Source organism: Cervus canadensis, chromosome 23 (genome assembly GCF_019320065.1).
Source record: "Cervus canadensis isolate Bull #8, Minnesota chromosome 23, ASM1932006v1, whole genome shotgun sequence".
NCBI classification, from domain to species: domain Eukaryota; kingdom Metazoa; phylum Chordata; class Mammalia; order Artiodactyla; family Cervidae; genus Cervus; species Cervus canadensis.
The window spans coordinates 20,888,460-21,012,901 of NC_057408.1; the positions used below are offsets into that span (position 1 = coordinate 20,888,460).

Below are 124,442 nucleotides of genomic sequence, written 5' to 3' on the forward strand. Positions count from 1 at the left end.
CACGCGTCCTCCCTGGCAGGCCTGCTGATGCTGCCAGCTTCCAGGCCAGTTCTAAGCCCTGCTTCCTGCCGCAGGCGCTGTTGAGCCGTCCCACCTGAAGGGTGGTTCCTGGGGTCGCTCTCCAGGGCTGGCTGTGCTGTTCTTGGCTGGGGGCTATTAAAAGCTCTCCAGGTGACTGACCCAACGTGAACCCAAGAACGGGGAACCACTGGCCTTGCTCTGTCCTTCCACTGATGGTCCAGGACACCTAGCCGAGAGGCAGACGGCCTTTGCCAGCATCACCCAGCTCCAGAAAGGATGGGGCGGGGGCGGGTCCGTGGGGGGCACCTGCTTCCTAAGACCTGGTCCTGGGCCTGATGGAGAAAATAACAAACGTGAGATTCTATCACAAACCTTTCACTTCATAATTCTTCTCTGCCCCGAGTAGCCCTGTGGTCCGTATGCCCGAGGGTTCTCTCCGGGACTGTCAGGAGCATCCTGGCGCGGGGCCCAGCCTCCGCGGGGTGACCTGTGCCCCTTCCTTCCAGTGCCAGGACTACCGGGGCGGCGCGCTGGGCGGAGACCTGTGCGAAGACCTGTGCGAGGCGGGGAAGCTGCGGTACCAGCGCTGCTTGTACTATGAGCGCGGCAAGAAGGTGCTGCAAGCCGACTGGCGCGGCCGGCCCGTGGTGCTCAAGTCCAAGGAGGAGGCCTTCTCCAGCTTCCCGCCGCTCGGCCTCCTGGACGGGCAGCCCGGGGCTGGCGGTCAGGACGTGCCGGAGGCCGAGCTGCTGGTGCTGGCGGCCGGGGAGGCCCGGAGCGCGCTGGGCCTGGCGCCGGCCGAGGGCGGCCTGGGCCGGCTGGGGCTGGCGCGGCGGGGCCCGCGGCGGCGGGGCCAGCTGGCCAGCCTGTGGGCGCTGCTGCAGCAGGAGGAGTTCGTGCTGCTCAGCCTGCTCCGCGGCCGCAGCCCGCACGCCCCGCCCGTGCTGGGCTCCTGCGGCCACTTCTACGCCGTGGAGCACCTGGCGGCCGGCAGCCCCGGCCACCGCGCCCTCTTCCCGCTCGGCCCGGACGGCGGGCACCGCGGCCAGGCGCGCGCGGTCAGCGGCGTGGCGCTCAGCTTCCTGGACATGGTCCGCCACTTCGACCACGACTTCGCCCACCGCCTGCACCTCTGCGACGTCAAGCCCGAGAACTTCGCCATCCGGAGCGACTTCACGGTGAGGGGAGGCCTGGGGAGGCTCTGGACCCCGCGGGGGGCGGACTTCGGTCCGGGGGTCCTAGACCAGAGGGAGCTGAAGCCCCCCTCCCCCGCCCCCCGGGAAACCCTGCGGCGTGATGCCGCCTTCTGGCCTGGACAGCTCTGACCCGCCGGACCTTTGCGGGTGGGAATGAGCGTATTTAAAGGAGGAAGGCGCCTGGCACCCCGGGAAGGGAACGGTAAGGCAAGCCGTCACAGCAGAGGCTCAGTGGGTCTTCCTCCACTGCTGCCCTGGTTCCTCCCAAGCAGCTTAGCTCTGTCCTTCGGGCTTATCCGTCTTCAGACGGTGAAGGATCCACCTACAATGCGGGAGACCCAGGTTCCATCCCTGGGTGGGAAAAATCCCTGGGAGAAGGAAATGGCAACCCACTCCAGTGTTCTCACCTGGGAAATCCCATGGACAGAGGAGCCTGGAGGGCTACAGTCCATGGAGTCACAAAAGAGTCGGAGACGACTGAGCCACTGCAGTTTCAGGAGATGAGGGAAGGCCGGCCTTTGGGGGCTTCGGTACAAAGGTCCAGGGGGCGGGGACACCGGTTTCCAGCCGCCCACACTGTATGACCACAGGCCACGTCTCTAGTTCTTTCTTCTGGAGAGGTTCTAGTCCGTTCCCTTCGCTGGGTAGGACTTCTAGAGGAACAGATGAATCTTTGCTGCTTTACACGAGAAGATTTGTCCCTCAGTGGACACGTCAGCCTCCATGTTGCCTTCGAGTGGCAGGTAAATTTTATGTCCCACTCCAGGCTGTGCAGTTTAGTCACTAAGTCCTGTCCGACTCTTTCGCAACCTCGTGGACTGTAGCCCACCAGGCTCCTCTGTGCACGGAATTTCCCAGGCAAGAATAGTGGAGTAGGTTGCCATGCTCTCCTCCAGGGCATCTTCCCAAGCCAAGAATCGAACCGGAGTCTCCTGCATTGGCAGGCAGATTCTTCACCGCTGAGCCACCAGCGACGCCCTGACTCCAGGCGGTGCCGGTGTGCGAAGAATTAACCAAGGTGCAGAAGCAGCAGGAGGACTCAGACCCCAGTGGTGGGATGTGGCCATCTGAGTTTGGAAGCCAAGCCCTCAAGGCAGTTACTGATGCACTCAGGGTGAGAACTAGTGAGCTTGGGGTCCAGCAGATGGGCCCCCCTTTGGGCCATGTTGCAGTGTTGCCCAGGTGGATGGGGGCATGTCTCCCAGGTAACCTGTGAGAGTTGATGACCCGCAGCCATTCACTTTTTTCAGGTCTTCCCTTGCAGGTCTTGAAAATTTGTTCAGTGGTTTCAAATGAACTAGGAACCCCTCTTTACTTCTTGTTCTCAAAATGCCACCAGAAAGCACACTTTTCAAACAGATTTCCTACTCTAGAGGCACAGTCTTAAGAGGAGAAGGAAATAATTCTCACCAGTCCTTTCCAGTCTGATGCTAGGATGGAGTCTGATGATGATGCAAGTTAGGTAATTTTGTACAGGAAGAACTTTACAATTCATTCTGATGTGATCTAAGAAGCCTCGTGCAGGTTTTTCTGCTCATTTTGTTACTGTTCTTATTGTAGGTGCATAGAGTTATGCTTCCAGTAGCTATAATCCATTCTACGGACTATACTAAAAATTAAAAAATAAATCTGGCTCTTGTTGGGAGATGAGAAGGGAACAATCAGAGCTGGAAGGTCCTGGAGGAAGCTGGAGAGATGACCAGGGATTATCAAAAGAAGAGAAGGGTCTCGCAGCTCCAAAAATAAATTATGAAAGACAGTAGACTCATTATTGGTAAAGAATCTGCCTGCAATGCAGGACACCTGGGTTCAGTCCCTGGGTCAGGCAGATCTCCTGGAGAAGGAAGTGACATCCCACTCTAGTACTCTTGCCTGGAGACTTCCATGGACAGAGGAGCCTAGAGGGATGCAGTCCATGAGGTTGCAGAGTTGGACACGACTTAGTGACTAAACCACCACTGATGTATTTTTAGTGTGTTAACCAGGATAAATAATGAAATGAGCTATTCTTTTGGCTAAATAGAGATAGAGAAAATAAATTAAAATGATAATTTCTGTTTGCAGTCCCTGAATTAGTAATTAGGTAAAGCTCTCAAATAGGGAAAAGTTCCCTGTTCATTTTTTCCCTTATTCTCCACATATCTTGAAATAAATTATTTTCCCTCCTGTGTTTTACTGAATGATCCCCACGAAACTTTACTGCCTTCTGGCATCAATTGTGAAGAAAGAAGAGAAACAAGCAGCTGGGAATGTGCCTCCTGACTTTGCATAGATTTGAGGAGAAAATGAACCCTTTTTTGAGATGCTACCAAAGAGAAAGCTGGTGTGTTGAGGCTGACCTGTGAAGGCTTGTGAAATGCCACAGACTCTGTCAAACTCATCCAGTCTCCTAATAGCTCTTTAATACCTTGAAGCTATACATTACCTGATTTGGGCAGAGTCCAGGTTTTCTCAGGTTTGAGCTCATCTTTTTTTTTTCCCCCTAATTCAGGTGGTGGAGGAAAATCTGCATAATTTAGACACTCTTCTTTCTTTCTGGTTTTGAAGCCTGTTTGGGTTGAAGCCAGGAAGATAAATCTGAAATTCCAGGGGGTCATCACATTTTCATGCTGATAGTGGAACTTAGTTTTTGATGCTGTTGCATCTGGGTCCATAAGTATTGATCCTAATTCGACAACTTTGGCCCTGCCACTTGCCCCTGTCAGTTGGAAACCAGTCAGCTCAAGGAACAGGCCATAAATAGACAAGGTACACGTTGCCCACCTCATTCTCCCGATCACACCCTCGCCCTGCCCCTTGAATGTAGTTTTCTTTTGTTGCTTATATTCATAGGAATAAATGACCTGTGTCTCATAGCTTTTATATTCCTGAGCCTTGAATGTCAGAAGCCAAGTGGTAAAGCAGTGGAGGGGGCATCAGTTCATTTGTAAGAAGTTTCAGAGATTCACCGTTAAAATCTGAGAAAACATTCAACGGTAAAGAGCGATCCTGGTTGCACGTTCCCGACCCCCGGTGACCAGAGCGGTCCTCTTGCAGTTAAAGCCATGCAGCCCGGTCTGTGTCCCTGGCCCGGCCCGGCCCGGCCCTCCTCGCCGCGGCCGGAGTCCTGTGCCCCGTCCTCCTGAGTGCTGCGTGCTGTTTCTATCGTAGGTGGTGGCTATTGATGTGGACATGGCTTTTTTCGAACCTAAAATGAGGGAAATTCTCGAGCAAAACTGCACGCGGGATGAAGACTGCAATTTCTTTGATTGTTTTTCGAAGTGTGATCTGAGAGTGCACAGGTGCGGGGCCCAGAGAGCCAACAGCAACCTGCAGGTGAGCGGGCCGTCCTCTCCGGGGGCCTGTCCTCTTTGGGGGATCCTGTCCTCTCTGGGGGGACCCTATCCTCTCTGGGGGATCCTGTCCTCTCTGGGGGATCCTGTCCTCTCGAGGGGGGCCCTGTTCTCTCTGGGGGGCCGTGTCCTCTCGAGGGGGGCCCTGTTCTCTCTGGGGAATCCTGTCCTCTCTGGGGGACCCTGTCCCTCTTGGGGGGTCCCTGTCCTCTCTGGGGGGCCCTGTCCTCTCTGCGGGAATTCTGTTCTCTCTGGAGGGGACCTTGTCCTTTTGGGGGGACCCTGTCCTTTGTGAGGGGAACCCTGTTCTCTCTGGAGGGGACCCTGTCCTCTCTGGGGGAGGAGACCCTGTCCTCTCTGGGGGAGGGGACTGTGTTCTCTTGGGGGAACCCTATCCCCTCTGGGGGGCCCTGTCCTCTCTGGGGAACCCTGTCCTCTCTGGGGGAACTCTGTCCTCTCTGGAGGGGACCCTGTCCTCTCGGGGGGACCCTGTCCTCTGTGGGGGGAACCCTGTCCTCTCTGGGGGAGGGAACCCTGTCCTCCTTGTGGGGGGAACCCTGTCCTCTCTGGGGGAGGGGGCTCTGGCCTCTCTGGGGAAGGGAACCCTGTCCTCCTTGTGGGGGGAACCCTGTTCTCTCTGGGGGAGGGGGCCCTGGCCTCTCTGGGGAAGGGAACCCTGTCATCTCTGAGGGAGGGAACGCTGTCCTCTGTGGGGGGAGCTCTGTCCTCTGTGGGGGGAGTCCTGTCCTCTCTGGGGGAGGGGGCCCTGTCCTCTCTGGGGGAGGGAACCCTGTCCTCCTTGTGGGGGGAACCCTGTCCTCTCTGGGGGAGGGGGCTCTGGCCTCTCTGGGGAAGGGAACCCTGTCCTCCTTGTGGGGGGAACCCTGTCCTCTCTAGGGGAGGGGGCCCTGGCCTCTCTGGGGAAGGGAACCCTGTCATCTCTGGGGGAGGGAATGCTGTCCTCTGTGGGGGGAGTCCTGTCCTCTCTGGGGGAGGGGGCCCTGTCCTCTCTGGGGGAGGGGACCCTGTCCTCCTTGTGGGGGGAACCCTGGCCTCTCTAGGGGAGGGGGCCTTGGCCTCTCTGCGGGAGGGAACCCTGTCATCTCTGTGGGGGGAACCCTGTCCTCTCTGGAGGAGGGAACCCTGTCCTCTGTGGGGGGAGCCCTGTCCTCTCTGGGGGAGGGGGCCCTGTCCTCTGTAGGGGGAGGGGGCCCTGTCTTCTCTGGGGGAGGGAACCCTGTCTTCTGTGGGGGGAGCCCTGTCCTCTGTGAGGGAGGGCCCTTGCCTCCTTGGGCCCTCTGCCCCCTCACCATGGCTCCTGCTGACGCACCTGTAGGCCGTCGCCCTCTCCCCACCACCAGGGCTCTGTGCGCCCAGTGAGGGCAGGGATGGGGGTGGGGATCGTTCATTCTTTGTCTACCTGGGGGAGGGGCTGTGGGCAAAACAAAATTACAAAAAATTTGAGTATATTTAAAAGTTAAAGAGAAAACTGGCAAACTGTCTGCAACTGCTCTCACAGATGAGGCTAGAGGACAGAGGTGGCCTTTACCCCCAGCTGCTGAGATTCAGTGTCCCCCAGGATCATCCTTGGCCCACCAGACATTCTCCACTGTGGTTACCCCACATCCCAGGATCAGTCTAGTGACTGGTCAGAGGGGGCAGGGGGAGATGCAAAACCCAGCCCCCTTGACCTGTATAAGGAACAGCTCTATAGGGCATCCCACCACCAGAAGTTCACCTTCTCCCTCAGTTCCATGGAAAGATGGTTCCTGAGAACACCCCTCAATAAATCCCTGCATGCGAACCTCCGTCTTACAGTCTGCTTCGAAGGAAACCAACCTAAGCAAGGGGCAAGTGTCCTTAATAGATAAGGAGCATTTACAAATCAATATGGAAAGGCCAACAACCTAACAGAAGTGTGGGCAAAGTCTATCAATTTGACCGGTCACTGGAAAGGAAGAACAAATACTTTCAACCTGACTGATCAGAAGAGTGATACAAATCAGATCATTTTTCAATGGACAAAAATGAAAGTCAACACACATTGTTGAGGGTGTTCTTCGTGTACATTGCTGTGAGAGTGTAACTTGGTACCACTTTTATGGGGTCAATCTGGTAATATCTATCAGAACAAAAATGTGCATACCCTTTGGCCCAGAAATTTCATTTCCAGAAGTTTAGTCATGTTCAAAATGAAAATGACATGTCTGCAAGATATGCATTTTTCATAATAGCAAAAGTTAGTGAGCAACCTAAATTTGCATCAGTAGAGAACAAGCTAAATAAATTATGATACACATTTGAGCTACAGTCATTAAAACAAATGGAATAGCTTTATAGTGATTTGGAGAGTCTCTCTGATATTTGGTTAAATGAAAGCTATAGAACAGTGTGTGTAATATACTCCCATCCATGTAAAGTAAAAGAAAAAGGAAATGCATGAAAAAACAACTCTCCAGAAGGACATTCAAGGGAGTGGGTGCCTCTCTGAGCTAAGAGCTGAGTGTCTGGTTTTTAGGAGTTGGATGGAGCTTAAGGTTAAAGCCTATTTGGGGGAACATTTTCAATGTTTGCACCTGAAAATGCATTATCAATTCAAAAGAGAAATAAGATCACTTGTTTTTAAATAGAATCCTCATCCTTGCAGGGATTAGGAAATGAAAGTCAAAATTATTTGTCTCCCATGAAACAATAGATCTATAAAATTGAGGCATTTGTTAAATGAGTCCAATATAAAGTGTGATGTAGAAAAATAGAGCAGAATATTAATTATGTATGAATTGTGCTCCATCCAACAGTGAGAAAATCAGGAAGGCTGTAAAACAGCAGAACAGAATGCTTAAATTGAGAATTTAAAGAGATCTTCAGCCTCGTAAATTTCATACCCAAGGAGAATTAAAGACTGTGAGAGAGAGGCTTCATTTTTACTTCTCCTAAAATAAAGCATCTTAAAGGCTCCTTGGGCTTCCTGGATTGGGACTATCCCCTAGAGAAGGGATAGGCTACCCACTCCAGTATTCATGGGCTTCCCTGGTGGCTCAGCTGGTAAAGAATCTGCTTACAATGTGGGAAACCTGGGTTTGATCCCTGGGCTGGGAAGATCCCCTGGAAGAGGGCATGGCAACCTACTCCAGTATTCTTGCCTGGAGAATCCCATGGACTGAGGAGCCTGACAGGCTACAGCCCAAGGGGTGGAAAAGAGTCCGGACATGACCGAGTGACTAAGCACAGCACAGCACACAAAGGCTCCTTAAAAGAAGGAGCCTCTCCCTTCCAATATACCTTTTTCTCAGGGAGCCGGAAAGTGCTATCACATTCACATACCCCTTGTCACCAGCGTGTCCCGTGGCCTTGGGGACCACCTGCCAGGTGGTGATGACTGTCACTGTGACCAACCTTGAATGAAAAAGCGAGGCCTGTGATTGTAGGGCTGGCAGCCTAGGGCCGCCTGGGGCCTACTCCTTACACAGCGGTTCCCGGCTGTGACTTCCTGCTACAAGCTCCTCCATGGTCTCTGAGCATCACCTGGAGCTTCCCCCTTGACATCTCTGCCCCTGCGGGGCAGCCTTCTAGTCTCCAGTGTTGCAGAGTAGGTGGGGTTCTGGGAGAGGTCCCTGGGGAGGGACAGGTGCTGGAGGCAACCCCCCCATGCCCTGAGCTGACCGTCCCCCTCTCCCCCAGGTGGTCTGCGACAAGATCTTCCGCCACTGGTTCTCCTCGCCCCGTGGCAGCTCCGCGATGTCAGGCCCGCTGCGGGGGCAGCTGCAGGCAGCGGTGCAGGAATGTGCGGCCCCCAGTGCCCAGGGCATGCCCCGCATGCTCGGGAGGCTGCGAAGCCTGCTCCAGGCCGCGCTGCGGGAGCTGCAGGACGGCGAGGAGCTGCACCCCTGGGCGAGGAGCCGTCCGCGCGGGGACACTCACCGTGGGACCCTGGGCGCTGCTCGGAAGGCCCCAGCCGGCCTTGGCCATCACCCCCTTGAGTGACGCGAGGGACGGGTCTGGCGCCAGGGTCTCCCCTGTGCGGGAGCAGGAGTGTCCATGGGGCCCTGCAGACTCCCAGTGCAACAGCGTGCACAGGGTGTGCGCATGCATGAGCACAAGGGTGTGCAAGTGTGCATGGGCACATGGCCGTGAGAGCTGTGCAGGTGTGTGGATGTGTGTGAGCAGGTGAGTGCCTGGGGCGTGTGCTCCTCCGGGTGGGGAAGGCACTGTCTCTGGCGGGTCCTGGAGCTTAGGGCCTCCCGAGCAGAATCACCTTTGTTTGATTGAAAGCATTGAAGGAATTGAAAACATTAAAAAACACAAGTCTGGGAGCTGTAGTCTGTACTCTGAGCGTGTGGAAGCACAGTTTATTGTACTTTTCATTGTGAGAAATGCATGGCTTTCCTGGATTGTAAAATTGGGAGCACCTCTTATCTCAGTCCGTCCTCCCTCAGAGCAGGGCCTGCAGGCTCGGTGTGCTCGGGGGCGGGAGGGCCAGGTGGTGGGTGCCCGCCGTCTCTGCCGCTCCAGTGGAGACCAGGCCGCAGACCTAACATCCTGCATCTGTGGGCAGAATTGCTTCTGGTGGGCTCCCGACCACTGTGCTCTGCTGCAAGAGACCAAATGGGAGGAACCGCATGCCAGTCTCTCCCTGGGTGGGCAGCTGAAGCCAGGCCAGACGTCTGTCCATCCTGGGGAGACAGGGGACTCCCAGGATGCTCCACGTATGGGGACCATGAGAGCTCAGCAAACAACCACCCTGAAGATTGATCCAGAAAGACGCCAAGAGAGGATAAGGGATTCTGTTGAAGATTTACAAATAGAAGACTAATTAATTTGAAGTTTTAAAAAACATCATTGTTGTTTAGTTGCTAAGTCATGTTGACTCTTTTGTGACCCTGTGGACTGTAACCAGCCAGGCTTCTCTGTCAATGGGATTTTGCAGGCGAGAATACTGGAGCGGGTAGCCAGGGGATCTTCCCGACCCAGGGATCGAACCCGTGTCTCCTGTATTGGCAGGTGGATTCTTTACCACTGACCCACCAGGGAAGCCCCATACTCCCATAAACGTGTTTTGGAAAAAGAAACTAAGTTGGAACATTTGGGCTGACTTGACTTCTTTGTGGGCTTCCCAGTGTCACTAGAGGTAAAGAATCTGCCTGCTAATGCAGGAGACATAAGAGATGCAGATTGGATCCCTGGGTCGGGGAGGTCCCCTGGAGGAGGGCATGGCAGTCCACTCCGGTATTCTTGCCTGGAGAATCCCATGGACAGAGGGATTGTGGGCTGCCGTCCATGGGGTCACAACAGAGGCAGAAACTGAGTGAATTGGCACGCACAGCTGCTTTGCCCTTTGTTCTCTCCAACAGAGACTGGAGAGGAGAAGAATGGTATGCACCATCCTTATCAAGCAAGAGTTGGGACAGATGGTCAATCCCAACTTTCACAATGTATTAACGCAAAAAGTACACAAGTAGAGCATTTACTGAATCATTTATGAAAAGTGAAAGTGGCTCAGCCGTGTCCGACTCTTTGTGACCCCATGGACTTCTCCAGGCCAGAATACTGGAGTGGGGGATCTCCAGGGGATCTTCCCAACCCAGGGATTGAATCCAGGTCTCCTGCATTGCAGGCAGATTCTCTACCAGCTGAGCCACAAGGGAAACCCAAGAATACTGGAGTGGGTAGCCTATCCCTTCTCCAGGGGATCGTCCCGACCCAGGAATCGAACCGGGGTCTCCTGCATTGCAGGCGGATTCTGTACCAACTGAGCCATTAGGGAAGCCCCGTTTATGGAAAGGGATATACTTACTGGAAATTACAGCTGCCTTGGCGACTGCCAGGTGGTTGGTCAGCACATTTCTGGAGAACAAGGAAACACAGCACATTCAGAGAACTTTTTGGAGAAAAGCACCTTGAGAAACACTCCGCTCTTCATTTTTATGTTGTTCCAAAGCAGCTTGTCATCTGGATACCTTTTCACAAGAAGGGTGAATTTTCTCTTAACCACTTAAATTATTTTCTGTCTTTGGTCCCAGTTTTATTTTACTGCTGTATGTCAGAACTTAGAGATTGACCTGGCGTTTGAATGATAGTAAATATGCGCTTATTGGAAGGCTCCTAAACTTGGAACCAGAAGCCTGGGGCTAAGGTTCTGGTTCTCATGCTAACTAATTGTGTAACTTTAGATGAGGCAATTGCCTCTGCTTCAGTTTTCTCACCTGCAAAATGTGATGTAAATGTTCCTTGGGAATCGAACGAGCTGAGTAGTCCAGAGAATTAATGCGCAGATGCAAACGTTCCTCTCTAAAATATGTGTGTTTTAATCCACTTAGCCATTTAAGTCAATCCCTTTCTGGCCCATGTTACTGAACGGGGCTCTTCAAAGAGCAAGGACACAGCAGAAGAGGGAGGGGGCCGGTGGGGTCTCTGGAATGGCCCTGGGTGGGGCTGGCTGGAGCAGAGCTGGGAAAGGCTCATGAATATTCCATGATCGGCACAGAAAACAGTCCACTTATCACTAATTTTTGAACTCCCCAAAGTCAGGTTTTCCCTCATCTTTTCATTTTAGAACTATAGAACCCTTTCTCTTGTGTCAAGAGTAAGGCTTGGCTCATAGAAGATATGCTGAAAAGTGCAGTGGTTCCAAGTATGATTCAATCTTTATTAAAACTTCTAAAAAAGGCACTTGTACTGTAGCTAACAGGGCTTCCCAGGTGGCTCAGAGGTAAAGAATCCACCTGCAAAGCAGGAGACACAGGTTCAGTCCTTGGGTCGGGGAGATCCCGTGGAGGAGGGCACAGCAACCCACTCCAGTATTCTTGCCTGGAGAATCCCCATGGACAGAGGAGCCTGGTGGGCTACCGTCCATGGGATCCCAGAGAGTTGGAGACAACTAAGCGACTAAGCAACAACAAAAAGCTGTAGCTGATGTGGAGAATTCACCCTGACAATCCTGGAGGGAAGAATGCTACTTGGACCCAGTCAGGCACAAAGCGGGGGTCTCAGGCACAAACGGCGTTGCCATCATGACAGCTCCCTCTGAATAAGACTGGTTGACAGAAAACGGTGGAGCAGGGGTCCTCCATGGGTCGTCCCAGAAGCATCTGGAAGCACCTTTGAAGTGGGAAGGTCCCAGGCGTGGAGCCAGAGTCTCTGGGGCTGAGACTGCACTCCAAGAGCTGGAGGACAGCATCTGCGTCTGCACTAGGGAAGGCCTCTTACCGCCTGGCTCCCGGGGCCTTGGCTGGGGTGTGAGGCCTCCAGCTGGTGTTTGCTCAAGCAAGATCCTCTGAGCTGCAGGGCATTGAGTCGGTTTGTCCGTAAAGGATCATCTTTACGTAAGAATGGCTGCCCGAGCGATTCTGCATAGTAGACATGGAAGGACTTCTGTCCTCCCAACTCCTATTCCTGACGTCAGAGTCAGCCGTCATCAGCCTGTTTATCAGACTTCCGACCGGTGCTCCAGGGGTGTGTCTACCCCGGCCCTTCAGCCCCCTGTCTTAGCAGGGAAAGTGCACTCTGCCCCCATTTCGCTGGGAACTGCCCCCTCCTGCAGCTCCTTGCTGCTCTGTCTCACAGCCCTAAGAGAATGCCAGGGCAAGAACAGAAGACATGCAGGCACCCACGGGGTGTGTGATTGCTAAGTGAGAAAGGTGCCCCTGACCCCACTGGGACCGTTCTGACTCATTCACTCCTCTCCCTCCGCCTTTGCTGCCAAAGCTTGAAAGAAATCTCTGGTCTGGGGCAGTCCAGAGTCCACTTACCAGGCGTCACATTGAAAACACGTCTTAAGAAACTGCAGGACCATTTTCAGCGGCTCTGGAGGCCTTCCCTGGAGGCTCTTGCCCCCCTTCTCAGCAGGAGTGCGCTCTCTCCCTCGCATTCCTGAAGACTACAGGCCTCTGGACCTGGTTTCCCAGAGGCGATGATGAGATGGACCCCCATCCCCTCTCACCTGTTTCTCTTCTGAGCAGGGCACCCCTGTGGGTGTTCTAGAACTATCTGCCTAGCTGGAGGGGATCTGACTGGCTCGATCCTCACCTTCCTTCCAACCACGTCTTCTAGGCACCGCACTCCGTTTCGGAGCCTGGAAAGAGCAGGTGAGGCTCCATCATTTTGTTCCGCTTCATATCAGTCATCACACTGCTTCCCCGAGCTGGAGGCAGAGTATCATCCCCAAGCCTCTTTCCTCCAGACTCTCAGCACTTCAAACCCACTACTTTCCTTCTCCCTAATCACTTTTCCTTTCATCCTATCCAGCGTCTGACTGGCCTTTGAAGGCAGGGAGATGAAACTGGAGAGGTCTAACCAGGAGTCGTGTCCCTCTGAGAAAGCTACAAAATGAATGAGTGCTTTTAATTCGCGCTTTGACTTTTACTGTTAAAAGCTTCCTGCTTAACCTCGTCTCCTGCCACATCTTTAATTTTCCTCTTTCCTCTGAAAGTATTTGGCTGAACCCTCTGCAAACCGGGGGGTTCCCAGGTGGCTCAGTGGTAAAGGGTCCACCTGCCAGTGCAGGAGATGCAGGGGACGTGGGTTCAATCCCTGGGTTGGGAAGGTCTCTTGGAGGAGGAAATGGCCACCCACTCCGGTATTCTTGCCTGAAAGACAAGTAGCCTGGTGGGCTACTGTCCATGGGGTGGGTAACAAAGAGTTGGACACGGCTGAGCAACTGAGCACACACCTTTGCAAGCTGGGGCCCCAGGCCCTGTGGCTTCTCTGCTGTGCAGAAGCCAGGGTTGACCTGGGGGCTGCCCCGTGAGGAGCGGCCGGGTCCCCTGGGGGACAGCACCCCCACCCCCCAAGCACAGCTTCACAGAATCAGGGCGTCCGTAGCATCGGAGGAGCTGAGCGGCCTCCAGTCCCTTTTTCTTGCCAGGCATCCTGCTCCAAGGGTGTTAACATTGAGGGCTTTAAGTTCTAAGAAGGCAAACTATGAAGCTTTTATAAGCAGTTCTGATTTATTGCGTTTCTTTCACGCACGTTTTGTGGAGTTCTGTGCGCCTGGGGCCTCGCCTTGTAGCCACAAGTTTTCCTGCAAAGGGGTGGATTTCTCCAGCAATGCTCAGGACAGAAAGAGGCGCGGAGCAGGCAGGGACCTGTAGCTTGCACGTGACGGGTTACGTCAGGGCACCCCATGGCGTTTTTTACTTCTGGTAAGTACATAGATATGAATAATTGACCATTCTCCAGTGTATAGTTCGGGGGCTTTATGCACCCTGACGGGGCTGTATGACCATCTCATGATCCGTTTCTGGTCTGTGTGTCTGCACACCGAGACCAGAGCCTGCTCTGGGGCCGCCGGGCTGCTGGGCCCCTGGCTGGGGTGGGGGTGCCCGCCACACGGCGGTGCTCTGGGACCCTCCCGATCAGCCACCCCAGAGCAGGCTCCCACGCCAGAGCTCTGTGAACCCGGGTCTGTTTAATTCTCACCACAACGCTGAGGCTGGAATGAGCTCGTGTTAGAGATGAGAAAGCAACATGTGAGGTCAGATCTGATTTCTGCCCAAGGCAGAACACCCTGGTCTCTTGACCTTCAGCTCCACTGGACCAAGATTAAAAATGCTCCATCAGAATCCACCTACATGTCCTGTGTGGGGCCGACGGTTGCCACGATTCCAGGACTTCAGAGAACTGCGGGCGCCCCTGAGCTGGGCCGTGAGTCAATGCTTCTCCCAGGGGCCACTCCTGCAGGGGGCCCTCTCTCTGCAGCTCCGGGATCTTTGGGGTGCACAGGATGCTAGGGGGACTGCTGATGAACCCAAACTCCAAGGAGGTCTAGGATGCAGGTCGGGTGACCGTGAGGCTGTGCTGGGAGGGCGGGGCTGGCCAAGAGTGAAGACCCTGAAGCAGGCCATACATGGCTGGGGTCTGTCTGCAGGAGGCAGGACCGTGTCTGACCCCGCCGAATCACGCCCCTTTCATCCCGTTTGCTCTGCCAAGTTCTCTGCATCTCAGTCCCAGCAGCGCAGGTTCTTAGGAAGGATCCGTCACAGGAGGACAGTGCTGCTGCTGTTTCAGCGCTAACTGCAAGTCTGTTCAGTGAACACCTCACGGGGCCTACGCCATTTAATCCTCTCGATTCTAACAGGGAGGGATGACTAATGCACACGTAACGCAGAGCTGCAGCTCAGGGCGGAGAAAGGCCAAGAGCTTGTCTGGTCTCATGCGGCTCATACACGCTGGGGTTGGTGCCTGGGCGCCGCGTTGTTCAGCTCCAAAGCTCTCGGACTGGGCAGCAATCGCTCACGACGGGGTTCGGCCTTCTCATCGGAAAATGGAGGGATCACAGGCCTGAGTGTGACAGGCAGGGGTGAGGCCTGGGGCTCCCCCGGAGGGCTGCCTGCTCCCCCAGAGTTAGGGCACTGGAGGGAACCCAGGGGAGTGGTCACTGCAGTGACGGAGCCCGAGTCCTCTCCTGCGGAGGCTGGGTTCTTGGGCTTCCCCGTGCTGTTTGCAGGCTGAGGTTCTCGTGTTGCGGCCACCACAGCCCCCTCTCACCAGCGGCTCCAGTGGCCTCCGGCCCTGTCACCTGGTCAGGAGTGGGATCACGAAGGACAGGACTCAGTTAGGTGCCCGGATCTGGGTGCAAGGTCAGGAAGACGGAACTGCGGCCTGGGAGCTCAGAGTGCAGGATGGAGCACTCAGCCTGGGACAGAGCACACGGCCCCGGGCAGAGCACACGGCCCCGCGCAGAGCACACGGCCCCAGGCAGAGCACTCGGCCCCGCGCAGAGCACACGGCCCATGCAGAGCACACGGCCCCAGACAGAGCACACGGCCCCGGACAGAGCACACGGCCCATGCAGAGCACACGGCCCCGGACAGAGCATACAATCCCGGACAGAGCACACGGCCCCACGCAGAGCACGGGGCCCCGGACAAAGCACGCGGCCCCGGACAGAGCACACGCACGGCCCGGACAGAGCACACGGCCCGGGACAGAGCACACGCCCCCACGCAGAGCACACGGCCCCACGCAGAGCACACGGCCCCGGACAGAGCACACGGCCCCACACAGAGCACGCTTCTGCATTATTTCTGACTTTGGGATAATAATCATTTTTGATAGTTAAAAATTAATAACATATATGTCAAGGTTTTCAATGTTTTCTAAGAGTCAGTTTTCAAAGTTTCCCAGGGAAGCTTATTTTGAACTGTTACATTTAATAAGATTATGGGCCAAGGCCTTGGAAAAAAATACAAGTCTATAAAAATCAAGGTTATTTTTGCTCCTATCCCTAGTACAGAATAGTTCTGTGAGTTAGGACGCAAAGCAGTTCTGTTCTCACACTCAAAATATGAGCTCCCTGTCTTTGAATAACATGGGGGGGGTGTGGATATGTGTTTTCACGCAAGGGGTTTGATTTCATGCTTTCTGAAACTTAGCATTTATATTTATGAATATGATCCCACATAAACACAGCATCTACGCTGGGCTAGGTTTGTAGTTTGAGAGAAAACTGCATCATTTGAAAGGCTCATTCTTCGAACGCTTTAAAATTCAAGGCATTGTATATTCTCAAATATTTTGACTGGATGAAATTTGACTTTACTTCTGATATTGCCTTTTAAAAAAAATTGTTCTGTGGTTTTCTGAAGTAATTAACCTGTTTTATTTTGTGGGGACAAGTAGACTACATACCTAAATAGGTTGTTATTTGTTATTTAGTTGCTCAGTCAAGTCTGGCTCCACGTCCCCATGGACAGTAGCCCACCAGCCTCTTCTGTCCATGGGATTCTTCAGGCAAGAATACTGGAGTGGGTGGCCATTTCCTTCTCCGTGTGATCTTCCCGACCCAGGGATCGAACCCACGTCTCCAGCACTGGCAGGCAGATTCTTTACCACTGAGCCACCAGGGAAGTCCCATAACTAAATATAAGTAGAGGTAAATGATACGCCTTTAAAACCCCTCTCTCTACAAAGATGGGACGAGTTTCCGATTGCTGCTACAACATAATCGATCAAGGACACTGATGTCATGAAGCCTTTCCTTAAAATTTTCAAGACACAGGGAGAAAAAAAATCAGGGCAGACAAAGAAATCAGGCTTGTAAAACTTTGAAGGTAATTCACCGAAAGAATCTTTGGGGCCTTTGATATATTATTTTGCTTTGGCTCCGTGATGATTTTCCTGCTTAAAGATTCTCAAGAAACTATATTTACTTCCAAACACAGAGGCTGTACCACGGTGATCTCTGGAAGGCTCTTTGGACTGAGGAAGTGATGACTCAGCGCATCTGCGGGGGTCCAGGGTTAGCTGGTGAGCAGGATCTGCTGGAAACAGCACCAGACATCTGTGTCTTGGCCACGCCTTTTTCTTGGATCCGTCTCTGTGACTCTGTTTTCCAAAGCTTCCTAGAACTGGAAACTTCCCGCAGGGTGACCCTTCGGGGAGGGGCTCACGGAGGACAGGAAGCGTCCCATGGTGACTTGGAAAGTTCATGGTGTGGTGGGTGAAGAGGCCAGCAGTGCAACAAGTTTCTGATTGCTGCTACAATATACTTGATCAAGGACACCGGGGTCGTGAAGCCTTTCCTTAAAATTTTCAAGACCCAGGCTGGCCAGCAAGGGCCTCAGAAGACAGCTGTTCCTGCTGCTACTTCTCAGGGTCCACGTGGGCTTGAAGCAAATTCTGACGCGCATTTTCCTGGGGACGCAGAGGCCTGAGCCCCCTGATGAAGTCGTCAGTGCAGCCGTCTCCTCCCCAGCTTGACGAAGGCTCCTCTTCAGCTGAGTCTGAAGATTCACATGGGAGGCCCCTTTTCAACTAATAAGCCGCCAGAAGGCTGAGGCGCCTGCTCCAAGGAAATAGCTGGAATGTGTTAGGTTTGGAGAGAGAAAGTATTATCTTAACCATTCGTTGGTCCATAGGACCATGTCCAACCACCCATCATCTCTATCTGTCTATCATTTGTCTATTTATCTATCATACTTACAATAGTATTTCCTTAAAAATATTAATAGCTTGTGCAGAAGTTGAAAGTGTTAGGTGAATGGTCCTATTGCGGGGAAAGAAAATTCACAGAGGCGCTGAGAGTGTAAGTGACAGATCAGCAGGGAACGGACCCTCTCCGGGCCAGGTGCCAAGTGCTTGTACACGCGCTGGCGGAGCCTTTGAGCCAACGTGCTTGCGGAGCACTCGGTGTTCCTGAGAGGAGGGGCCAGGAAGGTCAGGGGGCAGGAATGAGGTCCTCCCTGACCCCCTCCCCAGCTCGGAAGTTTCCTTTTAAAATGCAGACCCTGCTCCTTGCAGAAGTGCAGGAGCGAATCACACTTCCTTTCAGTTTCCCACCTCACTCCCCTCCTGCCCAGCTGAAGAGCATGGCCCAGCCCCTCCGTCTTTGTAAGAAATGGGCTCATTTCTCCAGACCAAGGAAGCATCATCTGAAAGGTGTGGGGTGGGATTGGCGGTGAGTGAAGCACATTAGGACAAGATGCAATTACACCCTCCCAATGGCATCACGACCTTGCAAACTGTGGGGTTCTTGGGAAAATGCTTGTGTTCCTATACTTGGTTTTGACTCTGACTCTTCACTGAGGCTGAACTTGGGTGCGTATGTGTGCGTGCGTGTGCGTGTGTGCGTGTGTGTGTGTTGTCCCAGCTGGCACCAGCTTGATGTCTGGGAGGGAAGGATGAGGAGACTAGAGGGGCCCCTGTGGGGGCCATGGCAGCCTGCCTGATCTAACACCCTCGGGCGCATTCTGAAGGCAAACTCAGCAGGGGGCCAGGTAACCCCACCCCCGCCCCCCCGGGCTGAGGACTGGCTCTGCAAGCCAGGGGAGAAGGGGTGTGCCTGTGATGGTCCTCGCTTGCCTGGTTTCTCTTCCCTCTGGACCTGTGGAGGGGATGCTACCTTGTGCTGTTAAAAACCTCCTACTCTGACCGTGTCATTCCCTTGAGCTGTTCTAAATCCTTCAGGATAATTTTCCTCGATGTCACATGTGGTGGTATGGAGAAGGGGTGCTGGGCAGAGAGGCAGGTGAGCAGGCAAGCTTTGCCCTCTGCTTTGCCTGGGAGGGGAATGTGGGTGCCCCCAAATCCAGGAGGGGAGTTCTGGGGAGACAGGCAGGGGCACTGCAGAAGGAATAACTGGGGGCACCCCCAGAGGAATAGCTGAACTTCATACCAGTGGAAACACTCGAGTCCTTTCTGGTTCACTAACAAAGGACCCTAGGGCCTCCCTGGTAGCTCAGATGGTAAAGAATCAGCCAGCAATGCAGGAGACCTGGGTTCCATCCTGAGTTGGGAAGATCCCCTGGAGGAGGGCATGGCAACCCACTCCAGTGTTCTTGCCTGGAAAATGTCATGGACAGAGGAGTCCATGGTGTCATAAAGAGCTGGACACGACCGAGTGACTAACAATTTCACTTTTCAAGAAGAGACCCCAGTAAGTCAATTAGCGACTGTAAATAACTTATAATTGCTGAGCAAATCGCTGACATGGCTGGCAAAGTAGTCTATTTGAAATTATGGGGAGGGAAAGAAATGTCCACGCACAGTTGGCAGAACAATCCTGAACGGACTGCTGCCAAACGGAGCTAGTTTCTGGACATGGTGACAAGCTTGGTGAACCAAGAAAGGGCAGCGAACTAGAGTATCTTTCTTCTTTGAGCGTTTGGAGCCTCTCCATAAAACCAGTGCATTTTATACCCATGGATTAACAGTTCTATTGGCTTGTGTTTTTTTTTTTTCCCCAGTGAAATCGTACAACAAACAGTTGTTAATACCTCCATGTCAAGTCAGGAGGAAGTATTGATCCAGAGGAAGCACTTTTCTCAATTGCTCCAAGGTTTGGAAATTGAAATTGACATTAAGGTTTCTGAGTCCTTGGAGGAAATAAAGGGAAATCAATAAGAGAAGACTGGGTGAGGCCTAAAAAAAGAAAAGTTTTAGAAAAACTAAAACAGTAAATGAAAAATGGTGATGACAGACAACTGAGCAGGCAAAGAGGAGCGTGCCTTAGAGGAAGACCATGAAGACCAAAGCCCTTCCTGGGTGCCTGCTGTGGCCTGACCCATTCTTAAGAAGGGTAGCCAAGTCTCTACCAGGCACACACGGGTGCTTTGCAAGCATGTCAGCTCTACCCGGAAGGCTTCCTGACTGAGATCCCTAAGTCACAGATAGAACCCAGCACTGCCAAGGTGCTTCCTCCACCCTCAAACAGAGAATGCCTGGACCTGTTACAGCAAAACTCCGGGGTGAGAGGAAGTAGACCGGGATTCTTCCTGGGCCTTGAGGGAATTCTGCTGTTCACGCAGGTTTCTAGAGCGGATGGCCCGCGAGCCATGAGGTGGAAGAGGCCCTCCCCACATGGTTCCGATGGGCCCCCTGACTCCTTGCTGGCTCAACTAATTCCCATTCAGCCATCTTCCTAAATCTCGCTAACGATCTCATCATTTTTCTGCTTTAAAATATGCATTGCCTCTAGAAAAAGTTCAAGTGCCAGCTGGGGTAACATGGGTTATCGTGGGCTGCTGGAGCTGGTCTGCACTGAACTGAATCATGCAAGCTCTGCACTAAGTCATGCTATCAAAAAAAAAAACAAAAAACAACTTTATTGCTTGGAGCAGTTTTAGGTTCACAGCAAAACTGAGCAGAAAGGACAGAGAGTTCCCACAAAAGCACAGTCTCTGCCACTATCAACATCCCCCCACCATCCTCATAACCAAAGTCCACAGTTCACATTGGCGTCTACTTTATGGGCTTTGACGAATGCACAAAGACACACATCCACTATTACAGTGTCACACGGGGGAGTTTCGCTGCCCTAGAAATCCTCTGTGGAGAACAGAAGAACAAATCTCTACTTGTTCACGAAGGAAGAAGGGGAACTTGGGGGGGAGGGGACACAGGCAAGAGCCATAATTTTGGTGGGTGGATTGGGGTCAGGGCTGGGCTGGAAGATGGTCAAAGAATAAAAAGATGGATTGGGGTTCCTCATCCTTGAAAGGAGAAATCAGACACCATGGGGGACTTTCAGTCTGGTGAGTGACTGGATGGGATGATCGGATGAGGATTAAAGGGCGGGGATTTGTGTGTGTTTCCTTCACTTTTATATTCCTGGTTCCTGGCACTTAAGTGAACCCGAACCTGTGACACTCTGTACCCAGTTACCTTATTTCCTCGGTTACGAAAGCAACACCCGGTAAACTCAGTGTGACAGCAAGGCCTTGATAGTTTCCTCTCCCAGAAATTCAGCTTTTGTTTCTGTAGAGGCACGTCCTTGGAGTGGGGACTCCCCTGCTGATTGTGGAGTATTCTGCAGAATGAAGGGCAATTTTGTGAGGGGTGTCCTGACCGAACTGACCCTGCCTCAGCTCACTGGCATAAGGCTGGCCCTCAGCCTCCACAAAGGACTGCAGTGAGACCACTCTGAAAGACCACTCAGTTTGTAAAGGCATCACACTGGGTTGGTTTTTTGCACCAACACTTGGCACACCAACCTAGCTGTTCATCAGAATCACACAGGGAAGCTTTTAAAAAAAGTCATGTCTGACTTTTCATGACCCCACGGGTTGTAGCCCGCCAGGCTCCACTGTTCATGGGATTTCCTAGGCAAGAATACTGGAGTGGGTAGCCATGCCCTCCTCTGGGAGATCTTCCCCAACCAGGGACTGAACCCGGGTCTCCTGCATTGCATTATCCACCACAGAAGCCCTCTGGCACATAACAGGTGCTCAATAAACATCTTGGCTGAATGAGCTAGACAAACTACAGAAGAGAGAGCTTCGCTGAGCGTGAAGGGTTTCCCTGCCTGGCCATCACCAGCTCTGGCTCTCATCGTGGAACCCTGCCTCTGGAGATGGTCATATTTGAAGGGGGGCTTGATTCAACACCCATCTCCTGAGTGCTGGAAGGGCAGGGTGTCCTGCAGTGACTAAACAGTTTCTTAAATATTACCTGACCCGGGGAAGCTGCAGGTGCACACTTAGCTATAAACAGAGTGAGGCAATGCTCTCAGAAGAAGGAATATTGGCAAGCTCACAGCAGTGCTTTTCCAAGCTGGCCGAGCCCAAGACTCTCCAAGACAGCAAACGTGCAGGCTCCATCCCAAACCTCTAAGTCAGACACTCTAAGGGCAACACCGGAACCCTCCCCTGACTTTTTTTAAAAGCTTCCCTGTGTGATTCTGATGAACAGCTAGGTTGGTGTGCCAAGTGTTGGTGCAAAAAACCAACCCAGTGTGATGCCTTTACAAACTGAGTGGTCTTTCAGAGTGGTCTCACTGCAGTCCTTTGTGGAGGCTGAGGGCCAGCCTTATGCCAGTGAGCTGAGGCAGGGTCAGTTCGGTCAGGACACCCCTCACAAAATTGCCCTTCATTCTGCAGAATACTCCACAATCAGCAGGGGAGTCCCCACTCCAAGGACGTGCCTCTACAGAAACAAAAGCCTGAATTTCTGGGAGAGGAAACTATCAAGGCCTTGATGTCACACTGAGTTTACCGGGTGTTGCTTTCGTAACCGAGGAAATAAGGTAACTGGGTACAGACTGTCACAGGTTCAGGTCCTGTGAAAGCTTTCCTTCACAACAGGGTTGGGTAAGCCTCCAGCATTTGTTCCTCGCATGGCATGTCATGTGACATTGAAACAGACAACACTTTGTACCAAAAGACCCTGGGTAGCTTACTGCCATCATGGGCCTGGACACTACAGAGAATAGGAGGTGTGTGCGGAGCTTTGACCAAGGAGTCTCCAGGAGGCACCAAAATAAGTACCTATTAGGGACTTGCTTTGTGGCTCAGCTGGTAAAGAATCCACTTGCAATGCAGGAGACCTGGGTTCAATCCCCGGGTTGGGAATATCCCCTGGAGAAGGGAAATGCTACCCACTCTAGTATTCTGGCCTGGAGAATTCCATGGACTGTACAGTCCATGGAGTTGCAAAGAGTCAGACACATGACTGAGCGACTTTCACATCGCTTGAACTATCACATGGTGTGTGCTAAGTCACTTCAGTCATTTTGTCCGACTCTCTGTGACCCCATGGACTGGAGCCCACCAGGCTCCTCTATCCATGAAATTCTCCAGGCCAGAATACCGGAGTGAGTAGCCTTTCTCTTCTCTAGGGGACCTTCCCAACCCAGGGATCAAACCCAGGTCTCCCGAATTGTGGCGGATTCTTAACCGTCTGAGCCACCAGGGAAGCCCAAGAATACTGGAGTGGGTAGCCTATCCCTTCTCCAGGAGATCTTCCTGTCTCAGGGATTGAACCCGCCTCTCATTGAGTCTCCTGCATTGGCAGGCGGGTTCTTTACCACTAGCTCCACCTGGGACACTATCATATAACACACCTGTGCTTGTATCTTTCGGCTGCTGTGACACATATCCACAAACCCAGTGGCTTATAGCAACCAAAGCTGACTTCCTTACAGTTCTGGAGGCCAGAAGTGCAGAACCGGTTTCCCGGGGCTGGATGCACAGTGTGAACAGGCCGGCTCTCCTGAGCCCCTGGGCAGCGATTTCCTCACTTCGTTCAGCTCTGCCGTGAGCTCCAGGCCACGTCCCCCCTCCCACACCCTGCGATCATCGCCTCCTTCTCTTCCGGAGTCTGATAGCCTTCTTTGTTCCTCTTAGGGAGGCACTTAGTATTATTTAGGGCCACCAGGTAAGCCAAGATAATCTCTCCATCAAAAGGTCCTTAATGTTGTCACATCTGCGAAGTGCCTTTTGTCACCTAAGGAGGTACTCACAGGTTTCAGGAAAGAGGATGTGGACGTCTCGGGGAGGTCACTGGTCAGCGCTGTGCAATACCGGCCTGAGCGAAGACCCAAAGGCAGGCACGGAGCAGATTCACTGCCTCCCTAAATGTAGCCACAGTCAGCCGCACAGAGAGAGGCACACTTTGTTTGATGAGAAGGAGAATTACGGAGCTGAGGGAGGCTTGGCCGGGGCATGCAGAAACAGGGGCTGCCAGGCTCTGCGGGAGTTGAGTGGGGTCCAGACCCGGGTCTGAGAAGGCCCAGCCCAGGGGAGGCAGCGGGGAGGAGAAGGGCAGAGCAAAGGCCTCGCTTCTGCAGGGATGTGTCCGAGGGGCCGCTCTGCTCAGGACCACCGTGAACCTTTTGGGTCACATGGTTATCAGTGGGTTTCCCTGAGGCTCAGTGAGTAAAGAATCCGCCTGCAATGCAGGAGATGTGGGTTCGACCCCTGGGTCAGGAAGATCCCTTGGAAGAGGAAATGGCAACCCACTCCAGTGTTCCTGCCTGGAAAATCCCACAGACAGAGGATCCTGGGGGGGCTACAGTCCATGGGGTCGAAAAGAGTCTAACATGACTGAGCGACTAAGCACGCACTCACACATACACTCACCATCACTGCTTCAACCTGCTCTGAAGATCGTTTGTGGCCTGAGCTATCAGGTTCCCGAAAGGAAATACTTGATTTTCACTTGGTTTATTTTGTCCTTTTAACCTAAAGCACACTGCTCTGAGAAAATTTCTCCGTATGTGAAGCAAGAGTTCACTCAGGCACACACTGGGAAAGGGGGCGGTTTCTGCGCCTTGCAGCTGTGACTGTTGAAATAGAGACCGACAGCTTACACATCACTGGGAGCCTGTCCACAAGTCTTCCTGGGGAGGTCGCAGCGAGGGGAGTATTTTTTAAAAGTACCTCAACACTATGCATAGCAGGTCACGGAACTCAAACAACTGTATTTTAAGAAGAGACATTCTTTTCCTTAAAGCCATACATGAATAATACTGTTTTTGTCTTGGACACCAAATAAAGTCTTTTAGGATGAAAGACTCCTTCGAGCTGCTAATGCTTGGAACCGACTTGGACGTGAGTGTCCGTTCCCGCCGCCCCGAGTGTGCGGGAACCGGCTCTTCTCCGCAGAGGCTCCCAAAGGGCCCGTGAGCTGTGGGGCCGGCCTGCGGCGCAGAGGAGAAGCCGGGAGGGTATCGCCAGCTCGGCCCCGGGGGAGCAGGGCGCGGCCTCGGGGCGCCCTCTGAGTCTGCGTCCTCAGGGAGGAGGCAGGGGCCGGCCGCGGGGAGGAGGTTCCCGGCTCCTGCGCTTCTGCCTCACAGTCCGCGCGCCCGCGTGTGGCTGGGGCCCCGAAGACCCGCACCCAGGCCGCTGTCGGACAGAGAGCCGCCCTGGGGCTGGACACCAACAGCAACAGGGGAGCGAGGCCTGGGGCCCGGCCCTCGTCCAAGCCAAACGCCCAACACGGGGGAAAGCGGACCCGGGGCCGCGGGGTCGGGAGGAGCGAAGCCACGCTGCCGCTCGGGGCCGCCGAGAGGCTGCCGGGGCTCGGGCTCCACCCGCATCGCAAGGACCTCGGTCAGTGCCAGCCCCTCGGCCGCTGCCCGAGCGCCGGTCGGATTGCCGAGGAATCTAACCCGAAAGGCTTGTGAGTGGTTCACAAGACCATATCTGCTTGGAAGAAGCAAAAGGAACAGACGTTTTGCCAGGAACACACCCCGCAGGCCCCCAGGGCCTGAGCTCTGCGGCATTTCAAATGCTGTCGGTGGGCCCTGGTTCCCAGGCCTGCCTCGTCTATGGGCTCAACCTCCGCTGACTTCAGCATCGACCTGACCTCCTCCTGAGAGATGAACCAGCCCCCATCCCCGAGGCCTCGCAGTTTCCGAGGCCTCAGGGGTTCTGTGGGCGCCACTGCCAGGAACCCCGCCAGCCCGAGGGCAGCAAAGGCCACAAGGACCCTCACCTTGACCATGGGGGCCTGCCGGTGACCTTGGGCAACCTCTCCCCTTTCTATGGGAAATCTGTGCCCGGAAGTGACTTCCGTCAAGATTTCGATACCGCCCCGCCCCAGCCAGCAACCAGGGTAGCTCAGCTGGTAAAGAATCCACCTGCAATGCAGGAGACCTGGGTTTGATCCCTGGGTGGGGAAGATCTCCTGGAGGAGGGAACAGCTACCCATTCCGGTATTCTGGCCTGGAGAATTCCACGGACAGAGGAGCCTGGCAGGCTACAGTCCATGGGGTCGCCGCAGAGAGTCAGAGACGACTGAGCGACTCATACTCACTCCCTCATTCCCAGAGCAGCTGCACCTCTGTGGCTGTAAGACAGAGGGTTGACGGGCTCTCAATCTCTGGAACCTGGGGTGTCTACTTCCCTCCAGGGCTCTTCCTTCCTGTCTGTCCCAGCGCTCGGACCAGGATGACAGGGAAGGCTGATTCTAGTGCAGAGATCTTTGGCTCAATGAGCGGAAGGAAATGTTCGATGTTTCAGTGGTTGTGGACAGGTTTCTAGAGTAAGGCCCAGGCCTGCCCGTGAGCAATGCTCAGGATAGATCGGTCAGCACTTCACGTGTCTTCATCCATTCCAGCTAATGTAGCAGATTTCGATTGACTGGCAGGGTGCGTATGAAGGGTTATAAACAGCAGACATTTATTTCTCACAGTTCTGGAAGTTCACAGTCCCAGCGTATCTGGAGTCTGCTGAGCACCCTCCTGCTGGTTCTTGGGTGGCGTCCTCTGACTGTCCGTGTGAGGTGGAGGGGGATGGGAGCTCTCTGGAGTCTCTGATGAGGAGCTAATCTCACCTGCGAGGGCTCCAGCCTCATGACCTGTGTGTGTGCGTGTGTGCGTGTGTTTGTGTGTGTGCGTGCTCAGTCATGGCCAACTCTTTTCGACCCCATGGACTGTAGTCCACCAGGCTCCTCTGTCCACGGGATTCTCCAGGCAAGAACACTGGAGTGGGCTGCCATTTCCTTCTCCAGGGGATCTTCCAACCCAGGGATCAAACCCACATCTCTTGCATTGGCAGGCATGAATTCTTTACAACGACTGCCACCTGGGAAGCCCTCATACCCTCTCACCTCCCAAAGGCCCTACCTCCTCACCCCACCACCTTGAAGGTGAAGTGTCAACGTGTGAATTTTCAGGGGACCTCAGACCTCAGTATCTTTCAAACAGCCATCCTGGAAGCCTCTGTCCACGTGCAGCTTCCAGGAAAGGGAGGCTGCCTAAGACAACAGCCACGACAGCGTCTACTGCCTTCCTCTCACATTGCCAAGGTCAAGAACCCTGGAGGGGAGAAGAGGGCTGGAGGCCAGGGCGCCGGAGGCCGACGGTGAAGGTGCTTCGTGGAGCCACACGAGGCTCAGCTGGCATGGGAGGACGTGGGGGAGGACCCTACCTGCTCCCACAAAGGCGGTCCCTGATCCAGGCTCAGACCCAGGGCGCTGAGCTCTGCGTGTGGCCGGGAGGAAGTGCTGTTACTGGACCCAGTGGCCCCAGGCATCCAAAGCCCGCAGGACAGTAACATTCGGGGCTCCTCTGCCTGGACGATAGGCACGTCCTTCCTTGCGGACCCTGGAGCCGGGAGCTGACCTGTCTCGTTGGACTGGCGCTAATGGGGCATCAGTGTTGTCACCCGGGCCCCCGAGTCATAACATACAATGAGCTTCTCTCTTTGGGGGTGAGGGTGGCAGGTAATCAGAATCAGTTGCTGGAAAACACTCAAAAAGGCTCCCAGCCCACCCCTATCCCGCTTTCTCTTCTCTTTCTTCTCCTCCTTCTCATTCTAGTCCTCGTGGCTCCCTGGTGAGGTCGTGGGGGCAGGCTGGGGCCCTCCCAGCCCCAGGGCTCCTTCATCCTGACCTTGGGGGGCGCCGGGCTGTGCCCACGATGCGGTCTGCCGCTCCCTCAACTGGATACCCTGCACAGAGCCCAGGCCACCCGCTAAGAGCCGCTCAGAGCGATTTGGGTCATCAGTTAGATCAAAGAGGCATTATAGTCCAGTGAATGGCCGGCTCTGAATAGATGTGAAAACAGCTTTTGCTAGAGTCCCAGAGTACCAGAATCCAGGGGTGGCAAAGGACCTGGAACCAAACCTTTCAGTGCTGTAGGACCCCTCAGATCAGCCAACTGCTGGAATTCCATCTGGCAACATCCCAGCAGGTGTTCAGTCAACATCCCAGCTCTTCTAATGCCCGGGAGCTCATTACCATCCTAAGAGTCTCATTTGGTCATTTTAATTGGTATAAAAATTTCTCATATGAGTCAAAGTCAGTTTCCATTTAGCTTCTGCCCATTAACCTCATTTGACCACGGAGACTGCAGAATACATTTTTTTCCTCCTCTACACTCATTTGTTTGGCAAACATTTGAGAAGTTTCCAGAGAGCAGTAGGGGAAACAAGGGGCTTGGACAAACCTCAGATAGAATTCTCAGACGAAATTTGCTGATTTCTGCCTGAGTGGCCTTGGGCAAGTGATTTAATCTCACTGGGTCCCAGTCTCTGCCTTGTTAAGTAGGGGTTAAAAACACACTGAGCACTGAAGAATTGATGCTTTTGAATTGTGCTGGAGAAGACTCTTGAGAGTCCGTTGGACAACAAGGAGATCAAACCAGTCAATTCTAAAGGAAATCAACCCTGAATATTCATTGAAAGGACTGATGCTAAAGCTCCAATACTTTGGCCATCTGATGTAAAGAGCCAGCTAGTTGGAAAAGACTCTGATGCTGGGAAAGAATGAGGACAAAAGGAGAAGCGGGCAACAGAGGATGAGATGGTTGGATGGCATCACCGACTCAATGGAAACTTATGTAGCTCACCAGGCTCCTCTGTCCACTGAAGTTTGCAGACAAGAATACTGGAGTGGGTTGCCATTTCCTTCTCCAGGGCATCTTCCCAACCCAGGGATCAAATCCACATCTCCTGCATTGGCAGGCAGATTCTTTACCACTGAACCACCTGGGAAGCCCTTGCAAATCACACAAATTCATAAAAATCCTCTTTAAAATATTCTTTCTCCAAGATCCTTTTTCCTGTAGCAGCTGTTTCACTCCTGCTCTTTCTCTCCTTATCTCCTTATCCCTTATCCCTTATCTCCTCTTTTCTCCCTCTTATCTCCTCTTAAGCTTGGCCAACCATTCTTTTCTCCCACTCTGCCTCAAAGTTTTGTCAACCTGCACGCTCTGGCCCGGCCAGAGCAAGACAAGACCATCCAGTCTGTCCCTGTAGGGCCCCACGTCATTTTTCCACATTTCAGATCTTAGTTAATGGCTTACATCTCCAGTCGCACCACTTCCCACCCCTCCCCACTGGCAGGATTCTAGAGGGCACAGAGCCCCACCTGCCTCTGTGGTCCCCGTTGCCCAGGCATCGGGCGGCTGGTGGCACAAATGCTTGAGGAGTTCAGCTCAGTAACACCTGGTCCTCTTCCCTGTGGCCGCACTTCTACGACAGCCGCTGATCTCTTTGCCACGTAAACAAACTGGCTGAACCAAGGTTATGTTCCGAGCCACTGGGAGTTCCTCATTCCTCTTGACCTGCACTTGGGGGGTCGTGTATCCCCTCCTTTTGGTCTCCTTTTAGTAGGAAGCAGGACAGGGAGGACCAACTTCAAATGGTTGGTAAGCTACCAATTTTGAAGCAAATGTATGTCAGGGCTTTGTATGTTTCTGTGGGCTTTGCTCCCTGCTTTCGTTGGCTTTATCCCAAGGCTCTTGGGCAGTGGTTTTTGGCTCATTCAGTGAATGGCTTTAAATAAACTTCTTCTGTCCAGAGCATTTAATTTAGTGCTTGTCTGCATGTTGTACTCAGAGTACTCCTGGAAAGTGTCCCTTGTTAATGAATCTTTCTGTCCCTCAGCTGGCACCCTCCCTTGTGGGTGCTGTCCAGCCTGTTCACCTAGGCTGATGGAGAATCCTAAGTGGTTCTCCCCTGGGGGAACTGTCTCTCAGATTCCATTTCCTGGGGTGTTGGGGGGATGATCTGAAAAATACGGTACTAGGATATCCACAATATTTAATCGCTCCTGATTAGCATACTTTTCTAATTAGAAAATTAGAGATATCACGGAAATATTTCATGCAAAGATGGGCTCAATAAAGGACAGAAATGGTATGGACCTAACAGAAGCAGACGATCTTAAGAAGAGGTGGCCAGAATACACAGAAGAACTGTACATAAAAGATCTTCACGACACAGATAGTCATGATGGTGTGATCACTCACCTAGAGCCAGACAGCCTGGAATGTGAAGTCAAATGGGCCTTAGAAAGCATCACTATGAACAAAGCTAGTGGAGGTGGTGGAATTCCAGTTGAGCTATTTCAAATCCTGAAAAATGATGCTGTGAAAGTGCTGCACTCAATATGCCAGCAAATTTGGAAAACTCAGCAGTGGCCACAGGACTGGGAAAGGTCAGTTTCCATTCCAATCCCAAAGAAAGGCAATCCCAAAGAATGCTCAAACTACCGAACAGTTGCACTCATCTCACACGCTAGTAAAGTAATGCTCAAAATTCTCCAAGCCAGGCTTCAGCAATACATGAACCATGAACTTCCAGATGTTCAAGCTGGTTTTAGAAAAGGCAGAGGAAACAGAGATCAAATTGCCAACATCTGCTGGATCATTGAAAAAGCAAGAGAGTTCCAGAAAAACATCTATTTCTGCTTTATTGACTATGCCAAAGCCTTTGACTGTGTGGATCCAAATAAACTGTGGAAAATTCTGAAAGAGATGGGGATACCAGACCACCTGACCTGCCTCTTGAGAAACCTGTATGCAGGTCAGGAAACAACAATTAGATCTGGACATGGAACAACAGACTGGTTCCCAATAGGAAAAGGAGTACGTCAAGACTGTATATTGTCACCCTGCTTATTTAACTTATATGCAGAGTACATCACGAGAAACGCTGGGCTGGAAGAAGCACAAGCTGGAATCAAGATTGCCGGGAGAAATATCAATAACCTCAGATATGCAGATGACACCACCCTTATGGCAGAGAGTGAAGAGGAACTAAAGAGTCTCTTGATGAAAATGAAAGAGGAGAGTGAAAAAGTTGGCTTAAAGCTCAACATTCAGAAATCTAAGATCATGGCATCTGGTCCCATCACTTCATGGCAAATAGATGGGGAAGCAGTGGAAACAGTGGCTGACTTTATTTTTATGGGCTCCAAAATCACTGCAGATGGTGATTGCAGCCATGAAATTAAAAGACACTTACTCCTTGGAAGGAAAGTTATGACCAACCTAGACAGCATATTAAAAGGCAGAGACGTCACTTTGCCAAAAAAGGTCCGTCTAGTTAAGGCTATGGTTTTTTCCAGTGGTCATGTATGGATGCGAGAGTTGGACTATAAAGAAAGCTGAGTGGTGAAGAATTGATGCTTTTGATCTGTGGTGTTGGAGAAGACTCTTGAGAGTCCCTTGGACCGCAAGGAGATCCAACCAGTCCATCCTAAAGGAGATCAGTCCTGGGTGTTCATTGGAAGGACTGATGCTGAAGCTGAAACTCCAATACTTTGGCTACCTGATGAACCTGTGAACTGGGTCGGTGCATCTTGCCAGGCCTCCCTTCCAGCCCTGTCCCGTGCAGTTTGGGACCCTGAGGTAATAAGGCCTGTGCTGGTCCTTCTCATTCCCACCTTTCTCGCCCTCGAGTCCGGCACAGGCAGCGCCGCCTCCACCGGCTGCATGCTTGCTGAGTGTTAACTGATGGTCTGATACAAGGCTTCTCTTGGACATTGACTTTGCTCCACAGGAGGATGACAGCCCTGTCTTCAGAGGGCCCATCCCTCTCCCGCCATCTCCTTTGGTTTTTCTCTTACTAACAACTTCTTTATTCTTTATTATCAATTTCTACCTCATTTTCATATTTTTTGATTGCATGAGAAGCCTCCAGGAATTAGCAGAGAAAAGGGAGGAGAAAGACCACTAATGGCAAGACAATGTTTCTTTTATTCTCCAAACGCAGCTGTGAGTAGAGTCAGGAGGGGATTTTGGAACAAGTCGGGCAGCCTGGAACTGAGTTTTTGTAAGCACAGAAACATGCTAGAACTTCACATCATTTCTGCATCATCTTCCTCTGTTAGATGTGGCGTTTTAATATCCCTCTGCTCCTTCCTTAAAACAATAACAGCCCTTACATAATCTGGTGGCTGGACAGACAAGATAAGCTCAGCAGTTAGTTGTTTCGGAAGTGTGAATTTTAAGATTAGGAAGCAGAAAGGAACACGTTGCTCGGGAAACTCGAGACTCTCAACAGGAATAGATGGGCACGCTTCCATTTTCAAGGCGACCGTGCCAAAGCCTAGGAACTTTCTTTAAAACCAGAACCCAAAGTAATTCATAGTCCCTCTCTCTCTGTTTAACCTTAAAAGCTTTTTTTCCCCTTCCCTTGAATTGTTTGACTTCTATCAGTTTTAATACACTAAACAGAAGAGATGGGGGTGGGGTGGGGGTGCGGATGGCCTTTGGGTCCCCAGACCCAATTCCAGGATGCATGTGCAGGCTTCCTCATACCAGTACACCATTCTCAGATGCCAGCTGATGAATTCAACTCAACTCTGAGGCCCTCTACCCCGAGACAGACTCCAATTGCACAGGCCAAGGCCTCAGACCCAGAAGGCGGCCTCCACATCAGATACCAAACTCAAGTCCAGGTTGTTACCTGCACTTCTGACCCACCGGCTGTAAACCAGAGGCTCCCACCACCCCCAGTGCAGGTTCCATTCATGTGCTAGAATGGCTCCCAGAACTTGGGACACCTGTTTTCTCACTAGACCATCGATTTACTCATTGTTTAGTTGCTACACAACAATGCACAGGCATGAAATTAAAAGACGCTTGCTCCTTGAAAGAAATCTATGACCTACTTAGACAGCATATTAAAAAGCAGAGGCATTACTTTACTGACAAAGGTCCATCTAGTCAAAGCCATGGTTTTTCCAGGAGTCATGTATGGATGTGAGAGTTGGACTATAAAGAAAGCTGAGTGGTAAAGAACTGATGCTTTTGAACTGTGGTGTTGGAGAAGATTCTTGAGAGTCCCTTGGACTGCAAGGAGATCCAACCAGTCCATTCTAAAGGAAATCAGTCCTGAATATTCATTGGAAGGACTGATGCTGAAGCTGAAGCTCCAGTACTTTGGGCACCTGAAGCAAAGAACTGACTCATTGGAAAAGATACTGATGCTAGGAAAGATTGAAGGCTGGAGAAGGGGATGATGGAGGATGAGATGGTTGGATGGCATCAATGGACATGAGTTTGAGCAAGTTCTGGGAGTTGGAGATGGACAGGGAGGCTTGGCATGCTGCAGTCCATGGGGTTGCAAAGAGTTGGACATGACTGAGTGACTGAACTGAACCCTACACAGGCATGATGGCTTACATCATTGGCCACTGGTGGTTGATTCAACAGCCAGCACCCTCCCTTCCCGGAAATCAGGGGACGGGACTAAGGGTTCCATTCTCTAATCACATGGTTCTCTTAGCAACCAGCCTGTACCCCTGCGTGGGAGTCCCTGATGTGTTTTCAGGAACTGAAGACAAGAGACCACGTATTATCTCATTGCCCTCATTGCTCAGGGAACTGCAAGGGCTTGGGGAGCTGTGAGTCAGGAACTGTGGCTGAGTGACCAAGTATACATGTCTCATGCTATTTCTCATCTGAATGGCCAAATACGCTTTTCCAGGGATCAAACCTGCATTTCTTGTGTCTCCCGCATTGCAGGTCTTTACCACCACACCACCTGGGAAGCCCATATTTTTGCTATGAAGCACAATATTGCCAGCAGGCACTGTAGCACACACTAGGATTCATATATGGTGCTTGTCAACACAAGAGTGAGTGAAGAGTGAAGGCAGGTTTAGATGCTTTAACAAGCATACGAGGTTACCTGAGGAAGGTGTGCCAGCCCCGTGGTTCTCAGAGGAGCATCACCTGGGAGCTTGTGGGAGATGCAGGTTCCCAGCCCAGAGTAGTGCATTCGAGAATCATCCTCCTCTGGGACAGTCAAGGAGTCTAGTCTGCAGGAACCGTTGTCATCCCTAGGTCCAGCTTCCACTGTCTGAGTTGAGATGTTCACCGGCAGGATCCCTCTCCCAGCCTCCATAACCCCTGCAGGTACATGCAGTTCCACGATTGGCGATGCAGTCCTTTTGTTATTCAGTTGCCCAGTCGTGTCCGACTCTGCGACCCCATGGACTGCAGCACTTTGAGGCTAGGCATTACTGCCCCCTTTTTAAAAAAGGACACTGAGAAACACTTTTACCTATACTGGGTTCTTTCTGTGGCTGCCAGGGCCTCCTCAGACCCAGGGCTATTTTGACTGTACAACCAAAGAGAGTCACAGCTCCTCCAAAGACATCTTGTGTCATTTCAAAGACTCAGGCCCTCTGAATTATTTTAATGTCATAGAATGAGATGAAAAAGTATGAGGAGGTTGGGATTGAGCACGTCAGAAAACTAACACAAGTACTCTGCATTTTCTGCATACAAACATCTCCCTGGGTGAGGGGTTTCCTTCCTCTATTGCTCACAGAGCAGAGAGTGGCCTCCGGATTCCAGGTTTATACCCAGCTTTGGGCTAAGGAAGTGTCCCCTACATTTTACACAGGGAGGCGAACCTGGACTGAAAACCTGGAGAGTTCTAATCTCCCTCATCTGTAAAAGTTACCCAGGTTAACTTTTCTGGAGTGGAGCTACCTTCTCAGGGGAGAGGTGCTGAGAAATACATATTTGAAAAGTATTTAAAAGTGCTTTTTGCAATTGCAAGGCCCTTTAAGTCTTGAATGGTTGCTAATCACTGTTTTCCCCAGGCTCCTAATTTCTCCAGGTGCCAGAGACCTGTGAGATTAAATGAAACCTTAGTAAATACCTTGAGTGCTGCATTTGTAATGTGGATAATTAACTGTGGTATTTCAAGTTGGGAAATCTGAGGCCGTAAAACATAAACTGGAATCCTCTGTGCTGCCCCCCACTCTCCCTTTGGAGCTCTTATTTATAAGAGAGGGAAGTAGCAGCGTTTCTTGAGAATATGCCTGGAGATCTGGAACTGGGCAAATGCTTGCAAGCCTGAGAAATAAGACGATGTCGTGGGTTACGGTCCTGAAGCATGTCTCGTCCCCTCGTGTCTCAAGGTGTTGGGCTCTGCCCCTTGTGCTTCCTGGCGTGCCCCTGGCAAGCCCCAGCTGGTCCAGGAGCAAGGGCATGATGCTCGTGTGAGCTGTGTGCTTGAGCAGTCCCCAGTGCAAGCTGAATGGTAAGGCACGGGTGGGAGACGAGGCAATATGGAGAAGCCAAATGCCGGGAGCCTCAGGGAGGGGCGAGAAGCCCCCGGCCAGTGGCTGAGAGCCCCAGGGAGGACAGCCAGCCGGAGGCGGTGCCGCTGAGTTCCCCCTGCCCTGCCGTCCACCCGCAGAAGACCCCAGTGCTGTCTGCTGTCTCCGGGTCTCATTAATGTATGAGCATCTTTTCATGTGTTTGTGAGCCATCTGTTTGTCTTCCTTGGAGAAATGTCTGTTTAGGTCTTTTCCCCACTTTTTGATTGGGTTGTTTGTCTTCCTGGTATTGAGTTGTATGAGCTGCTTGTATATTTTGGAAATTAATCCTTTGTCAGTTGTTTCATTTGCTATTATTTTCTCCCATTCCAGGGGTTGTCTTTTCACCTTGCTTATAGCTTCCTTTGCTGCACAAAAGCCTTTAAGTTTAATCAGGTCCCACTTGTTTACTTTTGTTTTTATTTCCTTCAATAAAAAATAAATTAAAAAAAATGCATGAGGAATAATGCTTGAAAACACACAATGGTAAAGTTTCAAGGTGAATCAAATTGAGTAAAAACTAAGCCCTATAAAAAAGTCCATAAAATATGGGCATTTCATCAATATGAAAAGTGAAAGTGATAGTCTCTTAGTTGTGTCCGACTCTTTGCGATCCCGTGGACTGTGGCCCACCAGGCTCCTCTGTCCCTGGGATTCTCCAGGTAAGAACACTGGAGTGGGTGGCCTTTCCCTTCTCCCGGGCATCCTCCCAACCCAGGTGATTGAACCTGGCTCTCCTGCACTGTAGGCAGATTCTTCATCCTCTGAGCCACCAGGGAAGCCCTTCATCAATAGGCCAGTCCTCGTTTCCCCTCTTGTTTTAGCTTGGCGGCTTTGGGATGGCCGTGTCCAAGTTCAAGGTGGACACGAAACAGAACAGAACAGCTGTTCTCTGTGGGCAGTGAGCGGCGCTGATGATGGGAGGGCGCTGACGTCCGCCGGCCCTGCCAGTCCCCCCTGCTCTTCTCCACGTACTCAGGAGGCCCAACTGACAGTGCTCCACATCCGAGGACTGTGTGTGTGAGTTCCTGAAATTATGAGAGCCAGCAGCCTCTGACCTTAAGCTCCACGTAAATAGGAAAGTGCAATGTTCTCAGCTTGGATTAGGAACGTCCTCGCCTGGGGCCTGGCAGGGAGAGCCCGATGGGGGCCAGGCTGTGGGGAGGAGTGAGTGCCGTCAGGGGCAGAGGCAGCCGCTGTGAGGCCAAGAGGGCTGTGATTGCCGCACAGCCTGGGGTCACTCCCCGTGTCCCGCCTCCCCTCCCTGTAGGTCCGGGTGCTCCGCCCACCCGAGAGGTTAGAAAGGTTCACACAGTCAATCCGTTCGCAATTCCCATCACAGGATAGGGTGGGGATAAATAAACGCAAAATGTTCATGGAAGAACTCAGAACTCTTTTGAAGAAGGGTGTTGTATTAGTCAACACTCTCCAGTGAAATAAAACCCATCAGGTATATGTACCTCTGTTAAACACACACATATACACACACATATGGAGGTTTATTATGAGGAACTGCATCATGAAATTGAGCAGCCCTGTGATCTGACCCCTGGACTGTAGCCCGCCAGGCTCCTCTGTCCACGGGATTCTCCAGGCAGGAACACTAGAGTGGGTTGCCATTTCCTTCTCCAGGGGATCTTCCCCAACCAGGGATCACACATGGGTCTCCTACGCTGCAGGCAGATTCCTTACCGCCTGAGCCACCCAGGAAGCCGTGAGCAGCTGGTAACTGCGGGGCCAGCAGCTTAAGGGCAGTGACAGACACGCATCCGGAGAGGAGCTGAGTTGTGGCCCTGGCTCCCCAGCCCGTAGGAAGTGGAGGTTTCCAGTGTTCACTACAGAGACTAGAGGAATGCATGACATCTCCTCTCGTTAGGCTGTGGTTAAGTCAGGATTTGTGGAACTCAAACCAGAGCCTGGAGGAGAAATGAAAGTCAAATGTGAGGGCGATGGCTAGAGTGGGGCTTGGTGTGCCAACAGAGGCACGGTAGGACCTCAGAGGTGGGGTGGAGGCGGCTGACCATTTCCAGTTAAGCTGTGCGGAGAGATACACTTTTATGTACCCCAAGAAGAAATAACCATCAAAAGAGAATTAAAAGAGCCCTCAAGTTGTTCTATTTAAAGTTGATGCAGGCTGCCACATGACTCCGTAACCCACTTCACAGCTCCTTCTGTAGCCCACTTCCTCTTTCAAAGCACAAAATTCTGAATGATGGAAAAAAAAAAACATGCCTCTTGTTTTCTTCCCTTTAAATATCACTAGATTCCTCAGAATTTGTGACTTTAAGGACTTAAAATAATTCAAACTACCTCTGCCACAGTGTCTTCACCCACTTTCATCAGCTGCTCCTTTGTTAATTTACAAGGCAGAGACCTGTACAAGAATATCTATGATCCAACTCAAGGGACTTCATCTTCTGCAACAAGAGAACTGACCAGTGTCTTAAAACTTACTAGAATTCCAATGTCGTGAGAACTAAGTTGAATAAATTCTTAGCTGAACTTCCCAGACACTATTACAATTATGAAAGGGAGAAGGTAGTGGGGTTAAGAGCTGGCATTAGATATCAGTAGGCACCCACATGAGTTTGGAGGCTATTTTTATGTTCTAACCACTTATGGAAAGCAAGGCAGAATCTGTAATTCCCAATTCATGATACTCTTCCTCACTGAACAAGAGCAATAAAACACAATGACTGTGCGTGAGACCAGCTTTGTAAAGAGAGATGAATGGAGAGAGAACAGAAAAATGCAACGATTTCCTCCCTCGTATGAGATGAGAGTTTGAATTTGTCCTTGAGGCTGAACATCTTTTTCTTCTGGGAAGCCACTGCAATGGGGAAAGACCCTCTTCTGGGAAAGGAGATATGTGAAGCCATGTGGCTCTGGCTCCAACCCCTCTGCATGGTAATATGAAGGTTGTAATTATTGTGGCCAGTCACATTTCTTCAGATGGTGATCCTTTAGAGTAATTTTCTTTCCCAAATATGGATTTATACTGCAACGTGTCATTCAGCTGCTAAGTCATGTCGTACTCTTTGTGAGCCCATGAACTACAGCACGCCAGGCTTCCCTGTCCTTCACTGTTTCCCAGAGTTTGCTCCATCTCATGTCCATTGTGTCAATAATGCCATCCAACTATCTCATCCTGTTGTCCCCTTCTCCTCCTGCCTTCAGTCTTTCCCAACATCAGGGTCTTTCCCAGTGAGTCAGTTCTTCGCATCAGGTGGCCAAAGTATTGGAGCTTCAGTTCAGCGACAGTCCTTCCGATGAATATTCAGGGTTGATTTCCTTTAGGACTGACTGGTTGGATCTCCTTGCTGTCCAAGGGACTCTCAAGAATCTTCTCTAGCTCAAGAGTCTTTGAACTTTCACCACAGTTCAAAAGCATCAATTCTTCCCTGCTCAAATTTCTTTATGGTTCAACTCTCACATCCAGGCCAATATTTTATTATTTGTTTTTGTGAAGTCGCTACATTGTTCCTCAAAGGCAGTGTTGAGAAAAGTCCCCAGAATGTAGGAAATCTAAGCAGGTCTGACCTTCACTTCTCTGCTTGGAGGAGAGGCCACTGGAAAAGAAAGAGAAAGAAGTCTGGACGGCAAGGCTGGATAAGAAGGGGAAAGAATCAACTGGACTTGGGGTGGCCCATATATATGCCATACACGGGCTGTAACAAGTCTTGTATGAGACAAGTCTCAATAAGTTTAAAATAAATGACCACAGTAGACTTCCTAGAAAGCAAAAACAGAAAAAAAAAAACATCTGGAAAAGTCATAAATATTTGAAAATTAATCAAGCTTCTAAGGAGAAATTTAGAAAAACTCAATTTAAACTGAATTGAGATGAAAGCACACGTTAAAATTATGAGATGTGCTTAAAGCATTGCCTAGAGGGACATTTATAAATGCTAAAAATGCTTGTGTTGGAAAAGAGAAAGCTCTAACACCAGTGTTCTAAGTCAGTTCACTCTCTGCATCATGCGACCACAGCCTCTTCACAGAAGCCCTTGTATCCAGCCTGTGTTCCTCTAACCCCAAGTCCCCCGTCCCTTCTGTCCAGCAGCATCTCTCACTGCTCCTTCCTCCTTGCCTCCTTCTAGCCTCACAGACCTTCTTTAGTTAGACTCACCATGCCTTTCTCTGGTCTTCTCACACACCGGTTTTCCTCTGTCTAGACCGCTCTTTCTGGGCTTCCCGGGTGGAGCTAGTAGTAAAGAACCCATCTGCCAGTGCAGGAAGTGTAAGAGATGAGGGTTCAGGCCCTGGGTCGGGAAGATCCCCTGGAGGAGGGCGTGGCAACCGACTCCAGTATTCTTGCCGGGAGAATCCCATGGACAGAGAAGCCTGGCGGGCTATGGTCCATGGGGTCACAAAGAGTCAGACATGAGTGAAGCAATTTAGCACGCATGCAGACCACTCTTTTACCTCCACGGCGCACTACAAATTCTCACCCACAGAAGTATCCTTAAAAGTCTCTTCTTTCTGGAAGACTTGCTGCTGCTCTAGATAGCTTCCATAATAGCTCATTGTATAGGGTCGGCCAAAAATTTGTTCAGTTTTTTCTGTATACTGTTGCAGAAAGAACTCTTAGGCTAACCCAACACCTCTTTTCTGGCAGCATTTAACATCTCTTCGCAGCCTGATTGCCTCTCTTCCATGCTGGATTTGGGGAGGATTGACTGGGTCTTTTACATCTGATATATATCTGGCCCATAGCACAGTTCCTGGCAGATGTGTGTTGTGTTTTTAGCTGCTAAGTTGTGTCCAACTCTTGCGAGCCCCTGGACTGTAGCCCGCCAGGCTCCTCTGTCCATGGGGTTCTCCAGGCAACAACACTGGAGCGGGCTGCCATTTCCTTCTCCAGGGTCCTGGCACATAGTAGGCGCTTTCTAAATATTTGACAAATGAATGAATGAAAGCCTATTTTTAGTGGGAATATGACCACTAAGTTTTTGGTTACAGTCGACGAGGTCAGGGTTTTAAGGTTACAGCTTGCAGGCAACATTGGTTATTTCCCAGCACCCACTTGCTGCTGCAGCTTAACAAGGTCCCTGAATTCTGTTTGGGGATCCACGTGGTTCCCAGGAAGTGTGTACTTACCGTGGCTCCAGTAGTTACTTAAATATTCACCTTTGAGAAAGCTCATCAGCTGTTGTGGTTTTAATTGCTTGAAACTGCAGTTTCTCAATTCTGAGTTAGTGGGACTCCCTCTGAGGCTCCAGGGCCCTCCCATTTCCTCATCTTCCCGCGCTGAGAGCCGATGTGTGATGTTGTCCAGCAGTACTCCTCTCATGCTTCCCTGGGAGGAGGGTTTGGGAGGGCCTGGGGAGTCGCCCAGTGCCCTCGGAAGAGCAAAAGCAGAAACTCGGCACACATCCGAGGGCAGCATGCCTGATGTCGTGAAGAAGATGAAACAGATAAGAATAAAAGAGGAAAACCAACGGGAATTAACCTAAACAGCATCACTCCCGTGATAATTTTGTGTATGTAACGCAAAAGGAAACAGCTGTCTGGCCAAGAGAAAAAAAAAAAACGTGTCTCGCTCCATCAATTGTTTAAAAAAATTGTATCGGAGTGTAGCTGATGCACGATGTTGCGTTAGTTTCAAGTTACAGTAAAGTGAATCAGCTATGGAAGTGAAAGTGGCTCAGTCCTGTCCAACTCTGCAACTGTGCAGTCCATAGGATTCTCCAGGCCAGGATACTGGAGTGGGTAGCCTTTCCCTTCTCCAGGGGATCTTCCCAACCCAGGGGTCGAATCCAGGTCTCCCGAATTGCAGGCGGATTCTTTACCATCTGAGCCACCAGGGAAACCACACGTATCGCCTCCTTTTCGGATTTCCCGTCGACACGGGCTGTTACAGACAACCGAGGAGAGTTCCCCGTGCTGCTTCTCTGGGGGCAGGAAAGGAGTGAGGTCAGGCAGAGACACTGAAGACGCTCTGAAGGGGACTTCCCCAGTGGTCTGGTGTCTGAGACACCATACCCCCAATGTAGGGGGACTGGGCTCAATCCCTGGTTGGGGAACTAGACCCCACATGATGCAACTAAGAGTTTGCATGCCACAAGTAAAGATCCTCCATGCTACAGCTAAAAACTAGGACTTGAGTGCTGCAACAAAGATGGAAGATTCCACATGTTGCAACTAAGAGCCAGTGCAGCCAAAGAAATAAGTAAATGAATATTAAAGAGGAGAAGCCACATGCACACCCACGGCTGATTCATGTCAATGTATGGCAAAAACCACTACAATATTGTAAAGTAATTAGCCTCTAATTAAAATTAATTAATTTTTTTTAAAAAGAAGAGACACTTCTGAGGTACTGAACCTCCCATGTATAGTTTATAAACTCTTTTGAATCCATGATATCTTTCACAATGAGGAGATTTTTTAAAGAGCAAGATGGGACTAGAAAGCAACAATTATCTTACCCTCGTTATTATAATGGTAACGGGAACAGCGTTTACTCTGTACGTCAGTCTCTCACTGTTCTGTGAAGGACTCAGACTCCTGGGCCATGATCTCTTTCTGGTCTAATGTTCTGTCATTCAGCAAAGTGCAGGCAGGTTTGAAGGAAACTTGAGGGGACATTTGGTCTATTTCTATACGTCCCAGAAGATTTGCCAGTTAATTAAAGCCAGTCTAGGCAAAAGTGACCCAGTTTGACTTGGAAATTCCACTCTCCCCTTCTCCAGGAAGAGATTACACAGCCTTGTTATGTAATCAACTTTAAATGTCTGAAAATGCTTCCTTCTGAGTTACCCAGATGCTCTATGCTTTGCGGTCTCTCTTCAAACAGTGAGATGATGCTGTTGGAAGCAGTGAGATTCGAAGTTGGAAAGCTTCGGGAGACTGAGTCTAAGGGGAGCTGCCTGTTGGAAATGTCACGGTCCCCAACATCCAGAGGAAGCCGCCTACCCACTCCTCCAGCACCGCAAGGTGGAGACGCGACCTGGGAGACGCGCGTGCAGAGAGGGAGCAGCAAGGACTGCTGGGTGATGCTCTTCTTGGCCCAACAAAATCTTTGTCACGTTGGCAGTACAAATACAACTCGGTGATCTCTCAAAGGAGAACCCGCCTGTTGTGTGTTAATGTTCCTATATGCGAGGGAAACTCAAAACCATATGTTTCAATATAAATATTTTCTGATCAGGTAGAGCAAGCATTCTGGTTCTCATAGCCCCCAGATTTGAACTGCACTTGAAATCAGGTTAACTAGAGCTAAATTTAATCTTTGTGCAACCAGATTGGGTGTACACAACCTGGGGTATTGAATGTCCTACTTTATGTTGTTTTTATTCTCAATTTCATCTAGTTATTTCCTCAGGGACTGCAGAGCAATAGTAGGCAGCAAAGTAATGAAATGTGGTAAATCTGGTTAAAGAGAAATATGACTAAAAATACTTTCCTTTGTTTCATCTCAGCAGCCCCATATATAGCGTGGCTTTCTTTAGTTTATGAAGTATTAAAACTAGTTCTTAGGAGAGAAAAGGCAGGCTTGGATTTATTGCTCTGGGAAACATAGCTTGCTTAATGTTATAATATCTAAGAGTTCTTTGTTTTATAGATACGCCATAAAAGTCTAGGTCATAATCATTAACTGCCTTTTATGTGTGTGGGAGTGTGTGTGCACACGCGCATGTGTGTGGGGGTGCGTGTGTGTGTGCACATGTGCATGTGTGTGGGGGTGTGTGTGCACACGTGCATGTGTGTGCACACGTGCACGTGTGTGTGCGCTCAGGTGCTCAGTCCCGTCTGACTGTAGCCCGCCAGGCCCCTCTGTCCATGGGATTTTCCAGGCAGGAATGCTGGAGCAGGCTGCCGTTTCCTCCCCCGTAACACTGTGTAGGGACCCACTAGAAGGACACGATTCTGCTTTGAAGAGTGTCTGGTGTTAGCATCTGCAGAGCTAACAATGTTAGCAAGCGTGTATACACATAGTTGTTTCTTATCCAGTGACTTTGTCAGGATGAACCTCTAGACACTGAACTGCTGGGTGGAGAAGCATGAAGCAGGGCATCACTCTGGGCAGGACGAGCTGAGCCTCACAGGGCTGCCTCGTGAACCCCACACCTCAGGGGGTACTGCCGCTGCCCTTTGTCCTTGCTGCTCGCCCCCAAAGGCAGCTCTCTGCTTTCAAGCTGCTGTTACATTCTGGGAGCCCTGGGCACCCACCATCCTTCAGAGAACTGTCAGAATGCAACCGTTATGAACTACAGCCCCATTTTAGCACCTTACAGCCCCAAAAGTAAGACCTTTCTGGCTTCTACGCTGTGTGAGGGTTTTCTGTTTTTTGGTATTATTTTTCTCAAAATAACACACACACATACCCCATGAAATATAACCTACACATTAAAAAGTGCATAAACATATAGATAGAGTTTAATGGACAATTATAAAGTCAATGCTTGCATAATATCACCCAGGGCAAGAAATGAAACGGAAATTACCACTGTTCCAAAAGGACTTCCCTACCATCTACCTGCCCAGGTTACATTCCCTCTTCTTCCTTGGGAGGCACCACTGTACTGGATTTTTAAACAATTTCTTTGTTTTCTTTTATAATTTTTATAATTTTATTTTCCTTTTTAAATTTCATCCCCAGGGGCCTCCCCGGTGGCTCAGTGGTAAGAATCTGCCTGCCGTGCAGGAGATGCAGGATGCTGGGGTTCGCTCCCTGAGTCAGGGATACCCCCTGGAGGAGGGCAAGGTAACCCACTCCAGTGTTCTTGCCTGGAGAATCCAACGCACAGAGAAGGCTGGCGGGCTACAGCCCGTGGGGCTGCAGAGTCAGACACGACTAACTTAGCACACGTGCACGCATTCATCCTTAAACAACGCGGTTGGACTTGTCCTCTTTTTGGACTACCCATGAATGGAAGCTCTTTTGTTATCTTGCTTCTTTATGTTTGTAAAATTCCTAACAGTCATTTAGATTGTGTTTGAGCTATTATGAACAGGGATAGTATGAAATCTTATATGTATCGGTGCCTTTCTGGACTCTGTTCAAGTGGTGTGTTAATCTGCATACCGATACCATATTGTTTTAATTATTACAGCTTTGTATAAATCTTGCTATCTGGAGAGCAAGTTCTCCCTTCTTATCTTTTTTCCTCTAAGAGTCTTTGTTTATTCTTGACTTTTACATTCCTATATCAATTTTATAAGAAGCTTATCAAGTTCTAAAACAAATATGTTGAAATTTGGATTGAAACCTTTTTTGATTTTTCCATCATTGAGTTCTAATCTATGAACATGACATAGTTCTCCATTTACTTGGATAGTATTCTTTAATATAATTCAATAAAGTTCCATTTCTTCCTAAAGGTTTTGGTATTTCCGATAGTTTTATGTGTCTGATACTATCTTAAGCTAAGTTTTGGCTTGAGGTTTCTTGGATCACCTTGGTGATACACGTTGGGGCAGAAATCCACCAGGGGGCCCTTTATAGGTCCCTGGGGGAAGAGCGCATGGAGCTGGTTACTGAGGGCTTCCCTTGACTGTGGGCACAGCCTTCAGGGTCCCAGCAAAGCGCACGTGCCGCAGGGAACGCGCTCCTCCTCTAGGCTCTGTCTCTGCGGGCTCTGGACCTCTGCATTTGTCTCCCCTCACTCTTCAACGTCATGAAAACACAGCTCCATTTCAAGTGTGGATTATCACGTATCTTAGGAGCAAAAGTGATTTTGAATTCTCTGTTTACCTTTCTGGCTTTTTTCTTACTGTAATTCCTTATGTCATTTTGGTTCTTGGATGTTTCTATGAACTTTAAGAAAATTCATCCAGCGTTTTTAGTTGCTTTCCATGAGAGGGTTAGCTTGAACAACCTAGCATGCCATTATCAAAAACAGGAACTCCAAAAAGGTAGCTAGTTTTCAAATTCTGATCCAGACCAGAACAAGCATTTACCAAGCTGAGAACCAAAGGGAAATGAGGGCAGTGAGGCTGTATTTTCTTCATAAAAGTCCCATATTTCTTTCTTTTTGGTAGTAATGGTAAGGGGCAGAGCTAGAACTGGATTTGGAAAAGGCAATTTATATAAAATCCTTACTCTTAGAAATAAAACCTTATAATGATTTAAATAGCATGTTTTAAAAATTCCATTATGTTATTTATCTTAGCTAAACGATTATACTGACATATGTTCCCTCTGTGTGCAGACCCAGGATTTTATTTTAAAAGCCGCTTAACTCATGTTCTTCAGAGATTTAAATATTTTATTCCCAAACTATTTTAATGGTGAGATAAGTAGATATTTAATAAACCACAAAGCCAATTATTTTTTTCCCGGATTTCTCCTTGAATATGATTGCAGGTTTCAATTTTATAAAGGAATATATATTTCTTTTTTCCTACATTTGTCACCTTCTAAAACATGATATAATTTATTTGTTATGTTTACTATTTGTCTTTCTGCCAGTGTTCACTGGTATATCCCAAGCATCTGCAATAGCTCTTGGAACACAGCAAATACTAAATAAATGTTTGTTGAAAGAAAAGAATGTGAGACTTTGGGCTTCCCTAGTGGCTCAGGGGTAAAGAATCCACTGGCCAATGCAGAAGACATGAGTTTGATCCCTGATCTGGGAAGAACCCACACACCACGGAGCAGCTAAGCCCGTGGGCCACAACTGTACAGCCTGTGCTTGTGAGCCCCAGAGCTGCCATGCTGAGCCCACACGCCCCAGGGCTGGGGCTCCACACCGGAGAAGCCACCGCAACGAGGAGCCCACATTCCGCAGCTAGAGAGGAGCTCCCCACTCTGCAACAAGAGAAAAGCCCACATGCCAGCCAAGACCCAGCACAGCTGAATAAATAAATAAATGAAATTATATTAGAAAAAGGCATGTGCAACTTTGAGAACAAAGGTTTTGTTAAGGGGTGAGAACCTAAAATTGTTTACATGGGTCCAGCAGTAAATGCATGTGAAGAAATGGAATCACAGAGGTAAAAGAATTTATTATTTATCCAAGCCTTTCCAGTCCTACTTACAGTCACTCTGACAGAGGGAAATACATCTATTTGAAGAACATTTCTTTCATTAAAAATAAGACACTATGATACCATGTAGGATACAACATAAGTATTTTAACCATCAACAAATAAAGACCATGACATCTTTAAGCACTTATCAATACTGACCGTTCGTAAGTATCAGCAAATACTCAATATATTGTCAGTTTCAGCATAGCAGCAGATGATGTGAAATTTGAAAAACAGCAAAAACTGGTTAGTAAACTGGCTAGTCAGATAAAAGTTAATCATTGACTAACTCATATTTCTTACTTGCTATGTAAGCAATAAATAAAATATAAATAAAATGATATAAAAATTATAGTAATATATAATAAAATACAAATAAAATAGTGATATAGTAAGCAAAATTGTGAAATTTAAAATATAAAAGGTGGAAAAAAATTTTAAATGTCTATGAAGGTGAGTTTTAACATCAATTTCAGCATACTTTGTTTTTAAATGCAATGGCTGATCTTTTCAGATTCTGCATTTAGGCAAACAAAATCACTTATTTATGGTTTTAAAGTTGTAATGGCACTAAAGAAAAATGATTTGGGGGCAGAGTTAGGGGTATCCCACAATGCATATAGATTACCAAAAATTTAAACAAGAAAATAATTAAATTTTCCTTAATTAGACTTGGAATTATTCTGGCTTTCAAAATTATAATCTTTAAAATGAAACAAAAACTTCATTGATTTCTCCACTGAATTTGAGCACAATGTGGCCTGAATATGGACTAGTAAATTATCAATCAATTTATCTTTATAGTAAATCATATATACATACACATATATGTATATGCATTTATATGTTATATATGTATATATATATTTGGTAAATTTTCATTTAGATATTATAAATATTACAAGATGAAAAATAAACCTACTCTATACCAGAAAATAGACTGATCCTAACATAAGCAGGCTTTTGCCATGTAGGCTAATATTTATCTAAAGAAATACTTTCCTATAAATTCTAAGTTTTAGACACTAATGGAATGAAGGAAGGGCTATGAAGATTTTGTATATAATGAACAGGAGGATACAATACACTACTTGATCAAGTGGATTTATCTTTTTAAATTACTTTGCTAAGTCTAATAGTAAAATAAATTTTAACTCCTTAGGCATGCTAACAGAACAGTGACAGGAAGGCAGTCTAGAGATACATGGGACAGGAGGAACACTGGTTTCAGGAATGAGTATGTGTTGTGGATGACTGATCAAGTCATCAAATATTTATCCTTATTAACAGCACTTTCATAAACAAATATTTTCACCATAGCCTCACAAAGTGACATACTGTTTTTTACTGCAGTCTACTAGTTGTCCATCATACTAGTTTTAGAATGAGAAAGACATATTCAAAACAGGGTTTAAAGCAGATGTACTTCCCTATGAAAATGGTAAAATAATTATAAAATAGAGATAATTCTGGAAAATAGAAATTTTTACAGCAAAGGTATACAGTAAACTAACAAGGTACAATTTCAAGAGCTATAATTATATTTACAGTTTTGAAATAAAATTTGTGTTCATTTTTGCCTTTAATAGCAATGGTTTAGTGAAGTAGTAAAAGCAGCAAGTCACACTGAAAAAATCTAAGTTCAACTTATATTTGACTCTCTACTAGCTCTTTTTTAATGAAGGACTATTTCAGTGGGACATCAATAAGGATTCTTGGTTTCTTTAAATATCTTACCACAACAATTATATCACATTTTGTAAATTAAATATCTAAAATGTTTGAAAGCCAGAATAATACTTGTTAGAACAGAAGCTCCATTTCAGTTTCCCTCTTTTTAAATATTAGACCAAATTTCATTATTGACATTTGCTTCGATATATTTATACTTCTGCATCTTGGCCAGGAACCCAGAATGGAATGGGACTGCTGCACACTAGACCACCCAGTCAACTGCAGTCTTATCATTGCAAGACTGAACGAATAAAATCTCCCTCCAGTATCCTGATTATATGATTGAAGGCTCTAGTTCTTCTGTGAAATCGATTTTATTTTTATGGAAGGCTTCCTGTTAGTTTGCTTATTAAACTAAAATGAAATTTAGTGATTCAACAAAGATATGGTAGACCTTCAAAATGTAATGTATATAAACACATTCTTTTCTTTTTCTTTAAAAATATTCTATGGTTTATCTGTAAGAGAAAACATATTTAGGCTAAAACCAAATGATGGGCTGAATTCACTTTAAATTAGTATAGTAAAAAAGTGTGTCAGTGATAAATAGATGAAACAGAGTGGCAAAATATGAACAATTCTTGAAGCAGGGTGATAGGTACTCAGAGGTTTTTTATACTATTATCCATATGTTCTGTGGTTGAAAATTTTAATAGTAAAAATAAAGAATCCAAGCAAGTTTCAATAATAAAAACAGTAAAGGTAAAATAAAGACATTTCCAATGAACAAAACTACTGTATAACTGGACATTTTGAAAAGATCTGTACCAGACTCATTATGTAAAGTGTGTTGTTATAGTGAAAAGTTGGGAACAACTTAAATGTCAATCATTAGGAACAGTCAAATGCAGTAGCAATGTATTTGATAGCAATGGAATACTATCCAGCGATGAAAAAGCCTGTTGAGTGAAAAAGTGTTTCCACAGCAGCATATGGAGCCTGATTCCATGTTCACAGGAGTGTGTGCATATCCATCCATTGTTCAGAGTGGTTATCTCTGCAAAGAGGAATTGCAGGTGGTTCTTTACTTCTAACCTTTTCTTGGGCCTGTTTTGTATTATTCAAAAATTTTACAGGCATATATATTAATTTTATATTTGGGGGATATTGTTTTCTATAATGATATCCTATGATTTTTCTCATCATGTTATTCTTCCTAGCTGATGGAATTATTTTTTTAATTGTTAAAAATTGTGTTAGGTCTTATGTGATTCAAAGAGGTGACTTATGTGATTCCCAGGTGACTCTAGTGATAAAGAACCTGTCTGCCAATGCAGGAAACTCAAGAGATGTGGGTTTGATACCTGGGTTGGGAAGATTCCCCTGAGAAAGAAATGGCAACCTACTCCAGTATTCCTGCCTGGGAAATTCCATGGACAGAGCATGGAGGGCTATATTCCATGGAGTCACAAAAGAGTTGGACAGGACTAAGAGACTAAATAACAAAAAATTCAAAGTGGCAAAGTGCTATACTTCTAAAATAATATGAAACTCAGAGTAGATTTCATTATCTTAAACAATGGAAATAAAAAAATTTTCCTCAACCACCTACTGGTTGTTTAAAGAAAGACATAAAAAACTACATGAAACAAAAAATTATAAAATAAATGAAAATAGACTTAATTATCTTTTGGTTAACTCAAATCAGGCTAAAATTCTATTAATTATGGAAAGAAATAGCATTTGGAAGAGAAAATAAGAAAATGCTTTCTAATTTGTTCATAATAAACTTGAACTGAAAATATTCCAACAATTCTATGCAGAAAAATATTTGTGTATATTTTAGTAACATGTCTGTTCTTAAACGGATGGCAGGACAAAATAAAATGCTTTTTCCAGATGCATGATTTTGTGATTTCAGAGCTGTGGACTAGCATTTTCAGCTAAATCTCATGTTTAACTCTAGTCAGCACTGTAAAATTCTTTGGAGTAAACTTGAACTTAGTGATTAACTTTGGAAACATCATTTGAGGTTAGTTATCTCGGGGGAGAGTCCAAAAAGTAGGTGTTCTAACGGCTGTGAAATCTTACATCTTTAGGCAGTCTGTTGCTGCAGTACCCTCCTCTTAGTCTGCCGAGACCCTAGAACACAGTGGGTGGGAGCCAGCGATGGGACCCCTCTACCTCACCCCTCTTTAGGGACCTCTTACAACCACCACAGCTGCTGCACACAGTCCTTCGTCAAGGGCTGTACTGTCCCCACCATTTACTATTTCCTAGATTTTAAGGCTTCAAGGATTAAAGGTAGCTCCTTTGGTACATGAGATTGGGGACCCCTAATCTTGGTGATTCCAATTTGGGTGATGTCACAAAAAACAACTCAGAAGGTATCAGCGAAGTTACCTGCTGGATATTTCCTTCTTTCACATCCATGTCCTAAGCTTTAGGAATGAGAGACTTCCTGGGTTTTGATCCGTCCAAGTGATGTATCTGTAACCAGATTGAAGAATCACATTTTATTATAAATTAATTGTATATACTTTCAGGTGTGTTAGATACTCTAATTCTCAGTGTGTTTCTAGAAGATCTTTGGCAAATCATTTATATCTTTATTTAGGGGGTTTAAAAGTGTATCACATGATGAGTGGCCCCAGATTAAAACTGCATTTTGGTTTTTTACCTGCTTCCTAGAAGCACGGGATTGTCCACAAAGGACAGTATTGGAGTGAGGCTTCTTTGACGTTTTTGGAGAGTCCTGACATAACTTCTTTTTAGACCTGGGGGCTGTTCTGCTGACTGTTAATCGGTGGTCAGTTACATCCGATTCTTTAGTTTGGTCAATTGACTCTAGCGGTTGGGAATCTTCGGGATCTGTGTCTGATTCAAAAATATGTGGCTGGCTTTTCACTTTTAGTGACTCATGGCTTTTCCCTAAAGTCTGTGTTATATATTTGCTTGTCAAATTCTCTTTTCCATTCACTTGGGAGCCAACAGCACTTTTTATTACACCTAAATTGCTAGTTGGCATCTGAAATACTGAACTATTAGACAGTTGTTTATTTTCACTTGAACTCATGATCAATGATCTTCCACTAGAAAGGGGCTTTTTTGTCATATTTCCATGGGACTCAGTGTTTTTTTCTTGCCGAGATCTACAAGTCTTGAGATTTACATTTTTAGCCTTCACCTGAATGCTATGATGACGTTTTTTAGCAGTTGGATCTAAATTCGGTTTATCGTCCTGGATCTCACTAGATTTAAGGGAAAACAACTTAGATTCTGTATCAACACGTTTTCTTCTCAGGTTCTCAGCTGGTAAGATACTTTTGTTCATCTGTAATGGTCGACTTTTGAAAACTGGTATGAATTTAGGGGCAATATTATGTTGGGGGCTAAAGTCTGTGTCTTGAACTTGAGCACTTCCTCTGTTGGGCGTGGGTACTCCCAGTACCATCGCGGCCTGGTCGGACAGCGGTTTCTTGCTGCTCTGCACAGACTCCGGTTGGAGGCGCAGAGCCGAGGACCCCGCGGGCTTCGGCCGGCTGGCCGAGGGCGCCCCCTTGTGGCCCGCAGCTGCTGAGCACGGCGGGAAGCTCGGAGCCCGGGCGGGTCCTGGGGAAGGGGCTGGAGCTGGAGCGGACCTGAACCTCTGTCCAGCCGTTAGATTGGGCAGCTTGACTTTGTTTTCCTGAAAGGATAAACATTAGAAAATGTAAAACTGTCCTTAAAGGAAAAGAAATAATTTATAAAATATCATCAAGATAAGAATAAAAAGTAACACTACAGTGTATAGAACAGCTAAAGAAAAACAAAAAACAAATGGGCCTTATTGAGGACATGTGTGTGTCTCTTATGACTTTTATCCTACTTTTGATACTATCCATACAAGTTAATGTTTTCAGATGAAGTTATGTTCTAAACTGTAGTAAATGAACTGTAAAACCCATACGCGTAGCTACTGCCGTTGTGTTTCAAATGTGCTCATGCGTCTGTCTCTCTTCTCTCCGTTTTTTTCCCTTTCAGCTTCCCAAAGATCATTTATCAGTATTGGTCACCAAAAAAAAAAAAAGAGGACAATGTAGCGTTCTTATCTTTTAGTGTGCATGTTCACTCTCCCTAAGTAAATACTAGACTCTTTGAGGGTAGGAAAACCATGAGTTACTTACTCTTACATCCTTCACATTCTTAAATCCTCCACAGTTACTAACAAAACACTTATTCAAAGAAATTAAAGTAATGGAAGAGGCATTTACACTGGGCCTTTCAGAGTAAGTGCAATACTGACTATAGGGCGCTGACTGTCTTAATCATTTTGTCTTCTCATTGCCTACTAGAGTGCTGGTACCTGGAAGCGTTTTGGAAACATTTGTCAAACTGACTTGTCAGATAATATCAAGGAGAAACAAGTTTTCATAGACTTCTTAAACAAATTGTAAAAAAAATATAAAACATCAAATAATACCATTTTAACCATTTTTAAGGATACAATTCAGTGGCATTAAGTATATCCCCCACTGTACTTCTGCTGTGTAATCATCACTACTATCTATTTATAAAACTTTATGCCAAACAGGAACTTTGGAGGCTTTAAGCAATAACTCCGTTTCCTTCTCTTAGCACTCTTTCTAGAGCCTAGAAATCTAAAATGAACTTTTCTCCTTTGCAGCTAGGATTCAGGATGTGATTTAAGATCAACCAATCAGATGCACTCATAGTATATATGGAAGAAAGAAGTGAGGTAAAGTCATGCTTCTGTAGTTTCTGCTGAAAGGTCTACTTATGGATGACTTTGGAATTTTGGTGGCAGAGTGAGCAGAAGTCCAAGTGTCCACTCACCAGCTTTGTAGATGTCTGGAAACAGAGTTTAGGACAGTCACTTTCCTGGCGTGGATCACATTAGGTAAACATACCACATGCGCTTTACCACACATCACCAACCTCACCCTACGAGGCTTTCCTCTGTACACAGGTGCTACCACGGGGAGGATGATTTCTAAATTTGCATAAAATTCTATCTCAAAAAGATGCTTTGTCAGAAGTGACTAACATCTTAAAGTGCCTAGACTGAATATTTTCTGTTTGACAAAAATATGGTTCAAGAATTAAGTTGAAAGCAATTACAGAAAATCCAAGAACATTTTTAGACTCTTGGTTTTTATAAACTGTAATAACTGTTAAACAGCATCCATACTACTTGAGATACAAAAAGAAAAACTCAGTCAGGCAGATTTATATAATAGGTTACTTGTATTCTGATATAAAACTCATCTAGAATTTGTATCTGAAACATTTACATTCATGTCCAGTTTTGTCTTCAGGAATATACCTAAATATACCTGAATATTTTCCAGGAATATACCTCTGATGGAAATAATTTCCAGGGTTTTTTTTTGCCCCCGAGCCTGTCAATATATTATTTATGCATTCTTTCAATTTCTAAAATATAGTAAATAGCTCAAAGGGGGAAACCTCTAGGTTTATATTAAAAAAATCTTTAAAGGCTACAAAAAGGGCTTATGTAAACAGCAGATGAAATCATAAATAATTCACAGAACTTAAAATACATAAATTGTCAACTAACCAAAGCTTTGTGAAATAATAACCTAAGAGAAAACATATGCTTTACCACATTATGACCACTATTCTGCCAGGTGTCACTGTGGCTTAGGTGACTTTTAATTTCTAGAACTGCATACAATTTATATAACTTTGTACATTAATGTAAAATTACAGAGGGAAATCAAAAGCTTTAACCTATATTTAAATAGATATCAAATAGAGGTCCAGAATTAAGGAAATATTTAAATAAAGCTTGAAGACTAACCAAAATGATGGATCATATGTGCTTTATCTATTAAAATTTGGTTCTGTGCCTTGCACCACCTGAGTGTTTCTTTAATTAAAGTCGAACCAGGATTCAGTTAAGCTCAGATTTAGCTAGAGGTTTGTGGGAAATATGGGTCTTGGAAGAAAGTGTTAAGTTTCAAAGACATGACAACAGGGAAACCATCATTCAAATGCAAAAAAAGGGAACATTTTCCAGGGTAAATGATCCATTTTTCCCAGCAAATAACTGGCATAAATAAAAGGGAAAGGAGTTTGGGATGTTATATAATAAAAGAGATCTAAAAGATATAACAACCAAATTAAGTGAACCTTGCTTGGATTCTGATTTAAACAAAACCTCGAAAATAAATCTTTGAGATAGATAGGGAATTAGAGTATGAACTAGGCTCAGATGGTAATAAATCTGCCTGCAATGCAGGAGACCCGGTTTCAGTCCCTGGGTGGGGAAGATCCCCTGGAGAAAGGAACAGCTACCCACTCCAGTATTCTTGCCTGGAGAATCCCACGACAGAGGAGTCCATGGGGTTGCAAAGAGTTGGACATGACTGAGCAACTAAGTACACACACACAGAGGAATTACTGTTAAATAATTTTTTAAAAAGCTCTTATTAGAAAAAGACACATATTAATGCTAAAGTCTTTACAGATTAAATAATAGTACATCCTGGATTTGTTTTAAAATATTACAGTTTACCCCGCATTCCAAAAATATGTCAAGGAGTAACCAGATGGTAGGCATACAAGAGTTCATTATACTATAGTAACTTCTTTTATGTATCTTGGAGAATTCTCATAATTTTTTTTTTTAAAGCTAATTGGGCTAGGCACTGCTGCTAATTTATGAAACCCTTTTTTAAGTCAGTTGAGTTTTTTCAAGCAGTTTGATCCATTTATTTTTCATTTTTTAAATTTATTCTTTTTTAGTACTGCATGACTCTTAGACCTAACAAGGTGGTAGCAATAACAGAAACTAACATTTACTGAAGGTTTAAATACAAGCATCTGTTCCAAGGAGGATTATCTAATCTAAAAATAAAACCCACAAAACCCTGTGCAGTCTGGTTCTGGGAAGGAAATGGTGATATGCTGCGTAGAGCTCCTTCCAGAAAGGGGGATCCCCGCTGCTGGGTGCTATCAGCAAACCTCCTTTGGCAGTCAGCCCCTGCAGAGATGGCCTCAGTTATGGATGCCCATCTCACTCAAGAATTTGCCTGTCTCGAGGTGGCCCAAATCTAACAACAGATTGGAAGGAGGCATAAAGCCCTGCTATTTTGGCCAATGCAGAACCACCGTGATTGGCCATTTTAGTACCTGCTTTGGTTTTGACTTCTCCCTTCACCCAATCTTCCTTCCCTGCCTCCCATGGGTGTTGATTCCAAGGGTAGTGCTCAACAATCATCACACACACTGGACTCTGTTTCAGAGCAGGCTACCTGAAGAGCCCAATTTGTGATGAGCACTAGCATTACCACTACTGCAATGCCCCATTTTACAGCTGGGGGAACGGAGGCCCAGAGAGATCAAATAACTTGTCCAAGATTATACACAGGCTTCCCTTGTGGTTCAGCTGGTAAAGAATCCACCTGCAATGCGGGAGACCTGGATTCGACCCCTGGGTTGGGAAGATCCTTTGGAGAAGGGAAAGGTTACCACCTTAAGTATTCTAGCCTAGAGAATTCCATGGACTGTATAGGTCATGGGGTCGCAAAGAGTTGGACATGACCGAGCAACTTTCACTTTCAAGATTAAATAAGTAATAAGGGGTTCAAACCCAGGCAGCCTGTCTCCAGAGCCTGAGATCTTAACCACAAATCTAAACTTTCCAATTTTAGAACTAAGAATCTGATTCTTCAGGTTTCAGTTTTAATTTTACAATGTATTTAATTGTGTGGCTTTGGTTGAATTACTTGAATGCTGTGAGCTTCAGTTTCCCTTTCTGCAAAATTGAGGAAACAATTTTTTACCCCAAGAGTCTATTTTGGTAATTAAATGAGAAGGCATACAGAAGGCGCTCAATAAAACTGGGTAGGAGAAATTCTTATCGTCAGCGTTCCAATTGTCAGAGGCAATATAAAGACCAGAAACTCCACATAAGTGTTATTTTGCATTTGAGAAGCAAATATTCACAAATACATTGTCTGCATTCACCATTTCCAAAACAGACATGGGCTAGAAATATTAGGTAGTCAATAAATATATAAACATATTTGATAAAAGTGCATGATGTAATGACACGTCTTCTAAATTCTTCAGATTTAGACTTGGCCAACAACTAAACTCTTTAAAATGTTATGTCTGGTCAAAATTTTAAGATTCATAAAGTTCAAAAAGACATCAGCTGGTATTCATTCACCCACATGCCCTTCCAGCAAAATGGCCTTACCCATAGTACCTGATATCTTGGCTGTCATGCTTTTGTAGCATTTATATGAGGTGCTGACCCTTAACCCAAGGACACTAGACCCCCATGCTGGCTAGTGACAGATGATGTGATCTGGCTTGAAAACATAAAGCAAAAAATGTCATGAGGCATAGTCTTATAGCCATAGCAAGTCAACATACATGAAAGCCTAAGTCATTTGCACAGTGGAGGCTACAATAAAACAAGGCGCTAGTAGTCAAGAAAGGAGACTCAGCAATATTCCAGTAATCCATATTATATCTCAAACTGCTCAAATTATTCAAACCTTTGTCTTTCCTTCTGATGAAAACATATTATATCTGTCATGTAAAAGAAAGATTCTTGTTGAAAAATTTAAATTAAATATACATTTGTTCTTCCAAAGCTTCCCTTTTGATTTTGTTGCCTTTTGACAAAAAAATTGTATCCTATTGTGTGTGAAGATAAGTCATCTTATTTTCTTCATCAGTACTGCTTAAACTGCTACTTATTATTTTTTTTATAAATAAGATTTCACTTAGCATATCATCTTACAATAAAAATGCTCTCAAGTTAATTCAATTTCTATCAATTATTCAAAGGCTTTCTCAAAAGAACTTCAAAGAAAACTTGGATTTATATGAGGCTGCTGCTGCTGCTAAGTCACTTCAGTCGTGTCCAACTCTGTGTGACCCCATAGATGGCAGCCCACCAGGTTCCCCCGTCCCTGGGATTCTCCAGGCAAGAACACTGGAGTGGGTTGCCATTTCCTTCTCCAGTGCATGAAAGTGAACAGTAAAAGTGAAGCCGCTCAGATGTGTCCAACTCTTAGTAACCTCATGGACTGCAGCCTACCAGGCTCCTCTGTCCATGGGATTTTCCAGGCAAGAGTACTGGAGTAGGGTGCCACTGCCTTCTCCTTGTACGAGGCAGATGTTTCCAAATTATCTTGTAAGATCATTTATTCTTTGATTCTTTGAAAAAACACGTAATGAACATATATTAAGTACCAGGAACTTAGGATATGTTCTCTGCCTTCTAAGAAGTCACGTTACATTAATTAGAAGAAAAACAACTACCATAATACCAAGGTAAATACAATAATAATAGGAACGACAGTACAAAAAAACAAAGAGTATCAGGGAAACACTGAACGGAGGGGAGAGACCCAGCACAGTGGGTTAGGCTGTCCATCGCTGACGGCAACGATCCGAGCAACACACGTGCAGAGCGTGTCCAAGAGAACTCGGTAGGACATGGAAAACTACTCACCTGCAAATGCAGTGTGGTTAGTTCTTGTGTGCAGTAGCACGGTTTAGTTGTCATCTTTATGGGAAATCCACATATATGGGGCAGTTTAGATTTTAAATCTGAAAGAAAGCTTTTCAACACACCTTCCATATCTACCCTTGGAAAGAACTGTATGGGTTGACTTCTGATGCAACTGAGAGGGTACCTGAACATTGTTAAAGAACAATGGAGTATATTTGCAGATAGGAGACAGCATTTTTTTTTTAACTGATGTAAAAAGGTCTTAAAATTGTAACTGCTAAAAAGGCACAAATAACTAAATCCTAACTACTTTAAATTTTAACTTTCACAATAAAAACAACTCACAGTAGTACCCTTATTACTATATGGCTCTCACCACAGACAGGCAAACTAATGATTTATAGAAAAGACATTATGATCTTCATAGATTATAAATGTAAATATTCACAGTAAACAATAAACAGGTTGCATTTCCAGGAACAGTAAAAATTCAGCACAGAGAAACACCACATATGAATTGCATTCAAGCTCTGAATGTGGTTCTTTGAGCAAAGCAGTTAACTTTTTCAGATATATAACATTCTGAAGACTTGGAATAATGTCTTGGTATTTAATGAAGGGGAATAATTGATAGCTGTTAACTTCAACTTTATATCAAGATTTGGGTTAGGAAGTATAGAATACAGAAAGAGAACACTAGGCTCCTCCCTCTTCCTTTTAGAGACCAGCTGGTCAGAATACAAAGAAACAAATACGATGAAACCAGTATTAATTAACATGGGAGAGTTTCGCCTGAGTACTTGTGCTCTCTCCGTGTGTAGATTTTTTTTTTTTTTCGTGTGTAGATTTTTAAAAATAACATCAAGAAAAATATTTTCTCAAATCAATGAGGTGCATTAAGTGCTATTTAAATCCTCTAAACTTTGCCTGTGAAATTATTCTCCAAAAAAGAAATTTTCATTGACATTCTTTCAATTCCACCCTTTCAATATGCCACTGGAGGGAGCCCTTGGCTAAGGAGAATCCTATACAATTATTTTGTTCCTTTCTACTAGGAGTCATGCCTGGATCCTAGGGTGGGCAGAGAGCATCTGTAAAGGATATGTGAAGATCCTTTCTCCTATCATTTTGAAGTAGATGCTACAGTATATTTTAATAGTTCCAAGGTCTTCTGGAAGCTTATAGCCGTACTAAAAATTAAGAACAAAGTTGAAATTCTTTTGAGTGAAAGCTAAAGTTAAGGTTAAATTACAAGAAGCAAAATTAAATAGCTACTAATGTAATATATATTTCTATTCCTTACCAGGCCATCCCAGTGCATCTGGAAATCTTCATATGAGTGGAAAGGACAGTCAGGGGGTATAGAGTGAAGAATACTTATCATTCGTCCCATTTTCATACTATGAAAAATACAGTTGGTAAAATATTATGAGCCAGTGCTTAGACAGGGAGCTTCCCAGGTGGCACTATAGTGTAAAGAAACTGCCTGCCAATGCAAGAGATATAAGGGAACTGGTTTCGATTCCTGGGTTGGTTTAAGTCAACTATGTGATTTGGAAAGCATTCAAAAATTTTAGCAACTATCAACATATAAGTAATAAGCTACTCATTTGCTCCCAGTTCTAAATTAACATTGTATTAAATTCTTAATAAAGAACTGTTAGGAAAAACAAAGTTGAACTGATGCAAACAATACGCCAGTTACAAACACCCAACTATGACTAACACAGTGTTGCCACACAGACGTAGGCCTGGTGATTTCAGACTTCAGGGAGAAGTCTGTTAAGAGTTGAATGAATCGGAAGCAAATCTATGTTCCCTATCTACCTCTTCTCTGCTTCTCTGCTTCAATGACCAAGTTATAATGCAGATTCCACTACTTAAGTTCTTCCTAATCTGGTTAAAATTTCATGCTAATAGTCATATTTATGTTAGTAACAAGTCATTTTTTTCCCTTGAAAATAGTGCAAACTTATAACTTAGCTCAAATCAAATGATAATGAATCATTAATTATATGTACACGTTTATAAGGTTTTATTGATGTTATATATAGTTGTAATTTCATAATGAGATATCTAGAAATTTTACTGTTTTAAAATGAGCTCTAATAAAGATACAAATGTGTAATAAAATTATTTTAGTAATTTGATGGCTTCTGCAAGTATGACAATATTGTTTCAGTATCTTTTTAAAGTTATAATTCAGTTTCCAAAATCCACAAAAATGGTTTATACTTTGCACATAATAATGTTGAAGCAAAATAGGAGAAAACTACTGTATCCCAAACCCACCCCAGATAATACAAACTGAAATCTCACCTTGGCAGAACATAGCACCAGTTGCTTAAAATGGACTGTTCCTCAATAACAGCACTCTGGTTAGTTTCAAAATTCTTTATAATACTCTGAGAAATATCAAATTCTCTTAGCTTTTGATAGAAATAAGAATTTAATGCATAAGTCCTCCAAAGAATTTGGCAAACAAAAGGAAACATTTAAAAACACAGATTTCATTAAAATAAAAAAAAAGAAAGATTTATCACACATACACCATCAGTTAAGAAACAGTTTCAAAGTCTGTTACATTGAATCATGTATAACCACTTTACACAAGGTAATCAGTGTTTCAGCTCACCCCTTTTCCTCCTCTACACAGTTTATCAAATATTTCATACTTTCCCTCTTATTGTCCAAAGCCAAACTCCTATTTTGTACTTACTTGAACTGGCTTTCAGTTTCTTTAATTATGTTAAGTGGGAGTTGAATTTCTGTCCAAAGGAAGATATTTACATTCTGTCAGAATAGCTTCTTAATTAAATTTTAAACAAATTTTTTGAAGTAGAGGATGAGGATGTGTTAGGAAATTATACCTTCCTCTGGTCTTCTGGAAGCAAGAGGACAGAACCAACAACTGCACTCTCTTTTTGTATCCCTTCTCCAAGATATGGAATGCTTTTTTCTTTGGTGCTCAGGTGCCCTGTCTGTGGCAACTACTTGCCACTTACAGTTTCCTCACTCTGGGTAGTGTGGGCCATTTTCTTACAGCGAGGCAGAAGTTGGAGAGACCTCAAGTGAGGTGCAAAATAAAATATTAACGGGTGGAGGACACTGTGTTTAGAGAGAACATTTCACATCCCTCGCTCTTATTCATTCATCTTCGGGGAAACAACATTCTAACTCTACTGCCTGCGGCTTCTCAGTGAACTCCAGCTGACCCAGCCAATTTTCCAATTCCTGGACAAGCCATCAGCATTATAACAAGGCCCTGGCTTAAAGCACTGCCCCCCACACTGATTTATCTGCATTCTGCCAATACAAACCTTACAGGCCTAGATCTAGACCCCTTTCCTCCACATTCAATGACTAATCCTGCTCTGAATTTCCATTTTATTTCTGAGATTAATGGAGATACTAGAAATGTATGTGGTGAGGCATAGTGTGGAGGTTTTAGTGGGTGAAAGATCACAGCGGGTTTGGAGCCTTAGGGAGGTTCCTTGTCAGTACAAGATATTCACTGGCTCTGTGACAGAGAAGAACCAACCTGAAATATATGTGATAGACCATTCTCAAGCCCTGTCTCCCAAGCCTGACCTTGAAAGGTGTAACACTTTCCATTCATATAGAGATAGAAAGCTGTGGAACCTTTGTCTTGCTGGAGGTTTATAGGAAGATCATGACTTGACCTACAAGGACAGCTGCAATAACAAAGGCTTCAGGCACCAAGAAGTTTGTAACAACCAGCCACACCCGCTCCCTCTTTAGTATAAAAGCAGCCTGAGCTGGAACTTGCTAAGATGGCTCTTTGGAACACTAGTCCACCATCCTCTCCATCTGCTGACAGGTCTTTGCCCAAACACCTCGTGTTTCAATCTACTGGCCTGCCATGCAGCGAGCAGTAAGAGTGTGGACTCAGTAGCAACTCCAAGTACTTATACTCAGGTCAGCTTTCCTACTGGCTTACATAACTGTTGAGGGCCAGAACATAGATCCCATTCATTTTTGACTTGTCTACTGCCTTAACATAACAAGTAATCAAACAATGAATGAATGGAGAAATGAGTGGAGCGGCGTTTGAGCTGGTCCCTGAAGAACAAGCAGAGTGCATGGCACATCAAGGGGCACATCAAGGGGCACATCAAGGGGCACGCTAAGCAAAGAAGAGTCTTCAGTCCTGTGCCTGGGCTTCCTCAGTGTGGCCACTGTGGGTCATCTGGGCTGGAAGACTCTTGGTGGGGATGGAGTAGAGGTGCTCCGGTGTGCTCTGGAAGACTCAGCGGCATCCTGGCCTCTACCCACTTAACGCCGTAGCAACACACCCTCCCACCGAGTGATAGCCCAGTTTTCTCCAGACGTCACAGATGTCTCACAGGGAAGAAACCACTCATTTCACCCTCCACCCCTCTCTGTTGAGAACCACTGTCACAGAAGAAGGAAAATAACAGTCACTGAGTTACCATTAATGTGAAAGTTTCTATACTGGGTGCTATGAGAATAAGCAAAATAGAAGATAGATCCTTTTACTAAGAAGGCAAAAAGTGTTAGGTGTAAAAAAAAAAAAAAGATGAAAAAAACCATAACAATGCCAATGTGGGTTTATTATTAATATATTTAGTATGAGCTGAAATAGCACTTTTAATATTTGGAGGTGAAAGAAAAAGCAAAGAGCAGGTGCTGAGGCAATGCAGCGTTGTGGAGTCTTGAATGCTACCTAAAGAGATTTTTGAGCAAAGGAATAACATAATCAGATCTGTGTTAGACAGACAGAATGATGTTTTCTTTGGTAAACAGATTTAAGACAATATCAGTATGTCAAGTATTTAATAATATGGATTTTGATAATAAATTTCTCATCACTCTTGTTAAAAATTAAAACTTCCTAACATATCAGTAATGATAATAAATAAATTAATTATATAGTAATAAAAATACATTAATTATATATAAAGAAATAAAAATATGTGGTACCTGAGGTGGTGGCAGTCTGATTGTGTGAGCTTCTATGCTTAGACAAACTTGAGTTGCTGTTACATTGATATCTAACTCTGAAAATAAAATATTAACCATGAACTTTCTGGAATTATTACTCCAGCCTAACAAATTAAGTATTTTAGTAACATAAGAAATTAACTCAATTTATTCAAGTTAGAAATTCTGTTAAGAATTGATTTTTTTCACACATGGTAAAATTCAATTAGTCACCTTATATAGTGAATATATTTATATTTTTTGATGGTCTACAGATGAGACATCTAAAAGAAGACAAACGCACAGAACAGTACATATGTGGGTATAATGTGTAGGGCACAGTTACAATGAGAAAAATGAGACATCCCACGATTGAGAGGAAAACTTAGCAGACACCTTCTAGAAGCCTGACATTTATTATATGTGAAAAATGAAGACTCTTCTTAAATCAGAATAGGTACCATCCCATGTTTTTGACTTACTAACAAATGTCCTCAAATATACTGGCAGATATATTTCAAATCTTTCAGAGCCCCAAGGCATCTGTCTTGCTTTCTCATAATTAAAATATTGAAGGCAAAAGGAGAAGAGGGCTGCAGAGCATGAGATGGTTAGATAGCATCATCGACTAACGGACATGAATCTGAGCAAACTCCGGGAGATAGTGAAGGACAGGGAAGGCTGGTGTGCTGCAGGCCACGGGGTCTCAAAGAGTCGGACCTGATTCAGTGACTCCACAACAACATCTAAGTCAGATAGTGCTACCTGAAATAAAGCATGCAGGGGTTTCTGGTGTACTGGTAATGTTCATTTCTTGATCTGAGAACTGGTTCTAAGGATATTGTAGTTTGTGAAAATCCAATGAGCTATACATCTACAGCTTGTAAGTTTTGCTACAGAATATTACATTCAGTAAAACTAAAAGAAAAGATTCTAACACCTGAGTGAGGAGTGTTGCTGTCCTAAACTGCTCTCTTTACCCTCTGACAGCTTAGTCTCCTGACAGTGTCTGGGGACAGGCGAAGAAGTCATTCACCCAGAGCTGGAGCACAGTGACTGTCACTGCCCAGCTTACACACGAACCCAGAGCAAGAGGGGCAAACGGGCTTCAGCCTGAAGCCAACTCAGACAGAACAGTCCGTGGGTGACATGGAGATTTAAGGCTACGGTCAAATGCTGGTAAAACCACCATGACTGACAATGTCTACTTGGCTTAGGATTCCCATCTATCTGCCATCTCTGGACTACTGATAGGAATGTGTCTATCTGCAATAGAACCACGCACATCAACGAAAGAGTTAGATTAGACCAATCTGTGGCTCTTCAGGCAATCTTTTTTTGAAAACAAGAATCATGTACTCATAAAAAAACCCAAAGCTTTTACTTACAACAGTACTAAAGAATTCTTATAATATGGTTCTAGAGACTATACATTATAAATACCTGCAAAATTAAACTGTTTTAGTTATAACTTTAACTAGAGATATTAAAAATGTAGCTTTTATATCAATTAAGAAAAGTGAATTGTTTTCTCATGAAGTAGAATATATATTTTTGAATCAGAAGTGGTTTCCTGAGTGAAACTGATTATAACAGTATCTGATTAACTTTTGATACAACCTAATCATCAAGATTTTAACAACCCAACAATCTATAACATTTTTAAACAACTATTTTATTAATGTTTTATCTATTAACTTTTATATTTTTACTTACCAACAGCACTTTGCTTTCCCATCTGAGAAAGAAATTCTCTTCCTTAAAAAATTCATAGAATACACCATATTATTAAAACTCATAAATCATGCTTAATATAACTTCCTTATGCAAAGTTATCAAAGCTGCAGAAAATGCTTTACAATGCAGTTTTATACAAATGAATATCTGATGATAGTTCAGAGAAAAAAATATAACACTCAAAAATATCTTTTATATTAAAAAGACAGAAATACTCAATTCTTCCTGCACATATTTTTTCCTGGTATAAAATAGTTAGAAAACAGATCACAACACAAAATTCAGAATAGACTTTTGGTTCCAACAACACTAATAATTTGTGTTCATTTTATTATAGTGCTCCATAACTTATATTTATTCCTTTTTAAACATCAAGTATTCTATAATGAAACCACTTTTTTTCCATAGAAACACTAGGAAATCTCCTCTGGATATAATCACAAAGGAAGGAGAGGACACCTTTGTTGATGGGGGCTTGCTTAAGAATGTTTGGTTGGGGCTATGCTTTAAAAACCATTCCCTGTGGATACATGTATAATATATGTATGGCTGAATGTTTTTGCTGTTCACCTTGAACTATCACAACATTGTTAATCAGCTATGCCCTAATACAAAATAAAAAGATTTTTTTGAAAAAAAATTCCCTAAAAACAATATATTTTGAAATTAAAAACAGACGTACATAATAGAAGTAATCTGGTTCAGAAAGCCCTAATGATTGAAAGAGATAAAGTCACCTTGTACCAAGAGATGGCCAGCTTTATTCCAGGCTGGAGCAAGTCTAGCTGTGAGTGAATATGAAAGGCAGTTTTGAAGAATTATAGGAATTACTTGCTGTGGAGCCTCCACCTAAAAATATTAAAGCACAAAATATGGGCAAGTTCACAGTAATTGTTATGCTATACTATAAACTCAGAGAAAATGTCTGTGTGTTTAGATCACCTCCCAACAAAACTGGGTTATTCTGGGTAGAAGTTACAGCCATCACTCCAGCTAATCCTATCTGGTTCTGAAGTTAAAGAAGTGTTAAAATAAATTCACTTTGATACTATGACTGTAATGGCCAAATTCTACCAGTTTATCCTGCCCCAATAAGCCTAAATCGTTGGAGCTCATGTGCTCCAAAGCTTACACTTTACTTTGTATTCTGCTCTGCACAGAGGAAGCCTTGCCAAACTACACTGTAACATGTTTCATTACTGTTCACTCTAGTCCAATATCAGAAAAGTTAAATGTTTACATGGGCACACATGGAACCAGCAGTATGCATGTGTTTGCACCAGATACAATGCAACAAGTATCTCTACTTGCACACAATTTTCAAAGGTCAGAATATTCACTTAGGACCAATGGGATCCAGACACATTGTCCCACTTGAAATAACTAAAACACTGGGTAAGTTAAATGAAACAATGTTTCACAAGACACAGGCCATCAAGCAATAAAAAAAGACAAACCCCTAGGAGTTGGGAAACGCATGAGACCCCAGCATATTGATTAAAGAGGCTTTCCAGGCTGCAGTGCAGGGAAGGGGAATCCTGGAAGAGGCAGCCGGCTCCCTGGGTTGAATGGACAGAACTGAGAGTCTAGGGAGGCCACGGGAGCTACAGTTTGGAGGGCAAAGTATTGACAGAAGAGAGCTTCACAGAGAGAAAACTCTGAGATCAGCAGAGTCCCTCCTTGAGTATTCAGTTGCATATGGAATAGCATATTCATATGAGGAAACACTCAGGGCTGTTTGCTATACAAACATTCTTGCAAATGCAGCCAGAGAAAACACTGCCAGGGCCTTTGTTAGCAAGACAAAAGTGAGACAGCCAAGAACTGTCACCCAATAAATAAAAAGGAGGAAAATATTTTTCTATGTTAAGATTCCCAAGGGCAAGAAGTTTATCAGGTTCCCAGCTTTACCTCCAGAAACAAGCAAAGTGCTCAGTATATCATAGATGTTCAATGACTATCTGCTGTGATTATTACTCATGTACAAAGTATCCAGATGAAGACAAATTGAGCATAATCGTGAAGGCTCAACACAGGTGAGAACACTGCTTTCCCACGGATGGTAAATGATGGCTAAAGTCAGCTTTCAGGTTATTCAAGTATTTCTTAGGGAAGTGCAAAGCATCTCTGGGTATTATTGAGACTTCATCATTCTCCTATAACTTAGGCATTTCATCTTGAAGATGACCAAAAACCTCATCATCCCAAACTCCACTAGATCTAGGAACAGAGGCCAACAGTGATGCCTGGACAGGCTGCTAGAATACCCAAGGATGCGGTGCCTCAGACACCCACGCAGAGACATGATGGGAGCTCCAGCAAAGTCTCAGCAGCCTGAGCACTGAGACACGACAGGTGCTCTACCTCAAGTATTCATTTCTTTTTTCTTTGCTAAGATCCAGACACTCATCACCATGGGGAATAAAATCTATATTTTTTTGTTCCCTTACTTATTAGCTATATGATTGTGGGCAATTTTTTCACCTCTCTGGGTTTCAGTTTATCTGTAAACATGGGATATTCACTTCTTGGAAAATAGAGATGACAAATGAAATTATGTCACATAAAATGCCTGCAAGAAAGTACCCAATAAAATTAAGCCTCTTCCCCCTTTCTCTATTAAATGTGCACAAATAAATTGTCCTGAGAGAAAATATCAGTTTTTTCACATGCATAGAAACAACTTATAAGAAAGGTATTCTAATTTTTGTTTACTGACAAAATAAGTTGAATGTACAAAATCAATAAAACAACATCTGGAATTATTATCCTTTTAAAAACTTACCTTAGCTCTGTATTTTTCCATATAGGCATGAAGTTTTCCAGCTTTATAAAATGTTATCTATTTAAAAAAATCCATATTTATAAAAATGACTTAAATATATTATTAAATAATGCACTACATAAAGAATTTAAACATTTATACAGCAGAACACAGCAGAGGACCATCATACTAACAGTTTCTATGCTCTGGAGAAAGAAGCAAGTGATAATCATTCTCTTCCTGAAATACTGGATTGACCAAAAAGCTCCTTTGGTTTTTAAGCAAAAATAAAAGACACATTTTTCATTTTCACCAAGAACTTTATTGAACAATGTATTCATCATTTTGTTCTGCTACCTTCTGCCATTTTTCAGGCAACTTCATAATTCCATCCTCCAAAAACTTTTTATCTTTTTGAGCAAAGAACTATTCCAGGTAACTTTTACAGTCTTCCAGGAAACTGACATTTTTTTCCATTAAGAGAATTTTGTAAACAAAAGGAAATCTTAAAGTCCAGTTTCTTGTGAGTATGGCAGATGAGTCAGAATTTCCCACCCAAGCTGTAGCAGCTTTTGCCTGGACATCAAAGGAACATGCGATCTTCTATTATCTTGATGAAGAATATGCCTTTTCTGTTAACTAATTTCAGACACTTTTTGTCAAGTGCTGCTTTTAGTTAGTCTAACTGGGAGCAGCTTGTTGGAATGAATCGTTTGGTTTTCTGGAAGGGGCTCATAATGGAGAACTCCCTTCTAACCCCCGCCCCGCCCCCCCCGCCCCCCCCCGCCATATACACAACATCACCTTCTCTGAATAAAGACCAGGCTTAGTTGTGGTTGGTGGTGGTTCATTTCATTTGTTCCACAGTCTTTTCAGTCCCACCTTATTTTATAGTATCTATTTTTCATCACTCATAACAATTTGTTTTAAAAATGGAAGCTTTTTTTATGTTTAAGTAGAGAATTGCATGTAGAAATATGGTCAAGGTTTTTCTTGCTTAACTTATGTGGAACATAAACACCAAAGTGATTAACATAACCAAGCTGGTGCAACTGATTTTCAGTGCTTGATTTGGAAATTTTGAGTTGACATGTCAGCTATCTCCCACGTGATATAACGTTGATTGTTCTCAATTAGTGTCTCGATTTGATCGCTATCAACTTCAAACTGGTAACACCAAAGAAGCTGAAGTTGAACAGTTCTATGAAGACCTACAAGACCTTCTAGAACTAACACCCAAAAAAGATGTCCTTTTCATTATAGGGGACTGGAATGCAAAAGTAGGAAATCAAGAAACACCTGGAGTAACAGGCAAATTTGGCCCTAGAGTACAGAATGAAGCAGGGCAAAGGCTAATAGAGTTCTGGCAAGAGAACGCACTGGTCATAGCAAACACCCTCTTCCAACAACACAAGAGAAGACTCTACACATGGACATCACCAGGTGGTCGACACTGAAATCAGACTGATTATGTTCTTTGCAGCCAAAGATGGAGAAGCTCTATACAGTAAAAACAAGACCGGGAGCTGACTGTGGCTCGGATCATGAACTTCTTATTGCCAAATTCAGACTGAAATTCAAGAAAGTGGAGAAAACCACTAGACCATTCAGGTATGATCTAAATCAAATCCCTTATGACTATACAGTGGAAGTGAGAAATAGATTTAAGGGACTAGATTAGACAGAGTGCCTGATGAACTATGGATGGAGGTTCATGACATTGTACAGGAGACAGGAATCAAGACCATCCCCAAGAAAAAGAAATGCAAAAAAGCAAAATGGCTGTCTGAGGAGGCCTTACAAATAGCTGTGAAAAGAAGAGAAGTGAAAAGCAAAGGAGAAAAGGTAAGATATACCCATTTGAATGCAGAGTTCCAAAGAATAGCAAGGAGAGATAAGAAAGTCTTCCTCAGCAATCAATGCAAAGAAATAGAGGAAAACAACAGAATGGGAAAGACTAGAGATCCCTTCAAGAAAAGTAGAGATACCAAGGAAACATTTCATGCAAAGATGGGCTCAATAAAGGACAGAAATGGTGGGAACCTAACAGAAGCAGAAGATATTAAGAAGAGGTGGCAAGAATATACAGAAGAACTGTACAAAAAAGATCATGACCCAGATAATCACGATGGTGTGATCACTGACCTAGAGCCAGACATCCTGGAATGTGAAGTCAAGTGGGCCTTAGGAAGCATCACTACAAACAAAGCTAGTGGAGGTGATGGAATTCCAGTTGAGCTATTTCAAATCCTGAAAGACGATGCTGTGAAAGTGCTGCACTCAATATGCCAACAAATTTGGGAAACTCAGCAGTGGCCACAGGACTGGAAAAGGTCAGTTTTCATTCCAATCTCAAAGAAAGGCAATGCCAAAGAATGCTCAAACTACCATACAATTGCACTCATCTCACACGCTAGTAAAGTAATGCTTAAAATTCTCCAAGCCAGGCTTCAGCAATACGTGAACCATGAACTTCCAGATGTTCAAGCTGGTTTTAGAAAAGGCAACCAGTCCATCCTAAAGGAGATCAGTCCTGGGTGTTCATTGGAAGGACTGATGTGGAAGCTGAAACTCCAATACTTTGGCCACCTGATGCGAAAAGCTGACTCATTTGAAAAGACCCTGATGTTGGGAAAGCTTAAGGGCAGGAGGAGAAGGGGACGACAGAGGATGAGATGGTTGGATGGCATCACCGACTCGATGGACATGGGTTTGGGTGGACTCTGGGAGTTGGTGATGGACAGGGAGGTCTGGCGTGCTGCAGTTCATGGGGTCGCAAAGAGTCGGACAGGACTCAGTGACTGAACTGAACTGTACTGAACTTCAACTCATCTATCTGGCCATGGAGCACTGTCCAGAAAGAAATCCCAGCATGAAACTTTGTAAACCACTTTCGATATGTTCAATCAATCACAGCACCTTCTCCATACACTGCATAGATCTTTTTGCTGTTTCAGCTGCTTTTTACCTTTCTGGTATAGTGTTAGTCGCTCAGTCACGTCCGACTCTTTATGACCCTGTGAACTGTGGCCAGCCAGGCTCCTCTTTTCATGGGATTCTCCAGGCAAGAATACTGGAGTGGGTTATCTTCCTTCTCCAGGGGATCTTCCCAACCCAGGGACTGAACCTGTGTCTCCTGCATTGCAGGAAGATTCTTTACCATTTGAGCCACCAGGGAAGCCCACCTTTCTCATATAATAAAGTATAATTTACTGAAAGTGTTTCTTTTTTCTTCCATCTTCAATATTAAAATGGCTACACAAAAATGTATCAAGTTTGATTTTTTTAAAAATGCATGCTGATATGACAGCTGTCACAATACAGTCTAACAACTGTTTCAAATGAAGTGAAAGACAATGAAGCACTACAAGTGTCGTTTTACAGAAAAAACCAAATGAACTTTCTGGGAAACCCAGTAGAATCTATGGGTACATTCCTTAGTGAAGAAAGCCTTTCTGGAAATGAACTGAATCCAGAAACCATATAAAGTAAAAGGCCAGTAAATTTCATGTAATAAATATTTAATACCTTTCTTATTAAGCAATAATTTCTTAGACATGAATAAGGAAAATGGACACAAGTGGAAGATCAAGAGAAAGTTCAAAACATATTTTTATATGGTGACTTTCTTCTTCTTCTTGCTAAGATTAGGATACTCATTTCCTAAGTTTTTCAGGTAGAAAAGAATATAGAGACATTACTGTCTACTTGTTCACTAACATCTTGTCTTTCTTAAAAATATTAAGAATGAGAAGATAAAAAATGGATATAAACCTAAAACCTAAAGAAAAATAAATAAACTAAAGATTTTGAACTATCTATCGGCATTATTAATAAATATTAATTTCTGGGAAATTAAAATCTCAGAATAAGAGCTATATACAGCACCAGAAAATATATTTCTTGTTCTAATTTTACTAAGTAAGAAAAACATTTTAATGAAATTTCCAAAATAAAAAAACATGTTGGCCCAAGTTCTTTAAACACAACTGGAGATCTGTTGGAACAAGGAACTTCTTTTATATTAAATGTAATTCTAAAGAATAAAATATAAAGAAGGATTAAGTCTGTGCTATCTTAAAAACTATGCCATTAACATATTTTATCCATTGATAATCTTTATTTTAACATCAATGACAGAGAAAACTAAATACGAATTCAGAGCCACAAAAATGGATCTTAAACATGAGGTATATCGAAGTTAAAGTCTGTTAATGTTTTGATCAACCTACAACACAATGTAATTAGTCTTCATAAGCTATCTTCAATTTGAGCTATAATTAATACCCAAATTAATGCTTATCAATATTGCTCTAAATAATTATAAATGATACTTTATAAAATGTTACAATACTAACCGCCATCACCACCCAAATTTGGGTAAATATTCCAGGTACAGGTGATGTAAGGATATCTTGGTGCAAAAACAGCAACTGCCTGTGGAGATGAAATGCATTCATTTTAAACTGGACTGCCCACTCTCTGTTTTCATTTTATCAGAACATTTAAATATTGCTAGTTCCAATGAAAAGTTTAAGCTTCTTCTAGGCAGGGATTGTATTATGGATTTCCATATGATTCTCCACACTTAGCATGGTACCTTGAATATTGTAAGCAATCAGCCAAGATTTGAATTGAGAGAACTATAAAGTTTTAGATATGATATTAATATAAAAACTTGTCTGCACATCTGTTTCTTATCCCTTTCATCTGTGAACTAAAATTTCTCTTTTAAAACTCCATTTCTATTTTAAGTATAGACTTGAAAAAGTCTAAGCACTATGAAGACTTCAGTTCTTCTAACTCCTATTTCTTCCATTTTCCTTTTTTTTTTAAAGTGGTGGTCAGAAGCACTGGAGAAAAGAGTTTAAGGAACAGTGTAGTTATCAACTACTTCAATGTCAGAACTATTGACTAGATTATTTTCCTTCAAAAAGGAAATTTTTTGAAGGAAAATGAAGTGGGTAGTGGTTTTAGTTAAGTATTCAAAAGACAAGTGAACTTACAGCAACAATCATTACACTTCAAATTACCATCAATAATTTTATTAGAAAAGATGGTAAAAACACAAAAGGGAATAGAGGTAGGAATACAAAAATTTTCAAAATTATTAATCATCAAGGAAACAAATTTTAAAGGCTAGGAGTGCATGTGTGTGGGGGGTTACATCAAAACGTGAGATGGGTCAACGTGTTTCTGCTAGGCTCATCTTTGTTGGCACTGTGGTGCAGCAGGCTTATGATTTTTTTTTAATGTTTATGTATTTGACCGTGCTGGGTCTTAGTTGAGGCACACAGGATCTTTTAGTTGCAGTGTATGAACTCAGTTGTAGCATGCAAGAGCTAGTTCCCCAATGGGGGATCGGACCGGGCCCCCTGCCCACGGAGCATGGAGTCTTAGCCACTGGATCACCAGGGATGTTCCCAGTACGTGCTTGTACAAGATGTGCCTTTGTCTGACACAACCACGTCTTTGTCTTTCTGTTCTAGCCTCTTTGTCAGTTATTGGGACAATGAGTCAAAGCACCCCTCTCTATGGGCAAGACCACCTTCAATATGAGAGTGAATGGCAGAAAATCTCTCTTAAGGTTTTCTACTTACTTGCTTCCCTAAGGGGTCACAAGTAAATGCTCAGTGGGTATCAAATTATACCTTAGCAGGAAGGGTACAGATTCCTGGATGTACTTGAGTGGGAAAATACACAGTGGTCAGAAGACAAGTTTATAAAGAAGAGCAAAATGGAGGACACCCAAGAGTATTTTACTTCTGACTCCTAGCCATCTTATAAGTGTTTGCTCCTCTCTAAGAAATTCAATTAGAGATAGAATCTTGTTATGTATTCTAAGAGTTCTTCCTTGAGTGTCTCAAACAATTTAAGGGACTAATACATGGTGGGTCTTCAGTGTTATACTTTAGGCGTCAACTTCTGGAAGTGTTTTCCAAAGACTATCTTAGGTTAGATATTTCAAGATAATTCTTGGAGAAATATTCTTACATCAATCTGAAAATCTAAAAATTATATTAACCTAAAATGTTTATGGTATCTCCTGAAGTGCTTCATAAATAGTAGGTACTTCATAAACAGTTATTAATGATTATCTCCCAAAACTTAAGACTAAGTTTTGACTTAATCCATTGATTTAATTCATCAATGTCTATAAAATCTGATTAAAATAACACACAAGAAGCCACAAATACAAAGACTCAACAGTGAGATATTCTATATGAAGTACTTTAAGTCCTCCCTTAAATGTAATTCAATATACTTGGTCAGAACAATACTGAATTCCTTTATTCTAAAATTGTATAAACAGATTTAGCAAATGAGTATCTTGCTTTAAAGGCGATACTATTAAAACAGTTCTTACAGATGTAAAAAGTTTAGAAAGTATTAGTTACAAGATTGTGTTTTTTTTACCTGCATATCTTCATTTGTCTGCTCCTAATCTCAGTGTCTGCCACTCCGTTATGCAATATTATCTTGACAGCACAGAGTTTGTGTAAATCTGGAAGTGTGATGAAGAACAGTGACTGCTGCTTAGAATCATTCATATTTTCCTGTTGACTGAATGCCTCAGTAATCAGGTCTTTAAAAACAAACAACAATAAAAACATAGTAAACTTTTATTTATTTTACCAATAGGGTAAAGCATTTCAATCCATCACAGAATATTTGATATTGCATTGGTATACAATGGCAAAAACAAGTTTAGCAAATATTAGCAGTTAAATACCATTTACACTTTACCTTTGAGGTTTTCTAATGATAACCTAGAACTTGGGGGGTACAAGTTTTATTAGGATATAATTCATATCACATACAATTCGCCTATTTAACATGTATAATTAAATGGCTTTTACTACATTCACAGAGTTGCAACCATCACAATACACTTTAGAACACTCTGCCACTCCAAAAATAAAATCTATAATTTTAAACCTGCAGTTCTATACAACAAATAGAATAATTTGAGTACAAATATCACAAAGAACCACCAGCAATGTGCATCAAATGCCTACTCTGTTCTGGGTACTAGATATGTTTCTGCTACATTGTTTTTATTTAACAAATTCTTTCTAAAATTTTTGGTTATTAAGTTTCTCTTTGTTTTCAGGAAAACAAAATCTTTCCTATGACAACAATACTTCTTAAAAAAATCAAAATGTAGAGCAAAGCCTTCTGCTATTTTAAGTTATCTCTATAAAGCATTTCAAAGCTGAAGAATATATTTTTCACCATTTTACACTAAAGAAAATTGTTTACTGAGATCTTTAAATTGTTATCTAGTTTCCTTTTCCACAAATTCCCTGGCTTTACAACTTCTCTGTGGGACACATTTTACAGTTGATAATTCACAGGGCATACCTTTGGGGTCTGTCTTACATATAACAGAAAAGAAAACTGCAATGTGAAATGATTTAAGCTCAGTTTCTCTCGGATACACAAACATATCCAGGGAAGGTAACTGGTATTCTGGTACTTCAAACTTTTAAGCATCCACATATTTTCTCTCTTTAAGAAAAGAAGCAGTAACACAGTCCTGGAATCTGGAGTGTGAGCAGCCTTAGGTCTGATCTCAGTAACCAAATACCCTTGTGGTGCCATTTGACCAATGGCAGCATTGCGCTTCTGGCTCCCACACATCTTTCTTATTCAAGTACCACAGTGCTTGAAATTTTCTTCATTAAAGATCATGGAATTCTTTTAAAACTGCGAGTACTCTTATAAAGATTAAAACAAAGTCACACAAGGTGTTAATTAATTTGGTGTACCTAATTAAGAAGATTTCTGATAGTAAAAATAGAAATATTCCTTCCTTCTCTCTGTTTTTCTACTTTCTCTCTCTATGCTAAATGCTTACTATTGTGGAAAAAAAATTTTTTAAATGAAGCACAAAGTTCCAAGGCCAACACAATCTACTTCACCAAGGTAAAGAGCATCAATAACGAATGAAGTAAAATAAAAAACAAGAACTGATTACGGCTTGGGCCCAGAAGTACAAAAGTGCATGTTAGTGAAAATAGTTAGACAGTTAAAATGCAGATTTGTTGCTTTCATTTCTGAAACACATTTCCCACTAAAATTACTTTCTGCCTCAGTTTTCCTTTAAATATCTTACAGCAAAGTCACCAAAAAATTCCTGTGAGTGGTCCTCTCCTTCTCTTGTCAACTTCAAAGACTGATCAGAAAACTGTGTGTAAACAACTCTGACCTGTTCGGGAATAGGCAGGAATTTATTTAATTTTATTATTTAGCATTACACGAAAAATTTTTTTTTCAATTCATAACTGGCAGAACTTACAAATTAAAAAGTACAAATTTCTTGCCCTAGATTGTGTAAGGACTGCATTGGAAGGCTCAAAATTCGGATGATCTGTTAACAGATTGTTTAGAGAGTAGCACCTTTTAAGCCACTCCAGTATTCTTGTCCGGAGAATTCCATGGACCAAGGAACCTGGTGGGCTACAGTCCATGGAGTCACAGAGTGAGACACGACTGAGCGACTTCACTAACTTCACTTACCTTTCACATCCAAGCTGATTAATGGAAAACTTGCCGGCTACAAAATAACATTTTGATCACATTTCTGCCCTGGTGATAAGTATTACAGTAAGGAACAGGTACCTACAAAATTGTCCATTTGATGACTCAAAACCCCAAGAGAACCAAGGTCATCGTGAGCGCCCAGTCTGTGAAGTCAGTGACCTGCTGGTTAAGCAGCGTCCAGCCCTGCCGGAGCTTCACTGGTCCTCCCTCTATGGAGCCTTGGTGGGAAGAGGCCTGACTGGGGGTCGGATTCCCACCGGCCCTACACACCGCTTCCAAGGTCAACAGGCAAGTTTCCTCCCCTGGGGCCTCATTTTCTTACGCACCGCATGGAATTGGTGGAAATATCTCCAAGGTCTTTACTTAGGTAAGTGCCTTATTTAAAAGGTGATTCTATAAATTACTGATTAAATTAGATGCCCTAATATTGGAACCCGTGGGCCTTCGTGAAAGAACGAATCTTGGTTCCTTTCTCTTTCAAAAGCTACAATTATCTCTTCAGCAGGCGCCTCCTGTCAAAGCAAGGCCATCAAAACCGCTCAGGAGGCGACGCCCGAGCCTCGCGGTGAGGCAGCGGCAGGCTGGGAGGCCGGCCTGGAGCAACCTCCGCAGCTCCCTCTCTCCCTCTCGGGCTCGTCAAGCAGTCGTGTTCCGGGTCACGCCCAGCCCACCTCAGTCTCCTGGCCTGCGTGTCCTCGCTCCTCAGCGCCCTCCCCGTGGCTCAGGGGTACTGTGTCCAGCATTCCTGGCCATCCCAGACCTCCCCTCACCACCCCTAGCGCCCCCAACTTACCCCAACTTATCCCAGCGTACCCCAGCTCTCTCAGCATCCCCGGAGGGCTCCCAGCATACTCTGCGTGCTCCCAGCATGCTCTGAGCGTTCCCAGCATGCCGCTGTGTACCTGTTTTTCCCGCCATAGCTTTTGCTGGCCTGAGCCATTCATCCTGCACCGACGGTTCTCTGAGAGAGAGCTGGCTTTGGCGTTGGTGTGGCCCGGCGCGAGGCCGTTGCCGTCTCCCAAACAGGGGTAGGATGCATCCTCAGGGTATGACCTCCGGGGAGGGCCAGTGGCTGAGCCCTGCGCTGACTAAAAGACGGGCTGTCTGGCCTCCTTCCTTCCCACTTTTGTTGTGTTTGTTTGAACTTGTCCATAATAAAAAGCTTTGAAAAAGTTATGTTTTTCAGAAGTAAAATAGATTGAAGATACAGGTCACAAATTGGGAGAAGATATTTTCATGAAAGTAATCCACAAGTGGTTAGTTTACAGACTATATAAAGAACTCTCACAGATCAGTTAGGGTAAGACAGTGTGTCCTAGAAAAAAGCAGTTAAGTCATGAAGAGGTATTTTGCAGAAAGAAGGATGGCTTTATAAGCCTGTGGAAAGGTACTCAACATTGTTAATTATAAAATCTAAATAAGACCACAATGAGATACCATAGAATTGACAAAATAGTAAGGATTCAGGATTAGATCCCCCATACACTGTTGGAATGCAGGAATGAAAATTTGAAAATAATATGATGTAATCTTCTGAAGTTGAATACTGTAACATACCCTTAGACTTAGAAATTCCTTCTATACACTTCCCCTAAAGAGATTCTTGCATATGTGCACCAAGAAATATGTTTGTAGCAGCATTGTTTGTTGAATAAAGTAAGTAGCTACAACAAGCAAACAAAATCCCAAATGTTCAGGGACAAGGGAATTGATAGATAAACTGAATTATATTTACATAATTATATATTATATGGCAAACAAAAAATAATGAACTACAGTTATGTGCAACAACATGGGTAAACCTTTCAAAATTAAAATGTGAACGTATCATAAGTATACACTTGGATGGTTTTTCAAAAATGACCATCCTTATATACCTACCACCCAGATCTAACAGTAGAACATTATCTGTATCTAGGAAGTGCTCCTGGTGCCCTCTCCTAGTCACTTACCCACTTTGTTCAAGGTAACTAGTGTCCCAGCTGCTAATACTATACATTAATTTTGCTTGTTTTGAAGCCTTATATTAATGGAATCATATAATACAAACTCTCCTGTGTCTAACTTCTTTTGTAAATATGTTCATAAGATTCATCCATATTGTTGAGGGTAGCAGTATTTTATTCATTTTCATTGCTGGATAGGATTCCATTGTGTGTATATATTTATCCTTTCTGAGGTTGAAGGACAATTAGATTGCTTCTAGTTTAGAATTATTATGAAGAACGCTGCTAAGACCATTCTTGTTCACTTGCTATGTTCACCTTCTATTCAATATGGATGAATTTTTAAAAACATGATTTTGAAAAAAAAAAAACAAACAAACATAATTCTGAATGGGGAGGAAAGTTCCAGAAGACTACATACAGTATAATCCCATTTTTATAAAGCTCAATCATTCTCCAAGAAAGCTGAATAAATTGTTTGTTGATATATCCATATGGGAAAAACTGTTTGTTTTTTTACTAAGCAAAGACATGATGAACAGAATTCAGGATAACAATGATTTTGGGGAGGCAGAAGAATGGGATATGGGAAGAGCCCACAGTCCCCAAGTCAAGTGAAGTGTTCATTGGTATTTATTTATAGTACTTGGCAGAACTCTGTTAGCCTTTGCCCTGCTTCATTTTGTACTCCAAGGCCAAACTTGCCTGTTACTCCAGGAATATCTTGACTTTTGCATTCCAGTCCCTTATGAAAAAAAGGACATCTTTTTTTGATGTTAGTTCCAGAAGGTCTTGTAGGTCTTCATAGAACTGTTCGACTTCATCTTCTTCAGCATTAGTGGTTGGAGCATAGACTTTGATTACTGTGATATTGAATGGTTTGCCTTGGAAATGAACTGAGATCATTCTGTCATTTTTGAGATGGCTTCAAAATATATATGCACATCCACTTACATCCATAAGTAATGATATAATGTTTTATACATAATGATGTAATGTTTCATACATAATAGTGGCCACCTGGGCTCCCAGGTGGCGCTAGTGGTAAAGGATCCCCCTGACAGTGCAGGAGACATGAGACACAGGTTCGATCCCTGGGTTGGGAATATCCCCTGGAGGAAAGCATGGTAACCCACTCCAATATTCTTAGCTGAAGAATCCCATGAACAGAGGAACCTGATGGGCTACAGTCCATGGGGTTGCAAAGAGTCAGACACAACTGAAGTGATTTAGCATGGCAAGAATTTTCATTCAGAGAAAAACTTTGCTCACAGGATACATTTTGATGACAAGCTTGTTGGCAAGCCTATTCAGTTTTCCAGATATGAGTTACTTAAGTTTTCCTTTATCTCACTCACAGGCATTCAAGATGGGATGGAATCCTAAGAATTCTGCCTGATAGTTTGACTGTATATATCTCTTTTATGAAGATTAAGATCATTGTATTGGTTTAGATCATGTTTAAATTGTCAGGACATGCAAAGATAAGACCATATTTTGTGAGTAGCCAAGTACCACATGAAGATGAAGGTCACTTCTAAAAAAATTACCTGGGGAAGAGTCAGCTGTTTAGACAGGAAACTGGAACTAGGATGACAAAACCTTGATGGTTTTAGGGCTGGGTTCAGCATGTCTGGAATTTGAAGAATTTGGATGTCTAAGATTGTATTTATGGGCAGAATATAATCCGCTGCCCTCAAACACACAGAGGGAGAGGTGGACTTGGTAGGGTGGGTCCCTAAAAAGGGTCCTCACTGGGTGTGAACCTCACAATCACTTGAGGTTTGACAATCAGACAGACTTTTTGAATTGGCATCACTGCTTCGTTTATTAAAGGTGAATGAACTATGTCAGGTTCTCATAGTGAAAAATTCTTTTATGCTATCCTTTAGTAAAGTTCATTTGAATATTCTGGCCCTGCTGTAAAAAGCAAAGAAAGGGTTCTGTCCACACGGATGCCCGTGAGTCAAGGAGACAACGTAGTATTCACAGGAGGTGCTGGGGAGTATCAGCAATCAGAGAGACAATCGGGGACAGAAGGATATGGAGGGATGCAGTTGTGTACCTGGAAACAAACGTTTACTTCCTTCTAGCATCAGCCTCAGAGGTCCTGTGTGTGCATGCGTGCTAAGTGGCTTTAGTCATGTCTCACTCTTTGCAACCCTATGAACTGGGCCCTCCAGGCTCCTCTATCCGAGGAATTCTCCAGGTAAGAATACTGACGTGGGTTGCCATGCCCTCCTCCAGGGGATCTTCCCAACCGGGGATCAAACTCGTGTCTCCTGCATTGGCAGGCGGGTTCTTCACCACCAGCGCCACCTGGGAAGCCCTAGAGGTCCTAGATGGCAATTTTATTCTGGTAGGAAACTGAGTTTCTGATATTGGGCCCCCAGCTTTTGAGAACTCTACTGCCCTCTCCATCATCCATGTTACTTGTACACTTAGGTGGCTGCACTGAGCACCTTGGACTAGTGTTAAATCCACTCATGCATTTTAAATTATTTACATTCTGCTGTTTGCTTTTAGCATTTTTTCCCTAATTTCCTAGACCTAGAAAGAAATAAAACTGTTTTACTTTTAATAGTGTTACCAAACTAGGTTTGTCTGACATGCAGCAAGCCAAGTGAGGTTTGGCAGAGAAAGGGTTTATTCTCAAGGCCACCAAGTGAGGAGATGGGAGAACAAATCTCATATCCACTTCCCCAAAGGCAAGGCACTTGGGATAGTTATGGGATAAATCTGAGGTGGCAGGAGCATGGGGAAATTGGAGGCAAGAAAGGTGAGGTAATCATCATTGTGCAGCTAAGCCCCAGACTTCTTCATGGGACACATGCTCAGAAAATAGTGGCATTAGTATGTTTTTAGGGTGGAGGTTTTGGCCTTCTGATGTTAAAGGTCACCAAGTGGACATTTTTACCATCTTAACCATCTTAACTGGCTGGAGATTGAACTGGACACAGCTGACTCCAAGTTCCTAATAAACAACTTGGGCAAACATCTCTTATTATTTAGGCCATGTGACACTTAGAGACACACAAGATTTTGTAAAAACAAAGCAAACTTGATCAGTGATAGCAGGTTACAGGTGTAATAGAACTAACTGATGATTACCCCCAGTTTCAGTAGATGTCCATGGAAACATTAAAAACTTGGCTGATGTTCTTGCTAGTGACAGATAAATTAATCCATATTTCTCAGTATGATTATTGTATAATTATGGTTTCTCCAATACTTACTTGCCCTCTTCTGTATCACATTTATACCCTTATTCATTCAAAACTATTTGTTGAGCATGTGCTGAGTGCCAGGCACTGTGCTAGGCTCTGAAGATACAGATGTGACTAACCATTCCTGTCCCTGAGGAACTTTTGGTCCAGTGAGAAAGACAGACACATAGACCGGTGATGTAGTGAGTGTGTGATAGTCATGACTGGAGAATAAAGGAGCAGAGAGAGCATTACTTGTAGGGGAAGGGTGTGGTCAGCACATGCCTCAACCACAATTTACTCCTAAGCTGAATCAAAAAAGGCCCTGAGTCTTTGGCCAGGATAAAGGGGGTAAGGAGAATAAGGGGTAAGAGGTAAACTTATGGTAAGTGTCAGAGGACAGGGCTTGAGCAAGGATATGAAAGTGAGGAAAGAATGCTACATGTGGGAGATCTAAAAATAGCTCACTGTTGCTAGGCTATGAGGCTTGAGGGGGAAATGACAAAGGATGAAGCTAGAGAGAGGAAGCAGATATTGAATGATCTTGGATGATCTTCAAATTCTCGGTAAGGAATTTGAACTTTAGTTGTTGGGAGACATTGGAAGGTATTAGACAAGTAGTCTCAGATGGTAAAGAATCTGCCTGCAATGCAGGAGACCTGGGTTTCACCCCTAGGTTGGAAAGATCCCCCTGGAGATGGGAATGGCAACCCACTCCAGTATTCTTGCCTGAAAAATCCCATGAGCAGAGAAGCCTGGCAAGCAACAGTCCTTGGGGTTTCAAAAAGTCGGAAACAACTGAGCAACTGATACTAACACAGACAAGTAATGATGTGATCAGATTTTAATTTGGGGTTCATTACTGATGGAAGATGGGTCTCAGAAGTTCAAGACTAGAGGCTGGAAGAAATTGGAAGGGAGTTATTGTAAACAGATAGGCAGCTAATCATGAAAGGCAAATCTGGGGCAGTGGTAGTAGGGATAAAGAGGAGACTGACCTGTATGATTCCCAGTCTTCTGACTTGGCGGGCCTGATGATGATAACACCATCAGCTGTATTTCATAGAACTGTCTAGAACCCTGACCTCTACAAAGTTAAATAGTGTATCTGGAATTTTCCTTATCTATACAATTTTACTCTGTTCTATTTACTTGTGCTGGAGACAAAAAGATTTTTAAAAGTAAATTTAATATTGCAATCATGTACAATCAAACATTTAATCTTTTTATTTACCTGCTCCTACTTAAAGATGGACATATTAAATACAAGGAAATATGTAGGAATACATACAAGAAAATATGCCTAAGAATGTATTTACAATAAGATTTCCTACATATAATTAGCTTGCCTTGTCTGAAGTTACTGAGGAAAGTTGCCCTACCTCAGCAGTGAACTTATGACATTTGTATTCTTTGTGATCAGATGATATCTGTTGCTCTCTGCTCCTCATTTCTGCCTCTGATATTCAATTGATTAGAGATTATCAGCTGACATTCTGGTGTGTTATAAATATACATGGGTAAAAACAACTTCAAGTCTATTTTAGAGTGAATGAAACTTTAAAAAATTTAGTAAGCTTTGGAAATTATTGCTAATAGATGGGGAATTGTTTGGAAATCAACTACATAGGGTGTATATACTAGAGAAATAGATATTTTTAGAAGGGAACAGTTAACCTATGCTAACATATTTAAAAGACACGGGTTTAATGCAAATTATCCATGTAGATAATTTGAATTGGAGTCCATCTTTGTAGAGTGCCCATTTGTCAAGGGAATCTGCTTTCTATGGTTATAGCAAATATAATGATTTGTCAATGGGAAGTAAAGAGCTGCTGAAGTGTGTCTTGTGCATGAGTGGCAGGAGGAATTAGAAAAGGAATAAAAACTGTAATGATGTTTCCTTATTTTTGCTTTTTAGTAGAAGAGTGAGTGCTTTCTACAGTATATTTCACCTGAGGAACTTCAGGAGTAGAGTTGGTTTTCTAAATGTTTATTAAAATTTCTTTGCTGGAGGGAACGTCAGGAAGTTTGTAAATATCTGTATTCCTTTTAATTTCTTAGAGTTGTTTCTAAGTTTGCCTAAATTTACTTCACCTTGGTGGAGATGGAAATGGCATCCCACTCCAATATTCTTGCCTGCAGAATCCCATGAACAGAGGAGCCAGGGGGGGTGCGGTCCATGGGGTCACCCAGAGTTGGACACAACTGAAATGACACACTTCACCTTGGAGCACTTGCCATGTAGGATGTTTCCTTATACCTGTGTTTTAAAGTAAGGAAGTCTTGTTTGATAATAGCATTTGCTAAAATCTGTTGATTTCTTTCTTTGTGCCAGACCCTGGCTAAACATTTTATAAACAATGGCTTAGAGAGTTAACTGATTAGGTCATAGTCATGCATCTGATAAGTTACTAAACCAGGAATAGGATCCAGGTCACTGGCATCAAAGTTTTGTTTTAACCACTTCTGGAGTTACTCAGAACTGGCACTGAAATCTGAAACAGTCTTGACATTGGATTATAGAGGCAGTTGTCACTGACACACTGCTCTGCCAGAGTTGTGGGGAGATTCAGCAGACCTGGGAACTGTTAGGCAAATGGTATACATAACCTGATTTACTGTTTTTAAAGCATTTAGGACAGTTATAACACTAAATACATGTATTTGAAAAGAGGAAAAATCCCAATTCAATAATCTAAACTCTCACCTCAAGAAACTAGGGAAAAAAAAGGGACCCAAAGCAAGCAGAAGGAAAGACTCAATAAGGAGCAGAAATCAGCAACCAAAAAAAGATAAAAGAAAAACACTGGAGAAAATCAGAGGCCAGAATCAAGCTCTTAGAAACAAATCAGTAAACCAACAACCTTGTAAATTAACTATACTTTTTTAAATTTATTATTTTAAATTATTTATTTTAATTAGAGGCTAATTACTTTACAATATATGGTGGTTTTTGACATACATCGACATGAATCAACCATGGGTGTACATGTGTCCCACTATCCTGAAACCCCCTCCACACCCCTCCCCACCCCATCCATCTGGGTTGTCCCAGAGCACTGGATTTGGGTGCCCTGCACCATGCATCAAATTTGTACTGGTCATCTATTTTACATATGGTAATATACATGTTTTAATACCATTCTCTCTTATCATCCCACCTTTGCCTTCTCCCACATAGTCCAAAAGTCTGTTCTTTACATCTGTGTCTCTTTTGCTATCTTGCATATAGGGTCATTGTTACTTTCTAAATTCCATATATATGCATTAATATACTGTATTGCTGTTTCTTTTTCTGACTTACTTTACTCTGTATAGTAAGGCTCCAGTTTCATTCACCTCATTAGAACTGACTCAAATGCATTTTTATAGGTGAGTAATATTCCATTATGTATATGTACCACAACTTCCTTATCCATTTGTCTGCCAATGGACATCTAGGTTGTGTCTGTGTCCTAGCTATTGTAAAGTGCTCCAGTGAACATTGGGGTGCACGTGTCTCTTTCACTTCTGGTTTCCTCAGTGTGTACGCCCAGCAGTGGTATTGCTGGGTCATATGGCAGTTCTATTTCTTTTCTTTTTTTTTTTTTTTAAAGGAATCTCCACACTGTTCTCCATAGTGGCTGTACTAGTTTGCATTCCCACCAACAATGTAAGAGTGTTCCCTTTTCTCCAGCATTTATTGTTTGTAGACTCTTTGATGGCAGTCATTCTGACAGACTTGAGATGGTACCTCATTGTGGTTTTGATCTGCATTTCTCTGATAATGAGTGATGTTGAGCATCTTTTCATGTGTTTGTTAGCCACCTGTATGTCTTCTTTGGAGAAATGTCTGTTTAGTTCTTTGGCCCAGTTTTTGATTGGGTCGTTTATTTTTCCAGTATTGAGCTGCATGAATTGCTTGTATATTTTGGAGATTAATTCTTTGTCAGCTGCTTTGTTTGCTATTTTCTCCCATTCTGAAGGCTGCCTTTTCACCTTGCTTGTAGTTTCCTTTGTTGTGCAAAAGCTTTAAAGTTTAATTAGGTCCCATTTATTTATTTTTGTTTTTATTTCCATTACTCTGGGAGGTAGTTCATAGAGGATCTTGCTGTGATCTATGTCAGAGAGTGTTCTGCCTATGTTTTCCTCTAACAATTTCATAGTTTCTCGTCTTACATTTAGATCTTTATTTTGAGTTTATTTTTGTGTATGGTGTTAGGAAGTATTCTAGTTTCATTCTTTTACAGGTGGTTGACCAGTTTTCCCAGCACCACTTGTTATAAACAGATTGTCTTTTCTCCATTGTATCTTTTTGCCTCCTTTGTAATTTTTTTGAAAAGCACATTGAAAAAAAGAAAAGAATTACATATCATAAGCAGGTAGGGCTTATTCCAGAGATGCAAGGCTGGTGCAGTATTTGAAAACCTGCCCCATTGCATCATGTGAAATGGATAAAGAGTATTTGGAATGTTTGGGAACTTGTCTTCTTGGCCTTGCACTCCTACGGAGGAAGCAAGCAAGGGGGCAGGAAACCAGGAGCAGCAGCAGCCAGTGGAAAGAGCTGTGCCGGTTCAGGTTTCCTGGGGGATGACCTACACGTGTAATGCACCCTGTCCTTCTTTTTGGAAGTAAATACGGTTGCTGAAAAAGGCCTTAACAAAAATCAGACTACTTTTTTTTTTTTTTTTTAACGTGAGGGAATTCTCTCCCCCGCCTTTTTAAAATGGAACATTTATAAATCTTCCTATGGATGCTCAGCTGGGGAGGTACTGCTCCAGGCTCTATTCCAAGAGCTATCAATCATTTAGAATTTACCTTAAACAATATAGCAGTGAGAAAAGACAGAAGACACTAATAGAAGTACTCGCCTACTCAGGGGTCAAGAGAGAATCACTTCAGAGCGACCGGCGTCCTCAGAACCTACACTTGAGGCCGCTTTTGCTTTTACGGAACAGTTCCCGGGTTGTTCTTTTTCTTTTTTTCTCCTGAGAGAATGGGGCAGTTCTGGGGCGGGAGGGGATGGGTCAAGCAGTCACAGAGCCCTGCTCCGGGCAGCACACTCGTCCGGCCGAGGCGAAGGGGGGAACTGCGTGTGTCCACGTCCACCAGGTTGCTCTGCATCTCTCAGCCTCGCAGTCCACGCCTACACTCGCTGCGGAAGGACTGTGTTACAAATTAACGAACGCCCAGGTCTGACCGGATTGGGAAACCGCGGCGATTTTGATGTGGGGTCGCTGCCCTGCACAAGGTGGACTCCGCGCGGGTCACCCCGCCACATCCACGCGATCCCGGACGCTGACCCCGGCGCCACCGCCTTCTGCGCAGAGACGGGGAAACCCCGCCCCCCGCGCTCTCCTAAGCTGTGATTGTGAAGGGCACCTTCTGCAGCCAATCAACACCCGCTCACTGGGCGGGGCCCGCCTGGTTGGTGGAGAGTGTCGGTCGGGGGCGGGGCCCTTGAGCGACAGGAATTCTGACCAATCATCGGAGGCCATGCTTCGGCCCCTCCCCTCCTCCGTGCTGGCAGCCCTGCCTGGGAGCCGAGCCCGGCAGCGGGGCATGTCCCAGGGCGAGTTCGCAGAGACTGCCGCTCTTCTCCGTCCCGCTCTCCTGCTGCCTTTAGGGCCTTAGGCTCTCTGCGTTAAGAAATGGCCGGGGAGTCCAGCAAAGCCGTTAAGTACTACACCCTGGAAGAAATCCAGAAGCACAACCACAGCAAGAGCACCTGGCTGATCATACACTACAAAGTGTACGATTTGACCAAATTTTTGGAGGAGGTGAGTTGATGGAGGCAGGATGCCGACCGGGGCTTGGGGGGGCTCCCTGCCGAGACTTGCCTCGGCTGGGGGCGGGGGGGCGGGATTGATCTGCGCACGACTCCGCGTGCACACCGGAGTGTGGTCACCCCCGCGGGAGCACCGGGCTCTGCACACCTGGGAGCTCTCCCCTCATGCACACGTCTGTGTCTCTGCCTCCCTCTGTGTGCGCGCTCCCTGAGTGCACAACTGGGAGCGGACTCCGAGTTTGTACCCCTGAGTCTGCGCGCCCGCGTGTTTGTCCCCGGAGGCTGCACCTCCGGGTGTGAACACCTGGGGGCGACCGGAGGTGCATAGGTTCTGCGGCCAGGTGAGCCAGTTTCGCATCCCGCGGCGCGCCCTCGTACGGCGGGAGCCGCTTCCCAGGACCGTGCGCGGGCAGGTGGGAGATCCCCGCTTCGCACTTGGTGGGGAGCAAAGTCTCACGTGAAGTTGAGGGCGCAACCACGGGAGGATTTTTGAAGGTCCTGTTTATCTTGAGTTTGCATAGGCCAGGTCTTCATCTAGGACCAGGGTCATGCCACTTATTCCTGGAGTGTATTCCTAATTGGAGCCGGCGCCACTCCACCATCCACGCCCGGTCACCCGCTGTTCACCTAGAAGGCGCCCACTGACATTTAAGCTATCCAGTGCTGACTTCAGAAAGGCGCAGTACTGGACTCCAGCGAGCGGCTGGGGTGGGGGTTGGGGGTCGGGGGGCGAGTGGCTGAGGAAGGAGGGAGGGACAGATAAGTGAACAGAACCAGTGCGACTTCACCCTTAGGCTTGCGCTTTGAGAATTGTAAAATAGCTGGGTAACTTAGAGGAAAGCAATCCTTTGCCTTGATTCTTTGCATTGATTATAGTTTTTTGCAATAAATTCTAAGGGGTTTTTGTTTGCTGCCTCTGGCTGTTTTGTCACTGTGTGTGTGTGGGAGGGGGGGGTTTAGTCATAAATTTTTTTTTAAACAATTTTTTATTGGAGTATAATTGCTTTACAATGTTGTGTTAGTCTCCGCTATACAACCAAGTGAATCAGCTGTATGTATACATACATCCCCTCCCTAAATATATTTTTTAATTGAAGGATAGTTGCGTTACAGAATTTTGTTGTTTTCTGTCAACATGTAACACTCTCCTTCATTCCCCCAGACAATAAACAGGAATGTTTAGTGATGGGAATTCTTTACATAGCTTGTGAGAAAAATGAAGATAGAGGCCTGGTCTGAGCTGGATCACAGTTTGTATCAGAAGACATTTGTTTTGCAGAGAATGTTTAATTTTTTTAAAGTTTGAAGTTGTTTATTAGCAACATATTTTACTGTTAAATTGTCACCAGGTGATGTACCAGAAGATAAAATAGTGTCTTGATGTGGTTAAGAGTGGTTTATAGCATAGGGTCAAATCTGTCCTATCCCTTCTGCTGAGCGACAGAGCTTATTTGCTATAGACTTCAGTCTTGCATCATAACATCAGGCCTAATTGATACCAGATGTCTACTTACAACTGTTCCTTCCCCATTCCCACGGTGTGTATAATTGTGGGATTTTAAAATCCAGTGTGTACTTACTTTATTGGTGTCTATAAAAAAGAATAGTATGAAAAAGTGAAAGTGAAGCCGCTCAGTCATCTCCGACTCTTTGCGACCCCATGGACTGTAGCTGGCCAGGCGCCTCCGTCCAGGCAAGAGTACTGGAGTGGGTTTCCATTTCCTTCTCCAGGGAATCTTCCCGACACAGGGATCGAACCCAGGTCTCCCGCAGTGCAGGCAGATGCTTTACCGTCTGAGCCCCCAGGATGTTTTATTTAATGAAGCACTTGCCACTTTTTCTCTTTTGTAGGGTCTGTCGTGTTCCTTGCTGCCTCACTCACCAGCCGTCAGTATCATCCCCACCCCCTCACCCCCACCCCAAGACAACCAAACATGTCTCCAACTCTTGTCAAATGTCCCCTTGGGGAGAACAAAGTCACTCCTAGTCGAGAATCACTGCCCTAAGGTATATCTTGCATGACTTTTTTAATGGATACATTTCTCAGAAGATAAGAGATTATTAAACTGTACTATAAACCATTTACTTTTATATTTCATTCTTATGAGGTAGAAAAAGAATTGCACAAAGTTTCTAAACAAAACCGGAAGAAATGCAAACCAACTGATCAGTGGGTCAATTAGCTGCCAGCAAATTCTGTTTATTTCTCACTCAGTTTTCAAGACTCTGTTTAAAAGGAGCTTGGGGAGAACGTCTCTCAAGAAAAAATGTGATGAATTGCATTTATCACTAATATTTGATAACTAATACTTGTAGCTAGGTAACTCAAAACTACTGTTTGTAGTAAGATAAATAGAAATAAATTTATAATGGTTCCTGTATACCAAACTTTTCTTTGGGCTTCCCTTGTAGCTCAGTCGGCAAAGAATCTGCCTGCACTGCAGGAGACCCTGGTTCGATCCCTGGGTTGGGAAGATCCCCTGGAGAAGGAAGTGGCAACCCACTCCAGTATCCTTGCCTGGAAAATCTCATGGACAGAGGAGCCTAGTGGGCTGCAGTCTATGGGGTCACAAAGAGTTGGGCACGACTGAGTGACTAACAAAGTGCTCCTTCAGAGCATATTATCTACCTGTAACGCATTTGAGTCAGTTCTAGTGAGGTAGTGAGGTAGAGGAACCTAGGGCCTGTTATATAGAGCAAAGTAAGTCAGAGAGAAAAACAAACATTGTATATTAATGCATATATATATGTATATATGGAATCTTGAAAAATGGTATTGATGAACCTATTTTCAGGGAAGGAACGGAGACACAGACAGACAGCAGACTTGTGGACATTCGGGAATGGGAGAGAGTGGGACAGGTTGGGAGAGCCGCTTTGAAACATGCACATCGCCACATGTAAAACAGATAGCCAGTGGGAGTTTGCTCTTTGACACAGGGAGCTCAAATCCTGTGCTCTGTGATAACCTAGAGGATGAGGTGGGAGGTGGGAGGGAGGTTCAAGAGGGAGGGGACATAGGTGTACCTATGACTGATTCACGTTACTGTATGGCAGAAACCAACACAACATCAAAAAGCAGTTATCTGCCAATTAAAAAAAAAATTTAAAAAAAACACTTGAGTTTGGAACACCGCTACCCTCTGGTACTAACACCGTTCCTTTTGATCAGTGGTCCAGAATCTGCCAAGTTCTTATCATGGAGACTGTGGAACTTGAGAGGAAAGAGATACCCTTTCTATTCTCCAAAGCTTCCGTTTGAGGAAGCAGGAGTAACACAGTAAACAATGCAGTGGGCAGGGATTTAAGCACAGAAAGCTGCGCTCTACCAGCCAGAGTCTAGTCCAGTGATGGGGCGTGGACCCAGAGCGGCTGTGTGAGGCGTCAGGCTTGGGCTCTGGTGAGTAGGACCTAATGTCAGTGTAACAGATGGGCTCCCAGAGCTGGTCTGGGTTCGGCTAAGAACCAGGACAGTGGCTGTGCAGTGGGGCCTCTCAGAGGTGAAGGCGTGCAGCGAGCAGAGAGGCTCACCAGCCAGGTCTCTAGCTGGTCATCCGCAGTGCCGACCTTCCCAGAACATCTGATTTCACTTCGGAGGGGCCAGCTGTTCTGTTTGCCGTTATCACTGGTTTCCCTTTCTGGGACCATCTCTGATTAATGCCGTGTCATAGTCTCTGGCTTTTGGCCCCCTAGCCCAGCCATCCTAAGATTCCCCGTGACTTCCTGCATCTTAAACACACATCTCATTCAGAGACCTGCAGGGGGCTCTGCCGGTATTTCACGTCTTCCTAGACTCCTATTCCATCACTCTATTATTCCAGTGCTGTTTAATTCCATCCCTTCTTCTGAAACAAAGAGCCCGGAAGATCTGTTTCTCCCTGCTTGCACTGCTTCCTTTCTTTCATCATTTAAACTCCAGAAATTCATTAAACTTTCGCATGCTAACTAGAGAATATTCTGTGTGTGTGTGTGTGTTCAGTTGCTAAGTCTCTCAGTCCAACTCTTTTGTAACCCCATGGACTGTAGCCTGCCAGGCTCCTCTGTCCGTGGAATTGTCCAGGCAAGAATACTGGAGTGGGTTGCCATTTCCTCCTCCAGGGGATCTTCCTGATCCAGGGATTAAAACTGCATTTCTTGCGTCTCCTGCACTGGCAGGCGGATTCTTTACCACTTAGCTCCATCAGAGAATATTTTGCTTTCCCTAATTTACCCAAATATGAAAGAAGTTTGTTTTTTGTTTTTTGCCTTCCTACCTCTAAAGTGGACTTTCAGTCTTTATGGCCTAGATTTCCTTATATATCATAGCTTTATATGCACGTGTGCATTCAAGTTGACAAAGTGTGTATTGCGATGTGTGGAAGGGAGTCCTAGTCTATGCCTGTGCTCTCTGCCCCTCATGTGCCTTATTTAACGTAAAATAGCAGGATGACAATGGTACCAACTTCAAAGGGTTGAGATAAGAATTAAACAAAATAATGCTGGTTAAACAAACAGCACGCCGGCAAGCGTGTGGTCCGCACAGTAAATGGAAACCTCTGTACCTGCGCAGGTCACGCATGGGCGCGGCTTCTGCAACCTTGTATGTAGCCGAGTGTGAATATGAGATTGTAGGTGAAGGGGTAAGTTTGGCACGTGATGTTGAATTGAAACAAGAGAGTGTTATGAAAATTATATCCTCTGGTCGAGAATACCAGTGACGCTTCTGAGTTGTGCATTGAGCTCCATCTCCTGGAATAATAGTCTTATAAAGCTGTTTTGTTTTCCAGAGAAGAGGAGACACCTGAGAGGGAAGACTGGTTCGCATTTGCTGGCAATCTGAATAGCAGCAAGTGTTTGGTTACTATCTGACACTGGCTACCACATTCTGAGCCTCGTTGCCTACGTATTTTGAAAAAGGTGGTTTGTGTTTTTTCAATTCTGATTTCTAGTCTATGAAATCATATTTGTGAAGTTGAGTCTTGTCATTTCTGACTGTGTTGTTAGTGAGGTTAATGATTCTAGAACTTTGGGGCCGGGAACAGAAATGATTTGCTTTTCCCTTTCTGCAACTGAGGCAATAGCATTTATCCAGGTCTCACCAGTACTGTGGAATAGGAGAAGAAAGTATGACTTAATAGATGGCAGTAATATTGCTTTCAGTTCAAGTCATTACATGTTTCATTTGTGAAACAGACATCTCGAAAAATATTAAGAAGCATAATACTTAGTGTCAAGTTGCTCCCCTTCCTTTATATGATCAAAATGGAAATGTTTCTACAGAATATTTTCTGGTGGGCTTGGGGATCTGGTGCTCTGTTTCTGCACCTTAGATGTTCCTTCACAGCTTTCTGCCTCACGGAGCTGTTGGCCCCTGACTCACTTCTGCTTTTGGAGTCTTAGGCAGTGCTCTCTATAGCAGGTTTTGTTTTAGGGACTTACTTCCTGTGGTTTTCCTTCAATACAGCTACCCACTTTGCAGAGACAAATGGTTCCAAGCCTGGGGGTCCAGGAACAGAGTGTGGGTGCGGGTGCCTACAACTCAGTGTCTTTAATTTTGAAAGACACAAAAGACCCTACATCTTTACCCTTGGTAGGACTGTCATATTTAGTACTAAAATCCAAAGTGCCTTTGCCTTTTTTCGAGGAAGTTGGATAATACTCTGAATCTTATACTATTAAAAAGCTACAGTTGCAAATATGTCTTTGAGTATGAAACAGAAAGGTTATTATTATTCAACATATGTAGTTTAGTAAATAGAACTCAGAAAATGGGAAATCCGTAGGAGGGAAATATAAAGGGGGCCCTGGTGGTAAAGGTAGTGTAGGCTTCTTGGTAAACGGGCATCAGAGCCTCAGCTCACATGGCGTTGTGAGCCTGAGGGCAGGGCCTCCTGTATAGTTTCTGCTTATGTCTGTGGAACTTTCTGGTGCTTTTGAGAAGAAGGCCCAAGAGTGCTTGTGAGGCTACTTTGTTTTGTAACAGTAAAAAAAAAAATCAAACACTTGACATTGTTGACTTCTGGTGTTTGTTTTTTAAGGTGGATAGAAGTTATGACTAAGAGAGACAGCTTATGCCGGCCAGTTTAGATAAGTCAAAGAATAGATAATGCTCATTTCTACTCAGTGCAGATGTCTGTTACAAATCCTCCAAAGCCACAGAAGACAGCCAGTAAGTACCAGTTAATATCATGGAGTCAGAACAGCCCCTGTCGCATTAGACATTCATGGGAAGGTATTGCGGGGGGTTGCGGGTGAAGAAAGCCAGATCTAGTCCTAGTATTATTTTTTAGATGACCTCAGGCAAGGCAGGTAAATACTTTAAATCATTTTCTTCATTCCTCTGTGGAGAATATCCTGTACCTGCCTGTACTTCAGATTTGTGAACACTGGAAGAAGAATGTGTGTGAACATGCTTGGAAAAGTATGTTAATATTTCACTTAGGGTTTTCTTATGAAATAAGTGCCATAATTACTTTTTGTCCTGCGGTAGGACCAATATTTTCTTTGTAGGAACACATCTCGGAATTTACAATGATGTGCTCACTTCAGCAGCACATACACAGAAATTGCAGTGTTAGCCAGTAAATAGGAATGGTTCAAAATACAAATTCACTAGAAGTATGTTGTTCAGTCACTCAGTCGTGTCCAACTCTTAGGGATGCCATGGACTGCAGCACGCCAATCTTCCCTGTCCATCACCATCTCCCGGAGCCTGCTCAAACTGATGTCCATCGAGTCGGTGATGCCATCCAACCATCTCATCCTCTGTCGCCCGCTTCTCCTCCTGCGTTCAATCTTTCCCAGCATCAGGGGCTTTTCCAGTGAGTCAGCTCTTCACAGCAGGTGGCCAGGGTACTAGAGCAAAGTATTGGCCTGAGGTAACAGCAGACTAGCTCAGGATTTAAGATGTAGCGGCTCAAAGCCACAGTTCTGAAGTCGGTTTTCTTGGGAACATTTGCTTCCCTGTGTTTATTGGCGGGCTGCTTGCGTCTTGCACTGCGTCGTGAACGCAGGAGGGTGAGTTGGAGAGGTGGGCAGGGAGCAGGTGGCCTGTGCTGACGCGGGGAAGACCTGGAAGCTGCCTGGTTCAGGGCGTGGGTGGCCTGACCGCCTAAGGTGTCAGGCGGCCCTGGGCCCGTGTGCAGGGCGGCAGCCGCTGGCCCTTCTGTGCTGAAGGCCCTGGCCTGCCAGTGTCTGCCTGCTCTTGCTAACTGTGGGCAGGCTGTTCTCTGAGCTTCATGCAGCTCTGTAACAAACTGGCCAGGACACCAAACAGATCCAGCCTGCTTTCAGAAAGTGTTAAGGCATGCTGGGCACATGCCTTCCCCTGGTGGGATTGACAGTGACAGAATGGACACTTCCCGAACGTTGGCTGACCCTCAGCGTGTGCCTGATGGAACTCTAAATGCCCTTTGTGTGTACACCCCTCCTTCACACTGATGCTTTTACTCCTCGAAACCATCCTTGCAGGTTGTTGTTGTTGGTGGTCGTGGTATTCACCTTTTTAAAGCAGGTTGTTGGTGGTGGTGGTCATGGTATTCACCTTTTTAAAGGATAAAAAAGGTGGCTTGGAACGTTCAGTAACCTGTTCAAGACATTCCATTAGTGATGATAAGCCAGGGTTTAAATCTGGGACTGTGACTCCAGTGATTTTGCTAATTCTGTGATTAGGGTGTGAGAACTAAGGGAACTAGTACAGCTTTAAAAGAAAACAGTCATCCTGTTGGTCCACAGTCGCTGTTACTTACTTTGGGATTTCCTCCCCAGCAACTGCCATCCTGGGGTTCTCCTTAGGAGCCAGGGAGAAAGCGAAGGAAATTGGTGAAAGAATGAGAAGAAAACCTTTGTAAGTCAAAAGGCAAAAATGTGCTTTTCTCTCCACCCCTCGCTGTCATTTTACTGTGTCGCCTTCTAGAAGGTGGCAAAACCAGCCATCGCCCGTTTCCTCAGGGGAGTTTTCGAGTAGATTCTGGGGGAGTCTTCAAGGATGACTCCTCGTGTTAGGATTTGTTCTTCAGGATGATCTGAAGAATCCGTATTATTTCAGTCAGGAAGCAGGTGTTGGGCATGGGTGCAGAGGCTTATTGTTGTTCTCTGGAGGCCCTCTTAAATAACTGGCCTGGAAGAGCTTGTCCTGCATGGAAATCGGATGCGGCTTCTGCTCTGATAAAGCCCTTCTGTGGGTTCAGTTGACCCCTGCCCGCCCCTCCCCACCCCCTTGCTGATTTCGGTCCTGTCCCCTGCACTGTGGGTGGAGCCGTGTTTCCTTGACTGCCAGCATCCACCCCCGCCCCCAGCAACTCACATGTGGCTCTGGGGGGCCTCGGGCAGGCCTCTCCCTCCCTCCTTCACGCCGTTTCCCGTCTTCATCCTCCTTTCTTGTGACAATAGTTCTTAGACTGTCTTCCCTTCAGAGCACGTGTCCTGCAACCCTGCTGACTCAGACGGTAAAGAATCCGCCTGCAGTGCGGGAGACCCAGGTTCAATCCCTGGGTCAGGAAGATCCCCCGGAGAAGGGAATGGCCGCCCATTCCAGTATTCTTGCCTGGAGAATCCCATGGACAGAGGAGCCTGGCGGGCTACAGTCCATGGGGTCGCAAAGATTCAGACACGACTGAGTGACTAACACTTTCACTTTCATCACATTGGCTGTTGCTTTATGAGTTTTCAGTTCAGGTCGTTATTAAGCTGTTATTATACGAAAGGATGTAATTTCTGGAAGGACATAAAGAGCTGCATTTTCTGGAAACAGACTGTCGTTTCTGTTCCCCGTGCGTCTGGAATAAAGTGCCGCCCTGTCCTGGTGCGGAACCTCAGCTGTTGCTTCACCACCACCTCGCCCCATGCCTTTCTGTGTCCCTCACACGCGGGGCTTGTTTCTGCCCAAAGACTTGGTGCGGCTTCCCTCTGCCTGGGTGTCCTTCTTTCATCACGCACTTCAGCTCGCGGCCCAGGGTCTCTTCCCGGCACGGGGATTTCCTGCCTCTCCTGCAGTGTCAGAGAGTTCCGGGCTCTGTTTCCCAGTTTGCCTCAGCTGACTCAGCCAGGGTCACGACTTCAGCTGTGCTGACAGCTCCTGGATTTCTACCTCCAGCTTACAGAGACCTCCCTCCCTCCTACACTCTGGATTCTTGCATCTGAAACCCACTTCACGTCTCCACGCAGATCTCTGGCACGCTTCTCAGACCCAGCGTGTTGGACTGGGCCGACCCTCCCTCTCACGGTATGCTCCGCGGGCACCTTCCCCGTCTCAGCGAGGACAGGCCCATCTGTTTGCTCAGGGCAGAAACCCTGGCGTCCTGTCTGACCTTCTGTCTCTCTCATGCCCACACTGTGTCCCCCAGAACATTCTCTGGGCTCAGCTTTTATAATTAAGCCAGAATCTGACTGGTCTGTCTTCTCTACATGGCCTCCCTGCTCTGAGCACGATCACCTCCTGCTTGGTGGCCTTTGCCTCTGACTTTTACTGTCTTATAGTCAAGTGCTATTTAAAGATGTCAGATCATGTCACTTTCCTGTTTAAACATCTTCAGGGGCTAATGACACCACTCAGTTTAAGACTTTGGATATAGCTGCAATAATCAAGAAAGTGTGGTGCTGGCCCAAGAGAATGTACATAGATCCGTGGAGCAGAGGAGAGAAATCAGAAATCAGTTCCGTTTAGCTCAGTCGTTCAGTCGTGTCCAACTCTTTGCGACCCCATGAACTGCAGCACACCAGGCCTCCCTGTCCATCACCAGCTCCCAGAGTTTACTCAAGCTCATGTCCATTGAGTCAGTGATGCCATCCAACCATCTCATCCTCTGTCGTCCCCTTCTCCTCCTGCCCTCAATCCCTCCCAGCATTAGGAGCTTTTCAAATGAGAAAGCTCTTTGCATCAGGTGGCCAAAGTATTGGAGTTTCAGCTTCAACATCGGTCCTTCCAGTGAACACCCAGGACTGATCTCCTTTAGGATGGACTGGTTGGATCTCCTTACAGTCCAAGGGACTCTCAAGAGTCTTCTTCAACACCACAGTTCAAAAGCATCAATTTTTCGGCGCTCAGCTTTCTTCACAGTCCAAGTCTCACATCCATATATGACCACTGGAAAAACCATAGCCTTGACTAGATGGATCTTTGTTGGCAAACTAATGTCTCAGCTTTTTAATATGCTGTCTAGGTTGGTCATAACTTTTCTTCCAAGGAGTAAGCGTCTTTTAATTTCATGGCTGCAGTCACCATCCACAGTGATGTTGGAGCCAAGAAAAATAAAGTCTGACACTGTTTCCCCATCTATTTGCCATGAAGTGATGGGACCAGATGCCATGATCTTAGTTTGCTGAATGTTGAGCTTTAAGCCAACTTTTTCACTCTCCTCTTTCACTTTCATCAAGAGACTCTTTAGTTCTTCTTCACTTTCTGCCATAAGGGTGATATCATCTGCATATCTGAGGTTATTGATATTTCTCCCAGCAATCTTGATTCCAGCTTGTGCTTCCTCCAGCCCAGCGTTTCTCATGATATACTCTGCATATAAGTTAAATATCAGAAATAGATGCACACAAATGCTTCTGACTTTTGACAGAAATGCAAAAGCAATCTGATGCAGGAAGGACAGCCTTTTTAACAAATGGTGCTGGAACAATTGGACATCAGTAGTCAAGAATATAAATCTTGACCCAAACATCACACTTTTTACAAAAATTAATCCCAGGTAGATCATTGATGTAAATATAAAATTTTTAAAACTTTCAAGAGACTTAAGATTAGGCAAAGAGTTCTTAGACATAACAGGGAAAGCATGATCCATAAAAGAAAAAGTGGTTAAATTGGACTTCATAAAAATGAAAAAAAAATCTGTTCTTTAAAAGACACTGTTAAGAGAATGACATGACAGAGTCATGAACCAGTAGAAATCTTTTTCTAATCTCATATCTGACAGAAGACATATTTAGAATATATAAAGAATTTTCTAACCTCAACAATAAGGAAACAAATAATGCAAATAGAAGAACGGGGGAAAAGACTTGAACAGACTTTTCCTCCAAGAAGATATATGAATAGCAAATGTGAATGTGAAAAGATGTCCAACATCACTGGCTGTTAGGGAAATGCAAATTAAAACCACAGCTACTACAACATAACTGTTAGATTGGCTACAGTAAAAAAAAAAAAAAACTCCAGGTAACCCAGATGCTGGTGAGGACATGGAAATCCTGAACTGGTCATGCATTGCTGGTGAGATACAGTGGTACAGACACATTGAAATCAGTGTATACATTTTAAAATCTATGCTAAACGTAGACTTACTATGAGACCCAGCAGTAGCCCTCCTTGACATTAGTCCTAGAGAAAGGAAAACTTATGTCCTCGTAAAAGTCTATATGCAGATCCCAGCAACTAGAACAATGCTGGCACAGAAAGAGGACTTGACACTGATTAATTGAACAAATAATTAAAAGTCGGTAAGTATAAACAATGTCAGACAATAGATGTCTGACAATGTCATACAACAGAATGGCTGTTGGGCTGGCAGCTTTACTTGTCAAGCCCCAAACTGCAAACAGCTCACATGTTCCTCACTGGGTTCCTGATTAGACTGGTAGATTGTGGAGGGAGTATCCCAAACTGGAAACAGCTCACGTGTTCCTCGGTGGGTTCCTGGTTAGACTGGTTGACGCGTGGAGGAAATACCACTCAGCAATAAAAAGGGAACAAAGCAGCCAGTGGCTCAGTGCTATAGACTCTACCTGCTGCTGCAGGAGATGTAAGAGATGCGGGTTTGATCCCTGGGTTGGGATGATCCCCTGGAGAAGGAAATGGCAACCCACTCCAGGATTCTTGCCTGGGAAATCCCATGCACAGAGGAGCCTGGCCAGCTATACTCCATGGAGTCGCGAAGAGTCAGACACGACTGAGTGAATAAACCACCACCACCAAGGCATCTCCAAGGAACTGCATCACTTGCCACCCAGTTGCACCTGGTTCTGTCTCTGGTATCTCAGCCTCTCTGGCTGCTGGCACATCCTACATCACACATGTTGATGCCCTTGCTCTTCTGTGAACTTGTCAGGACTCCTCCCCCTGTATGGAAAGTTATCCCCCAGATCCCAGCAGGCTTCCTCCTTCACCTGTTCCACAAGGCCTCTCCTGACCCCCGTTTCCCACCGGCCATCTCCCCAGGCCCCTGCATTCCTGACCCCACCACCCTGCTCTGATTCCTCTTTTTCCCTATCACCTTCTAACATACTGTATAATTTATCTATCATGTTTGTGGCTTATCTTCCTGTCTCCACTGGAATGTATACTCCGTGAGTGCAGGAGTTTCTTTCTGCTTTATTCCCTGGTTATTTTATTCCCTAGCAACTGGAATAATGCTGGCACATAGAGAAGGCTCAATAAATATTTATTGAATGAATAAGTACAAGTTTATAAGTGCAAAATATTAGAAAATCAATGCAGAATGGCTGTTGTTCTACCTTGAGTAATTTCCTGACAGCTTGTTTCGTTTCTCTCTTACCTCTAGTTGCCTGTTGTAGCCATTTTTTTTTTTTTAATGCTAGCCGTAAAAGGAAAGACAGGCGTGACGATTGATGTTGAGGACACGGTTCCGCCCTCAGGCGCCCTCTCTGTCCCCCTTGGGTCTCAGCTGTCACCTGTCCCGTGCTCTCATCTTCTGGCCGTTCCAAGTCCAGGTGGATCCCAGAGGAGACAGAGGGCCAGCCCCTTCTAGAGCGTGACCCATCCTCCTCTGGGCTCTCAGCCTCGGCGGCTTTGCTTGTTCTTACGAGGATCGTCGAGTTGATTCAGGTCACGCAGTGTGTGGTGTGTGTTCCAGCTCCTCTCCAGGCCTCAGTGTCCCCTGCTCTTGTCCCTCAAAGGCAGACATGGCCCTGCCCCATCCTCTCCTCCAAGGTCATGACCTCTCCATCAGGGACTTAACGTTCCCTTCAGGGGCCAAAGGAGTTGCTGTGTCTCCAGTGAATTTGCTTGTTTTACCTACTGAGACATGTTTAGTGATGGTAGAATTAAAAATATCGATCCAGGCACACTGACTAAATGCCAAGTTATCTCTGATGCATGGTAAATTTGGAGCCACACGTTTACTGTCTCATCACTAAAAGTAATGATTTTGCTTTTCGTTTTTTCAAGGAGAGAAACTAATAGCATTATATTAGCAGCTCACAGCTGCATTGCTTATCTCCATCCTGGTGACCTTTAAGAATTATTTCACGCAGAAAGTGTTCTTTGTCCTTACGATATGTTGTTTCTGTGAACTCTTGTCATTGATTCTGTGGCTCAGTAGGATCAAGTCAGTTAATTATTCTGCAGAAATCTCTTGACAATGAAGGGCAGGATGGAAAGAAGGGGTCTTTTGGGGGTTTGTTGCTGGAGTTGAGTTTGCAGGGTCCAGGTGCTGTGTGAGATCTGTGCAAGGCTCTTTCTGGCAATATTGAATGGCGTGGTGAAGAAAGGGAACTAAGCTGATATTACTGGAACACCTGTTGCACACCAGGCATTCTGCTAGTTATGTCATTTAATCTCTGAAGTTTAAGTGGGAGAGGTATTTCATAATGGAGGCAAGGCAGGTCAGGAAGAACTGGTCCTTTCCTGGGTTGCTCTGCCAAGACGTGGCGGGGCTGGACCTTGAATGTGGCTTCCTCTGCGTCCAGCCCAGGCGTCCTTCCATAGCATGTACTGCCTGTCTGGGCTTGGGCAGCTGAAGACCAAACCACAGCCACAGTGCCGGGGCTTGTGGACAGACGGGAGGGTCTGACTTAACGTTTTGACGAGTGACTTGGGCAAGTGTTACCTATAAAGTGATTGGGAGGTGACGTGCTTGAGTTCCTTTCTCATTGCCTCCACCCCGCATCCAATAACAAAAACAAATAAGAAGGTGGTCACACAGGTGTCTTTATTCAGGCAGGATCCAGTTATTTACAGTACCTGCAGTTCCTCCAAGTGCCGTTGTGTCTCTGGGCCTTTGTGTTCTCCGTTTTCTTTGCATGGACCATCCCCTGAGAACCTTCCACTCCACAGTCCAGGCGGCCCCCAGGGGCCGGCTTCTTGCCTCAGCTCCAGAAGCGCACCGCCCTCCCGCCCTGTGTCCTGGCTCGGCACCGGCGCTGACGGTGTTGGCCCTCCCTGGGCTGCACATCACTGCGGTGTGACTCCCTGAGGGTCGTGGCCGAGCACAGAGCCTGGCATGGCGCTTGGCAGATGTTTGAGTGAGCAGGCGCGTCTCATAAGCCAGCCAGGTGAATGCAAAGATGGGTTTGTATTACATTTCATCTCTCATCTTCAGAGTGAAATGAGGAGAATTACTCCTTGGAAGAAAAGCTATGACCAACCTAGACAGCATATTAAAAAGCAGAGACATTACTTTGCTAACAAAGTCTGTCTAGTCAAGGCTATGGCTTTTCCAGTAGTCATATATAGATGTGAGAGTTGGACCATAAAGAAAGCTGAGCGCCGAAGAACTGATGCTTTTGAACTGTGGTGTTGGAGAAGACTCTTGAAAGTCCCTTGGACTGCAAGGAGATCCAACCAGTCCATTTTAAAGGAGATCAGTCCTGGGTATTCATTGGAAGGACTGATGTTGAAGCTGAAACTCCAATACTTTGGCCACCTGATGCGAAGAGCTGACTCATTGGAAAAGCCCCTGAGGCTGGGAAAGATTGAAGGCAGGAGAAGGGGACGACAGAGGATGAGATGGTTGGATGGCATCACTGACTCAATGGACATGAGTTTGAGTAAACTCTGGGAGTTGGTGACTCACAGGGAGGCCTGGCATGCTGCAGTCCGTGGGTACGCAAAGAGTCGGACACGACTGAGCAACTGAACGGAACTGAATTCAGGTGATGCCTGTGAGCCTCTGGCCCAGGGCTTTGAGGGCCCAGTGAGAAGCTGCACGGAGGCCCGGGGCGGTATGGACCCGAGGGCCCGCTCCCTCCCCAGTCCGTGGGGAGCCGAGCCGCACAGAGGTCTGAGGGTCCCACCAGCTTCATGGCCTTCACCCTCTGCCTTCTCAGAAAAACAACGTCTAGAAATGATAGGGACCATTCAGCTATCTTGTTGTTGTTTTTCCTAAATCTTATGTAAATTGATTGCACTCCAAAGGATTGTTTTCATTTTTGGCTTAACTATTGAAGATAATCTCTCTAAATAGTTTTTTTTTTTTGCCTAGTCATTGTTTATAGATGGTCTATTTGTGCCGCCTTTTCTGGCAGTGTTGAGTGTTTGAATTGAAACTCTGTTTAAAACTCCAGAACTGGTGGACTTTGGATTCACATAAGATTACATTTACATGGAAAGGATTTTGCTGCTGTTGTGTTTGTTTGTGCTCAGGTAAGCACGTCCTCAAAGGGAATGCCTAAGACCCGACAGGTACTGCATTGCGGGTCTACATACCCTGTGGGGTTTCTTACTGGGAAAACCTCGCATCCAGATGGAGCCCTGAGATAGAAACAGGTCTGTCTTTGTAATCTTCCTTAGTTGGTGAGGCCGAGGAAGGTGGGTTCCCTGATGGCTCAGCGGGTAAAGAACCCCCCTGCCAATGCAGGAGACACAGGAGATGTGGGTTTGATGCCTGGGTAAGCAAGGAAGGAAATGGTTACCCACTGCAGTATTCTTGCCTGGGAAATCCCATGGAGAGGAGCCTGATGGGCTACAGTGGGCTACACAGCCTGTGGGCAAAGCACACACGACTGATCACACACTCGGGATAAGCCGTGGAGTTCCGCAGCTTTAAACGGGCCACGTGTCTTCTTGGTGAGATTCTTGGAAATTTGGTTGTGAATAAAGCTGGTCATGTAGTTTCTGTCAGTGTGGAGTTAACCCTGGTAGCCTTGCTATCTCTCCTAAGAGAAGCAGTCCCATGAACACTTGAGCTCCACCTGCACTGAGCACTTTTTTCAGATCAAAACAAATTCTTACCAGTGAAAGTATTTGGAAAGAGGTAGGGTGCATGGGATCATGGCTAGTCTGGCTTTGTAAGTGAAGAGTGACATGCTGGTTATCAGGTTTAAGTGTGTGGATTTTTCACAGCAGGTAACTCAGTGGTGTTTACCTGAAAACACTGGTGTGGCACTGTTAATTAAAGGTGAAGTGAGACTCTAAAGTAGCACAACATTGTAAATCAACTATATTTCAATTTTTTAAAAAATGAAGTGAGAATCTGAGCTTGTTTCTCTTAGCATTGTGCAAAGGACTATAAATAAGGCTTAATTCATCATGGATATTTGGAGCCCTGTGAAGAAAAGTTTACCAAATTCCTAGTATTTTCTTCCCTTTTGAGTTCATTCTTTAGAAATCAAGGCATGCCCCTTTTAGATCGTTGAGTACCATACAGACTCTGCCAGGGTCATTAATTCACATGACCAGGTAGTGGGGAAGGGTGACCTCTCCTTTCCGTTGGTCGTCTGTCATATTAGCATATTGAGGGTTCCTTGTCACCTGTCCTCCAACTGGAATGAGCTGTCCTTTCCTTGGTATTCATTTAACACTTTTTGTTTTCTGCCTTATTTGCATTCCTTTCATTTTTGTACATTTGGCAAACCATTGACTTTGTTACATCCTAAAATTCAAAAGTACGGTTACAACTATATTATTAGATAAAGTGTAACTGCAAAGCCTAAGAGACCACTTCTGACCTTTAGTGATTGTAATTGGAAGGCTAAAGTTGTAAAAGATTTATGTTAGATTAATACAAACCAAAGTTCTGTATGAGATTCCAGTTTTTACTGCACTATCCTCATACAGACAAGAACTTCCTACTCTCGCCCTGTAATGCCCAAGGTTGGTAAAATGGTCAAACAGGTCATACTTGATCCTGAAACCTGCCACAGAGAAGAAGAGTGGTTTGGTCTGTGGTCATCTTCAGCTTTTGTGGTGGCCTCTCCTTGAACGAGTCTGTTGACAAAAGCTTTTTCTTCCAAGACAGTTTGGCTTGTGTTGAGCTCCTCCTCTATCCAATGACCCGTAACTATGGGCCTTCCCACCTTGAAACCAGGCACTGCCATGACTGTGGGCTCCCCTCATGCCATCACTTGTTTATCATCACCATGCAGAGGAGCATGCTTCTTGACATTCAGAGCTCATCTTTACTGTCTCTCTCTCATACGCGCGCACACACATACACACACACACGATGAATAAGTGCTCATGTCTTTCACTGCAAATGAAATCCTTTTCAGTTTTCACCTAGGTTGTCCCTGTCTCTTGAAAAATATTTGCATTGTCTGCAGCTACACTTTCCGATGTGGTAGCTAGTAGACAAAAAGTGGCTACTTAAGTTTGCATTTAGGCACTCAGTTGGCTCAGTCATGTCCGACTCTTTATGACCCCATGAACTGTAGCCCACCAGGCACCTCTGTCCATGGGGTTCTCCAGGCAAGAGTACTGGAGTGGATTGTCATGTCCCCCTCCAGGGGATCTTCCTAACCCAGGGATCGAACCCTGGTCTCCCGCATTGCAGGCAGATTGTTTACTGTCTGAGGCACCAGAGAAGCCCTGGTTGGTTTAGTCACTAAGTCGTGTCTGACTCTTGTGACCCCATGGGCTGTAGCCTGCCAGGCTCCTCTGTCCATGGGATTTTCCAGGCAAAAACACTGGAGGGGCTTGCCATTTCCTTCTCTAGGAGATCTTCCTGACCCAGGAATCAAACCCGGGCCTCCCACATTGCGGGCAGATTTTTTACCAACTGAGCTATGAGGGAAGTCTCAAGAGAAGCTCTACTTAAGTTTAAATGAATTAAATACAATTTATGTTGTTTTTCAACTCTATTTCAAGTGTTCAGTAGCCACTTGTGAGTAGTGGCTACCGTATGGACAGTTTAGACATAGAGTATTCCATCACTGCAGAAAGTTCTAGGACAGCACACACCGGAGCACTCACTGAAGCAGTTTTTGTGAAGAGTTGCATTTTTGTTGGCTTGTTTCCATACAGCTATGACATTGGGTGGGATTGTTTACCTCATAATTCCAAGCCACTTCTGAATTCACATCTTACTGGAAACCAAATTTCTAATGGCTGGCAACAAAATCATGCTTTATTGTGTTGTTTAGTCTCTCAGTCATGTCTGATTCTTTGCCACCCCATGGACTGAAGCTTGCCAGGCTCCTCTGTCCATGGGATTCTCCAGGCAAGAATACTGGAGTGGGTAACAGTTCCCCTCTCCAGGCGATCTTCCCTACCCAGGGATCGAACCCAGGTCTCCTGTACTGCAGGCAGTTTCCTTACCACTGAGCCACCAGGGAAGCCCTGCTCCACTGTACTTCTTGATTTTTTTCTTCACCAAATGTGACCTTAAAAAGCCATCTGTCACACACACAAAAACGAAGCTTTTATCACAGTTGCAACAGAAGATGCTGCCTCAGAGGTCAGTTGAGCGTTAGCTTGCTGCTCTGTGGCGTGAATGAGGGGCAGCTGGGGACGCACTGGCCGCAGCGAAGGCCGGTCCACGGCCGCCTCTCAGGGACAGGGGCTAGACTCCTGCTCCAGCAGTGATGCTTGTTACTGCGTGCTGAGGCCCAGTCGGGGCTCTCGGGTCACTCAGGAATAGTCAAAACTCTGAGGCTTTATCAGTGAAGGCCAAGGTCTTTCCTGTGTTTTTTCCTTCAGCCTCAAATTCATTATATGCTTTTTCAGAATCCAATCATGTCGATTTTTCGTGTACTTTTGGGTGTCCCACACAATGCTTTGCACATAGTAGTAGGAAATATTTTGATTAAATGGATGAATCTATTGGCAGGGCAAGAACAGAGGCACAAATAAGAGAATAGACACAGTGGGGAAAGGAGAGGGTGGGCCACACTGAGAGGGTAGCGTGGAGACACACATTGCCACGTGTGAACTAGACAGCTAGCGGGAAGCTGCCGTGTAACAGGAGCTCAGCCCACTGCTCTGTGGTCATCTGGAGGGGTGGGGTGGGATGGGGCTTGGAACGGAGGTTCGGGAGGGAGGGGATGACGTTGTATGGCAGAGACCAGCACAGCATTGGAAAGCAATTATCCTGCAAATAAAATTTTAAAAGTGAATTAAACAGTAACTGAATATGGAATTATATGTTTTCTGAATGGTGTGAACTGTTGTATAGTTCAGGGAAAGGAAAGGGGTGTGCATGAGAATAGCTGCAATGGGAGGGTTGTGGTCACTTAACCAGTTGTATGCACTAGTTCTAAGACCAGCGTGTAATCAGCTCTGCATGTTGCCTTCCTGCAAAATTACTTACAGATATTTCTGTAAATATCTGTATTTTACAGATATTTCTTGTATCTGCCAGGTGTCAGGGACTGAACTAGGTATGGGCAATGGTGATGAATGAGGCAGACAAAAGCCTCCATCCTCCTGCATCCTGCAAGTGACTGATAAAATAGGACTTAAAATGCAGGGAGGGGCTGGGGGCCATCTGTGGGGGGGACAGGGAGGGGGCCCGCGGTGTGGGGGTGGCAGGGAGGGCCTGGGGGCCATGGTGTGGGGACAGTGAGGGGTGGGGGTCATGGTGTGGGGGGGCAGGGAGGGGCTGGGGGCCACGGTGTTGGGGGGACAGGGAGGGGCTGGGAGCCCTCTGTTGGGGGGACAGGGAGGGGGTGGGGGCCACAGTGTGGGGACAGTGAGGGGTGGGGGTCATGGTGTGGGGGCAGGGAGGGGCTGGGGGTCACAGTGTGGACAGGGAGGGGTGGGGGCCACAGTGTTGGGGGGACAGGGAGGGGCTGGGGGCCACGGTGTGGGGACAGTGAGGGGTGGGGGTCATGGTGTGGGGGCAGGGAGGGGCTGGGGGTCACAGTGTGGACAGGGAGGGCCTGGGAGCCCTCTGTTGGGGGGACAGGGCAGACTCTTTGGATGCGCAGCTCGGTGAAGGTCTGTGGAAGGCTGACGTGAGCAGAGATAAAGGAATCTCATCAAGGTCAGGGAGATGAGCATTCCACAGGAGGCGGCTTTGTTTCTGAGAGGGAGAGCCATCTTAGCAAGTCTGTGAGCCGGCCCTCAGGCCGTGTAGCTGGGACTCAGATGTGGCCCTCGGAGGTTGAGGGGAGACGCGGCTCTGTGCAGTGGCGGGGGGCATCCTCAGTTCATCACTAAGGTGTCTGCCTGCCTCTTCTACTTTACCTGTTGCCTCTCTTGCTTCCACTCTGGCCAGCTCCCCTGGACTTAGCTGACATCTGAGCATCCTCATGGCGTGAGGGCGTCAGGAGAGTGGCCTGAGGGGAGGATCGAGACGCAGCAGCGGGCCAGGCAGGGCACAGTTGCGGTCGTCTGTTCAGGGGGTGCTGCTGCTTTGATCTGCAGTGGTAGCGGGGGAAGTGGGGAGGGGAGGTTAGATTTTCAATATGTTTTGAAGGTAGCCCACCAAATTTGCTGATGATGGGGATGAAAAGGAAAGAAGAATGAAGTTTGATTTCTAGTTTTTGGCCGCAACCACCAAATACAAGGGCTTCCCAAGTGGCTCAATGATAAACAACCCTCCTGCCAATGCAGGAGACCTGGGTTTGATCCCTGAGTCAGGAAGATCCCCGGGAGGAGGAAATGGTAACCCACTCCAGTATTCTTGCCTGAGAAATCCCATGGACAGAGGAGCTTGGTGAGCTGCCATCCGTGGGGTCACAGAGAGTCAGACATGTCTGAGCAACTGATGCATGGTGGCAGCCATCGCTGAGAATAAAGACTGTTTACTGGGGGCAAAGGACAGCGTTAAGCTTGGGTTATGTTATGTTCAGGGTGCTCCCTAGATGTTGCATGCGTGGGCAAGTAGGCTGTTGCAGGTGGGAGGAGTCTGGGCTCAGGAGCAGCCTGAAGAACTGCATGTAACTAGAGAACAGGTGATGTTCTGCGTGGGAGACCAGGTATGATCACCAGGGGAGCAGGTCCAGGTAGGATGGGAGAGTGCCAAGGACTGAGTGCTGGGGCTGAGACTCTGAGAAGGTCAGGAGTGGCCTGCGGGGTTGGAGGGAAACTGGGAGAGCCTCTTGTACTGGAAGCCATGTTAAGAAAGCATTTCAAGGAGCAGAGATCCACTGCCAGCGTCTCCAGAAGCATTGATGCTGTGAGTGGTAGGAGGCCGGTTGTGATTTCAGTGCCTGGTAGCCACCATTCTGTTTATCCCACAAGAATTCACCTTGTCTCTGTGAAAGTGTCCTTAGGAACGGGTAAAGGTTGTGATGATTGAAAGTGAAAGTGAAGTCGCTCAGTTATGTCCGACTCTTTGCCACCCTGTGGACTATAGCCCACCAGGCTCCTCTGTCCATGGGATTCTCCAGGCCAGAATACTGGAGTGGGTTGCCATTTCCTTCTCCAGGGGATCTTCCTGACCCAGGGATTGAACCCAGGTCTCCCGCATTGCAGGCAGACACTTCAACCTCTGAGCCACCAAAGAAGCCCAATGTGATGATTGACGTTTTCTGAATTATGGACTATGCGGGTCTTTCATCTTTTAAAGTCTATTTTATATTTATTTCCCGGAAAATAGTTCTTAAAGACAAAAAGGGTGCCAAAAACGAAAGCTGTTCTGGTTATTTTATTGGTATTGCCTGGTTTGTATCTGGAGATTCTCCTATGTTACCGGTGCACGGTGGTACCTGGTGACCTGATAATAAGTAGTGACTTCACGGAAGGAGATACGGAGTTACTGGCTTCCAGATGTGTGGACACAGTGAGTGCGGGGGTGAGGGCAGGTGCCTCAGGAAACGGTCCACCCCCTAAACCTGGTCTCCTTTGCTCACTGTGGTGTCTGGCATAGCTTGGTGTCTGGCACATGGAGACACTCAGTATGTGTGTGGAGTCAGTTAACTTTGTGTGCGTGTGCTCAGTCATGTCCAACTCCTTGTGACCCCATGGGCTGTAGACTGCCAGGCTCCTCTGTCCGTGGGATTTCCAAGGCAAGAGAACTGAAGTGGGCCATCATTTCCTTCTCCAGGGGATCGTCCCAACCCAGGGATTAAACCCATGTCACTTGCATTAGCAGGCAGATTCTTTACCACTGCACCACCTGAATTAATTTTTGTTTGTTCAGTTGTTAAGTCGTGTCCAGCTCTTTGCAACCCCATGGACTGCAGCATGCCAGGCTTCCCTGTCCTTCACTATCTCCCAGGGCTTGCTCAAACTCATGTCCATCGAGTTGGTGATGCCATCCAACCATCTCATCCTCTCTCGCCCCCTTCTCCTGCCTTCAGTCTTTCCCAGCATCAGGATCTTTTCCAGTGAGTCAGCTCTTCGTATCATAGGGCCAAAGGATTGGAGCTTCAGCTTCAACATCGGTCCTTCCAGTGAATATTCAGGGTTTATTTCCTTTAGGATCGAATGGTTTGATTTTCTTGCTGTCCAAGGGACTCTCAAGAGTCTTCTCGAGCACCACAGTTTGAAAACATCAGTTCTTCCCATATCCTTAACAGGACCCAAAGTTAAGGAACTCATGAGTGAAGCCACCTACACAGAGGAAACAGCAGTCTGTGAATTTGCATAATTTCTGGGAATAGTCATTTTGTGTCTCCCACATTGTTGCTTCTGTACCTCTCAGGCTGTGCCCAAGAACAAACAGACTGACGATTAACAAACCGCGTTTGTTGCTGTCACAACCTTGGAGTTGCCTGAGGGAACTTCAGGTTGGCTTTCAGACTGAGCTAGCCTGTCCCTCCAGGGCAGCTTCCCACATCTGATTGGATTCTAGTATCCTGTGTCCCAGTGGAAGACTTACATAAGTGTGGAAATGCGTACAAGATGTAATGTTATTAGTCATTTAAAAAATCATATTAAGGAAAGATAGTCAATGACATTGCAAAGTATTTAATAAAAATGCTGAATAATATTTATTGGTTATATTAACACATACATTAACACGCTTATTTTTCAAAAATTATATGAGATAAGTACACTATTTTCCCAAGTTCACAGTGTAACGCTAGGCAGTACTGTCTATATATTATAGTCTCCTTTTTTTATCTAATGAGTCTGTATGCCTTAGGTAATGATCATGATTTTCTTTTAAAAATTATTCATACATATACGTATATGTCTGGAGGAGGGCATGGCAACCCACTCCAGTATTCTTGCCTGGAGAATCCCATGGTCAGAGGAGCCTGGCGGGCTACAGTCCATGGCGTTGCACAGAGTTGGACACGACTGAATGGGCTTAGCACGCGTGCATGCACATGTATATGTATAGCCAGTCTTCTCTGGATGGTGAGATTATGGGTGATACAGGTGACTTTTATTTTCTTTCTTGTGCTTTCCAGTATTTTTATACTGTAGATGGATAGCTTTTACAAGTAGTAGAGAAAAAATTAAGTAAATTTCTTTAGCCCTAGATATGTCTAACCGGTAGGAGGAGACATAGGTTTCAAAACACAGCGACTGCCCACCCTTGTCCAGTGTTTCTGCCTCTGTGCCCACTCCTGGTGGGAGAGACGAAGAACAGTCTATAGTCAGTCAGGTAGGGGAGAAGACTCTGTTCTCTAACTGGGCACTTGTGAGTGACTGGCTCAGGGCAGGGTGCATTTGATCTCAGAAGCTTTTTCCCCCTGCAGAAGTATTTAGGATGACGTAAGCAAGCACCTCCTTGTCTTTGTCTGAGCACCCTCTTCCCCAGCCCGAGAGTCTCTGGACGTCTTCAGCTGTGTCGGCGCCCGGCTGCCCCGCCAGGCCCCGGTCCCTGCGTGGTGGCTGTCCTGGGCTGCACCAGGGGAAGCAGCCGGGCTGCTGAGATCTCAGAGGAGGCTCTCTCCGCCCTGCCCCCTGTGGAACTGGGCTCTTTCTTCTTTGCCCCTGTTGTTCCCTCTCAGTCACATGTCCCCCTGCCACCATCTGGAGTAGGTCTCTCCTACACGTGTTTGCATTGCTTTGTCTTCCTTCTGGAAAGTGAGTCTGTCCAGAGGCAGGGACTCATCTGCTTGCCTGGACGTTGCCGTACTTTCCAGGCATACAGAGCACTTTTCAGAGATGAATTGTCTTGCATGTAGTAAGTCCACGATTAGACAAAAGAAGTCACAGGTGAAGGTATATGAATAAGTTAAAAATAGATTGGGTAAATATTGAGAGTCTGCCTGCAATACAGGAGACCTGGGTTCGATCCCTGGGTTGGGAAGATACCCAGGAGTAGGAAATGGCAACCCACGCCAATATTCTTGCCTGGAGAAAGCCATGGGCTTTCAGTTCATGGGGTCACAAAGAGTCAGACACAACTGAGCAACTAACACTTTCACTTTTGAAGATTGAGAAGAGTTTTATGGCAAAGCAAGGGGGACCTTCTCGAAGGATAAAAATGTGTGCATAATGCTTTGATTGCTATATGAATAACTGGGAAATGAACATCTTACTGTTGGAGAAAGTTTTTCTGTACTTTCAAGTAGGAAATTGAATACAAAGGAATTGTTTCATTTAGGAACAAGTTAACACTCTCACACTGTCACCTATGATGGCCAGAATAACCTTTTTGGTTAAGTAAACCAACCACTTCCTTTTAGCTCATTTGCCTGGAGAAAAATATTTATTTTTCTCTCTCTTCTTCAAACAGCATCCTGGTGGGGAGGAAGTCTTAAGGGAACAAGCTGGAGGTGATGCTACTGAAAACTTTGAGGATGTTGGACACTCTACAGATGCTCGAGAATTGTCCAAAACATTTATCATTGGAGAGCTGCACCCAGTAAGTACCTTATGGGGGGGCCTTGTTTCTCTTTAAGGCTACGGCTTGACCTTTGGCTTGACCTTACTCAAACCTGTAGACTTGCATATTACAAAATGTAAAAAGGAATAAAACAAAAAAGCAATTCCTCCTGACTGTAGAACACCATTTCATCAAAAAATAAACTGACCAGAAATTTCTTTGCACTCCCTGGTTACATTTTTCATGAGCACTCAGAATCCTCTCATCCAGGGTCAGGTCCTGGGGACGGTGCACCCCAGGCTCTGAAGTCCCCTGAGCAGCAGATTTTAGAAGGTGGGGTGTTGACCCAGAGTAGTGTTATTTTAAATTTTTTTCTTTTTTGACCAAATTATCTTTCTGAAGAAGCTCGTTTGTTTTTTTTTTTTCTTTCTTTATATTTATTTTAAAAAATTTTTTAATAAAAGGTTTTAAAATAATGAAAAATTAAAATTAAATTTTGAAAAATAAATATATAAAAAGAAACTCCTTTCTACTTTTGTTAGTTTGAGGATATTTTAATTCTAAAATGTGATTTAGACATTTTTTAAAAGATCAGCTGTTAAATGAATAAACCCTGCCTTCTGTAAAACCCACACGCAGTCCTCATCCTTCTGACTCTACCTGAGACCTTTGAGAACACCTCCCTTGGTGCTAGTCCATGGACTGACTTTGGGAAAACAGAGGCTTGTTTCAGCTCTTCTGTAAACCCAGGGGTGTAATAGGAGTTTAGGCCCTTGTGCAGCATTTTGAAATGTGCACGTGTGACTGCACTCAACTGTCAACCAGCATTGCCAGGAACTTTAGAGATGTGCAGACCTGGAGTGTGGAACAGGCAGGCGGGGACCCCGCACCTCCGAGAGGGCGTGGACCTCCCCTCCGAGCCAGTGCCTGCCTGTCTCCTCCCCTGTCTCTGGACATGTTACCAGTGGCCCACCCGAAGGCCTGGAGGTGCTGCTGGAAGTGGGCCCCAACGAGGAAATAACAAAGCAAAGAGCCTCAACCCCAGTGAGCACGCCGAGAAACCCTATAAAAAACACCCCGTGAGAATGTGTGTTGTGTCTGGTTGTTGCTTCTTGTAATGGCCGTGGGTGAGGAAGGGTTGAAGCAGGCTCTCTGGGGAGGGCCTGGAGCTGTTTTAGAGCAGTTTCCATTGAGTGAGGAGGTGGGGTTTTGGGTGGGAGGAGATGGTACTTTGAGAAAGGCAGCTTCATTTCCCGGGAAAGTTTATTCACCCACATATTTTCATCTTTATCTTCATATTTTCCCGAAGTGATGTCGTTTGATGGTAATCGGAGAGGACTGCCCTTTAAATGTTCCCTCCTGTCCTTATTCTTTCCCTTCTTGCGGGGTTGGAGCAGGTGAGTTTCCAGGCTGTGGCTGTAGCATGTTTGACTCACCTGTGATCAGCCTTTGTTGTTGAGTCACTAAGTGATGTCCAACCCTTTGTGACCCTGTGGACTTGCAGCCCGCCAGGTTCTTCTGTCCATGGGATTTCCAGGCAGGAATACTGGAGCAGGCTGCAATTTCCTTCCCAAGGCGTCTTCCCGACCCAGGGATCAAATCTTCATCTCCTGCATTGGCAGGCAGGTTCTTTACCACTGAGCCAATCACCCTTTTAATGCACTTTATTTCAGATGGAGGTTTGAGTAGATTATGACCCTACAGTTGAGAGACTGCAGGAATTCACTGACTATACCACACATATTGCACACTCACACACGTGTATATGCACACATCTGAAAGGGAGTTTCAGAGGACAGAAAGGAAAAATCTAATTAGATCTCAGCTGCTCCCTGAATTACAAATCAGAATCTAATAAATGTATATACAGATCAGCATATAAATATGACTATCCCAAACGCTATTTTAAATTTTGGAACTCTAGATTACAATACGTCTCAGCATTTTAAATTGTTGCACTCGGATGGATCAAACTGGGTATTTAATAACGGGTAGAACCTAAAATGCTAATTATTGAATAGCAGTTTTTAAAATGTCAGTAAAAGTGAACACTTCAGAAATGGTAGTTTTGTAGATGTTTTTCCTTTCATAATAGGCTTTATTTTTTTATTGCAGGATGACAGATCAAAGATAACCAAGCCTGCGGTACGTGTGACCATCTGTGGTATCTCGGTGGCTACATTATCTTCGCTGTATTTCATACCTGTCAAACTGGAGGGCAAAGGTCATTTACTTACCTGAGACCAGCGCAGGTCTTTCTAGGTTAGATGAATATGTACCCTGTTGGCTCAGCAAAATTTTTTATATGTTTAGATCCATCAGTATATTTTATTAGGATAGCTTTATATTCTTCTCGTAAGATTGTCAATACTTAAAATAACATTTCCATCATCATTATCAGCAGATACCTTTTGAAGGGCTACTTCTGTTTTTTATTTACATGAGTAGCCTTGTGCTTCTGAACTGAACATTTGACATAAGTCTTTTTTTCGGAGAACTTAAAATCTCAGGAGAGCCTTCATACTTAAACCTTTAAGGTGTCTGTCAATGTCTTCTTCATCTCCACATCTCTGGGACATAGTAGGTGTTCAATAAATATTTACTGGTTGAATTTAATGCTAATTAAAAAACATTTTGATGCATTTTTCCTTAGGAAAAGAAAATAATTCCAGTAATGTTCATTTTATGCCCAGGTTCACCCGCCCTTCTCTCTGAACTGATCAGCTCATTTGTATGACCTAGTACCTTCTTTGAGGCTCCCTTTTGGATTGCTGAAATTCTGGGGGGCTTGAAGTCTTTTGCTTTTTCTTCAAGGGAAGAAGTGTAGTTTCTCCTGTTAGGTGTTCAGTATGTTATCTTGGCACATGTTGTTCAGCTATAGTAAAATGAGGATTTGATAAGGCTCATCACCTGAACTTAGAACTGACATAGATCCAACTGTGTCCTGAACCGTGATTCCTGCCAGCAGAAAGCACCAGTCAGAGCTAAGGTCTCCTACATAATCGCTTTACTCCCGAGAGACACACTCTTTCCTCCTGTAGAACATACATGGCTTTGCTTACTGCAGAGCAGAACTGGGGGAATGCGGGGCTGGAACTTGCTGGTTTTCAAGGCCAGAAGCAAACACATGGACACTTTTCTAGATTTATCTTTCTTGTGCTTCTAGCTTACCAGAAGAAGAGAGTTCCTTGTTGTGTCTGTATAACTATCCATCTGTTTCCAGGCTGATAAACGTACACTGTGGTCTGAATTTTTGAAATGTTGCCTGCTTAAACTGTTTGAATTGTGAAACAAGATGCACCAAAGAGTATTAGCTTGAACCTGCCAAAGGGAAACAGATTGAGTTGCCACGTTAAGGTATTTGTATTAATAAATACAGAGACAGTGCAGTTTTAAGTGAGCAAATCCAGATCTATCAATTTGACATGGAGGATATCAGTAATGGCAGTACCTACTGATAGGTTTCTGTGGTTGCTATCTTAGAAGCTTTGCTACATAAGTGAGCTGATTTGATTCTCAAGGTATCATAGGGGAGCTCCTGGACCTAGCAGAGAAAGTGTAAAGAATGAAAGTCAACCTTGTTCGAAGCTTTGACTTTGTCAAGGTCACACACAGCAGAACCGCTCCTGTGGTTTAACCACCCATTTAAGGAGTAGTGCTTGCGAGTCTCTCAGGCCTCTGTAAGCTCTGACCTTTGCATAAGAGCATCGCTCCATCAGCAGTATTTTTAGGGAAGCCTTCCAGTGAAGGAATGGGCTTAGTCAGATGAACTTATAAATGATTTGCATGGGCTTTGCATGAGAGCTTATCACGTGTTGATTTCATTGCTCACCTTTTCCTACCTGAAGCTGAGACCCTCAAGTTCACTGTGTGAACAGGAGGCACAGCCTGTAATAAAGACTGAAGTCTTTTCCCCGTCTTCCTTGATAGATTTGTCAGTTGCATACCAAAACCCAACTGGGGCCCAGTGCTGAGTGGTAATTCAAACTTGTCTTAACGCTGAAGCATCCCTGGGTTATTATCTAACAGATAATAAGCAATCAAAAAATGCGTATTGTCTTTTACAGTGCACCTCTTTAGAGGATCTTTGTTGTTGCTGGTGGTGACCACACCCTAGTAGTGCATTCCACTCACGATACCAACGAAGGTGGAGGAAGGCAGGCCAGCGAGTTTCCATGCAGAGTTGTTAGCACATTTGGTGCAATGCATGTGCTGGGTGTGACAAAATAACCTCTGTTCACTGTTTCAGGCTTAGCTTTCTAGTGTGCCGATAACACTTCACCTTAAATGGACTGTTGCATTTGTTTCGGAACTGATTATGTCTTTAAATGTCTCTAATAGCTAAATAATATTTTCACACTGTCCAGTTACCTCTTGTAATCCTTGTTCATTTTATTTGCCTATACAAAATGTGAAAACTAATCGTGCAGAAGTTATGAATACTTTTGTAGTCTCTGAGATTTAATGTTGCTTCAAAAGGTAATGACTGTGAAGTTTTCTTTTTGAATGACTGTGTTTTTCCCTCCTCCTGTGTCAGGAATCTTAAAGGCCATGTCTCCAGGTTGGTGGGTGTCATAACTGCTTTGCCTGATTTTCCCCTGGAAGCTTTCAGTCTTTTTACGGGAATGTCTTTAACGCGCTTTGCTGTGTGTAGCATTGCCTTGCTGCAGATCATTGAGCATTTGCCAATGCTTTTTTACTTTGTGCTTTGGGAAACTACAGCTGCATTATTTCCGTCTACCTTCCTACTAATGCTTTTGCTGGTGTGGAGCTTCGAGAGTGCTTCTTAACAACTTTTCAATCCCGAAAAAGCTTACATCCTACTTGGTCTTGGTTACCCCATTGTTTGGGGCAGACTGTCTTCCCAGAGCCATCTGCAGTTCATTTTCATGGTACTGATAAGAAGGACCTCTCTCAGAAGGTGTTGGAAGGTAAACCAGGAGATAGCCGTGAAAGCCCCTGGCATTTGAGGATTTCTTGGTGGGTGACGGTGTGATGTCAGCCAGTGAGGCCGCCAGTTTTTGTTTTTAAAAAAAAACCCTACCAGAGTTAAAGAAGACCAGGAAAGGTGGTCCAGACTGTTACAATTTATGCCACTTCTTTTTTTTGTTTTTTTTTGGTTGACACATTTTTTTAATATAATCTGGGTACACTTTTACTTCTATGAGATTTGATGAAATAACTGATGTTTTATTGAACATTTCATTCCTGCTTTTGAAGAATGAAACTGGTCTCCTTAAAGATGATGATACATTTTTTGTATTTATAAATGATACCTGTGTTCAGTTTCTACATTAAGCATTTATGTCTGTCATAAATTTATTATTTATGCATTAAGCATAAATGTCTGTCATGTACAGAATTAGGTATCCTATTAATTTTTAACATTTTCTTGCAAATTTTCAGGTTATGTTCGTAAGTAATTTAAATAGAGACCCTTCTTAAAAATTTTTTCTTCTGAAAAAATGGTGAGTTTGGGTATATAAGTGAAGCTTATGATGTCATTTTTCCTTCAGACTTTTTTTTTTTTTTGAAGAATGCATTGAATAAGAAGAATGAATTGAATAAACTGTTGTGGTCTTGTTTTAAAGCAGATTGAATTGAATGAAGAGTCAGTGCATTTGTCAATTGAAATGAACAGTCAGTTGAAATAAAGCAGTCAATTGAATGAACGTTCAGATGTTCCCTTTAACTTACCTTTTTTTGTGTTTCAGGAAAGTATTATTACTACCGTTGATTCTAATTCCAGGTATGTGGTAGTTTTCTTTAAAAGTATGACTGATCACAAGGCTCCTAGAATCAGAGTTGGACTGGGGGCTCTCTCCCCACATCCGAGGCATCTCTGTTGCTTGGGCTCCCACCATGCTCCTCTCCGTGGACAGGTTGGGGTCCTCTCCACTTAGCACCCAGACTACCCAGGGCCTGCCTTCCTAAACTGTCAGATGGCTCAGACATTTCAGACAACCCCCCGTCTCACACTGCTGCCGCCCCTACCTGGAGGAACAGAGCAAATGGAGGCTCCTCCTCCCCACTGTGGGCTGGACAACTTTTTATCTTGAGGCGAATATTCCATCTCCTTCCTCATTTGATATGTGGCCAGTTTCTTAAATTGTTATGATTATATCTCCCTAAGTATGGTTCGGTTTTCCCTTGTCCCTTTTCTAGTCTGTCCTGAAATTGAACTCAGTGATCCAAGTATATCTTGGGTCACTTGTTCTAGGCCCTTGATTTCTTCATAGTTTAAGATCATATTGATAGCTCCCAGGTGGCCCAGTGGCAAAGAATCTGCCTCCCAAAGCAGGAGATTCAAGTTCAATCCCTGGGTCGGTAAGATCCCCTGGAGGAGGAAATCGTAACCCACTGCAGTCCACGGGGTCGCTGAGTCAGGTGCGACCTCGCATGCACAGGATCATCCTGACATTTTTGGCAGTTCTACCATCCTTAGACTGCCATCAAATACAATTTTTTTGGACCCAAGCTCGAAGCCACACACTCCTGCCTGTTATATTCCACCCTGTCGAAGTTTGCTGTCCCCAGGCTATCACATTCTGGTACATTCCCCACGGTTATTTCCTCTTGCTTTACCCTGAAATGTCCGTCTCCTCCTAAATGGAAACTGAAAACCTACCAAATTACACTCATAATCCTTTTGCAATTTAAATCTTGATTTCGAACTTGCTCTTCGTGAGGAGTATTAAAGGACAGGAAGTTTATGACAAAAACCATCACGTGTGTGTCAGCTGTTACCTGCTCTTTCTCCAGATTCTAAAACCCATACATTATTTCTGTTTTCTAAGAAATTAGAAGTTCACATGATCTTTCCAGCCCTGCCCCTGATTAACCTGTCATTTATAGTAGATCAGTATATCGGGACTGAACAGTATATAAATTAGGGATTTTTGTGAATTCACAGCTATGGACCGCAGATTCAATCATTTGGGCATGGTTTTTCTTAACATGTTAAACCTACTGCACACAAGTAGCGATTAGATTTTCTAACTAGAATCACAGCATGTTGCGCTGTGGTTCTGGTAGCAACCTCAGTAACCGTGTGCTTCACATCCCTTAGCTGTGCAGCTCGGGGCACGTGATTTGCCCTTGGCTATGGAGCCTGCTGATGGCTTTTGCTAAAGAGAAACCTGGTCTTCTGCTTCGCAGTTCAGTGCCATTGTTAACTTATGGACGTACCTAGATCAATACCTGTTTACTTTTCTGAACTTGTGATATGAAACCCAGAATTGATCTCCTTTCGATAAGTCACTAGTGTTTGGTGGCATCTGTTGAGGGAGTGATACACAGCTGTTTGTATGAATTCATAGAAATAGATCTAAGTGGGACTGGGAGGCCATTCATTTTCTTATAAGGCTGGAAGGGTGGAGCAGTGGCCGTTATACCAGGACATGTGTTGTACTCACTTCCCTTTTAGCAATTTAGAGTGAGCTTTTCATCCAGAAAGGTTAGAGGGGTAACAGAACATTTCCACGGTGACTGTCCTGGTAAGGAGACGGAGCAGAGTTTTGCGTCTCCTGCATGGAACATCATGCAAGCATCATTGCTCTTTCTTTCCAGCTGGTGGACCAACTGGCTGATCCCAGCTATCTCGGCACTGGTTGTAGCCCTGATGTATCACCTCTACACTTCGGAAAACTAAACGCATTCTCAGAAGCCAGTGGAAGAAAAGACTGCTTTGGTCCGGGGAGAAAGAAGCCACCACTCTTAACTTTGACTGACAGAACCCTTCACCTGAAAATAATCTGAATACACCTGTTTTCCTTTCCTCCTACATTAGACACAAACCAAAACTGTTCCATTCTTTCAACTACTGAACTTCTAGAGTGTGCCTTCTTATTCGTCACCTTTGTTCTGATGTTCCATCACTACATCATTTGCTTATTGTGGACAAGGTCTTCTAAAACATACCACCATGCTGAGCTGTCTGTTGGGTATATAATTGTCTTTCATGTTTAGAATCTGATTACTTGGCGGTCATTTAATGCTCTCGTCTTTCAGACCCAAGTTGTCCAAGGTGAGGAGGGGTGTCTTGGGTCATTTGTTATGCTGCTTCATCTAATCGAATGATCAGATTTTGCATGTTTCTAGTGTAGGTTTTTTTTTTTTTTTTTAAGGAAATTAAGGAAGGCCCAGAAATAATAGCTTAAGGATTGCTAATCATTGTTCTACAAAAAACAACCGAATAGATAATAAAAGGAGAAAGTGGCCTGCGAGACCTAGAAAAGATACTCTATCTTGTCTTTGATTAAAAACACCAGCAGTGTCAACAAGAAGCCTGAGAACCATGAGACAACATTGCCGCTGTCCCATCTCTGAGCTTAAACAGTTTGCACAAAGCTTCTGATTGCACAGAGATCTTCAGCTGACAGTTTCTCAGGTTCTACAGACTCTCCTTCAGAAGTGAAAACTGCTTTTGTGCCCCCATAAGGAAATCTTGATTCCCTAATCTGGCTTTTTTGGGGGAGGGATCGAACCAGCATTTATAGAGTATTTTCTTCTACTACATCAAAATATGCACTTTTAAGCTCAGACGAAAGTTTGAGTGAGGTAGACAACATTGTGGGTCACAATTCAAATTTAAGAGAATCGTACAAAGCATTTTCTAAGACTGTGAATCAATGAAGCTAGGCAGTAATGAAAAAAAAAAAAGCCGGAAATATAAAAATACTTGCAGGTGGAACAACACACTGCCAAATAACACGTGGGTCAAAGAGGTCTCAGATAATTTTAAAATGTCTTGAACTAGTGATTCACTAATTTGTACAAACACACACTTGAGATTATGGGACATTTGGAGTCTTGATTTTTGGAGAAATTTAGCTCTGGTGACAGGCCACGGGGAACTCTGGTGTGACTCTGATTCAACCATCCCATTCTTGTTTATTTTCTACCCTGTGCTTTTTTTTCCTCTCAAGAAACTTGAGAGATGAATTTATAGACTCGAAGTACATCATAGTTAGCTATGATTGTCCATTGGCATACTAGCCGACTGACGAGCCATGGCATTCATCAGAAATATCTAAAGCACATTAAAGAAGTTGTTTAAATTTCAGAGCATACATAGATTTTTATAATCAATGACATGTACCACCCTCTGCCTCTTTTGTGACTGGAGGTTGGAGTGAATGTTGGAGAGCTGTGGGGGAGGTGTCTGTATCACATGGGAAAATGCCTGGCAGAGGACTGCTTTGTCCAGATTTTAATAAACATATTCCTGGAACAAAACTCATGCCTCTCTTGATGGACTTGAAGCGCCCGCCCTCCCTGTGCATGTTGGTACATCCACAGACAAGTCAGCAGGCTCTGCTGTAACGTGCTGTCATGACTGTTAGTCATGGATAGGTCAGCTAAATAAAAACCGTGGACCTTCACCCTGCTTTTTGAGGCTACCTGTCAAGGGTTTCCATGTCGAGTTCCCCAGTTCTTCCTCTGGGATAGCAGAGCAGTTGGTTCACAGCTCCGGATGTGGTTTTCAGCATCATTATGAATGGTGTGTCTGGAAATAAACAGTATAACCAAAGCGATTGAGGCAGGCCCCTCACCCCCACCCCCGGCCCCATAGCTGGTTCCTGTGAAGCTTGAAATGACCACCAAACTCACACTCCAGTGAATTATTTGTATGTCTCTCATCTGGATCTCTTAGAAGCTTGCTTTAAATTAGAATGAGGATGAGATACTTGGCATGGGAAATTTGGGCAAAGTGACTGTGATTGCAATATTTACAGTTAAAAGCCGTGTCCTGCCCGTGTGCAGAATCTGTGAAGCTGGGTTGCCCCAGCCTCCAGGCGCCTCTTTTTGCTCTGCCCTGACTGCGTGTCTTCGCTGTCACCTTATCTGGAAGCCCAGTTTGGTTTGGCTTCGTATCAGGGTGGGGAGCTCTGGGACTGGGGGTGGTCCACAGTCGCCCTTAGAGATCAGGGTCCACTCCTGTGCCACCAGCATTAGCAAAGACAAGCTTTCATATCACCCCTGTCCTCTGCGAGCCTGATCACGGCCCTGGGAGGAGTGGGCATGGAAGAGAATACGTGACGGTGGGCATCGGGCTGGACTTACCTGTCTGCTGTGTCCAGCTGCCCAAAGGGTGGGCAGACTTGGGGGAGGGCAACTGGAGAGGAAGCCGTTTTATGCAGGAAGCCTGGCCTCGATCTCTAGAAACTGTAGAAAGCCATGCAAGGGATTCCCATGGTGACTGGAGGAGGGGCGGGGGGTTCACCTGGAGGCGTGTTTTGTAATCAGTTGTTTGAGAACCTGAAAGATCTGCAGTCATTCTCTAAATTCTAAAACATAAATCACAGTCTTAATTTGTTTTTTTGAAAGTCAAACATGAACATCAAACATCAAGATAGAAAACGAATACCAAGTTGTTGGTGGGAATGATGCATCTCTCAAGGAAAGTCCTAAAAAATGGAGAAATAGGTAACCTTGCATTCTGCTTCTGTCCGCTGTTGTCTCATGCCTCAGTATCTTCCTAGTTATTCCACTTTCCTAGTGAGGTTGATGATGCAAAGAACCCCTAAGTCGTGAAAATCAGCCCTCTGAACTTTGGAAGCAGAATTTCTTAAATAAAGGCTAGCTGTTAGGGAGGGTGAATAGGCAGCAGGTCTTTCTGATCCCATGGTTAGTTAGTCTCTGCACCTCCTGGTATTTGGCTTTTCCAACTGAAGTTGACTCAAGGTTTCAGGTTGGCCTTGAAACAGTTACACTTCTGGGGTGGGGCTGTGGGTGGACCCCACCACTCCCTTAAAGAAAGAAACAAGTGAGACAAAATTTTAAAGCACTTATTTATATTTATTTATTTGGCTGCAACAAATATTAGTTGCAGTTTGTGGGATCTATTTCCCTGACCAGGGATTGAACCCAGGCCCCCTATATTGGGAGCTCAGAGTCCTAGCCCCTGGGCCACCAGAGAAGTCCCCAAGTGAAACAAACTTGCTTATATCTGCAGCTAACATCCTCCAAAAAGAAATGATACAAAAGGAACAACTGCAAAAATTGTTTACCTTCAATCCAAATAATTTAAGAAACCATTAAAATGACATTTTAGATAAGAAAATTCTATTTGTTTTGATATTCTTGGAGCCATGGAGAAATTCTGGTACAATTAGAAGTTCTGGTAGAAAGAATTTAAAATTCACATGATACGTCTAAGTAACATTGATCCTGTGGCAAGCATTCAATCACTTTGGAAACTCTTGTTTCATTGCCCTAATATTTTATTCCTAACAATTTATTTCACCTTTATGATTATGCTTGTCATGTGATAGCTCTTCAGGAAGAAGTCATCTGAGAATTGTCAGATGGACATATTTAATACAAGTCACAGCATTGCTCTCACATTCACTTTCTCAGTTAACCAGTTCAAGAACACAGTACAAGATTCATAATTATCTTGGAAGAAAACATAGGCATAGTTCTTGATGATTTTGTAGTAGGTGATCATTTCTTAGATACTGATACCAAAAGCACAAACCACAAAAGAAGAAATAAACTGAATTTCTTCAGAATTAACAACCCTGTGTTTTAAAGGACCCCATCAAGCAAGTGAAAAGACTACACACAGAACGGGGGAGAATATTTGTGTGTCATATTTTAATAAGGGACTTCTAAAGAACTCTTACAATGCAATAAATATAATAATTGAAAAACAAGCAAAGGATCTGACTGTACATTTCTCCAAAGAAGAGGTACAAAGCCAATGAGCACATAAATGAGTTGATTTCAACCAGCATTAGTCATTAGGAAATGGAAGTCAAAGACACAATGAGATACCACTCCACACCCACTAGGAAGACCATCATAAAAAAATCTGATGGTGGCAAGTGTTGACAAAGACATGGAGAGATTGGAACCCTGTGCCTTGCTGGTGGGAACGTAAAATGGTACAGCCACTGATGAAGACATGACGGCAGTTGCTTAAAAAGTTAACACATTCCTATGATAAGTCATTGGAAAAGCATATTAAACAGGGAGTGTATATATAACTGAGTCCCTTTGCTGTATGACAGAAATTAACACATTGTAAATCAGTTATGTGTGTGCGTGCTCAGTCATGCCCCACTCTTTGTGACTCCATGGACGGTAGCCTGCCAGGCTCCTCTCACTGGAATTTTTCAGGCAAGAATATTGGGGTGGGTTGCCATTTCCTACTCCAGAGGATCTTCCTGACCCAGGGACAGAACATGTATCTCCTGCATCTCCTACACTGGCAGGCAGACTCTACCACCATACCACCCTATACTTCAGTTGAAAAGAAATTAAACATAGAATTACTGTGACCCCAAAATTCAATATGTTCAATAAAATTGAAAGCATACTCATACAAAAGGACTTCCCAAGTGGCACAGTGGTAAGGAATCCACCTACTAAACAGGAGACATGAGTTTGATCCCTGGGTCAGGAAGATCCCCTGGAGAAGGAAATGGCAACCCACTCCAGTATTCTTACCTGGGAAATCCCATGGACAGAAGAGCCTGGTGGGCTACAGTCCATGGGGTTGCAAGAGAATTGGACACAACTTAGCGACGGAAACAACAGAAAAGTCATACAAAAACCTGTACATAAATGTTCATAGCAGCGTTATTCATAATAGCCAAAAAGTCCAAACAACCCAAGTATTTGTTCATCAACAGATGAATGGATAAAAGATGTTTTGTATCCATGCAATGGAGGGTTATTGGATGATAAAAAGTACTATGTGTGTTACAACATGGCTGAATCCTGAAACAGTACGCTGAGTGAAAGTGGTCACAAAATGCCATACTGTGTATGACTACATTTATATGAGGTGCTCAGAACAGGCACATCTATAGAGACAGAAAGCGGTTGCCTAGGGTTGTGGAGAAGTGGGGAGTGACTGCTAGTGCATATAGGGTTTCTTTTGGGGGTGATGAAAATGTTCTAAAATTGATTGAGGTGATAGCTACACATATCTGTGAGTGTATCAGTACCAAAAAACATTGAATTATGCAGTTTAAAATGGGTGAGTTGTATGGTGTGGGATTATAATATAGTTCAATAAAGCTGTTATAAAAAATTCAGCACAGGGATTCCCTGGTGGCTCTGTGGGAAGGAATCCCATGGACATGGGTAATGCAGGAGACATGGATTTGACCCCTGATTTGGGAAGATCCCACATGCCATGGAGCAACTCAGGCCATGAGCCACAACTACTGAGCCGTGCTGCCCAAGAAAAGCCACTGCGGTGAGAAGTCCACGTGCCGCAGCTGGAGAGTAGACCTCGCTCTCCGCAGCTAGAGAAGGCCCGCACAGCAACGAGGACCCAGTACAGCCAAAAAAATAAAATCATAAAAAAAAAGTCAGCACAAACAGCCCCTGTTGTTGTTCAGTCACTAGGTCCTGTCCCACTCTTTACTACTTCATGGACTGTAGCCCTCCAGGCTCCTCTGTCCATGGGATTCTCCAGGCAAGAATACTGAAGTGGGTTGCCATTTCCTCCTCCAGAGAATCTTCCCCACCCAGGGATTGAACTCACGTCTACCTGCATCTCCTGCACTGGCAGGCGGATTCATTTCTACTGGGCCACCAGGGAAGCTCAAACATCTTCTACCTCCAAGACATTGGTCCTTTCCCTTGTCTGTCATCTTGGAAGCATCCAGTCGGTCATGCCAGCTTTGGGAGTCACTCGCATCCCACTCACACACTGCATCACTTCCTGAAATCAGCACTCTGGTAGAAGTGACCTCTTTCAGGATGTGGGGTGTGAAGACAGAGAAAGGAATCTTTCTTTTTACTTAATATTTTGTTCTCTGATATGTTTTTTGAATGAAAATGTATAACTTGTGCAGTTAAGACTAAGAAACACCTCTATTGGTCTGTCTGTTCTCTACTCAAAGCCACCTCCCTTCTCTAACTCCAGTGTCCCCGCCTTAGTGCAGGCCTTCAGCTCTTTTCTGAATGTCTGCTGCAAATGCTCCCTGTCTTTTCCTGCTACTAGTTCTGTTCCATGGTGTATCCTTTAAGCCTTGTCCAATTCATGGGACAGAGGAGGTGTCTGTTTGTTGACGGATTAACTAAACTAATAAATGACTGAAGTCCCTTAGCTGGTCTCCCACCTCACATCTCTGTTTCTAGTCTTTTGTGTGTTTTATTGTATTGTTCTAAAATACCACTTTGATATCACCCTTGCACGAAAGCTTCAGTGATGGGATAAGTCTAAGGCAGTGCTGAAGGCTCTTGGTAGGGCTGCTCCTCAGCCTGTAAGGATATTAACTTT

General features: G+C 44.9%; 3 protein-coding genes across 4 annotated transcripts in view; 2 read left to right on the top strand and 1 right to left on the bottom strand.

Moving 5' to 3' along the window:
• The window catches only part of DIPK1C (divergent protein kinase domain 1C), a 17,845-nt gene extending 8,983 nt beyond the window's left edge, over positions 1-8,862 (top strand). Inside the window, exons 2-4 of the mRNA XM_043444501.1 lie at positions 528-1,199; positions 4,368-4,532; positions 8,231-8,862. Of these exons, the coding sequence (XP_043300436.1) occupies positions 528-1,199; positions 4,368-4,532; positions 8,231-8,533 (1,140 nt within the window). The 3' untranslated portion in view covers positions 8,534-8,862. The remainder of the gene's footprint in view (positions 1-527; positions 1,200-4,367; positions 4,533-8,230) is intronic.
• A 40,775-nt stretch (positions 8,863-49,637) lies between these two features.
• On the bottom strand, positions 49,638-75,564 carry C23H18orf63 (chromosome 23 C18orf63 homolog). Its single transcript, XM_043443695.1, has 14 exons — positions 75,515-75,564; positions 74,294-74,386; positions 72,592-72,760; positions 70,533-70,611; positions 66,196-66,252; positions 64,148-64,259; positions 63,390-63,431; positions 61,674-61,750; positions 59,028-59,137; positions 58,012-58,108; positions 57,813-57,898; positions 56,709-56,892; positions 49,890-50,897; positions 49,638-49,699 (listed from the first exon to the last, which is right to left on the bottom strand). Exons 3-14 carry the CDS (start codon positions 72,723-72,725, stop codon positions 49,646-49,648), a joined length of 2,040 nt encoding a protein of 679 aa, XP_043299630.1. The 5' UTR covers positions 72,726-72,760; positions 74,294-74,386; positions 75,515-75,564; the 3' UTR covers positions 49,638-49,645.
• A 9,821-nt stretch (positions 75,565-85,385) lies between these two features.
• Positions 85,386-119,434, top strand: LOC122425613 (cytochrome b5). 2 transcript variants are annotated; one of them, XR_006264929.1, is made up of 5 exons: positions 85,386-85,635; positions 110,108-110,236; positions 112,313-112,459; positions 115,912-115,946; positions 117,767-119,434. XR_006264929.1 is itself a non-coding variant. In XM_043444113.1 (5 exons), exons 1-5 carry the CDS (start codon positions 85,507-85,509, stop codon positions 117,846-117,848), a joined length of 405 nt encoding a protein of 134 aa, XP_043300048.1. In that variant the 5' UTR covers positions 85,389-85,506; the 3' UTR covers positions 117,849-119,434. The 2 variants fall into 2 exon arrangements, 1 of the variants encoding a protein (XP_043300048.1); XM_043444113.1 differs by having other exon boundaries at positions 85,389-85,635; positions 112,313-112,342.
• Positions 119,435-124,442: the final 5,008 nt, after the last annotated feature.

What these genes read in the sequence shown, in the direction of transcription:
- LOC122425613 (XM_043444113.1), top strand. Translation starts at nt 85,507, where the DNA reads ATGGCCGGGGAGTCCAGCAAAGCCGTTAAGTACTACACCCTGGAAGAA. An exon ending in TGACCAAATTTTTGGAGGAG is followed by an intron (nt 85,636 to 110,107) that starts GTGAGTTGATGG and finishes TTCTTCAAACAG; the next exon opens with CATCCTGGTGGGGAGGAAGT. An exon ending in ACCGTTGATTCTAATTCCAG is followed by an intron (nt 115,947 to 117,766) that starts GTATGTGGTAGT and finishes CTTTCTTTCCAG; the next exon opens with CTGGTGGACCAACTGGCTGA.
- C23H18orf63 (XM_043443695.1), bottom strand. Translation starts at nt 72,725, where the DNA reads ATGAATGATTCTAAGCAGCAGTCACTGTTCTTCATCACACTTCCAGAT. An exon ending in TGGAAAAATACAGAGCTAAG is followed by an intron (nt 64,260 to 66,195) that starts GTAAGTTTTTAA and finishes TAATATTTTTAG; the next exon opens with GTGGAGGCTCCACAGCAAGT. An exon ending in TAACCACACTGCATTTGCAG is followed by an intron (nt 50,898 to 56,708) that starts GTGAGTAGTTTT and finishes TTATCCTTTCAG; the next exon opens with GAAAACAAAGTCAAGCTGCC.